Genomic DNA, 144,179 nt, shown 5'->3' on the forward strand with positions numbered 1-144,179 from the left:
TGGATGACCTGCGGGGCATGGTGGGGTGCGCTCATGAGTGTGGGGTGGGGTGCGACATGCCCTTCTGTCCCCGTCCCACCCCTGTCCCCAGTGGGGGCTGCCCCCCCCCCAGTTCCCAATGATGCCCCTTGCCAGGGTGTCCCCTGCCCCCTGCATACAGTCTAGGAGTTACCCAGGCACAGCTTACCGCATTGAGGATGGCCCTGATGGTGGCCCTGCCCACCCCAAACTGCTGGCTTATGGGTCGGTGACTGTCCAGGGTGACCAGCTTTCAGAGGGCAATGGCTACCCTTTTCTGAAGCGGGAGCGCTGGCCTCATGCAGGTGTCATGGTGCTGGAGGGTTGAGGTGAGTAAGTGGTACAGATGTCCCCTTCGTCATCCTGAAGTTCTGTAGCCACCTGTCATTGCCCCAGTCCTCCAGCACCTGCTGACCCCACCAGTCGCTGCTTGTGGGGAAGCACCACATGGGGAGGATGACATGGGGGACCGAGTGGGATGTTGCACCCTGAGGATGGCTTCCATGAGGGTGGCTAGCAGGGTGGCCACATGGAGCTGATGGTGCACAGCAGTCAGGACCGCAGCTAGTGGGCCACCCACAGCCTTGAGGGGGGTGCATTGCTCGGGGTCCATGGGCGCCTGGGATTCCTCCTCTGCATGCATGCCTGGGGACATGTACCTGGCCCTCAGCATGTGCAGGCTGATGCTTGGGGTCGGGGGGGCCCCTTTAAAAGGACTGCAGGTGGCAACCCCAGAAGGGCCCATCTGCCATGTAACCCTGAATGAGTGCTTCCTGCCCCTGTTCTTTCGAAAGAGCACTCTGAGACGGGTGGATGCTGTCTTTCAAAAGCACAGTGGGGGCCTTTTGAGAGGACAGGTCAAAACTTCAATCCCCATTTGCATGTGTGGACACTGTTTCAAAAAACCATCTTTTGACATTCAATTTCAGAAGCTGTCCTTTTGAAAAGGAGCTGTGGTGTAGGTGCACCCAGGGAGTGAATCGTTTTGGAGGTGGCTTAAGTCAAGAATATTCATCTTTATCAACATGCGCAGTTCATCAGTTGTTACTCTGCCAGCACATACTTGTGCAAAATTGAGTTTTTGAATTATGCAGGAACAAAACCAAAATACAAAACTCGACCAAATGCTACACCAGCTATGTGAGTCCAACTTTCCAGTACTAAACCAAACATAAACAGAATTTGCCAAGAAATGAAGGAAAAACACTATTTGTATTGAAAACTGCCAATATAATGCATATGAGTTTGAGCTTAAATGTGGTTTTTGTTTCTAAATTTGTGCAGTTAAACTAAATGTTGACCTCATCACCTTGTTTAGCATTTGTTTATTATTATCCTTACTTACTTGTGATGTACTTTTTTTAAGCTCCACATGTAAGGCTGTTACTGGGGGGGCTCACAAAATTCTTTTGAGTTTGAAAGGGTTCAGAGGCCAAATAAAATTGGCAAATACTAATCTAGATGGACTTTGGTCCTGCCCTGAATGCAGGAGATCAAACTTAATGACCTCTCAAGATCCCTTCCAGAAATGGTGTTCTATGATTCTATGACATGTGAAGCCAGTGGTAATGAACGCTCAGTAAATATTAAAAATAGGTGTCCAAAATATCTAATGGTTTCTTCTTTTGTCTTGCTTATGATGTGAAATAAGTCTGGTATCTCTTACCCTGTGTCTGCTTACAGACCAGTTCCCCAAATGAATATTTTCTTAATTAAACAGGCTGCCGTTTTTCATGACATGTCAAATTAAGCCATTAATAGCACTTCATTTGTGAGGTAGAAGGTTAATTACCCCTGGTCAGCAGCATGGCTAAAATTGCCAAAGCCATCTGCTAGATAACATCTAACACAACTGAAAAATTGAGGTGTGTGTGACTCAGGTCGCATTTTAGACAATGGAATAAAAAAATAACTTTCAAGAGGGTTTTGGAGCATCTGGCATTGGTCCCTGTTGGAAGAGAGGATACTGAGCTAGGTGAACCTTTTGGTTCTGATCCAGTATGGCTATGATGTTCAAAAGAGGGAAAAAGAAACCCAGACTCAGGTTTGGCCCAGTTCAGTTTACCCACAAATGTGTGTGAGAGGGTTGGGTAGTGGGGCACTAGAACCAGGACTTCAATTTAACTAAGGCTGGAACCCAGCCACTTAGCAATGTAGGCTCAATGTAAACCATTCAGTTGCTGATAGTTCTCCAATCCCTTCCCACAGTTTCTTTGGAATAACAAAGAAGTTCTCCTGCATTTGATATAATTGACTGTGGGAAAAAATCCCAGGGTCTCAACACGAAAAACATGGCATATACCCCCAGACCCACATGAGTGAGTGCAGAAGCAGAAAGTAGAAGTAAGGTTTTGCATACTCACTCTTGGGTTAGGCCATCCCAGCGCCTCAGTACCAACTAAAGTTGCCAACTTTCTAATCACACAAATGAACATCCCCATCTTGCCCCTTCCCTGAGACTGGCCCTCTCCTGCCCCGCCCTGCCCCTTCTCCGTGGACTCAGCACTTACTGCATCCCGCCTTCCTCCCTTGCTGGCCATCCTCCACCCTCACTCACTTCCAACTGGCAGGGGCAGGAGGTTGAGGATCATGAGGGGGTGAGGTCTCCAGCTGGGGACACAGATTTAGGGGTGGGGTCAGAGATGAGTGATTTGGGATACGGGAGAGGACTCTGGACTGAGGAAGGTAGTTGGGGTATGAGGCAGAGAGGGAGGCTCTGTCTGGGGGTGCACACTCTGGGGTAGGGCAAGGATGAGGGGTTTAGGATGCAGCCTGGGGCTTTGAGCTGGGGCCTGTAGGTTGAGAGCATAGAAGGGTGTGTGGGATCTTATGGGGGTGTGAGGATCTGGAGTGGGCCTGGAGATGAGTGGCTTGGTATCTTAAGGGCTGTGGCATGCGGGGGGCGGGAATTGGGTATAGGAAGGGAATGCAGCCTGGGTCAGTGGGTTTAGAGTGTAGGGTCCTGGAGGTACTTACCAAGGCTGCTAGAAAGTGGCCTCCAAATCCCTGTAGCCTCTACATACACATATGGAGGGTGGCCAGGGAGGATCCATGCACTGCCCTCATGCTACAGGTGATGTCCCCTCAGCTACTATTGGTCACAGTTCCTGGCAAATGGGAGCTGCAGAGGTGGCTCTGGCAGGTTTGAGGGCAGTGCACAGAGCCTCCCTGGCCACCCTAGAGCCTAGTGACTGCAAAGACTTGGTGGACACTTCCAGGATACGCAAAGAACCAAGGCAGGCAGGAGCCTTCCTCAGCCCTGGAGCCCCACCATACTGCCAATTTAACTCTTAACACTCCGGCTGGTGGTGCAGGCCAGACCCGACAGGGTTCTTTTTCAGCCAGGCATTCTGTTTTTAAACCAGTCCCCTGGCAACCCTTATATTCCTAAACAACTTGGAGTCCCTCTGTAGCAGGGTTAGGAATGGACCGTGCAGAAAAGTTTGTGCTGCTGTAGTGTGAATAAAGAGAAAAATTATTCCCTAATTCTGTCAAACTGATAACAAATTTTCTCAGTTCATAAACGTGTTTAATGTTTTTTTCAGACCAAAATGAAAAATAAAATCCATTTGTTTAGACTGTTCTAAGTCCTTACCCTAACACATGTCCCTGCCCCAAGGACCTCACAATTTAGACCAGTGGTTGGGGTATAATGATAACACAATGATAGATCATAAGCAATTATACTGCTACCTAGTAATTCATCTGTCTAAAAGATTCCTGAGTTCATGAACCTCTTTTGGCAAGAGAAAGGATACACTCCATTAACAGGCTAAACTTTCACAGCTTTCCTTGGTTCTTCAAGTTTCTTCTTCTGCCAGAGAGCATAATTTCTCTCTCTTAAGGTCTGAGTCTCATCTGGCTTATTCTCATCCAGGTTCCAATCTCAGATACTGTGGAAGCAGTAAATCTGTTGCTTCCCAATCTCATGAAAATGAGAAATACAGCTGAGGCTCATATGCACTGCATATGATAGCACTGCTCTGTAACATACCTCACTCTTCTCTATTAGGCTCATCTACACAGAATTCATGACATGAGACAGAATAAAACAACGAGCACCTTCACATGAGTAAATATTCAGGATGAATATGCACCATGTACTGGAATCTGAGACAGGAAGGAATTAAGCCAGTGAGTTATCCCAAAGGTATCTCTGCTGCAAACCAGTAAAAGGATGCCTTGCAACATCAGGTACATATTTCTGGAGAAAATGACTTTTGGGAACCTCTTCACAATGTTCTCATAGCCATATTTGATGTAGGATATGAGAAAGGTAGGCATGCAAGGCAATATCTTTTCTTGTACCAATTTCTGTTAGTACAAGAGACATGCTTTCATAATCCACATAGCTCTTCTTCAGATGCTGAAGAAAGTGGCCTCTTTCAGCAACAGAAGTTGGTCCTATAAAAGATATTACTTAACCCACTATTTCCCTATTTTTGGCCAGGTCCACACTACGTCTACACGTGCAGCCAACATCGAAATAGTTTATTTCGATGTTGCGACATCGAAATAGTCTATTTCGATGAATAACGTCTACACTTCCTCCAGGGCCGGCAACGTCGATGTTCAACTTCGACGTTGCTCAGCCCAACATCGAAATAGGCGCAGCGAGGGAACGTCTACACGTCAAAGTAGCACACATCGAAATAGGGATGCCAGGCACAGCTGCAGACAGGGTCACAGGGCGGACTCAACAGCCAGCCGCTCCCTTAAAGGGCCCCTCCCAGACACAGTTGCACTAAACAACACAAGATACACAGAGCTGAGAACTGGCTGCAGACCCTGTGCCTGCAGCATAGATCCCCAGCTGCCGCAGAAGCAGCCAGAAGCCCTGGGCTAAGGGCTGCTGCCCACGGTGACCATAGAGCCCCGCAGGGGCTGGAGAGAGAGCATCTCTCAACCCCCCAGCTGATGGCCGCCATGGAGGACCCAGCAATTTCGACGTTGCGGGACGCGGATCGTCTACACGGTCCCTACTTCGACGTTGAACATCGAAGTAGGGTGCTATTCCTATCTCCTCATGAGGTTAGCGACTTCGACGTCTCGCCGCCTAACGTCGAAGTTGGTGCCGCTACTTCGAAGTAGCGTGCACGTGTAGACGCAGCTTACGAGATAAAATGGATTTTAGATACACGTATCCAGCTATGAGAATTGTGTCGCTAGAGCTGACATATCTAAAATTGATTTTTGGTTCTATCTCCACAGTGGAAAATTGATGGGAGAAACTTCTGTCAACTTCCCTTCCCTTACTCCTCGCAACTGCCAGGAGTACCAGGGACAACAGTGGCATCATGACAGTTCGATTTGGTGTGAACCCAGTAGGTGAGCTTAATCAAACCCCAGAAAAGTAACTGCCAGCATATATTTTCCAATACGGTAGACATCCTGCTAAGAACTGTTAAGTATTTTGTAAGTCCTTCCACTTCCCCAAATTCATCTTCTGTAACCAACAGTAATATATTATGTGAATCTACCATGTTAGGGAAAACATCCCAAGGAAAGCAGACCACATATTACATGTGTATCTGTTCAATAAATCTTAATATTACCAAGCTAAGGCCTTTTCATGCAAGCACTCAAGTGGTGAATCCTAGTGATTCTGATGTAAACCTATCAGCAGTCACCATTCCAGTATGGTGACATTTTGTCATGGGACATTCATCATAGGAACTTTCACCTCTATTCCAGTGCAATACTATCCAAAGTAATCACATGATAATAAGACTGAAAAATCCCTGTTGAAATGTCATATGACTAAATGTTCAGATAATCCCCTTGGTGAGGTCTGCTAGTAACCTCTATTTCTTCAATAGCAAGTTTTCATCAGTGGCTAATCCCTACAGAATGACTATTTTCAGCCTTTTCCCTGAAAAATGACTATTTTTTGATCACTGTGACTCTCTCCTGCCATGCTGCCTTTGTCAGAAATGTTGGCTCTGCACTGACAGCTTCTCCCAAGGACTCTTGTTTCTGATGTGTTCCAGTTCTGAATTTATTTACAGAGGTATAATTGAGGTGATACTTTGGCAAAACGTGTCACAATGTTTAGAGAATATTTAGTGGGGTCCCACGATTCCAATGACTGTTGACCACTCTGTACTGTATCAGGGTGGCTTTTCTTTAATGATCTTTGGTAAAACAGGATAGACTTAGTGTGACATCCTTATGATCAAGACAACAAATGGTCCTCACAGAAGTAATCTACCTGCTCATTTCTGGGACAGGTGGAGTGAAACATTTATTTGGAAAATTAGTTTTGTAGAAGCCACTGATGGACAGCAATCATCCATCACAGTGTTCTGTATTTTATTCCACAGAAATAAAAGGCAATGCCAGTAAAAGGCTACTGGAAAATAGGGATACATTTTTGGTGCCACAGAGCCCAAAATGTTGGTATGTTTCCATGGACAGAAAATACAGAACAGACATAATTAATCATAAAAAACATAAGAAATATGCATTACACTCTCACAAGATACTGCAATTAGTATCTACATATAGCTTATGCTATGGCTGTTTGTTATGCAACAAAAGGTCTTGGAGCTTCAGATAATATTTGCTCCATCTGGATTACTGTTGGCTTTCCTGAGGCCAGATATATGTTAGACCTCAAAGTCAATTGTAGATACACAATTCCAGGTACAGCAATTGCATAGCTGGAATCAACTTATCTACAATTGACTTACCTGGTTGTCTGAACTCAGAGAGGTCAATGGGAGAAACTCTCCCATTGACTTCCCTTACTCTTTGTGAAATTGACGATTACTGGGGTTGGCTGTCAACCTCTGATAGTTTGATTTTGAACATCCCCACTAGGCATTCAAAACTGAACCTGTGGGATGAAGGTGGACAGCCTTTGTTGGGGAAAGAACAGGTTAGAAGCTATTTGAAAAAGCTAAACACACATAAATTGATGGGCCTGGACCTAATTCATCCAAGAGTTCTGAGGGAGATGGCATATGTCATTGACGAACCCTTGACCATTGTCTTTCAAAAGTCGTGGAGATCAGGAGAGATCCCGGATAATAGGAAAAAGGCAAATGTAGTGCCCATCTTTAAAAAAGGGTAAAAGGATGTTCCAGGGAGCTATAGGCTGGTCAGTCTTACATCAGTCCCTGGAAAAATCATTGAGGGGCTCCTCAAGGTAGTCATTTTGAGGCACTTGGAGTAGGGGAAAGTGATCAGGAACAGTCAGCATGGATTCATGAAGGGCAAGTCATGCCTGAGCAATCTGATTAGTTTCTACGATGAGATAACTGGCTCTGTGGATAGGGGAAAATCAATGGATGTGATTTATCTTGACTTTAGCAAAGCTTTTGATATGGTCTCCCAAAATATTCTTGTCCGCGAGTTAAAGGAATGTGAATTGGATAAATTGACAGTAAGATTAATAGAAAGCTGGCTAGAAGGTGGAGCCCAGTGGGTAGTGATCAATGGCTCGATGTCGGGATGGCGGTCATTTTTAGTGAAGTGCCCCAAGGTTCGGTTCTGGGTCCTGTTCTGTTCAACATATTTATCAAAGACCTGGGTGAGGGGTTGGACTGCACCCTCAGCAAGTTTGCAGATGACACTAAGCTAGGGGGAGAGGTAGATAACGCTGGAGGATAAGGATTGAGTCCAGAGTGACTTAGATAAATTGGAAGACTGGGCTGCAAGAAATCTGATGAGGTTCAATAAGGGCACGTGCAGAGTCCTGCACTTGGGCTGGAAGAATCCCATGCATTGTTGTAGGCTGCGGTGTGACTGGCTTGGTAGTAGTTCTGCAGAAAAGGACCTGGGAGTTGTAGTGGACGAGAAGATGGACATGAGTCAACAGTGTGCCATTGTAGCCAAGAAAGTTAATGGCATATTAGGTTGCATCAAGAGGAGCATTGCCAGTAGATCCAGAGAAGTGATTATTCCTCTTTATTCGGCTTTGGTGAGGCTGCATCTGGAGTACTGTGTCCAGTTCAGGGCCCCCAGTTATAGGAAGGATGTGGATACACTGGAGAGGGTCTGGCGGCGGGCGATCAAAATAATTAGGGGGCTGGAACATATGACCTATGAAGAAAGGTTGAGGGAATTGGGACTGTTTAGTCTGCAGAAGAGAAGACTGAAGTGGGGACTTGATAACAGCCTTCAACTTACTGAAGGGGGGTTGCAAAGAGGCTGGAGAGAGGGTCTTCACAGTGGTCACGGATGGCAGAACACAGAACAATGGTCTCAAGTTGCGGTTGGGAAGGTCCAGGTTGAACATTAGGAAAAACTTTTTCACTAGGAGGGTGGTGAAGCATTGGAATTGTCTATCCAGGGAAGTAGTGGAGTCTCCATCACTGGAGGTGTTTATGTCTCGCCTTGACAAAGCCCTGGCTGATCTGATCTGATGGGTTTGGTCCTGCCTAGGGCAGGGGGCTGGACTTGATGGCTTCTTTAGGTCTCTTTCAGCTTTTTTGTTCTATTTTTCTATGATTCTATGATTGAAACAAGTTTCATTCCAAAATCTCTGACAAAGTGTAACTAAGTCCTAATTCCATTGAATGCATTGGCTTAATCCCAACACAATTTATTTAATAATCAGGAGCTATATGTTTTCAAAGATTGCTTCCTATGCTAATTGTGCTTTTTATGGAGGTAAACCCCACACCATTTGGACAATGAAGCTCTCCTTGTCATTGGGAGGGTGATTTAAGCTGTTAGTCAAAGTAAGTGTTCTTTGCAAAGTACTTTAACTTGTTGGGTAACACCAATTTTGTTGTTTTTAGTTATTCGAGTCAATACTAGTTGTCTATAAAAAGCCACCATTTAGTGTTTGCTTTTTCTTTTTTTTGAGTATCTAATGAGAAAGAAAGAAGGAAAAACATTCATAGAACTTAACTTGCAAATGCAGGCAAATTATGAAAACTTCCTTTGTCTTCCCATTTCCCCCCACACTTTGGCCCCACACCTAGGAACACTATGAGCAGAGGTGGCCCTAGCCCTCTAGGGGGTCCAAAGCAGGAGATCTCCCTGAGCAGCTTGTGGGTCTAAGACTATGGCAACACTAGGGCATAAAGTCAACTGTAAGGCACTCAATTTGATTTTATAATATGACTGTCTTCACTGTCCATACCATTAGGTTGATATTAAGGGGCACTAAGGTTGATTTTCTTGCACTGCTCCTCCAAAGGAGCATAATGCCAAGTTCAAATTTAAAAGGTCGACTTAATGTTAGTGTGGAAAAAGCATTACTTACGTTGACTTTATCAGCCTCCAGCGGTACACCACAATGCCCTGACTGTGTCTGTTTTGGCCACTTTCACCTCCACTGCTCTCCAGAGCTATGTCTACACGTGAAGCCTACATCGAAGTAGCTTATTTCAATGTAGCGACATTGAAATAAGCTATTTCGATGAATAACGTCTACACGTCCTCCAGGGCTGGCAATGTCGACGTTCAACATCGACATTGCGCAGCACCACATCGAAATAGGAGCTGCGAGGAAACGTCTACATGCCAAAGTAGCACACATCGAAATAAGGGTGCCAGGCACAGCTGCAGACAGGATCACAGAGCGGACTCAACAGCAAGCCGCTCCCTTAAAGGGCCCCTCCCAGACACAGTTGCGCTAAACAACACAAGATCCACAGAGCCGACAACTGGTTGCAGACCCTGTGCATGCAGCATGGATCCCCAGCTGCAGCAGCAGCAGCAGCAGCAGCAGCCAGAAGCCCTGGGCTAAGGGCTGCTGCACACAGTGACCATAGAGACCCTCAGGGGCTGGAGAGAGAGCGTCTCTCAACCCCTCAGCTGATGGCCACCATGGCAGACCCCGCTATTTCGATGTTGCAGGACGCGGATCATCTACACGTGCCCTACTTCGACGTTCAACTTCGAAGTAGGGCGCTATTCCCATCCCCTCATGGGGTTAGCGGCTTCGACGTCTCACCACCTAACATCGATGTTAACATCAAAATAGCGCCCAACACGTATAGCCGTGACGGGCGCTATTTCGAAGTTAGTGCTGCTACTTCAAAGTAGCGTGCACGTGTAGACACGGCTCAGGTGTGCAGGAAGTAGGTAACAGGAAGCCTGGCAATTTGAATAAATTTTCCTCCTGGCCAGTGTGGTGATCACATCTATCCATGAAAAAAAACCCAGCATGGAGCCATCAAGAGAGACAGGATTTCATTTCAGCGGGTGCACTTGCCCCAACCCTACCACACCACATGATGGCTTGGCTGTGGGGACCAAACAGTGGCACAGCAGACAGTGGCATGTCCTGCCCTGTGCAGGCTGAAGGCTTCTTCCCTGCAAGAAACTAGTTTTCTCCACTTCATGTTTTTCAGGGCTCCAGATTCACTTTGCACCTAAGACACCAGTACTCTCCCTTCCCAAATCTTGTGGCTCAGGTGAAGTTTTCCTATGAAGGAATGGAGCTTGTGGGCTCTCTCTCTCTTTACTGGAAGAGATGTGGGAATTACTAGACACCAATGCCCTCTGTGATTATTTCCTTCTCTTCTGTTTAGTCTTGGGGATATATCATGAGAATGGACCAAATACTTTGAATAGTCTCGTTGCCTATGGCGTTCCTCACTTCAGCAAGGTACACTACCAATACAATACCATGTTTGCATTGTATCTTCTTTCTTTGTGAATGCTATGAAATCATTCCCTAGTCACATGGTGCCAGTTTGTTCCACTTGAGTATCATGGGCTTCACCTTCTGCTGCCCACCTGTTAGTTGTATTTTCTCTGGGGAAAAAGTAGTTGAGCGACCTCTTGACAGGGTACAGTCAGCTGTGTGCTCCCTGAGCTCATTAGCTCTAGATACACATTTGATAAGGTTATTTTTTCAAGTCACTGTTCCTTAAAAAGTGACTGAATGAAGCACAATCCCATTAGTGATGCTTTAGAAATGTAACTGCCGCATGGCAGCTTAAGAGAGTGGGGGCATAATGCAGATAACTCAAACAATTTCTCATTGGGAAGGAGACTTCAGAAAAGTGGCCTTTTGTTTTCATCAGCAGGGGAATGAGGGCAGTACATTCTGGGAAGATGACATAACAGCTGTGTCTACACGTGCACGCTACTTCGAAGTAGCGGCACTAACTTTGAAATAGCGCCCGTCGTGGCTACACGCGTCGGGCACTATTTCGAAGTTAACTTCGACGTTAGGCGGCGAGACGTCGAAGTCGCTAACCTCATGAGGGGATCGGAATAGCGCCCTACTTCGACGTTGAACGTTGAAGTAGGGACCGTGTAGACGATCTGAGTCCCGCAACATCGAAATTGCTGGGTCCTCCATGGCGGCCATCAGCTGGGGGGTTGAGAGATGCTCTCTCTCCAGCCCCTGTGGGGCTCTATGGTCACCGTGGGCAGCAGCCCTTAGCCCAGGGCTTCTGGCTGCTGCTGCAGCAGCTGGGGATCCATGCTGCAGGCACAGGGTCTGCAACCAGTTGTCGGCTCTGTGTATCTTGTGTTGTTTAGTGCAACTGTGTCTGGGAGGGGCCCTTTAAGGGAGTGGCTTGCTGTTGAGTCCGCCCTGTGACCCTGTCTGCAGCTGTGCCTGGCACCCTTATTTCAATGTGTGCTACTTTGGCGTGTAGACGTACCCTCGCAGCGCCTATTTCGATGTGGTGCCGCGCAACGTCGAAGTTGAACGTCGACGTTGCCAGCCCTGGAGGACGTGTAGACGTTATTCATTGAAATAGCCTACTTCGATGTTGCTACATCGAAATAAGCTATTTCGATGTTGGCTTCACGTGTAGACGTAGTCCCTGTCTGCAGCTGTGCCTGGCACCCTTATTTCGATGTGTGCTACTTTGGCGTGTAGAGCTGCGTCTACACGTGCACGCTACTTTGAAGTAGCGGCACCAACTTCGAAATAGCGCCCATCGCGTCTACATGCGTCGGGCGCTATTTCGAAGTTAACTTCGACGTTAGGCGGCGAGACGTCGAAGTCACTAACCTCATGAGGAGATAGGAATAGCGCCCTACTTCGATGTTCAACGTCGAAGTAGGGACCGTGTAGACGATCCGCGTCCCGCAACGTCGAAATTGCCGGGTCCTCCATGGCGGCCATCAGCTGGGGGGTTGAGAGATGCTCTCTCTCCAGCCCCTGCGGGGCTCTATGGTCACCGTGGGCAGCAGCCCTTAGCCCAGGGCTTCTGGCTGCTTCTGCGGCAGCTGGGGATCTATGCTGCAGGCACAGGGTCTGCAACCAGTTGTCGGCTCTGTGTATCTTGTGTTGTTTAGTGCAACTGTGTCTGGGAGGGGCCCTTTAAGGGAGCGGCTTGCTGTTGAGTCCGCCCTGTGACCCTGTCTGCAGCTGTGCCTGGCATCCCTATTTCGATGTGTGCTACTTTGACGTGTAGACGTTCCCTCGCTGCGCCTATTTCGATGTTGGGCTGAGCAACGTCGAAGTTGAACATCGACGTTGCTGGCCCTGGAGGACGTGTAGACGTTATTCATCGAAATAGCCTATTTCGATGTCGCCACATCAAAATAGGCTACTTTGATGTAGGCTTCACGTGTAGACGTAGCCTAGACGTACCGTCGCAGCGCCTATTTCGATGTGGTGCCGCGCAACGTCGAAGTTGAACGTCGACGTTGCCAGCCCTGGAGGACGTGTAGACGTTATTCATTGAAATAGCCTACTTCGATGTTGCTACATCGAAATAAGCTATTTCGATGTTGGCTTCACGTGTAGACGTAGCCAACATGTCCACAACCACTTTTTCCCATAACGCACCAGCAAGAAAATTCAGAATGCTGCAGGGATGAGGGATCTGTGGGATAAGCACCCACAATGCACAGGTGCAACAATTGAACTTTGGCAATTTAGTGGGGATACACTAGGTCAACTTTGGGGGGAAGGTGCGGAAATTCAACTTCAACTTTATAAAAGCCAGTGTTAAATGTAGATTTTAATAAATTCTACTTTATTTCAAAGTGTAGATACAGCCTAAGTATTGCTTACGCTGCTTATGCCTTGCACCTGCTCAGACTATGAGAAAGGAGCATAGAGACTTAACAGCGTAATGAAGAATCTCTGCTGTTGACAGGTCTGTCAACATTTCTTAAGAAAAAGAAGAAATCATTTTATCACAACAAAAAAGTGTCTTTAATGAAGCTATCTACATTGGAAACTCACTTCTTACCCTTTAGTGAACAATTTGTTGCAAAGACTTCATTCCCTGCCTTCTAATTGACACATTTTCCCACCCAGAGTGTTTTTCTCTTTCTTTGAACATATTCTGCCAGGCACAACTTAAATATAAAACAAAATTAATTTGGTTGAATCTCTAATTTGATTCTGTTGATAAAATAATTCTGCCAAGTAATCCAAACCATTCTGTCAACAAAACATCTTTGGTTCCTTTCCGATCTTTTCTGTAAATGTAATTTGCAAATGAAAATATTTCCTTTGGGATTTATGCACATTTTAAGAATGGATGCTTTTAGATCCTTATCTTAGCAAGTGCTTCATAACTTTTAGGAGCACTGTCGGCTCTAAGTAAAGTGAACACAAGCAGAACAAGCTCTGAATCTTGCAGGGTTGGACCTGAAAAATCTGCACATAGTCATTTTGACTATAACTGTTTATATTTATATCACATCAGAGGTGTATTAACTTGCTATCAAAAAAGCATAAGAACAAGAGGCCAGAGTTCCTAAAGTATTCACGTACCTGAAGAAAGTCACCTAGGCTTTGTCTACAGTAAAGCATAAAGTCGATTTTAAGGTACTTATCCTGATTTTACAATGTGACTGTCTTTGCTGTAAATACCAGTAGGTTGATTTTAAGGGGTGCTAGGGTCAACTTTCTTGCCACACCCCTCTCTGGTTGTATAATGTCAAGTTTGATTTTAAAAGGTCCAATTAATGCTAGTGTGCAAGCAGCATTACTGTAAATTGATTGTATTGACCTCCTGAGGTATCTCACAATGTCCTGACTTAGTCCATTCTGGATGCTTTACCTCCACTGCTCTCCAGGTGTGCAAGAAGTAGGTAACAGGAAGCTCAGCAATTTGAATTCATTTTCTTTCTCAGGACTTTGAAAGAGCCTCAGCATGGAACTATCAGGTGAGCCAAGATATAATTTCTGTGTGGGTGGATGAATCACTGATGAGTAATCACCAGGGACACTCAGCAGTGCCGGGTGAAAGTCACCCTACATGGCTGCCAGGTGATGTGGACCATGTCTGCAGACAGCAGCATGCTTTGTCCTACATGGAGTTTCAGCTCTCAGAAGTGCTTCTTCTCTGCACATTTTTAACCAGTCACTGCTGGGACTGTGCTTCATTCTGTCCTGTTTTAAAGAATAACAACTTTTTAAAATAACCTTGTTACCAACTGCATTTCACTTCCTTTGGGCAGTTCTGAGAGCGCCCTACTGGTGTCATACAGTTAGTTACACAGCCTGGCTCAAGAATCATTGGGACAGCAGCAGAATGTAACTGAGGGAGATATGGACTATACATTGCTTGGAGGAGGATTCCATAGGAAGGAATGGAGTTTGCTTTTTAAACAACAATAATCTTGTTGCCAACAGAGTTCTGGGAGCACCCAGCTGATTGAACCATTTTGACAGGTTGCGCAACTTGTTTTTTGGACTTCGCTTTTGTTTGGGCAGCCTGCCCCTCCTCACACCCAGGTGCCATGTGGCTACACCCTACCCACCACCATGTGGCTAGCCCCTACCCCACCACAGCACATGGTGTCTGGGTTTGCAGATCATGCTTCCAGACAGCAGCATGTCTGGCCTTGTATGTGGTAAAGGCTTCTTCCCTGCACAAGATTTAGCAGAAGAGGCCAAGAAACTTGTTTTCTCTGCTTCACGTTTTATGGGGCTGTCCTCACCAAAGGCTAGTTCCCTCCCCACTGCCATGGGATTAGTCCCTGCCCCACCACACCATGAGGCAGCTGGGCAGTGCAGCCCATGCCTGTAGATGATCGCCATGTCCTCTCCTGCATGGTGCTTCAGTGTTTGAAAGGGCTTACCCTGATTGGTATAGAAGCAGGATGTGACTTGGGGACATATGGAGTATTCTCCCTTCCCAAATTGTGTGGCTTGGGAAAGGATTTCCTATGAAGGAATGCAGCTTGTGGGCTCGCTTTCTCCCTGAACTTTCAGACATAGGCAGACACTAGTGCTAGGGCCTCTTTACCATAACAGCCAAGGGAATCCCTCTTTTCTTTCCTCAACTTTTCTATCTTCAAATGCTTCCTTAATTTTTTCTTCTGTTCTCTAGCCATTACTACTTCTAATGTAGTAATGGCTTCTTCCAGCAGCTACTAGACACCAACACCTTCTGTGATTCTTTCCTTCTCTTCTGTTTAGTCCTGGAGATTCATAATGAGTATGCAACCACTACTTCTAAAGGTCTCCTCACCTCACTTTGGAGATATCAGATTGGCTTCCCTAGAGCATTCTTCACTTCTATGTGGTGATGACTCACAAATTTCTGTCTCTTTCTCATTGTCTACTTCAAATCTGGCTCTTTCAGACATATACAATAAATATGGGAGTGTATCTTCTTTCCCTGTGAATAATATTAAGTCTTTCCCTACTCTTATGGATCCCTGTTGGTGTATTTTCACCATGGGAAGAGACTTCTGAAAAATGGCCATTCTTGATTTCTGTGTGGTGATGGCTCACTGACTTCTCTCTCTCAAACCTGGCTCCTTTAGCCTCTCTCTCTCTCTCCTCCCCCTCTCTCCACTTGTATTTAATGTTAATTTAAAATCTTCTGAGAAACTCTTCGTAAAAGCATCCTCTTTCTGTAAATGCAGATGACTCATACAATTTCTGTCACTGGGGAAAGAGACTTCTGAAAAATGGCCATTTGTTTTCAATGGTGGGGGAATGAGGGCAATGTAGTCTGGGAAGATGACATCACACACCCACAACCACTTGTGGGGCATATTTTTCCCATAAGACTGGCAAAACAGCAACAAATGCAGAATGCAACAGAACTGAAGGAACTGTGGGAGAGGTGCCCACAATGCACTGCTGCAACAGTTGAACTTTAGCTATTTAGTAGGGACACACTAAGCCAACTTTGTCAGTAGGTGTGTACGCTCAACTTCAGTGTCATAAGATCTAGTGGTAAAAAGACTACTTTAATAAATTCAACTTTATTTTGTAGTGCAGACATAGCCATAGTGTTCAAAAGTATGTAAGTTAGGTACCTAAATCCCATAGACTTTTGTGGGATTTCAGGATTTAGCTCCCAAGTAAGTCCTACAAGGCACCTGTCTGCATTATTGGGCATCCAAGTACCTTTATGATGCAAAGTAATGTGAAAATGTATATAAAAGGAAGTGATCTAGTGCATGCGTGCCCATTATAATTAAGTCTGATCAACTCTGTTTACCTTTGGTATATGTCAAACAAGGCACTGAGGGGCAAGAATGAAGTTATGAATTTTAGGGGAGCTCAGAATAAAGGTCTTTGATGATTCTCAGCAATGTGGTGCCATGACTTGTATCTGCTCATCCGGAACAGGTACTAACTATATGGATGTCTTAGTGAGAGGGTGGCAACCTAGCATTAAGGGACATGACACTGGAAAAGTTTAAAAGCTTAAATGGAAGGAAATTAGTACCGTGTTGGATAAGTGGTTTAAATCTAAGGATGGACCCGGTATGCTGTCTAGATAACTATGGCAGGGAGAGAGTGGCCAGCTGAATAAGGCCTCCAGAGAATGTTATTTGATTTTTCAAAGATGCCGTTAATTAATTAATTGTTGGCAGAGCACAGAAAAGGTCTGCTGAATGTCACTGGAATTTTCAAATAGGACACACTGTCAGCCATGAAAAAGTAAATATCAGTCAGGGTTCTTTTGTTTGTTTGTTTGGGTTTTTTTTTTGCTTTTTTTGGAGTGGGGGGTTGTTTGTTTTTTTTTAATCCTAAAACAAAAATAGCTGACATTAAAGCAGCAGTTTTTACAAGGATAATTTAGGATAATTTCTGGTAGCTTAAACTTTTTTTCCAGTCAGTTGTGCCACCTTGAAGGATGAATGCTAAAAGCATAAAGAGCAAATCAAAGGGAAGGAAAGGAAAGGAAAGACAAACAAATTCAAAAGAAAAAAAAAGAAATCCTAAAAGGTAAGGAAAGAAAACAATGTCTGTTACCTATTTGCATAAATCCTGAGCAGAAAGCAGCTCTCCTTCAAGGGCAGTAGTTAGAGAGTGCAGGCAAAGTATGCTAAGTAGTAGGTGCAAAAGAATCATAAAAAGGAAGCTTAGAAAAATGCTCCCGGAAAAGTCAATTAAAAAGTTATTCTGGAAAATAAAATGGATGAGTTACAGTTCCAAAATTTAGTAACTAATGAGGACTTAGAAAAGTATTATAATAAATTAAAATAAGTATTTTAGAATTACATATAAATGAGGCATTTGCACAAATTAACACTGCAGAGTTAAAAAGGATGTTAATATGTTAAAAAAACATTTTTTTTATTTTACAAATCCCTTGTTAGGGCAGTATACCTTAATGAACCCATGCAGGCTGAAATCCTTGACAACCAAATGCCTTATGCAAAGGGAAGGTAAAGTCATGATAACTGTAACCGCAACAAAGGGTCCTGTGGCACCTTATAGACTAACAGAAAAGTTTTGAGCATGAGCTTTCGTGAGCACAGACTCACTTCTTCAGATGCTGGTCTTGGAAATCTGCAGGGCCAGGTATAAATAAGCCAGAGCAAGGGTGGGGCTAACAAGGTTAGCTCAGTCAGCAAGGGTGAGGCTTACTACCAGCAGTTGATCTGGAGGTGTGAACACCAAGGGAGGGGAAGCTGCTTTTGTATTTAGCCAGCCATTCGCAGTCTTTGTTTAAGCCAGAGCTGAGAAATTGTAGCTCAGAAATTTCTCTTCTCTTCAGGACCAGACTCCAAAGAGAAATTTCTGAGCTACAATTCATCTGCAAATTCAACACCCTCAGCTCTGGCTTAAACAAAGACTGCGAATGGCTGGCTAAATACAGAAGCAGCTTCCCCTCCCTTGGTGTTCACACCTCCAGATCAACTGCTGGTAGTAAGCCTCACCCTTGCTGACTGAGCTAACCTTGTTAGCCCCACCCTTGCTCTGGCTTATTTATACCTGGCCCTGCAGATTTCCAAGACCAGCATCTGAAGAAGTGAGTCTGTGCTCACGAAAGCTCATGCTCAAAACTTTTCTGTTAGTCTATAAGGTGCCACAGGACCCTTCGTTGCTGCTACAGATCCAGACTAACACGGCTACTCCTCCGATACTTGACATCATGATAACTGGTATCACAAGCTTCCCCTCCCTCTGCTCCCCATCCCTTATAGACACTTTTAAGAGAATAAGTCCTTTTAAATCAATATGTCTATAAGTCATCAATTGTGATAGCTACTGAAAATGTAAAACTATGTACTTTAAAATGATTACCTATAAACAATTTAATTAAAATTACAAAAACAAAACAAAACAAAACAAAATTTCTATATGGCTTAACAGCTTCCAAATCTATTGAGAGAAATGTAACCAAGGCACACAAAAAGAAATACATTTCAGTTCTATTTTTAAAAAAGAAAGAAACCACAGCTAAAACTGTCTTTCACAAAAGTTAACAGTAAATTTATTAAAGTCTTAACTAGCTAAAATACAAAAAAAAGAAAAAAAGAGTATAAAGAGCACATTAGTAAAATAAAGCTATTATTTAAGTCCATGCCCAAAATTATCTTACCTGTAATGCATTTATTTGAAGCTTAAAATTGAAAGAGTAATTGCTGTTTAAAACTGTAAGAAACTTAAATATGTAACTTCTTCAAAAGTGGCAATCTACAGAAGGAAAACTTTAGGAGTGTGAATCTATGTAAAGGGGAAAGAAATTGTAAAAGCTCAGCTGACAAGGCTAAGGTACACAACTTTAAAATATAGGCCCCTTTTCATCTGGAGAGAGGGTGATTAGCAGCAGCAGTGAGGATCTACGGGCAGCATTTGAGTCTGCAGCTTCTCTCGTGGCTTATCCGTCCAGTATTGGATTTGCCCAGTAGATTTTAATAACCACATTTCAGTCTATTTCTGAATTCTTGAGTCTGAGAGCTTTTCCTTCTAAGACGAAGTTCTTTTGCGTGGCTTGCACATATACTATTGAAGGATGATGTGCCCTGTCATAGCAATCATCGCCAGGTATTTCAATTTGATGATGTAGATTCCCAGGATTATGGTTCGATGCTGAATATTTTCATGGCATTTTTGCATGTATCCTTGAACCTTAGCTTTGGTCTTCCTCTTGTTCTCAACCCACATGACAATTCAACAAAGAGGATTTCTTTGGGAAGACATTCATCAGCCATTCTTCTCACATGACCAAACCATCCTAGTCTTCTGCTGTTCAGGATCGCTATGAGGCTGGATATGCCAGATCTTGACAGGACATCTTCATTTGAAACTTTATCTTGCTAGTTGACATTCATAATTCAGCAGAGGCAGTGAAGATGGAAGCTGTTCAATTTGTTTTTCCTGGTTTTGAGTAGGTGGTCCGTGCCTCAGAACCATATAGCAGGTTACTCAATGCGCATGCCTGGTAGATTTCTATCTTTGTTCTCACTGTCAGGTTAGGGTTGTTCCGTGCTCGTTTTGTAAGTCCTCCAAAATAATAGTTGCCTTCCCAATTCTGATGTTCAGTTCTTCGTCCATGGATAGGTTTGTGGTAACAGTAGATCAAAGGTGACAGAATTGTTGAACCACATCTAATGGGCAGTTATCCAGAATTATAGTGGGTCACTGAGATATAAAAGGACAACTTTAGGGGTGTAAATCCAATTAAAGAGAAAAAAAGTGTAAAAGATCAGCTGGCAAGACTAAGCCACACAATTTTAAAATAATATGACTCACAATAAACTGTTTACAATGTTATCAAGGAACCCACCATTTTTTTGATAAAACCACATTTTTTAAAAAAGAGAAAGTAAAAAGAATGAGTAAAATAAATAAGCTTTTTAAAAAATTTCCACTGAAAATCTATCCAAGTCTTTCACTGAAGATTGTAAAACTGACACAAGTACTCTTTAAGTGGCATATTTTTTCATAAGGGCTCTATAATGCCCCTAGAAAAGTCCTACAGGAGACCAGCCTGGAGCTATGGTTCCTTCCCTTTCCCAATTCTTCCCAAGGTCTAAAGCATCTAACTAGAAGAGCAGACTCCACCGGATCCTTAGGTATGTCTATACCAAAGTATGACTGTAGTATCACATGTATATTCCTGGAAGACTTGTAATCAGGGGGGCTAGCCTGTGTATAAATCCATGCTGCCACATTTTTACCATTATACTTATTTGTCTTAACTAAGCTAAAGCTACATGCTACTTGGGCCAAAGGGAATGTGGTATCTTGGTGCTTTTTAATATCCTGCTAGGCACCTATCTCCATCTTCAGATGCAAACGTAACTTTGGAAAGCTGTCTATAATTCCCCTAACTGGCCGCTATAGTAAACTCATATTACTTGTGAATCAGGTACAAAGGAGGATACATACCACAGTAAAGAGTGAGTTAAAATTTTTCATCTTTCATTTCATTTGTTAGATCTTATATTACTGGAAGAATTCTCAGTTTTAAGATGCTCAACTATAAATCAATTAACATGCCTTTCTGCTAGATGCCTCCATGACTTACTTTCAAATTGAAATGTTCATAAAACATTTGAAGCACACACCACTCCCTCTACATAAAATTTGCTTTTAAACCATATGTAGCTTGAAACTGAAGTATACAGAAAATATGAACTGCTCTACTAATTTCAGACTGCTCCCACAATGCATGTTTCATATTTCCGGGATGGTTATTGATCTGCAAATGAGGACAGATTTCTGGGCATTCTAAAATGAAGACAGATTGAAATTATTAAATTTGAAGAACATTTCCAGTAACTCCAGACAAACTGCTCTGTTCAGAGCTCTCAAAAACTTTAAGACAAAGCAGTCAACATTTAATTTTACTATTTACTTTTTATGGATAGGATTTTTATACTATCCTTTGAAAATTATTCTCCCAAATACCACTTATTTCAATTACAGCTGTATTACTAACCCTCTTATAAATCCTTTGAAAATGCCAGCCAATTTCAATAGAACTTCACCCGAGGCATAGATCAGGAATGGTCAACGTGGATTCACGAAGAGCAAGCTATGCCTGACCAACCTGAGTGCCTTCTGTGATGAGATAACGGGCTCTGTGATTATGGGGAGAGTGGTTAATGTGACATACCTTGACTTTAACAAAGCTTTTGACACAATCTGCCATAGCATTCTTGCCAACAACTTAAAAATCATGGCCAAGAAGAATGGATAGAAAGGTGGCTATATCAGTGGGCTCCATGTTTAGTGATTCAACAGCTCTATGTCTAGATGGCTACCAGTATCAAGCAGAGTGCTCCGGAGGGTTGGTCCTGGGACCAGTTTTATTCAACATCTTCATTAATGATCTGTATGATGGGCTGGTTTCCACTCTCAGCAAGTTCATGCATGGCATGACGCTAAGCTGAGGGGAGTGGTAGATACACTGGAGGGTAGGGAAGGGTCCAGAGTGACCTAGACAAATTGGAAAATTCAGTCAAAATAAATTTGTTGAAGTTCAACAAGCACAAGTGCAGAGTTCTACACTTAGAATAGAAGAATATCATGCAGGCTGGGGACTGATTGGCTATGTGGCAATTTTGCAGAAAAGAATAAGGGAATTCCAGGGTATAAGACATAGGATAGCTTTCCAAGAAGGCTAACAGCATCTTGGGATGCATTAGTAGGAACACTGCCAGCAGAACAAGGGAAGTGATTATTCCCATTTGTTCTGCACTGATGCGGCCACATCTGAAGTATTGTGTACTCAACTACAGAAAGGATGTGGATGAAATGGAGAGAGTCCACCTGCGGGCAATTATCAGATGACTGGGGAACAAGACTTAAGGAGACGCTGAGGGAACTGGGTTTATTTAGTCTTCAGAAGACAAGAATGAGGGAGGATTTGATAGCTGCCTTCAACTACGTGAAGGGGGGTTCCAAAAAGGAGAGAGTCACACTATTTCAGCGATTGCAGAAGAATCAACAAGAAGAAATGGTCTCAAGATGCAGTGGGGGACACCTAGGTTGAAAAATAGGAAAAAACTACTTCACTAGGACAGTGGTAAGGCATTGGAGTGGTTGCATAGGGAGGTGGTGGACTCTACATCCTTAGAGGTTTTTAAAGTGAGGCTTGATAAAAACCATTGCTAGAATAATTTTACTGGGATTAATACTACTTTGAGCAAGGGATTGAACTAGGTGGTCTTCTAAGGTCTCTTTCAACCATAATCGTCTCTGATGCTATGACCCAAGCTATCAAACAAGAAGAGAACATGAGCCAGACACAATGACCAGTGAAGACAAAGGGATAGGCATTTATTGGTCTCCTGAGCTTTCTTTCTCTATTTTATAGTAATTGTTATTTAAAAGACAGTATTGAGAAAGCCTGTGACTTTATCAAAAGTGTTACATTATTTAGTGGGTTTTTTTTTTACGTCTAAACTCCTGGAATCCTGTGATTACGTGAATTTCACCTCAGTTTTTATTTTAAAGACCAACAGAGTCTAAATTTGTTTGCCTTTAATAGCACTTGCAGCATTCATCTCTCTAGATAGGCCTTTTCATGATCTAGGCACATGGACTTCACATAAAGTGACAATGGCAATAAACACAGTGAGTGAACACCTCTAGCGAGAGAAAGAAAAGTTATTGAAAGAAAGGGTGGTGCTCTTATTCAACAGATGGTTAAACCACCTAATGTTGGCGTAACTCCACTGGTATCACAAGTGCCAAACTAGTATCCCAAAGAGAGAATTAGGTCTCTGTATTGGAAAGTTTTAATCAACAGCCCTGCAATAAATAGGCACATGGGTCTTGATTCTCCACTTATTCTGCATCTCCTGGAATAATTTCAAGGTAGGTGTAACAAACTATAAAATAAGAAGAGTAGAGGGTTTCTTTCTCTCTGTACATATTGTGACAAACCCTGGACTGTTCCTTAGGGGTCCTGTGCTTCCAGGAAGATCCTTGTGTGCCTCACACTCAGAGAGGCCCTTTCATTGCCCTGAAGCTTCCCATGGGCGAGGGTCCCTTTTCACCAAGACATTTTCATCACAGAGCAGTCTTGAGTGAGGGCAGAGTATGATCCTCTCAACCGGACTCTGGCTGTCCTGGTTTGGCCCACATTGGGTACCCCTCCAGGTGAAGGGTGGGGGGAGTCCAGTCCCATACATTGCCCTGGACTCTGGCCCCAGGACCCTAGGAAGGAAGTGAGCTAGCGGGGCTTATGCCTCTATCCCATGGTAGCACTGTGTCTCTGGGCCTCTGCACCCACCACTTCCCTCTGGTACCTGATGTCTAGCATCCATTGGCTTCACTCAGCCTGTCCTGCCATGTACTTGTCTCAGCCCTTCAGCCTCCTTCTCTCTGGGCACTGCTCTCCTGCTGCTGCCTGGTGAAATCCTTTTATAGGGAGTCTGGAGGCCTTAATTGGTGACAGGTGCTTGGTTGCGAGCAGTGGCTGGCTGACTCCTAATGAGCCCCAGCTGCCAATCCAGACTGCAGGTCTGCACCCTCTGGGAACTTAGGAGAGGAACAAAAAGGTGTTTCTCCATCCTGTTCAGCCTCCGCCACTTCTGGTCTGCCACAATATATATATATATATATATATATATATATATATATATACAGTGCTTTTTTTGCGCTGATACTGGCTTCTCTCTCTCTCTTTTTACAAAAAAAAAGCACACACACACACATTACTTTCACACATTGCAATGCCAGGTAATGAAGAAGGAAGCCTACTGAAGATATAGCTACTCTGTATTTAGTAGGGAAGTATCTGTCATTGTAACAAATCTGGAAACCAATGCACAAAGAGAGTCAGGGTGTATTTTAAAGAACAAGATTAACTTTCTTTTACAAGATGTCAGTTCTTTGCTTGCTGTAATGATGAATTATGTCCATTTGCAAGCCAGAGGATAACTCCCTTTACCAGTCCACAATAGCAGAACTGTGCACTTTAAGTATCACATCTAATCATGTAGTCATTTTGCATAATATGCAGAAAGATATTTCATGCTCTTTGAAGTAAAACAAACAAACGAACAAACATAGGCCAGGACCCACAGGCCACAGTCTACCTGTGCTGCTGTATTTTAAGCTATTCTTTTGGGGTGTGTGGAGGGGTCAATGAATTTTGCCCACAAGCCAATGAACTTCAAATAAGGTCTGCTCTCCTAAGAATAATGGAAGGTTGACAACAAATGCCTGAGCAGTGTGAAAATCAGTTCACTATTGCTATGTCTACACTGTAGGGTTGTGTCAACAATACGCAGGGAGCATTCAGATTCCCAAGGTGTTCTGTCAACAGTAAATTGACAGGATACAGCACTTTTGCCAAAAGTCTTATCCTGCTCCCCATAAGGCATAACACCTCTGTCGACAGAGATCTATCAACAGACAGCTGGTATGGAGGTTCCTGGGGGGTCCTCTCTCAACAGTCATAGCTTCTGGGACACTGGGCAACCCTGTCTTCTGCGCTTTTGGTTGGCTGTTTTGTTGAAAGAGAGGCAGAGTAGTTGGGGGGAACGGCTCTCTGTCAACAGGGCAGGTCACTCTTGCAATCCACTTGGCAGTTTGGCCACAATCTGTTGACATAATTTTGTTGGAAGATATCTTCCAACAAAAAATTCTGTTGACGAGTCTCTGAAATCTAGACACAGCCTATATGTGAAGTCTTTCTACTACAAAGAAAGCAGAATATACTGAAGTTTTCCCTTGCTTGTAAACGAAAGTGTTTATAATAAACTGAAGAGGTGTAATCACCATTATAAAGTAACAGACATCCCCTTTCCCCATCCAGTTATTTTGACATAGTTGTGCCTCCTTTCTGCTCCAAGAAGTCTGCAATCAATTGATTTAACTGGGCTTTTCCTGGAAAAACAAGGTGTACTGCACTGTCTGTGCTATCTGCTGCTCACTACTCTTTTTATCTTCCTCTTTTTTTGTACACATGTGCTCTGTGACTGCAGCTGTCTTGTGATGTTTTGTGTTAATTTGCCAAATCAATTGATTAAGCTTAAAAGAGATTTGATTAAAAAAAGAGGAATGGGATAAGTAAAATTAGAAACCACTTATGTTCTGGACTAGCATACTCAAACACACGCAAGTGCCTGAATGTTCGCCAATGAAATGTTATGAAGGCAGGGAAACAATGGCTGATAACTGTAAACTATTGTTCTACTTAAATGTGGTTTTACATCAAAGGCATCCTTGAGCAAAGGAAATGGGGCACAGTTTTCATGTTGGTTCAGATATTATACAAGGTTTCTCCAGATCATGACACTAATCTCTGTAAATAACCTTCATTTCAGAGACTGTGATGTACCAGCTCAGTAGCACTGACCTGTCTGACCATGGCTTTAACAGGACTTGCATTCCCCTTTCCCTGTAACTCAGAAGAATGCTCAGATAAATTCTTTTTTCCACCCTGGGTTTATCAAGGGAGGAGGAAAAGCTTCTCCCCAACTAGAGCCTTGGGCCTCACCTGTGATGTTCTGTTGATTTACTATTTAATACATTTTATATGTGTGTATGTGTGATACAGACAGCCCTGGACAAAGGATTCCCCCTTCCTTTGCAAATGACTTAGGTTAGAACTGACAAACTCACTACATCAAACATAGTTCTGGCAGAACAAACCAGCAGAAATGTGTAGCCAGACAAAATCTCCCCACTACAGACCAGCTTTTGCCTCCCCTCTAAGGTGCCTTGGAGCACACAGGGCACTGAACAGCACAGTCTTTGATGTCTCTCACTGAGGCCCAGATGTGCTAGCTCATCGTGACCCTGAGAAGCAGAAAGTACAGATAGAGGGCTAGCAGGCTAACTGTCAATAAGGGGGGCCTCAGGAAATTACCCCAGCTGGCATTGATGGATTTGATGCGCACACACATACCATCCCAGAAGAGAAATCTCCGCCCTTGTAAAAGAATGTCCTGTACTCCCAAATTGCTTATCTCCTGTCTTACAAGTGCAAATTAAGTAAGAATTGCCCTTGTAAAAACTGGCATCACAAAAGACAGACCAGTACGATCTGGCACCATAGATAAGAAAGAGAATATGTAACCTAAGGGGATATAAAGGTAGGCCCAGCAGAACTCTAATTTTGAGTGTATTTCCACCAACTACCTGCTGATCGGGTCAGGTGATTGCCTCCCGAGGTCCTCAGCTGGGGACGCCCAACCTTGTATTCGTCTTTCTGCGGAATTGAGTGACCGATCTGACTTGGCTACGCTGGTATCGAGAGATGCAAGGAGGTTAAGATATACCTATGCAAGGTCTCCTTTTTTTGGTGCACACAGTTAAAGAATTAGAGCTCTGTAACTAGATGTCGTTGTATCAAGATATCGTTGTGTTAGATGGTAACAGATATCTTTGTATTGGATTGTAACGTAACCTGTTAACACCTTACTTTGCTAGCATATAAGACGTAGACAATAGCCTTTTGTAACCGCATGCTTATAACTGTAGCTTAATAAACTTGTAACTAGTTAAGATCTAAGCCTGACTGCTGTTATTCTCTGTCACTACAACACAGCCGGCACAATAAAAAGAACTTTAACCGTTTGGTTACAACAGCCTGGACATAGGTGAGAGTCCTAGGAGCTCCCTGCTGTAACAGTAAAAAACTGGGTTGTTTAGGACCCAGGGGAATACCTCACCGCACATTACCTGGCCACCGGCTAACAGAATGGAGCACTTTAAAGACTAACAAAATGATTTATTTTGTGATGAGCTTTCGTGGGACAGACCCACTTCTTCAGATCAATTTAATTTCCAATACAGACTGACATCTATAAGTACATAGGACCAAAAAGCAAAACAAAATTGCAATAAAAACTGACAAATCAAATGGGATAGAAGGAAGTGGGTGAGAGGTGGGCGGATGTTAATTGTCTTGTCTGAGATGATTACGAGCAGCAAAGGAGGGGAAAAAATCTTTGTAATGCGTGAAGTAGTTGATGTATCCGTTCATACCATATGTTAATATGTCAAATTTGAATACGTACTCTAACTCACAAATCTCTCACTCTAATCTGTTATTAAATTCTCTGTGTTTCAGGACACAAATTCTCAGGTCTTTAACAGAATGGCTCAACCCATTAAGTGTTCACAGATAGGCTTATGTGTATTGAGTTTCTTGATGTCTGCTGTCTGTCCATTTATTCTTTGGAGAAGGTTTTGCCAAGTCTGTCCAATCTACATACTGTCAGGGCATTTGTGTCAGGTCCATTTGAGTGTCAGGTCCGTTAGAGTGAGAGATTTCTGAGTTAGAGTACATACTCAGATTCAACTCATTAACACATGGTGGCTACGTCTACACGTGCAGCCAACATCGAAATAGTCTATTTCGATGAATAACGTCTACACGTCCTCCAGGGCCAGCAACGTCGATGTTCAACTTCGACGTTGCTCAGCCCAACATCGAAATAGGCGCAGCAAGGGAACGTCTACATGCCAAAGTAGCACACATCGAAATAGGGATGCCAGGCACAGCTGCAGACAGGGTCACAGGGCGGACTCAACAGCCAGCCGCTCCCTTAAAGGGCCCCTCCCAGACACAGTTGCACTAAACAACACAAGATACACAGAGCTGAGAACTGGTTGCAGACCCTGTGCCTGCAGCATAGATCCCCAGCTGCCGCAGAAGCAGCCAGAAGCCCTGGGCTAAGGGCTGCTGCCCACGGTGACCATAGAGCCCCGCAGGGGCTGGAGAGAGAGCATCTCTCAACCCCCCAGCTGATGGCCGCCATGGAGGACCCAGCAATTTCGACGTTGCGGGACGCGGATCGTCTACACGGTCCCTACTTCGACGTTGAACGTCGAAGTAGGGCGCTATTCCTATCTCCTCATGAGGTTAGCGACTTCGACATCTCGCCGCCTAACGTCGAAGTTAACTTCGAAATAGCGCCCGACGCGTGTAGACGCAACGGGCGCTATTTCAAAGTTGGTGCCGCTACTTCGAAGTAGCGTGCACGTGTAGACGCAGCTGGTGTGACCAGAGACATCAACTACCTCATGCATTACAAGAACAGCTTCTCTTACTTTGATGCTTGTAATCATCTCAGACAGGACAATTAGCATCCCCCCCACCTCTCACCCAATTCCTTCTATCCTATTTGATTTATCAGTTTTCATTGCGATTTTTTTTCTTATTGGTCCTCTGTACTTATAAATGTCAGTCTATATTGGAAATGAAATTGATCTGAAGAAGTGGGTCTGTCCCAAAAAAGCTCATCACCGAAGGTGCATCTACACTAGAGCGCAAAGTCGAAGTAGCAGGCACAACTTCGAAATAGCGCTCGCTACAGCTACATACTTTGCACGCTACTTTGAAGTTGAAATCATCATTAGGTGAGGAGACATTGAAATCACTATTCCTGTAAGAAGATGGGAATAGTGCCCAAGACAGGTGTAGACGATCCGCAACCTGCTGTTTCAAAAGAGAGGTGTGCACCATGGCAGCAATCAGCTGGGACGTGGAGACATGCCGTCCAGCCCCTGCAGCACTCTGTGATCTCTGTGCCTACTGGCTTTTAAAGCTGCATGGACCTGGAAACCATGTAGCAGGAAGCTGAGATTGTGCAGGCATCAGCTGTGCCACATGGTGCTCCTACATGGCCCAGTGGGTGCATGCCCAGGACTCCTTACCTCTATCATGAAGGCCCCAACTGTGGTCTTGCTTACACCAAATCGGTAGCTGTCTGGAATGGCCACCTTCCAGACAGCAATCACGACCCTCTTCCCAACAGTGAAGGTGCACCTCATCCACGTGTTCTGGTGCCTCAGGGTTGGGGTCAGTTGCTGGCAGAGCTCCATGAAGGTCTGCCACCACATGCAGAAGTTCCACAGCCACTGGTCATCCTCCCACTACCCCATGACCAGGTGCTCCCCCCAAAAGCTGGTAGGGTAGATCCAGAGCCAGCGAGGCACCCAGCGGGGCAGGACCAGGAGAGCCCAATGGTCTGGGCTGTCCCTTTCTGCCCCTGGGAATCCCCTGCCAGGAGCTGCTGGGTGGTTGCCTGCAGGTGAGAGCTTGAAGGGCTTCCAGCTGCTGCTGCTGCTTCTGAGTGTCCATATCTGTGGGCACTGGGTCTGCGAGGCTTGTGTCACCAGTGCAGGACTCATGCTGTGCAGACTGAGTGCATTTGGGAGTGGCTCTTTAAAGGAGTGGGTAGCAGTTTCCCCAGTAGGGCTAGTCTGCCCTGTGACCCCTTCCACAGGCTTTTCCGGCTCCTTATTTCGCAAGGGGACACTTGTTTGTGTAGATGCTCCCTTTTCACATCAGGGGCAGCCCCTTTCAACATACTGCATTGCCACTTCGACATTGAACATCGACAGCACCGGGCTCCTTGGGTGTGTAGATGCCACATGTCAAAGTAGTAAAGTTCGATGTTGCTACTTCAAAATACACTACTTCGACTTTGCACTCTAGTGTAGAAGTAGCCCAAATAAGTCATTTTGTTAGTCTTTAAAGTGCTACATTTCTGCTGCTTTGTTTTCTTGGAGTACACACTAGCACTGTTACCTCTCTGTTACTTACAGTTCTGGCAGGTTACTTATCCATAAGTAGTAACATGCCAGGTATCTATGGAAAGCTCTTAACTTCTAATGACTCACAATAATAATGAAATGCATTTATGTGAAGTATTAAAGGACTAATGTAACAGCTGAAAGTACGCTTTATGTTTGTGGAGCAAAGGTTAGTCATCAAAGATAATATGTCCTAAGCTATATCTACACTATGAACTAAAATCGACTTTTAATAAATTCAACTTTTGAACCTCGATCTTATAAACCCGAAGTTAATTGTACACAAATATTCCAGAAAGTCAACCTACCATTTTCTCCATGTTGACTTATCATTTCTCCATTGTCTTATCCAAGTTTGACTTCTTGAGCAATGCATTGTTGATACCTATCCTACAGTGCCTTAACCCAGTTACATTCTGGGGTTTTTGTACCACTGAGTTGTGGGGGAAAATATTGCCACAGTTGCTTGTGTGTGTTTGATGTTACTATTGCAGAATGCAACACACTCACCCAGAATTCAGAGCACCTACTACTGCATGAAAAATGAATGGAAGATTGCACCATTTTCTCCAATACAATACTAGCTGAAGTATGGATCCTCAAATACTTCAAGTCATTGCACAGACTGTTAGAGTAACTTCAAGGAATGCTGTGTAGTTTATCTTTCAATTACAAAGGCACAGGGATGAGATGATGGCTGGGGACAATGATGAAGATGTTGGAGAGGAAACTGCTCAACTGTGGGCCAAGAGCTTAGAATTGCTGGCTGCCCTAGATGCAGTGCTTACAGTGAAGTGGTGGTTTTGGAGTCATGAAACCAGCACACACTGGTGGGACCACATCATTTTGGAGCCCTGGCATAACCAGCAGTGAGTGCAGAGCTTTTGCATGCACAAGTCCACTTTTATGGAACCTTGTGATTTGCAGGCCCCTACCCTGAAGCACAACACCACGAGAATGAGACCAGCTGTTCACAAGTGAGTGAAAATTACTCTATGGAAGTTTGCAACACCCAACAGTTACTGTTCAGTGGCAAATCAATTCAGGGTGGGCATATCTACAGTGGGTGCTCTGGTGGTGCAGGTAGCCAATGCATTCTGTCAACATCTTCTAAGGAAGACCACGACCTTGGGAGACATACAGGCCTGAGTGGATGGTTTTGCTGCCTTGGGGTTTCCTAACTGCGGTGGGACAATAGATGTCATGCACATCCCCACCTGACCTCTGAGTATATATAAGCAGAAAGGGATACTTTTGATGTTGTTGATAGATAACAAAGGTAATTTTACTGATGTCAGTGTGGGATGGTCAGGGAAGGTTCATGACATGTGCATTTTCAGAAATTCTGGGCTGTACATAAAGCTCCTGCATTGGTGATGTGGAGATAACAACAGTAATGCTGGGTGACCCTGTTTACCCTCTGCTTCCTTGCCTCATGAAGCCATACACAGGCATCCTGGACCACAGCAAGAATTACTTCTTCATCAGCTTTTGCAGCCCCCACCCGGGTCCCTCTTCCATGAGTCCTCTGTGGACCTTGGTGTACCAATGGGCAGCTGTGCTATCAGCCCTCTCAATCCCCACCCACTTCCCTCTGTAGTAAGTCCCTGAAATGACGTGTGCACCCCACCAGACACGTGAACCAATACATCAGACCATGGAAGTCATAAAAAGAATGTTTATCTGGGGGGAGAGGGTTAAGTGGCAGTGAAAAGAAGGGGTGTCAAGAGTGGTGGAATAACATTTTGCAGTGGGTCTTGGGGGTGGAGCAGAAGACTGTCCTTGCCCTCCCTCCCTACATTTGGGGACTGTGATGGGGGGGTGGGAAATTTGATTTCTGGGGAGTCCTGGCAGCAAGGAACAGAGGCCACAAACAGAATACTGTATAGGGAGTCCCACTGCAGCTCCTTGGCTTGTGTGCCACCCTGAGGATGTCTGCTGGAAAGTGAAGGCCAAAACTGAGATATAATTCATACAAAGTGCTAACCCATAGAACGAAAGGGTCTCTATCTTTACAATCAGTGAAATGTTCTTTTTGGAAGGCCACTTTTGGCTTCTTAAGGATGACAAGGAATAAAACACTGCACTGCACAAGCCATCACTTATCCAGACCATTTAATTATGGACATTTTAAGCTATTGTGGCAGTGGCTGGGGCAGAGAGAGGTGCAAAGCAAGGAAAGCCAGCTGTTGTGGAGAAGCAGGATCCACAGAGCCTGGCAGCCAAGTGGTGAGGGAGAAACATTTTATTCCAGCCACATGGATGGATGCGTTGGGAGGGATCCCTGTAAAGTGCAAAGAAATGCAGGGGGAAAGTTTTCCAGCTGCATGCAAGGGAAAAATGTTTTGTGATGGCTCTGGATCAAGCCAGCAGCATGGTGGGAGGGGAGAAGGCCAGGAGAGCCAGACAGCCATGCAGAGGGCGAAAGATGGAGCACCCACCAGCCACATAATTGTAGGGTGAAAATTCCTTAGGCAGGCCATAGTTTGTGCTAAAGACCTCCTATTCAATTCTTAAAGTCTGGAGTAGGCCTATAATATAGAAACCCAGCTAGCATGAGTGGAAAGATACTTCACTGGGCCCCCTTCTTCCTTATCTCTTTCACAAGATACCTCTCCCTTATCTTGCTCACCAGACCCAGAGCAGATTGTCCCAGCTCAGGCAAGAAGGCCCTTCAAGTCTGAAGGGAGGAATAGCTGCCTCAGCAACTAAATTCCAATAAAAGGCCCTGCATGTAGAAACCAATTGTTAACGCTGTGTGCCATTAATGTCTTGTGCTTTCAGTCTTCTAGATAAACCCCCACATACATCAGTGTGGAGGCATTGCCACATCCTCTATCTTATCTTGATATGAACCGGTCATTGTCTATCTGTTTTGTTTCACATGTAGAGGAAACCACCTGTACTAGAGATAAGATGTCCTATAAGCTATCGGTGGAGATACTCGGTAACCTTTTTAGATTATTGGCTTATTGTGCTCATTTCATCTTGCTGCTAGAACCTATCCAGGCATGGATGACCCTCATGTCATAGTTTCCCCCCACCCATCAATAATCTATATAATCAATTGCAATCTATTGTCTGGAAGTGCTTCACTGAGTCCTGCTGGGAGAAGTGACACTCCACTGGCGCTGTGTGTAATAAACTCTGCTGCTTGCTTCATACATGGTGTCCAGACTTCATTCCAACAATAATATAGCACTGTGGTGCAGAGAGATGTAAAAGGACAGTGAGCATTGCAAAGAAATCCAATCCAAATTGCCATGCTTCTTTAGGTAGCCAAAGAAGACATTACTCTCCAAAGAATAACAGATAGCAAAAAAGAAGAGATGTTTATCCCCCATAAGCGCAAGCCTGGCATATTTGTCAAAATGCGCCATGATACCAGACCACTATCTGGTTGTCTGGCATGGCAAGATGTGCTATCATCGAAGCTCCAATAAGTCAGGCCTCCCCAAAAACTTGGTGCAAAAAATAAAAAGAGTACCTGGATGAGGCCTTCCTGGAGATCTTCAAAAAGGGTAAGCACTCCGTCCCCAGAAATATTAATATGCTGTTCTGAGGGGCATAGAGACATAGAAAACCTATGCCTACACCCAGCCACAACCCACTTGCAGCATTCAGGAAAATACAGCTGTGCCCTGGTGTTTCAGGGATCGGAGTAAAGGAGACGGGCTCAAGGTTGAGGGTCAAGGGTGAAAAGCTCCAGGCTGTCAGGATGAGCTTCCTCAATCCCCTGATGCTTGTCCCCATCTTCCTCTCCATTGGCCCCTTCTTCCTGCCCCTCACAGCTCAGCTCCTCTAGCCTCACCCCAGAGTCTGGAACACAACCTCCTGAAGAGTCCCAGTTAAGATTGGGTAACCTGGTTGGGTCCCTCACAAAAATCATGTCCAGCTGTTCATAAAATTGGTACATCTTTGGAAATGACCCAGACTGCCTCTTGGATTCCTGGTCTTTGTGATAAGACTGCTGACTCTAGAGGAGACCCTGGCAATTATAGACCGATAAGTCTAACATCAGTACTAGGCAAATCAGTAGAAACAATAGTAAAGAATAAAATTGCAAGGCACGTAGAAGAGCACAAATTGTTGGGCAAAAGTCAGCATGGTTTCTGCAGAGGGAAGTCGTGTCTAACTAATCTATTAGAATTCTTTGAAGGGGTTAATAAACATGCGGACAAGGGGCACTCAGTGGACATAATATACCTAGATTTCCAGAAAGCCTTTGACACAGTCTCACACCAAAGGCTTTTATGTAAATTAGGCGGTCATGGGATAGGAGGAAAGATCCTTTCATGGATCGGGAATTGGTTAAAAGACAGAAAACAAAGGGTGAGAATAAATGGTAAATTTTCACAATGGAGGGGGTAACTAGTGGTGTTCCACAGGGGTCAGTCCTGGGACCAATCCTGTTCAACTTGTTCATCAATGATCTAGAAAATGAGGTAAGCAGTGAGGTGGCAAAGTTTGCAAATGACACCAAGTTGTTCAGGACAGTCAAAACCAAAAGGGATTGTGAAGAACTACAAAAAGATCTCAGCAAACTGAGTGATTGGGCAGCAAAATGGCAAATGAAATTTAATGTGGGTAAGTGTAAGGTAATGCACATTGGAAAAAATAACCCAAATTACACGTACTACATGATGGGGTCAAATTTAGCTACGACAGATCAGGAAAGGGATCTTGGAGTTATAGTGGATAGTTCTCTGAAGACATCCACACAGTGTGCAGAGGCAGTTAGTAAAGCAAATAGGATGTTAGGAATTATTAAAAAAGGGATAGATAATAAGACAAAAGATATCATACTTCCCCTATATAAAACTATGGTATGCCCACATCTTGAGTACTGTGTGCAGATGTGGTCTCCTCACATCAAAAACGATATATTGGCATTAGAAAAGGTTCAGAAAAGGGGGACTAAGATGATTCGGGGTTTGGAAGGGGTCCCATATGGGGAGAGGCTAGAGAGACTGGGACTTTTCAGTCTGGAAAAGAGGCGATTAAGGGGCGATATGATAGAGGTACATAAAATCATGAATGGTGTGGAGAAAGTGAATATAGAAAAATTATTTACCTTTTCCCATAATACAAGAACTAGGGGACGCCAAATGAAATTGATGGGTAGTAGGTTCAAAACTAATAAAAGGACATTTTTCTTCACACAGCACACAGTCAACCTGTGGAACTCCTTGCCGGAGGAGGCTGTGAAGACCAGGGCTCTATTAGGGTTTAAAAAAGAGCTCGATAAATTTTTGCAGGTTAGGTCCATAAATGGCTATTAGCCAGGGGTAAAGTATGGTGCCCTAGCCTTCAGTACAAGGGCAGGAGATAAATCACTTGATCATTGTCTTCTGTTCTCCTTCTCTGGGGCACCTGGCATTGGCCACTGTCGGCAGACGAGATACTGGGCTGGATGGACCTTTGGTCTGACCCAGTATGGCCATTCTTATGTTCTTATGTTAGGTTCTTTCACCTTCACCCAGTATTGCTGAGCATCCCAGGAGTGACCTCTGTCAATCATCCCATGAGAAATGTTTTCATATATGTCTGCGTTTTGCTTGGACACTCGAAGTCTGCCTACCACTGACTCGTCTCTCCAAACAGCAAGGAGATTCAGGATCTCCTTATGGGGCCATGCTCTAGCTCCCTTGAGGCCCTGAGAAGTCAGATCACAAACCAGAGTACTCATGATGGCAAGAGATGGCTACCAATGTGATGTGATGATTACCGACGCAATGTCTAAAAGAAATTGAAGCTTCCAGGCATCGTTTACATTCACAGTCTTGTTGATAATGAATTCAAATTTGCAGGCTTCCTCTTACTGACCTTCTGTGCACCTGGAGCACAGCAGAGATGGAAGTGGCCAGAGTGGACAATTGAGGAGCATACATAAGGGAAGCTTCTGGAGGCTAATAAGCTCCATTAAAAGACATGGTGTTTCCACACTAACCTTAATTCAAACTTTTAAATTCAAACTTGAAAGCTACATTGAGTCACTTCTCACAGTGTCATAATATCAGCCATATCACTTCCTAAAATTTACCTAATAGTATTTGCAGTGAAGATAGTGACATTGTAAAATTAAGTTAACTGCCTTAAATTCAACTTTATTTTGTAGTGTAGACATAGCCTTAGTGATGGTCCATTCTCAAAGAACGGAGTCCTTTTCCAATAAGCCAGTGATGTAATGTAAAGTTCCTATGTATAACCTTGCTCCATAAGACCACTCTCAACAGAAAACCACCAGAGATTATTGTAAACAATTGAAACTATTTAGAAATAAAAAAAAAAAAAAACAGCAGAGAGGGAATCACCCACACACACAAGCAAAATGTTGTTCCAGTACAGAATGGAGTGAAAGAGGTACCCTGTGTCCATTTACTGAGGAAACACTTTGTGGAACAGGGGTGTTGTTCACAAAACAGAATCCTGGTTTCCATAAACCTGCCATGTGTGCCACAAACTGGACTTTTTTTTTTTCTGGGGGAGGAGAAGATCTATTTTATAAGATGAGAAATGTAGCTATTAATTGTTAGTGATGGCAATATAGTATTTAGGCCTGTTTATTAGACTGCGATAGAATTTTGAAGTTTTTTTCAAATAGAATTATCTGTGTCTTACAGCTTTAGTGCTATGTGTGAATAAAGGTAGTGTGTGTTCCATCTCCACACGGTCAGATGGGTTTATAGCACAGTGAGAAAAGTTATTCAGCACTGGTGATGCCACATCTGGAGTACTACAATCTACCTCTGGATTGCAGACGGTAGAAGACAACCGAAATGTTTAGGGAGCACATGACCTATGAGGAGAGGTTGTGGGATTGGGGCTAATTTAGTTTGCACAAGAGAAGACTGAGGGGTGATTTTATAGCAGTCAACTTTCTGAAGGAAGGCTCTAAAGAGGATGGAGAAAGGCTGGTCTCAGTAGTGATGGATGGCAGGACAAGGAACAATGTTCTCAAGTTACAGTGCAGGAGGTCTAGGTTGGATATTAGAAACTATTTCTCTGGGAGGGTGGTGAAGCACTGGAATGCATTATCTACAGAAGTGCAGGTCCCATACCTAGCAGTTTTGTTTAAGTCCTGGCTTGAAAAAGTGCCAGTTAAGATGATTTAGATAGGGTTGATCCTGCTTCAGATGCAATGGGGGGGTTGGACCTCCTGAGTTCCCTTCCAGCCCTAGGATTCTATGATTCTGTGATTCTAAGACATAGAGTTAAAGAGCTGCTGGATATGCTGGGAGTCATATGTATGATTGCTTCAACTCTTACCTCAAGACAAAGACAAGCAACCAGGTGAGAGGGACAAGTAGCATGGAAGCATGAGGTATAAGCAATACTAAAACTCAAAGAGAAGGTGGCCTTGGCCTTATAGACCCTCAGTCCCTACCCCTCCCATGGGGTACAAAAGAGGTTGTCCTGAAATGCCCAAATTAAGACCTCCAAAATGGAACATGGCCATCAGCTGCAAGGGGTGATACCATGGACATGCATAGCAGGTATAATTAAGCCTGTTAAGAAGGAGGAGAGAGGTTGAAAGGGAAAAGCTCTTCTGGTGTACAGAGCTGTGAATATGCTGGTATGTTAACCCTAATAAACATCACATTACCTACACTGGGACTATGGTCTTCTGTGTGACAAGAACTGAAAGAGGGCAAGGGAAACCTCATCTTTAATAAGCATAGGCACTAATTTAAACCTTGATCTGGTTCTGCAAAGGGACCAGCCTTTGCTAAATGCCCAGTCCATAAGAAGCAGAATACAGGTACAACTCTTTTTGTGTCAGAATCTGGGATCAATATTTAGAGGGCAAGGACCATGTACATATTGGCCATTCTGCCCATTCACATTTGCCATGGATCCTTAGGCAATACAGATAAAATACCAGCATCTTCATAAATATTAGAAATCTTTTCAAAGTGAATTCTTGTGAGTCTACTGCTAATTAAAATTGAAAACCATAAACTCTGCTCTCTCTCCATCGATCAGGCTAGTTTATATTTCACTGAAGGCCATAAGTATCACATCCTCCCAGGAAAGTACCTCCTCCAAGGGTCTCAGGAGAAAGGGTGCTGTGACTAGCAAGAATGGGAGACATATTAGGATGTTGCACAGGAAGGACAGAATTCTGGTTTTCATATGATAGTATTTGTTAATATTTGAACTGCTCATATCAACCAATCATTAACTGATACTGAAGGTTCATGAGGGTAAGTAAATTACCACACATTTTACACACTCCAGACTAGGATTCAGTAGAGCCAAACAGCTGCACCTCTTCACTTAGAGGCCAAAGCGCACACAGGAATAAATGTGTGAGGATTCTGGAGGAGCTTGTATTCCTCAGAACAGCCCTGGGACTAAAGGGGTGCAATTATCTGGGGGGAGACATGTCCTGCTTCCCCTCATTGTGCACACATCCCTTTGGAGTTAGGATATGCTTTGAAGCTTGTATGCTACACACACTAACACTGCTTGACTTCTTTTAGTGGAGCCATATAGACATGGTAGTATAAGATGCAAGACGGATGGAAAACACAGGCTATTTGTCTCAATTACCTATGCATGGGGTCCAGGCAGGTTTGTATTTGGGTTGGGTAGCCTAAGCTGTTGGTTGTTGCTGCCAGTAGTTCTGCAGCTGAACTTTTATTTGCAGTGTGCTGGGTTAAAGACAATCTCCTGTGGGTATGTCTAGGCAAAAGACACAGCTGTAGATACAACTGTCCCAAATGTCTTGCTTAATTCACACATGATGAGAAGTTCCAGAGTAGTCCCTGACAATATGCAAACTGGGAATCACACCCCTAGCTCCAAGCATGGACATACTCTTAAAGATTTCTCACAGGTGTGTCAATTCTTATGGTTAAACATTCACTCTGAAGCCCGGTGAAACTGGTCTTCAGAATTTAAAATAAAACCCCTCTCTTAGATCCACATGCCCCAAATTGGGAACTAATTGCACCTCAAAAGCATACAGAAAAAGAGCCTGTTGTATCATAAAGAAGGCAATAGGGAAGGTGGTGGGTGGTTTAGTGAGTATGAAAGTATCACACAAGACTCAAATGCTTTAATGACGTGTACTTCAAAATGCTGGTTTGCTTTGGCTTTGTTTTAATTTTTCCTATCTAGAACTCAGTGAAAGTCACAGTTGTTGACAGCTAGTTAAGCTGGCGAGAGATGAAAGGAGAATGTTGAAGCAAGGGAGAAAGTACATAATCATACACAAGGGTTTTCTTTCCTACTGTGCAAGGGTACTGCTTTGTAGCACAGTCAGCAGGCCCATAAAACACCTTTATCAGACCTAGTACTCAGCTTTGCAGCTTACTATTTATTCAGACCCTATTAATAGGGTATTATCCTTTTTTAAACACCACGGTTCTTTGTACAGCAAGACTGACGTGTATTGTGTATCCAGTGACACCTGAATGAGACACTGAAAACATGGGAAAATATCCCTGTTGTTCTTGCTGGTTCTACATATCAGGCAGAGTAATGAATGTGCTGATGCCACAAAGACTTAGGCACATGCTTAACTGAGACATTATGAGGAGTTCTAGAGCAGTCCCTCCCAATACAAAAAATACGCAACTGTATAGGACACCACGAAATGAGGGGCACCAAACTGCCCCAAATTTCATGGCACCATCGGCAGCTGTGTGTGCAGCAGCCCTAGCTCCAGTGGCTAGCCAGACCCCAGGCCAGTGCCACCAGGGGCTACGTCCAGAAAGACCATGTCTGGGAGGGTATGGGGCCTGGGCTGGCCCCCAGCTCTGCCCCACAGGCACTCTGCCTCTTTGCCCAAGTCCCCACCCCAAGGAACATGGCCCAGAGAACTACTGGTGAGCCTGGTGCAGCAGGAGGAGATCAGGCCCATGCCTGCACTTGCCAGTTGCAGCGGGGCACAGAGCAACCCAACCCCAGTCTGCCCTGCTAGATAACCAACATGTCATTTCACTATGTGCCCCCAGTTCCATCCCTTTCCCCCAGCCCTCCACTCCTCAGCACTGTGCATTGGAGCTGGGAGAGTGGAACAGGCTCTGCTTCCGGCCACCAACAGTTAGCCTGGGGCAGGCCTGAACCCTATTGTCTCTTTGCCCTGCTCCTGCTCCTGCTCCTCATGGCCCCTACCCCCACAGGGGGAACCGAGGAATGTGAGCACTTGGACTGCAGAGGACACAAGAACTGGGGCGTTCCATTGATGTCACTGTGATCTCCCCGAAAGTTAATCATATACAGGGATGGGGCATTATAGTGTATCCTCTGTGGTCTCTAGAATTACTGCCGTCACTGAAAGAAGAACCCCCATGACTTCCTTAAATAAGAACTGCAAGCTTAGACTCTAAGGCCCTGATTCAACACATCATTTTATCACATGATTAAATGCTTCATTAGCATCTAATAGAGTGGACTTAAAGAGCGGCTTTAGTACTATGCTGAATCAGGGCCTGTGGGCGGATATTCACCCATCTCTACAGAGCAGTTTTTAAGGCTGCTGCTGAGAAGCTAAAGCTGCATCCACTAGAAACAAAGGGGATTATGTAAGAAAACACATGAGACTAGAGGGCAGGATTGTTTATTTTTCTCAAGCCTCTTAGGTAGTGATCTGATTATCTTCTAAATCAAAGCTAATTCTTTCTGGAGTGTGACTTTAACATCCCGTGCATATTTTGTATGTTCTGTGCATGCATCACATGGAGTAAGTCACTCACCTCCGTAACACCACAGAACACATGGTTGTGAGATTCACATAATGCAGCTCTCCATGTGCCACCATTAGCTGCCAGAGCTTAAAGAAGTTCTGAACAGAGACTTGGCAGCTGAGCAGCCCTTTACCAAGCTCCAAGTCTTCCCTCTGAATTTCCACAGTGATTTGCACTGGGTGCCCATGTGTCATAAAGCTATTCATTGTACGGGAGCTGCAAGGAAAAATGAGGAGTGAAAAAAGTAGGAAAAAAGATGTGCAAACAAACAAAAATAAACTTAGAGACAGAAGAGAAGAAGATGAAACGATTTACTGTGGGTGGGTGAGAGGGAGAAAGACAAACGGTGAAGTTTTCAAAATGTTGGCAGTTATCCCTGTTGTGAGAAACCTATTGCAGTGCCATGAATGTGGCAGATATCCAGAGAAAAGCCAAATCCCGCCATAGGAACTCACAGCACCCACTGGGGTGGAGAAGGACACTGAACTGAGCCAGTTTTCTCAACAACTGTACAGAAACTTCCAAAAATGAGATATTTTAGCTCCTCATTCTCCTTAGTGCAGTGCTCTGTGTACTGTCTAATTGTTTGTCACCCTGCTGAAACATCTTCCACCTGTACCCCCTAGCACCCTAGCACATAGCAGATTTAGTGAAGACTGCTTTTTGGTCTCTCAGTCGGATGAGTTGCAATAGCCAAAATAATGGAGAGGAAAACGAATAACAGTAAAGCTGCGTCTACACGTGCACGCTACTTCGAAGTAGCGGCACCAACTTCGAAATAGCGCCCGTCGCGTCTACACGCGTCAGGCGCTATTTCGAAGTTAACTTCGACGTTAGGCGGCGAGACGTCGAAGTCGCTAACCTCATGAGGAGATAGGAATAGCGCCCTACTTCGACGTGGACGAGAAGATGGACATGAGTCAACAGTGTGCCGTTGTAGCCAAGAAAACTAATGGCAAATTAGGTTGCATCAAGAGGAGCATTGCCAGTAGATCCAGAGAAGTGATTATTCCTCTTTATTCGGCTTTGGTGAGGCCGCATCTGGAGTACTGTGTCCAGTAGGAAGGATGTGGATACACTGGAGAGGGTCCAGCAGAGGGTGACCAAAATAATTAGGGGGCTGGAGCATATGACTTATGAAGAAAGGTTGAGGGAATTGGGACTGTTTAGTCTGCAGAAGAGAAGACTGAGGAGGGACTTCATAACAGCCTTTAACTTACTGAAGGGAGGTTGCAAAGAGGCTGGAGAGAGGCTCTTCACAGTGGTCACAGATGGCAGAACATGGAACAATGGTCTCAAGTTGCAGTTGAAAACATCCAGGTTGAACATTAGGAAAAACTTTTTCACTAGGAGGGTGGTGAAGCATTGGAATGGTCTACCCAGGGAAGTAGTGGAGTCTCCATCCCTGGAGGTGTTTAAGTCTTGCCTCAACAAAGCCCTGGCGGGGCTGATCTGGTGGGTTTGGTCCTGCTTAAGTGCAGGGGACTGGACTCGATGGCTTTTTTAGGTCTCTTCCAGCTCTATTGTTCTATGAATCCATGATTCTTTGAAACCATAATTATGAGTTCAATACTCTCATGACAATGGCGTACAATTTTCATTTTACTCACTAATCATGCACAAAGAAGCTAGTTTCATTTGAGCAATCCCTACATTTGACAAATTTGGAATTCAATGAATAGGTACGTGTTTTTCCATACTTCAAAACATTTTACATATTCACTATATTTTAATTTTTCTCTGAAGTTCACCCACATTCTGCCCCAGTGCCTGATTGTGGTTGAACACCCAGGTAAACTGAGAGTAACACCAAACCAAGGTCCAGAACAACAGAAGTCCAAGCTAAGAGAATAATTAGTCTTGAATATCCAATGGGAATTTTGCCTAAGAGAGATAACTGTAGGTTTTGTCTCCTGATGCAGGATGAAATACTTCCAAAATACTAAGCGTGGGTTCAGATTAAAATGTGATCCAGCTAAGTGCCCATGCTTCTCGCTGCTTCTTTCTTAGGGGCATGGAAGGGCAGAAGGATGGAAGAGTGAACAGCTGAGAAATCATTAGTTCACATGCATTGCCATGTTTCCTTTCCATCTGAGTACTGATCATGATAGGTTTACATGTCAAAGTGTCAGAGTTGGCTGCCCATGAGCCCACTTCACTCTTAATGCAAAAAAAGTTTTACTTTGCAGTGTTAGACGATCATTATTCATCTATGAAAAGGAACAAGATCCCAATCCATTCACTCAAGATTATTTCAGGCTACTTCATTACAGCATTAACTTCTAGAAAGTAATATCATGAGTGTTTTTATTTAAGCTACTAAGTTTGTCATTCCTTTCAATTAAATTTAGTCATTCATTTGAAAGGCGAGTAAAACATACTTGAAATTGAAAATGTCCCCATTCTGAGAAGTAAGTTTTTGACATTTCCTTTACACAGATTTTTAACAGTCCCCAAATAAATCTGCTCATCTGAAAGACAAATGCAGCACCAGAGTGGTATGAACATGTATGAGGTCACAGTTCTTTCATGATTCAATCTGAGTGCTGCAAATCATTTGTTTTAGGTGGAAATTGCTAAAACGGTAATGGTCAGAGCCCTTAATGCTTTTAGCAACTGCAGGTCTGTCATTCCTAGTCCATAGGCAAACAGACAGTTCAGCCAATTTTAGTGCACACACAATATTTTCAGCTATTACTATCTCAGTTAATTTTATCCCCAGTACATAGCAGGTGCTCTATCAAAAAGTGCAAATCTGGGAAAGTTTAAAGTCCAATTTCATAAAGAGTTGATAAGACTGAAATAAGGATTAAATGAAATGAACATTAGAATGGAAAAATAAAAGTGCCATGTGCAGTTTGAAAGAAAAATAGACATATAAAAGGATTGCGCTTTTACTGTGATGGGCCACATGAGGTGGATTTCAGGTCCCTCCGGGCTCTCTCATTCCTTCCTTCACAGGTATGAAACCCAGACATTAAATGTCTTTGTTTAAAATACAAGTCTTTAGAATTGCCACTGTTGGCCCAATAAATACATTGCTCCCTCTCACTCTCCATATTACAGTTCATGAACTCCAATATTATGTAAATATTTTGGCATTTTAAGAAAACTGTTTTTATCCTTTTATATTATTTCTAAGTATGATCCTTACAGCAGTTTGTCAAGGTTTGCATGAGACTGTATGAATAACAATATCCTAAAATATTGAATATTTATTTAATAAAAATAAAATACATCATTGACCATACAGCCCCAGAAAAAAAAATGGTTGGGAAAACAGAAGATAGATGAGCAACTGAAAGGAACTAGAATATTAGCCTCACAGATAGAAAGAAGAAAAGGTGAATATTGATTTTTAGTGGCAGGGTCATCTTGGTTTTATGCAGATGCTAGCAAATTGACCTGGTTGCTCAGGTATTTCAGTGAAGTAAGGATTTTTTTTGGAGGGGTGGTGGGGGAAGGTTCTGTTTGGAAAAGAAAAAGAAAATGTATATGGTTTAGGCAAATAGTTGTACTTATGGAAAATGAAGGAAAAAAGAAACTTGTATTAATAAAAGTCTAAGGCAGATTCAAAATTACACAGAGCTCATTGGAAGACAACATTTCCATCTCTCTGTGTTGTGCTAGAATAAGCAGTTGGGGAGGGTGAGTTTGGGTGTGGGAGGGCTGATGGTAAAGCAGTGTGCTGTAGCTGTGAGAGCAGGGGGCTAGGAGAGTTGGGGGTTCAGGTCAGGGTGTGGAGTGTGCTGCCCAGAGGGCACAGAGTCAGGGGATAAGGGCTGATGGAATTGAGGGTAAGGGGTGGTGATGGAGAACTGAGGGCAGGGTTTGGGCTTGGGCACTCAAACCAGGAAGTGGGGGTGCTGGAGTGACGGCAGGGTGGTGGGGACTCAGAGCGCAATGTTGGGTGTGAGTGAGGGGTGTCTGTGAAGGGGACACGGCTGCATATGTCACAAGAGGGCTTTGGTGGGGCAGCTAAGGGCAGTGGAGAGTGTGGTAGAGTGAGGGTGGGGTCCAGGGGGCTGAGGGTTTGGGAGTGGCTTAGAAGTTGTGTTAGGGGACAGGAAGGGGGCTGTGGCCATGGTGTGGGAGTGGAGGTGTGCAGGGGCTGGGAAGGTGGTGGGGTTAGAGGAAGGGGTGGAGTTGGTGTGGTGCAGGTAGTATGGGGGGATGAGGGCAGAGGTTCAGAGTGTGTGGGAGGTTCAGGGGAATTACTGAAGGTGGCACCAGTGGTGAAGGTGGAGCTGGTCTATCAGGGAGAAAAGCTGTGCTGCCTGGCCCTGTCATCTTGCAGGAGTCATAGCTTTAGGTAGGAGTTTCAGGTCGCTTCAGGAGGAGTTAATGAACTAGTGTAGCAGCAACAGACAGACAGATGCACTCTAAAATATGTAGTAGATTATGTAGCACTACTTTAATCCATTGTGCAGTGTGTACACTCATCCCTTGTTAAATAAGTACTTCAATTACGAATACTCGCTTAAACGAGGGACACATATACTTACCTTATTTCAGTCTACTAGTGAACTCCACCTGCTAATACAAGGGTAATCCCCTCCCCCTGGCTCCTTCCTGCCCTAGTCTGACACACACCCGCCCCGCCAGCCCCACAGCCCCTACCCGCAGCAGCCTGCTCCCCACCCATGCCCCACACCAGCCCCGTGGCAGCCTGATCCCCTGCTGGCCCCTTAGTGCGTACCCGAGACAGCCTGACCCCTGTCCCCCATCAGCCCCGCAGTGGCCTGACCTGCACCCTCCCACTGACTCTGCAGCAGCCTGACCCCTTCCCCAGCCACTGGCCCCGCAGCCTGGCCCCACAGCAGTCTGACCCCTGTGCCAGCCCCACAGCCCCAACCCTTGACAGTCTTAACCCCCCTGTCGGCCCCGCAGACTGGCCCCCTCGGCAGCCTGACTGCCACCTCCCCTCCCTGCCAGCCCAGTAGACCTAACCTGCTGCAGCCTGACACCTTCGCCCCGACCACACACCCAACCGTCAGCAGCCTGAACCCCACACCCAACCAAAGGACCCAACTGGCCACCAGATTTTAACCCTTCCTCCCACTCATGGCCCTAAACTGCCCCCAGCCTTTAAAGTCCCTCCCGCTCCCCAAACCCAAGGTACATCTACCTTCCAAGAGCAGCGCCACATGCTGCCACTCCTTTGCGATCTCTAGGAACCAATCAGAGACTTTTACGTGTATTCTAAAGAGAATTTAGTGTCCCTCTTACGAGTTTTCACCTATGAACACTTTTGTGTTTGGCTAATGCATTCATACATTAAGACTTTAAGTCCCATTTAATGCTGACAATACTGAGTAACCAGAGAGGTTACACATTTGTGAAGTCTTTGAAAACTCATGGCACAATAAATGTATTGTTCTGTAAGGTGCCACATGACTCCTTGTTATTTGTGAAGCTAGAGATGAACATGAATACCACTCACAGATTATTCCTTAGCTACTTAGTAGCAAATATGGGAGCAGAATCCAGTTTTCCCAACTCATTGAAACATGTAGACACTAATTTCTAAAGACCAAGGGTGTCTGCACTAGGAGATTAGGTTGAATTTAGTAAGGTCAACATTTTGCACTTGATTTCGTAAAGCTGAGGGTGCACGTCCACACTGGCACATAAAGCTGCTAGAGTGCATCCCCCCAGTAGGTTTGTCAGCTTGATTTTTTCCAGCAATGCACTGTGGGCACCTATCCTCCAGTTCCTACTGCCCCCTTGCATTCTGAGTTAAGTTCCCAGTGTCCCAAAGGGCAAAACCATTCCCCTCGTTTGTTCTGGGTATGTTTCATCAGCCTCTCATAGTGCAATTCTCTCTTTCCCTTCCTGCTGCAAATTAATGGCAAATTGTTATTGCACCCTTCTTCCATTGGGTATCCATGCAGATACCATTTCAAGGCCAACATGGACCTCATCCAACTTCAAATTGTTGTGACAAGTATTGTGAACACCTTGTGCATTATGCTGAGGTATGTGGAGAAGTGAAGCAGCAACCATCAGAGTGATGAAGACTCTGGCCATGAAGAGGAGGACACAGCCATTTACATGTGTGAAATGCTGAAGAGGAGTAATGGGTAGATGCTGGCTGCATTCAGGGCTATGTACACAGGTGTCCCATCATTGAGGTCAGAATAAAGCAGCCCTCCTCAGAAACCTAGTAACCATGTCTACACTACAAAAATAACTTCAAAGTTGCTTACTTTGAGTACAACTTAGAAGTAACTGACTTTGAAGTTGAGTGTCTACACACATCCTACTTCAAAGTTAAACATTCAATGGAGTAAGGACTTCAAAGTTGTGCGCTGTCACTTCAAAGTTAATGTTGAAGTGAGGGAAAATGTGTGTAGACTCTCTGCAGGCTACTTCAAAGTAGCCCCTAACTTCAAATTAGTTTCTAGTGTAAATGCACTCAGTGAGAAGGATTAATGAGTATCTGCCTGAGAGCTTTATGGAAATGTGCAGGTAGGATTCTCACTCCATCCATGGATATGTTAACAACTTGTTCTGAGGGTCCTGGGCTGTGTAGGTACAGCATCCATCGCAGATTACACCCAACTGCCTTAGTCTACTTGTAGCATGATTAAAAATGAGAACTCACCGGAGCTACCCTCTCTGCCATAAGAGTCCAGCAGCAAGACATCCTGGGAGGAAAGGATTGGCTCCAAAGTTAAAAAAAAAAAGTCCTGGTTATTAGTGAGATCACCTGTTCCATTTGCTTGCTCATCGTTCTCCTCCTCCACCATATCTTCATTTTTTGCCAGAAGGTGCCTGAAGAATGAAGTATCCATGGACAGTCTAGGGACATTGGTTGGGTTCCTCTTCCCTCTAGAATCCCATGCAGCTGCTCATAGAAGTGGCGTGTTTGTGGCAATGGCCCAGAATGTCTCTTTGCTTTCCTTGTTTTATGGTACTACTACCTGAGCTTCTTTATTTTCATCTGCTTCTGCTGGGTGTCCCTAGCACATCCCTTTTTCCACCATGCCTTGTGAGATCTTGGCATAGATGTCTTGGTTTCTTTTGCTGCTTTATAGTTTTGCCAATACAGCTTCATTCCCCATCCCCATCCATAAGGTCATGGATCTCCTGAAGGCTCCATGCTGCAGCTCATTTGTGATCCTAGGAATTCATGGCCAGATGTGCTGCTGAGGTGTGTTGCCTGCTCGGCTTAGCATGCTAGCCAAACAGGAAACAATATTCAAACTTCCTCAGGACATCTCTTGCTCATTTGGAGAGCATTGAAGCTGAAAGTGGTCTCATTGGGGCACTGTGGGACACCTCCAGGAGGCAAAGAACACCAAATTTCACAATGATCCTTCTGTACTACCCAAAAGTTGACCATGCAAGGTCAAATTTGGTGTTAATCCTTGTGAAAAGCAGGAATACCAAAACTGAACTTAAAAGCCCTTAAAGTGAATGGAATGGACCCGGTAGTGTAAACTAACTGCTTTGAAAATCAGTCTAACACAACTCAGTTTAACCTAATCTCCTGGTGTGGACCAGGCCCAAGAATTGAGATTTCAGGCAGTAATTCAAGGGGTAAAATTCTGGTTCCATAGCTGTCAATGGCAAGACTTCCACTAATTTCATTAGAGCCAAAATTTCTCCAAGGTATTTGACATACATGCTTATATATTTGTATATAGGTCCAAGCATGCAATAAATGCTAAAACTACATATTTTCAGTGTGTCACTTGAACAGGAGACATCATAAAACACAGCAAAGGGTTATATCCACAAAGGAATTGAGTGACCTGCCACTTTCGGCACTCTAAATCCCTGGAAAGCTGCTGTGCAAAATCCTGTAGACACCCAAGCTCCCTGGATGCGTAAATTTCCACAACTAAATTCCTCTAGACATCCAATTTTCCACTGTAACAGAACTGTAACTTTCTGCTTCATGCACACAGCCAGCTCAGTCCAGAACCCTAGCATACCTATGTCCTAGTAGGAGTAGTCAACTGAATGCTGTCCTGGTGGGCACATCTCACACACACACACACACACACACACACACACACACAGAGTCATGAATTCTGGCTGGGACATGCCCACTGTCACCCATACCATACCTAAGGATGATGAAGGGGAGGAGGAGGAGCTACTCCTCCATGCTTACCAACCAGGAGGTCCTGCTGACCCTGGAGTTGGTCCTTCCATCTCATGACATCCCCAGGATCTTGGCAAGGGCACTTCAGGTGAGTTAGGAACCTTTTCCTATTGCCTACAGGGCAACAAGAAGGGGCACACTCCTCTCATGGTCCATATGGCTTGGTGGTCACAGAACATCCTGGTCATCTGTCTGCACTTTGCCCACTAGACTTTCCCTACAGGGATCTTGTAGTCTCTCTTATGAGGTTCCTGCTGAGGCCTGCTGCTCAGTGCCAGGACTGTACTCAGACAGCAGTCACTCTCAGTGTAGCTCAATGCTGTATGGCAGACTGATGTTGTGCAGGGGAACCTACTTTGGGGGGAAGACAAGAAGGGGAACCCAGTGGCCCTGTCCCAGATACAAAGCATCTGCCACTCATTCAAATTTCCCCCAACTTCCCTCCTCCATAAGTGACAGATAGAAGTCCTCCCTGTGGGGGATGCTGTGACTGCCAGACTCAGGGTGTGGAGGATTCAGGCAGAAGGTGATCTGCCCAGTCCACCCTTCCCACCTGCTTTGCTGGCACTTGGCTGGCCTGGCACTTGCATGCTTGTCCCTGGGTGGCACTTGCTTGCTTGTCCCTGTGACGTGGCTGTCAATGCCCCCCTGGGACATCTGTGGCCCTGCTGGACATTTCCCACTTTCTAAGAAACATAAGGCGTTGCTCAAACACATTGCTAATATCTGAAGCAAGACCTTCAGTTGTCAGCTCAGGGGCCGGGGCAGGGTGTCATACATGAAGAATCTCATGATAATAGCCCTCATTACTTCTCTTCAGAGCTGGGCCAGCTGTGATTGTGGCATGGCCCCCAACTCCTACACCATCTGGTTGGCTGTGTGGGATCAGCAGAAGGATGTACTCCCGAGACAACTTACTCTGGGAAAAGATTGTCTGCCTGCAGACTGTCATAGAGGGCCTGGAGGAGGAGAGGGCAGAGTGCCAAATGGACTAGGAGCTTTACTGGGTCACCTGGGACCACCTGATTCATCAACTGGCCACCATGGCCATGGTGATGAAGCACCTTGTATTCTGCATAGAGTTGGCCACTGGCCATGTGCCAGCCCCTCCCAGTCTTCACAGGGGCCACTGGAACCACTGAGGTGAGACGGCAGGACCCTTTGGGCAGCTGCAGTCTCCTCACCACTGGAAGGCAGGCAGCACTTGCATCCCTATCCCTGAGCTCCCCACCCACCTCCTCATCCAGGTTCCTGTCTTCTCCCCTCCCTTGTTGTACATCCCCCACAATAAAGACTCTGTTTTGTTAGAGAAAGTGTTCTTTATTGTTTGTTCTCCATGCATGGGGGAGGGATCACAGGAAGGCAGGGTAGAGGAAGGGAGGGATGGGGGATGAAAGTCAGAAGTGGGAAAGCAGGAGCTCCTTGTGGAGAGGCACGGGGAAGAGTCTCAGAAGTGGCCCAGCAGAGAACTATCATTTAAGGTCTCCCTGAGGAGCACAGCCTCTTGATGTGCTCTGAATATGGCACTGGTGTCCATCTTCTCACAGACCCTGGCCAGATGTTCTGCCTCAGACCCCTACTCTCGCAGGAAAGCCTCCCCCTTGCTCACAGAAATTGTGGAACACACAACAGACTGCCACCACAAAGGGGATGTTGCACTCACTGAAGTCTAGGTGTGTGAGAAGGCAATGGATCTGCTCCTTGAGATGCCCAAATGCACAATCCACCACTATGCAGCACCTGCTCAGCCTGGCATTGAAGTCCTCCTTGCCAGAGTCCAGGATGCCCATTGAGGGATTCTTGAACCAGAGGAAAAAGGGGCAGGCCACATCACCCAGGAAGATGATGTCCACCTCCCTAACCCTGATGGTGCTGCCAGAGGAGAGGGTGCCAGAGTGCATCTTCTGGAAGAGGCAGGAATTCCAAAAGATATGTGCATAGTGAGCCCTTTCTGCCCATCCAGCATTGAATGTTCAATGTGAACCAGCCCTTGTGGTCCTTGAGAGCCTGCAGCACCACGGAAAAGTAACCCCTTTGATTGACATAATCCATAGCCCAGTGGGAGGGGGTAAGGATGGGGATGTGTGTGCCATTTAGGGCCACCCTGCAGTTTGCGAAGCCTATAGAAGCAAAGCCATCCATGATGGAATCCATGTTTTGCAGAGTGAGGATTATACACAGCAGCACCTGTTTAGTGGCATGGATCACTTCACAGAATCATAGAATCATAGAACAGTAGAGCTGGAAGAGACCTAAAAAAAGTCATCGAGTCCAGCCTCCTGCTCTAAGCAGGACCAAACACATCAGATCAGCCCCGCCAGGGCTTTGTCGAGATGAGACTTAAACACCTCCAGGGATGTAGACTCCACTACTTTCCTGGTAGACCATTCCAGTGCTTCACCACCCTCCTAGTGAAAAAGTTTTTCCTAATGTTCAACCTGGACCTTTCCAAAAACAACTTGAGACCATTGTTCCACGTTCTGCCATCCATGGCCACTGTGAAGAGCCTCTCTCCAGCCTCTTTGCAACCTCCCTTCAGTAAGTTGAAGGCTGTTATCAAGTCCCTCCTCAGTCTTCTCTTCTGCAGACTAAACAGTCCCAATTCCCTCAACCTTTCTTCATAGGTCATATGCTCCAGCCCCCTAATTATTTTGGTCACCCTCCGCTGGACCCTCTCCAGTGTATCCACATCCTTCCTATAATTGAGGGCCCCAGACTGGACACAGTACTCCAGATGCAGCCTCACCAAAGCCGAATAAAGAGGAATAATCACTTCTCTGGATCTACTGGCAACGCTCCTTTTGATGCAACCTAATATGCCATCAGCTTTCTTGGCTACAATGGCACACTGTTGACTCATGTCCATCTTCTTGTCCACTACAACACCCAGATCCTTTACCTGCAAAACTACTACCGAGCCAGTCGGACCCCAGCCTGTAACCATGCTTGGGATTCTTCCGGCCCAAGTGCAGGACTCTGCACTTGCCCTTATTGAACCTCATCAGATTTCTTGCAGCCCAGTCTTCCAATTTGTCTAAGTCAGTCTGGACCCTATCTCTACCCTCCAGTGTATCTACCTCTCCCCCTAGCTTACTGTCATCTGCAAACTTGCTGAGGGTGCAGTCCAACCCCTCATCCAAGTCATTGGTAAATATGTAGAACAGAACAAGACCCAGAACGAAACCTAGGAGCACTCCACTAGAAACCGACCGCCATATCGAGCTGTTGATCACTACCCTCTGGGTCCGACCTTCCAGCCAGCTTTTTATCCATCTTACCATCGATTTATCCAATCCACATTCCTTTAACTTTCTGACAAGAATATTGTGGGAGACCATATCAAAAGCTTTGCTAAAGTCAAGATAAATCACATCCATTGATTTTCCCCTATCCACAGAGCCAGTTATCTCATCGTAGAAATTAATCAGATTGGTCAGGCATGAGTTGCCCTTCACGAATTCATGCTGACTATTCCTGATCACTTTCCCCTCTGCCACGTGCCTCAAAATGACTTCCTTGAGGAGCCCATCCATGATTTTTCCGGGGACTGATGTAAGACTGACTGGCCTATAGTTCCCTGGGTCATCCTTTTTCCGTTTTTTAAAGACAGGCACTACATTTGTCTTTTTCCAATCATCTGGGATCTCTCCCGATCTCCACGACTTTTCAAAGATAAAGGCCAAGGGCTCCTCAACAGCATATGCCAACTCCCTCAGAACCCTAGGATGAATTAGGTCCGGGCCCATCGATTTATGTACATTTAGCTTTTTTAGATAGCTCCTAACCTGTTCTTTCCCCACCAAAGGCTGTCCACCTTCATCCCACAATGCATCACTTATCTCATTTGTCCAGGAGCTGTCTTTGTCCGTGAAGACAGAGGCAAAGAAATCATTAAGTACTTCAGCTTTCCCTACATCATCTGTCACTGGATTACCTCCCTCATCCAGTAAGGGCTCCATGCCCTCTCTGATCACTTGCTTCTTGGTAACATGCCTGTAGAAACTTTTCTTGTTATCCTTCACATTCCTCGTGAGTCGCAATTCCAGTTGCGCTTTTGCCTTCCTGATAACTGCCCTACGTTCTCAAGCTATACGTTTATACCCCTCCCTAGACATCTGTCCCAGTTTCCACTTTTTGTAAGCTCCCTTTTTGTGCCTAAGTTTTCCAAAGATTTCCCCATTAAGCCAGTCTGGTCTCCTACCATATTTACTTCTCTTGCTGCACATTGGGACAGTTTTTTTCTGTGCCTTCAATAGAGCTTCCTTAAAATGCTGCCTGTTTTCTTCGACTCCTTTTCTCTTCATGGTAGCATCCCAGGGGATTCTGCTCATCAGGTTCCTGAAGGAGTCAAAGTCTGCTTTCTGAAGTCCAAGGTGTGTAATTTGCTGCTCTCTTTCCTTCCTTTGGTCAGAATCCTGAAGTCTACCATCTCATGATCACTGCTTCCCAGGTTGTCCCCCACCTCTACCTTCCCTATTAGTTCCTTCCTGTTTGTAAGCAGCTGGTCGAGCCGCACACGACCTCTAGTCAGGTCCTTCAGCACTTGTACCAAGAAGTTATCCCCAACATTCTCCAGAAATTTCCTGGACTGCTTGTGTACTGCTGTATTGGTCTCCCAACAGATGTCAGGGTAATTGAAGTCCCCCATGAAAACAAGAGCCCACAATCTGGAAACTTCTCTCAATTGTCTGAAACAAGCCTCATCTACCTCATCATCCTGATTTGGCAGCCTGTAGCAGACACCAACCACCACATCTCCAGTGCCTACACCACTAAGCTTGACCCATAGATTTTCAACAGGCTTTTCTCCCTCCATGTACTGGAGTTCCAAGCAATCATAGTGCTCTCTTACGTACAGTGCAACCTCCTCCTTTTCTCCCTTGCCTGTTCTTCCTGAACAGTTTATACCCTTCCATGGCAGTGCTCCAGTCATGCAAGTCACCCCACCAAGTCGCATGATCCTGATGGAGGATTTCCCCACACTGAACTGGTTCATGATGGTGCAGTAGCTGTCTGGCATAGGGAGCTCCCACAGGGCAATGGCAGTGCGCTTCTCCGCAGAGATGGCAGGTCTCGCGCAGGTGTCCCATCACCTGAGGGCCATGGCAAGCCACTCAGCGCTCCTGGAAGATGGCCTTCATCACACAGACGTTCCACTGCCCCCGATGATCATCCCTTCTCTTCAGGATACCACAGTTCCACCCATCAGAGCTGGTGTCACACCACCAGAAACAGCACTCCACAGTGAGCAGGAGATTGAAGGTACCATGCAGCAGCAGGAGTGCCAAGAACTGTGTAAGAGGGTTCAGCTCATCCTCATCATTGTCCCACTGGAGTAACATGCATGTAGCTTTTAGGACATGTTCAATGAAATGCAGCATGAAGCCCTTGAGCCCACCAGTGGTTTGCAGCTGCTATGTCTCTGTCCTGTGAGTGCTGTGGAATCTGCAAGGGCAATCAGGGTACAAACTGCATGTGCCCCATGTGTCCCCTGTATGTCCTGGGAGTGGGGTGAGGCAGTGGTGGAGTGGCTTGTGAGACAGACTTCAGAGCAGCTCTCTGACTAACTAGACATGGGATATACCTGCCCTGGTGCCCTCTCTGCAGTGCTTCTGGGGGCTCTAATCTGAAATAGGATCTCATGTGTGGGGACGTGCCATTTCAGAATAGATTTTGCTTATTCTGGGGCTTCCCTGTAATGTGGATATTTTATTCCATAATATCTTATTTTAGAATAACTTCTCCTGTAAAAGCTATTCTGGAATGACTCTGTAGTGTAGAGTTGCCCTTAGTGTATTAAGTTTAGCTGGCATATTGGGATTGGCTACACTTGCCCCCAACATTGAAGGGGGCATAGTAATCAGGGTGACAAGAGATTACTCATGAAGTGCTGCGGTGAATAAACAGCACTTCATTAGGCTAATTCTCCTTCGCAGCAGCTTCAAAGTGTAAAACTTCGAAGTACTGGCATGCGTGGAGCCATGGGCACTTTAAAGTGTCTGTGCTACCTCACAGGGCCTTTACTCCCCAAATATTCACCACAGCAGTTCATTAGTAATCTCCCATCACCCTGATTACCATGCCCCTTTGAAGCTGGGGGAAAGAATAGACAAGCCCATTCTGTTTTATGTTGCTTAGTAACCTACTTTTTCTGTCTCCACTTAAACACTACCTGTTATACTTAATAATATCTCTTTTGCCTACTAGCAAACCCAGCGTAAATAACTGTTACCTTAGAGAGGCAAACAGCTGTGCATATGTCTTTCATAGGCTGCATGTACACTACAGTAACCCTTCAAAAGAAGTTTTTCCAGAAGAGATCTCCCAAAAAAATTCTTTTCAAAGATCACATCCCCACACAAAAAAAGCAGATCAATCCACTGTTGTGATAGAACATCCCCAAAGCCCCTGCTCTTTCAAAAGAATGGGGCAGGTACCAAAAATTCCAGTTCCAGAAGGACTGCTCTTTCCAAAAAAGTGTCCCTTGGGGCATCTACACACACTTTTTTTTTCTGAAAGAATCTTTTGGGAAAGGCATGCTTCTTCACCTGGGAAATGAAGAGGGATTCTGGAAAAAATGATTTTGTGTGTAGATGCTCTGTGGGGTCTTTCAGAAAAAGCCCTTTTTTGACAAAACTTGCTAATGGAGATGCAGCCATAGATAAAGGTTGAGAACATTCTAGGAGATGGCTCTGTGTAAAACTTTATACACATTAAAACTGATTTACATGGCGTTCTGGTCCCATTGGGGCTGTGTACCTAGGTGCTGTCACAAGTCTTCACTGAGTCTTCCCAGAGCTGAGCTAATCTCCCTGTCTGTATTACTCTGCTGTGGGCTGTGATCCCAACTCTGTGCCAATGCTGGAAGAGACTGGAGGGTCTGCCTTAGCAAGACAGGGTTGTTAGGAGTCCCAAAGGGCAAGTAGGCCGGCTCAGTGATATTTCAGCACACCAAGTGGCAGTCTTAAGGGGATCTCTGTGACTGATCCTATCACAATCTGTATAGCTCCTTCTTACTTTTGAAGCAGTGGAACTGCAATTCCTAAAATGGCAATGCAGAGAAGCCATCGGAGTAGCATTAGGACTGTCTCAAAATGTTGATGACTTCACTCTGGAGATTGCTGGAGTACTAAATCCCAATCACTTGAAAACAAAAAACATTTAAAAACCATTTGAGAAGAGAGAATAGTTTCCTATCATTTTAAACCCCTGTTGCCAAGCCTGCCAAGTCAGCCCCAGAGCTGGTTGGAAGAGTCATGGTGACTACTGCTTTTTTGCGCTTCTTTGTTTCTTTAGCCTTTTGAAAGGCAGCACTTCAAAGAGAGCCACTCTTATAGCCGGGACATGAGCGGTGCTGCCTAGTGGACAGGGCCAGACCTCAGCAGCAGAGCTATACTCAGAAACCAGGACTGATGATCAACTCCTTTTCACCTGCATATGTTCCATTTGCCACTGAATTAAGTTACTAGTGGCAACCTCTAACATCCCCTTAAAACAAGCAGAGTTCTGTTTCTGTAACACAGCCTTCTCAAATGAAGAAGGTAGAATAGATGGGCTAAAACACATGCTGTTTGGTTTCATGGCCTTCCAGTGGCTCAAGATTAACAGACAAGCCATATTTTGAGAATTAGCAGACCCATAACTGTGTGGGAAGTCCTATAAATGAATGCACTGACCTTAAATAGGACCATATGTTTATCCGGATCTCTGGAATCTCTAGAGCAGCAAGTTTTGTTCTTCCAAATCATGAGTAAAGTGCATAAATAGCACTCTGCCAAACCACAGAAATGTACAGTTGTTTATTTATCCATGTGCAAACTGCACAACGTATGGGACCTAGCCTGCAACAGCCTGAATCACTGACTAAGCCGCTTGTCCAAGTGTGATATGACCAGAAAATAGAAGAGTGCAGACAGGAAGCCAGAAGTAGTTTACTTTCAACAAAAGTGTGATTTGGGATATACAGTTTGTAATTTCTGCTGACAATTGTTAAATGGTGTCATGTTTCTAAAAGAAGACCCCAGCCAACACAGGGGCACTCCTGAGGCTAAGAGAACTGCCAGTCAAGTGACCCTAGTTCAAGGAGGAGTAAATGTTCCCAATTCTTAGGCCATTGGAGGCCATCACAGCACTGACATGCTGACTCTCGGGGCTTGAATGCCGACTGCACTGAACTCCAGTTTGTCTCATTGTCAGTGACTCTGGAGGGAGTCGTTCAACCGCCCTGCCAGCCAGAGGCATCAGAGCTGCAATCTCACCCAACTGTGACTAGAAGTTGGGAAAATGTAAGAAATTGGAATATAAAATAATAAGTAAAGAAATAAAAAACTGTAGGAGGTACTTTTCTGTCCTACTGATTACAAAGTAGCTTTGTTGGTGCCTATTGCACAGCTGATCGGTTATTCTGTGCTTGTACAGTGGGTTCTCATCTTACTTGGGGCTTCTAAGTGCCACCATCATTCAAATTAGAAGTGAGAAATACATATGATTCCTATCATTGAGTAAAGTCACCTAACCCTAGCTTTGCAGACCTGCCCTATCCAGACAACATGCAGGATACTGTAGCAGTTTGTCCTTCAGCTGTCATAAACCGAAGAAATCATGGCCATTTATATTTGAAGACTAACAACACAATAATGTGGTACAGCAGATATTACTACATTTATTTTCCAGCTGGTTAAACTGAGCCAGGTTATATGGTTTTGCCCAGGCCCACTGATGGGGTGAAGGGAAGGGGACAATTGCCTCAGGCCCTGGTGATTCAAAGTGGCCCAGGGCTCCAGCTGCTGCTGTCGCTGATGTGGCAGCAGCAGTGCCCAGAGGCCCGAGCCCTTTAAATCATTGGTGGAGTGCCACCACAGCACTTCAGGCCTCCCTGGACTCTTCAGGCTGCCTGGGGAGGCAGGAGTGCCACATGATGCACTCCAGGCAGTGCTGGGGAGGTGCTGCAGTCCAGGTGGTTCTGCGGGTGGAATGAATCAGCCCTGGCATTTCCTTTGAGACACTGACCCTTCCAGAAGCATGGAGTGCTGCTCCCCTCCCCCACCGCAGACTTGCCCAGGGGCCTGGCATGGCTGTGGTCTTCTTTGACTTTCCCAAATCTCTCAGTGATCCCCTGGAAGACATGGAACTGGAACCCAGGAGTCCTGACTCCGTTGTCGGCCCAAACCACCAAACATCATTGTTTCAAACTCAAAAGATTGTGAAGCCACAACATATACTACAGATTTTTACAGGTTTGGACAAGTCCCCCCACTCCCACCCCACTGGGGTACCACTGACATCCCCAATCCACCAGCATAGATTCCCATGATCTCTAATGCTCTGACAAGCTGCCAACACCAGTTTTACACTTTCACCAGTAAACAGGTAGGGCACGCCCAGCTGTTGTAACATGCAGACAGGCTTTCTGATCAGCCCATGCATGGGAAAGATAAACAGCTATAACACACTCAACAGCTTCTCAGGCATATGACAACTCTGAAGGATAAATCCAAAGCTATGTCATCTGGCACTGCACAGAGAAGTAAACAGCATAAACTGTTGAAGTTTGACCCCTCCCTCTATATGGAGAGGCTTAGACACAGCTTTCTGCCCCAAGTTATGACTGCCACAAGCTGGTTTTGGACAAAAAATACAAGTTTATTAGCTACAAACATTGATTGTAAGTAATAATAAGGAATGGCAAACAGTTCAAAACAGATTGCCTAGCAAATAAACAATACATGCAAACTGACCACAATATATACTAAAGAGATTGACCATTAAGTAGCAAATTCTCACCCTAAATGATGATTTAAGCAGTCTGTAGAGATTCAAGAGGGACAAGCTGTACTGGCTTGTGGTTTAGAAGCCTCAGGTGTTCCTTTCACAGGCCAAAAGTCCCCTCACTCTCAGCCCAGTGTCAAAGTTAGACTCAAGACTCACAATTTGTCAGACCACTCTGTTTATTAGCAAAGCTGCTCTGCTAATACATTTAGAAAAGTGAGCCCCCACCCAGGGCTCAGGTCTCTTAATTTACACAGATCAAGAAGGCAAGTTAATAGACAAAGGAAAAAAGAAAAAAAACAGACACACACACACACCCCATATAGTCCCTGAGACCAGTCAGGTACCGTACCTTCATTTCCATATCACCCTCAGCAATCCCCTGCCAATGACTCCTTAGTTACCTTAATTATTTGCCATTTAGCACCTTATGCTCTGGTTCCTGCTTTTCCAGACACACCTGGCTCTGTTTAAATCAGCATAACCTCCCCTTCTTGAGCTTAGAAGCAACATTGTATCAGTGTGATTTAATTTCTTTTTACAATGTAACTCTTTTATGTACAATGTCACATCTTATACTTCCACAATCCCTCCTTTTGGTCAAGCTACGCCTATGACCAACAATTACCGGGTTCCATACATTAACCGTTCTTTTTCATTCCTCTCATCGGTGATATTTAAAACCATCAGATTGGCACTCTGGTTAGGGGTAACCTGTTGGATGGTGTGCCTTGCACAGCTTTGGATACAATAAGAGATTAACTGGAAACATACAAAAATCATTAAAATTCCAAATAAGATAGTCAGAATTCCTTGAAACAACCAGTTTCCTAGGCTAGAGAAATTAAATAAACCACTTAGCCATTTCCACAAGGAACTTGGCTCTTCGTGGGGAAGGTATGCAATTTGCTCCAAGTGGCTAGGGCGATTTATTACATCGTTAGTATTATCAGGTATATATACACAGCATTCTGTTCCAATGAGAGCGCAGGTCCCTCCCTTTGCTGCCAGTATTATATCTAATGCCTGACGGTTTTGGAGGGCCACCTGTCAGACCGCTCCTGCTTCTTTGGCCAGACACTTTAAACTTTCTCCGGTTTCATCTGCCATGATTTCAACTACTGCTTGTAATCTTAAAAGCCTTTTTGCATGATGTATTTCTCCCCCAACTGGGACAAAGGAAATACCAACAGCCTCTTCCCAAGTCAAAGGGCTTATGTTATCCACATACCATTTGGCATCTGACAAATCCCTTCTTTTTCACCCAAAATTATGGAGGCGATTTTGTGGGAGGGATTGAAGCACACGGAATTGCGGGAAAAGCTGAGCAGGATAGCAAATACCTGACCAGTTAGCTGGTAACATGGTATAAGCATTTCTCCTACAGACCCAATGATGTCCTATTAAAGCTGGGAAGGGTTGGCTGCACCCTTTTGACATATAGGTATCTACGAAAGAGGAATAATATCCCCCAAAGGGCACAGGATGACCTTCCTTGGGGAAAGAAGTAGCATTTGCATGACATTGGAAGATTGTGTTGTTTTTTTCAGGGAGGCTATAGGGGGAGCAAGAGATTGATTTTCCGGTCTGATCCCAGGTCGAGAAAAAATTCATATCCCCATACCCAGTTTGCCATTCTCCAATCTTATTTGAATAGTCCCATACACCATGGGACACAATATATTGGAGACAGCTGCTCCTCCCTAAATTCAGCCCTGTCCCATTACACACCCAGCACCAGTGGCCCTTTCCCTCCACCACACTTATAAATTTAGGAACATTTGTTCTCATCAATCCCCAAGTGTCATTTCTTTTCCACGTCTTTTCAAGTGGATGAGGTCCTCCAGTGAGCTCTGAGGAATTCAGAGGAATTGCCATGACGGGGACGCTAGCTCGTGAGTGAGCTGGGTTGTGGCTGCAGACCCAGCAATTAGAGATATTGAGAGTCTGGCCTATCCACACTTGATGCTGAATAAAAGAATTGTCATTGTCACTTCGGACTCCCCAGACCTTAAGAAACCATTAGCTGAGGATTAGGCTCCACCAGGGACACATGTTGAAGGCAGGACCCTTTCTGGTTCTGACAACCTCTCTCGAGGGAACCGCAGTCATGGTTTTATGTCCACCAGGCAGCAGGCACTAGGCTCACTACTGCTTCTTTTCGGGTCCTGCTGTCTGTTTACCGTCTGCTTCTGGCAACCCTTACGGGGGCGTAGGTTGTAAGGTATTGCAGGCTGTTCCTCTATGTCTTTTTTGGAGCCAAAATTGGCTCTGTGTGGTTCTGCGGTGGTGCTTGGTCCACTGGGGATGGTGCTTTCTTACACTGTGAAGCGTGTATCCATGCTGCGATGCCAGATAGCTTTACAGCTGTCTGGGTAACGAGCAATACCTGGTATGGACCCTTCCACCGCCGTTCCAAGGTGTGCTTTCGAAGGTGGTGTCCCACGTAGACCCAATCACCTGGCTCAAGGGTGTGACAGGCATCAGAGGTGGGTTTCGTTGGCCAGGCTGCTTGTACCTGTGAATGGATGTGACTCACAGCTTGCATTAATCCTTTGCAATACTGAAGGAGTGTGCTGTGAGTCAGGTTTAGGTCTGGGACTGGCGTAATGGTAGCCATTGTTCGCATAGGGCGTCCCATAATGATTTCAAATGGACTTAATTTGTGCCTTTGAGATGGGGATGATTGAATTTCCATAAGGGCCAGTGGGAAAGCTGCTGGCCAGTTTAACCCTGTAGAGTCACAAATTTTTGCAAGCTTATTTTTTAGCACACCATTTCGCCTTTCAACTGCACGTGCACTCTGTGGATGGTAGGGACAGTGCAATAGGTGAGTGACATGTAATACCCGGTCCAGATGCTGAACAATTTTTCCAGTAAAATGTGCTCCCCAGTCACTAGACAGAGTAGCAGGAATTCCCTTGGTAGGGATAATATGGTTTAACAAGCATTTGGCAACAGACAATGAATCAGCTTTGCAGCAGGGAAAAGCTTCAATCTAACCCGAAAACAGACATACCATAACTAAAATGAATTCATATTTCTGACACTTAGGCATTTGAACAAAGTCGAGTTGCCAGTGTAAGAAAGGTACTTGAGGCAGACCTCGAAACCCTTGTGTTACTCTTACAGGCTTGCCTACATTGTAGCTTTGGCAAGTAGTACAGGCAGCGCAGTGGCGGGCTGCAAAAGAGCTGAAATGGGGAGCCCACCATCCTGCCTTAGTCATAGCAGAGACCATCCCCTCCTTTCCAACATGAGAAACACCGTGTAGCAGGGCGGCCAGAGATGGGTAGAGTGAAAGAGGTGCTATGAGGGCACCAGTAGGCAAGCGCCAAAAGGAATCAGGATGTAGAGAGCAACCCTGGGCACTCCAGGAGTCTTTCTGTGCTTCTGGGGCAGAGTCGTGGAGCTGGGCGAGATCAGAAAGGGACGGTGGTGATACGGAGACAGAGAGGGCATCAAGAAACACGTCTAGTGAAGGTTCCATAGTGGCAGCATGTTTTGCAGCAACATCAGCAAGTGCATTTCCTTTAGCCACCTCAGTGTCTGCAGCTGAATGGCCAGTACACTTAACAATGGCAAAAGCAGGTGGGAGTAAAACTGCATACAGGAGAGCGGCAATGTAGGGGCCATTCTTGATAGGGGTACCAGCAGAGGTAAGGAAACCTCGAGCCTGCCAGAGGGTGCCAAAGTCATGTACAACCCCAAAAGCATATCGAGAGTCAGTGTAAATGGTGGCAGAGTGCCCCTCAGCCAGGAAGCAAGCACGGGTTAGGGCAACCAGTTCAGCTACCTGGGCTGAGGTTACAGAAGGTAAAGGCGCAGCTTCTGTAGTTTCAGAGAGGGATACCACAGCATATCCTGCAAGGGGGCGACCTTGGTCATTCCTAAAACAGGAACCATCAGTGAACAACACAAGGTCGGAGCTAAGGAGAGGTACATCTGAAAGGTCGGGGCGCGGGACAGTGACAGCAGAGACAGTTGCAAGGCAGTCGTGGGGTTCACCGTCATTAGGCAAAGGGAGAAAGGTAGCAGGGTTTAACCAAGAACAGCATTTTATAGTGATATGTGAGGCTGAAAGCAGTAAAAGGTCGTACCTAGTGAGGCGGGCAGAGGAGAGGTGAGCAGTGTTGCGTTGCAGAAGGAGAGTTTCTACAGAATGGGGAACCATGAGAGTGAGAGGAGAACGGAGGACAAGGGACTCAGACATCTCGACCAGGCGTGCTGCAGCAGCTACAGCACATAGGCAGGGGGGTAAACCCTGGGCAACAGGATCCAAGGTCGCAGAGAAATAAGCTACTGGGCGATTTCTGTCACCGTGCTCTTGGGTAAGAACCCCGAGTGCACAAGCAGATTGTTCATGACAGAAAAGGGTGAAAGGCTTGCAATAGTCAGGTAATCCTAAGGCAGGGGCAGAAGCTAAACTCTGTTTAAGAAAAACAAAAGCAGCATCTGCTTCTGGGGGCCACGGCATAGGATCAGGCACAGAGGATCGAGTGAGTTCCTGGAGCGGTTTAGCAAGAGAAGCATACTGGGGAATCCATTGCCTGCAAAAACCTGTCATGCCCAAGAATTTTCTGACCTGGTGTGGAGAGCAAGGTTGGGGAAAACTAAGGATGGCTTGAACACAGGTTGGAGAAAGTGTACGGGAGCCCTGGGAGAGAAGAAAGCCAAGGTATGTGACAGAGGTTTGACAGAGCTGCAATTTAGAGCGGGAAGCCTTATAACCCTTGTTTGCTAAGGCAGTAAGGAGTATCAATGAATCAGTTTCTGAGGCAGACAATGGAGGGGAACAGAGGAGTAAGTCATCTACATATTGGATCAGTGTAGATCCCGATGGGAAAACCAGGTCAGTGAGATCCCTGGCTAGGGCTTGAGAGAAGTAAGATGGGCTCTCTGTGTACCCCTGGGGAGGCATAGTCCATGTGTATTGCTGACCCTTATAAGACAAGGCAAAAAGATACTGGGACTCAGTGTGAATCGGGACAGAGAAGAAAGCAGAACACAAATCCACAACAGTAAAATGGGTTGCATCTGGCGGAATAGAAGCCAATATTGTGGCGGGGTTAGGGACTACTGGAAAAGTAGGTATGACAATACGGTTAATGGCTCGAAGATCCTGAACAAACTGCCACGATTTACCATCAGCCTTTCAAACTGGGAGGATAGGGGTGTTACAGGGGCTGGAACAGGGAACAATAATTCCTTGTTCTTTCAATGCGGTTATAACTGGAGCAATACCAGCCTCTGCTTCAGGATTTAAAGGGTACTGAGACAGGCGAGGCAGAGGTTTGGAATTGTCTACAGTAATTCAAACTGGGTCAGTATTTAATCGGCCCACTTCAGATGGGTGTGATGGTCATAGAGAGGCTGGAACCTGAGAAATTAGGTGTTCAAGGGACGGAACTAAGGGGCAACAAGGAACCAACGTGGAAAGGGAAGTTTCAGACAGCAGGGAGGCTGCAGAATCACACAGAGAAGACTGAGGGATTTGTAAATAGACACCATCTGGGGAACAGTAAATAGTACAGCCAAGTTTACATTGCAAATCCCGACCCAGAAGGTTTACAGGAGTGGAATCAGAGAGAAGGAATGCGTGGTCCTCAGAGAGGGGGCTGACCTGAACCGGTAAAGGTTTTGAGAGGGGAAGGGAGGTAGGGATTCCCGTAACGCCCACAGCAGACACAGTTTTTCCAGATCGGGGAACCACAGGTAGGTCAGTGGTGCGGACTGTAGAAAGAGAAGCTCCAGTATCAACAAGGAAAGGGAGAGACAGATCATTAATAGTCAGGACACATTCCCCAGTAGGGGATAGAGGTAATAAGGGAGCTAAAACTTCCTGAGGTTCCCCAGCATCCCATCATTGTTGTGGTGCAAAGTAGGGTTGGGGATTAGCTGGCGGGGCCAGCGGAGAGTTTAGCTGATTTCCTGCATGGTTACTAGGTCGGCTTGGACACTCTTTCTTCCAGTGTCCAGGCTGCTTACAGTAATTACAAACCCCTGAAAATCCAGCACCACGCCCCCCTCCCCCGACCACGTCCCCGTCCCCGGTGCCGTCTGCTTTGCCCTGAGTAGTGCTGCATTTGCAGAGCCATTAACTTTTGGGAGGACTGTTCCTCCTTTCCCTTTAAAGTGCGGTAGCAATGCTCTGCTACTGCCTGCAATTTGTCCATGGTCTCAGTCTCCCACCCGACACTTATTCGTCTTAACATACTGCCTGTAGCAGGGAGAAGACCATCAACAAATGCATGTGCCAAGGCCCCCTGTCCATTTACATCAGGCTGTTGTATTCCTGAATGTTGTAGGAAAATATCAGTTAGCCGGAACCGATAGTCTCCTGGGCTCTCTCCTTGCCCTTGTTTACAACAACGTATGGCTGTCCAGTTTGGTTTAGGAGACCACACTTTAGGAATGGCTTCATGCAGGCAGTTCCAAAGGGCCCTACACCTGTCTCTATATGCAGAATCTGGGCCAGTACTTTTCATGGTTGAATGGTGAGCCTCAGCTGGCCAGTCTGCAGCAGTCAACCATTTTTCATACTGACTGGTAGCGGCTAACAGTTTACACAGTTGGAGGAGGTCTGTCTCGGAGGGTTCATAGGTTTCACAGATTAACAGAAACTCCTCAGCAAATTTGACAGGATTTTCCTGTGGCTTGGGAAAACCTCTAACTATAGACAAAAGTTCCGTACGGGTCCAGGGCTTATAATTCCATATGGGCTCACTTCCTTCCACCTTAATGACTCGTAAGGGTGTCACAACATTTTTATCAGAATCCTTTTTCAACCTCCCATCAGATTCTCTTTTCCAGGTAGCGAGATCAAGAGAATTTTTGCAGTCTGCTTTGGGTTGTCTTTTCATAATATTTTGCAGGGCTACGAGGCCAATGAGGGTATTTTCCTCATTCTCATCGTTGCTCTCATCATCTGTAGTTACTGAAGGCTTTTCTTTCCCTTTTTTCTTACTCGAGCAGGAGTATGGTGGGGGTCGGGTTTGATCCGGATCATTACACAGGACTGGGTAAAGGGGAGCGCTCGGACTGGTGGTGGGAGAGACTGCATTCAATTGGGCTTTTAATTTATCATTAGAATTTCTAAGAGAGGTGAGTTTTGATTCATTCCACCTGTGATTTGCCTCTTCCCACCACTGCATGAAGCAGTCTACCTCTCCTTTTGCCAATCTAGTTTTTGGGAGGGCGAGTTTGTCTTTTAAGGCATTCACTCAGTCCTTGTCCCAAGAACCTAACAGTGGCCGCTGCAATTTGGGGTTCTCCAGGGTCAGTTTAGACCATTTCTCAAGAAACCTACAAGAGTCCGGACCCCTCCTAAAATACATAAAATGAGCCAGAGTTCCCTTAGGGAACTATTCTACCTTAGACTTCTGATTACCCATCCAGGAGGACTTTACACAGCACTCACACAAGAAGGAAATTTGGGCTTGTCAGAGCAGTACCCGGTGCAACACACAGAAAGGAGCCCACAGGCTACTGCCTCAATTGCCCTTGCTTTCACACCAGGGGTTATACCCAAGGTGTGGTGCGGCTGCAATTGTGCAGATTTCACTTATTCAGACCACAGGGATGGGAACCCCTTGGTTGGCCAGTCCCCGGACGGAGATGGCACCAAGACTCAAACACACCACAGGGAGGACAGATAGACACAGAGACAGGACAGTCCTCAGACCGGTCAAAACCCAGAAAGAATAATTACCTGATCAGGATCAGATTCCAGAAGTTAGATCCCGGGACCCCTACCAGAACAGAGTGGGAACCAACAGGTTTGATGGCGTAGACTGCGCTGCGGTTGTGCACCTTTCCGTCTTGTGGAGGACCGCTCGGACTAAATGTCCAGGCGCCGGCTGCCACGGTCATCCTGCAAGGCAGTCAGGGATCACACAGTCTCAGCGAAGACGCTTGCCATCTCGGTGGGACCTCCAAATTGTCAAAGTTAGACTCAAGACTCACAATTTGTCAGACCACTCTGTTTATTAGCAAAGCTGCTCTGCTAATACATTTAGAAAAGTGAGCCCCCACCCAGGGCTCAGGTCTCTTAATTTACACAGATCAAGAAGGCAAGTTAATAGACAAAGGAAAAAAGAAAAAAAACACACACACACACACACCCCATATAGTCCCTGAGACCAGTCATGTACCTTCATTTCCATATCACCCTCAGCAATCCCCTGCCAATGACTCCTTAGTTACTTTAATTAATCGCCGTTTAGCACCTAATGCTCTGGTTCCTGCTTTTCCAGACACACCTGGCTCTGTTTAAATCAGCATAACCCCCCGCTTCTTGAGCTTAGAAACAACATCGTATCAGTGTGATTTAATTTCTTTTTACAATGTAACTCTTTTATGTACAATGTCACATCTTATACTTCCACACCAGTTTTAGCCAGGTTGTCTCCAAGGAGGGGTTCCTCCCCCTCCGGGTCAGTGGGCAGCCACTCTGTCTCACTGCCACGGGTACCACAACAACCCCCAAGTCAACAGTTCTGGGATTCCCACCTTGCCTCAGGTGGGTGAGAGGTGACAGTTCAAAAGCCCAGCCTTGCCTCAGATGTGCACAGGGGAAATTAGCTAGGGCCTAGTCCTAGGTCAGGGCAGCACACATATGCTCCAAATGTGCCCAGGCCCTAGCTCAGGGCAGGGCAGCTAAACACCCAGTCTCAGAAGGCCTGAAGCCCTAGTTCAGGGCAGGGCAGCAGAAAAACAGTCTCAGTTGGTGAAATTAGCTCATGTCTCACAGAAGGCCAAGGCCCTAGCTTAGGGAGGGGCGGCCAACAAACAGTTCACAGAGTTCAAGAAGGTCACAGACACTTAGCTTTTGTTGGTAGGGTGCAGAGGAAGACTACTACCCTGCAGCTGAGTGGCAGCAGGGGATGTGGGACCACCTACTCCACCAATTCCTGGCCCAAGGCCCTGGTTGCAGCAAAGCTGTCTACTGCGGGGGGTGGGGGGGCAGTCAGTGGGACTCCAGACCACAACATGCTAACCCATGGACCTTTAATGGTCCTCACTATTCCCTGGGCCACACCCATTCTCCCCCTTGGCACATACTCAGCTGTCCAGGTGGTCTCTCCAGGTTTCCAGAATCAGCTGGGGTCCAAGAGGTACATGCCAGCCTGAAGCTGTTTGCCAGTTCTCAGCTTCCTGGGCCAGGAGCCCAGAACAGAGCTCAGGCTCCCCTGGAGTCTAGTCTCCTACTGAGCCCTCAGGCTGGGCTTTTTAGTCCTGGCCCCGCCTCCTGACTTCCAGGGAAGGGCCACTTCACCCTACCACAACAACATTTACTCCCAGTTCAGCTCTTGTTCATCATCTGCTTCCAGAAGTCCTCTTTGGGTAGGGAGTCAGTGAAGAATCCTGGTGATCTCACCCCCTTGCATTACATAGCTTTTGGAAATAGCAGAACCCTTTTTGGAACATGTTAGATTAAAAACAATCTGTCAGGGATAGTGATAGGTCCTGCTGTGAGTGAAGGGGACGGGCCCCAATGACTTCTCAAGGTCCCTTCCAGTTCTATGATATGTATATCTAAGCCTAGTTCCCACACTTTTCAGTGGAGAAAAAAAAAACACTGGTATTCCAAGATGGAGTTCAGTACCAGGAGACTTGATTACATGACCCCACAGTATCACAGTCACTAGCTGCGTCTACACGTGCACGCTACTTCGAAGTAGCGGCACCAACTTCGAAATAGCGCCCGTCGCGTCTACACGCGTCGGGCGCTATTTCGAAGTTAACTTCGACGTTAGGCGGCGAGACGTCGAAGTCACTAACCTCATGAGGAGATAGGAATAGCGCCCTACTTCGACGTTCAACGTCGAAGTAGGGACCGTGTAGACGATCCGCGTCCCGCAACGTCGAAATTGCTGGGTCCTCCATGGCGGCCATCAGCTGGGGGGTTGAGAGATGCTCTCTCTCCAGCCCCTGCGGGGCTCTATGGTCACCATGGGCAGCAGCCCTTAGCCCAGGGCTTCTGGCTGCTTCTGCGGCAGCTGGGGATCTATGCTGCAGGCACAGGGTCTGCAACCAGTTGTCAGCTCTGTGTATCTTGTGTTGTTTAGTGCAACTGTATCTGGGAGGGGCCCTTTAAGGGAGCGGCTGGCTGTTGAGTCCGCCCTGTGACCCTGTCTGCAGCTGTGCCTGGCATCCCTATTTCGATGTGTGCTACTTTGACGTGTAAACGTTCCCTCGCTGCGCCTATTTCGATGTTGGGCTGAGCAACGTCGAAGTTGAACATCGACGTTGCTGGCCCTGGAGGACGTGTAGACGTTATTCATCGAAATAGACTATTTCGATGTTGGCTGCACGTGTAGACGTAGCCACTATGAATCAAAAGCTATTTACAGCATCCTCGGAAAAGCTAACCAGTGGGAGATTAGCACCTGCTGAGACCTATTGCTTTCTCCTAATAGTCCATTGGCTTGAAAGAGTCCTTCCCAGCCAGCCATCTATACAATCTTCATAAATCTCTTCCTGTTGAGGATAATACATCACATCTTGGTATACGCAATCCCATCAGTTTCAGTTTAAATTAATGATGAAAGGAAGTAGAGCCAATCTAGCAGAAATGTGAAGATCAGTATTATGTATAGACATACTAGGGTTTACAAGAATACAGAAAGCACATGTATGGGAAACCTGTTGAATGTCACTCACTCTGAATATTGAAGATATTGCCCAGTGAGGACCCAGAAATGGTGAAAGGGAGAACAGGAATATAGAGACAATTGATTTCAGGAATGCAGATGTAGATAAACTCAGAGAGCTGGTAGGCAACGTCCCATGAGAAACAAAACTAAGAGGAAAAACAACTGAAGAAAGGTGGCCGATTTTCAAAGGGGCATTGTTAAGGGCCCCAAAACAAGCTATATCAGTGTGTAGGAAAGATAAAAAGTATGGTAAGAGACTGACTTTTCTTCGCCAGGAGATCTTGCATAATCTCAAAATCAAAAAGGAGTCACATAAAAAGTGGAAATTAGGAGAAATTACACATGAATATAAGCAAACAATACATGTATGCTAGGGCAAGATTAGAAAGGCAAAGGCACAAAATGATCTCAAACTAGCTACAAATAGAAAGGGTAACAAGAAGACATTCTATAAGTATATTAGAAGCAAGAAGAAGACCAAGGACAGGGCAGGTCCGCTACTCAGTGAGGAGGGAGAAACAGTATCGGGAAGCTTGGAAATGGCAGAGGTGCTTAATGACTTCTTTGTTTCAGTCTTCACCAAGAAGGCCGATACAGAAATGCCTAACATGGTGAATAGTAGTGGGAAGCAGGTAGGTTTAGAGGGTAAAATAGAAAAAGAACAAATTAAAAATTACTTAGAAAAAGTAGATATCTGCAAGTCACCAGGACCAGATGAAATTCATCCTGGAATACTCAAGGAGCTAATAGGGGAGGTATCGGAACCTTTAGTTTTCATCTTTGGAAAGTCCTGTAAGTTGGGAGAGATTCCAGAAGACTGGGTAAGTGCAAATATAGTGCCCATCCAGAAAAAGGCGAAAAAAGAACAACCCAGGAAACTATAGACCAGTTAGTTTAACTTCTGTGCTGGGAAAGACAATGGAGCAAGTAATTAAGGAATTCATTTGCAAACATCTGGAAGAAAATAAGGTGATAGGTAACAGCCAGCATGGATCTGTGAAGAACAAATCATGCCAGAGCAGTCTGATAGCTTTCTTTGACAGGGTAACAAGTCTTGTGGATAAGGGAGAAGCAGGGGATGTGTTTTACCCAGATATCAGTAAGGCATTTGATACAGTCTTACACAATCTTCTTATCAATAGACTAGGCAAATACAACTTAGATGGGGCTGCTATAAGATGAGTGCATAACTGGATGGATAACTGTTCTCAGAGAGTAGATATTAATGATTCGCAGTCATGCTGGACAGGCATAACAAGTGGAGTTCTGCAGGGGTCTGTTTTGGCTCTGGTTCTGTTTAATATCTTTATCAATGATTTAGATATTGGCATAGAGAGTACGCTAATTAAGTCTGCAGGTGATACCAAGCTGGGGTTGCAGCTGCTTTGGAAAATAGGGTCAGAATTCAAAATGATCTGAACAAACTGGAAAAATAGTCTGAGGTAAATAGGATGAAGTTTAATAAGGACAAGTGCAAAGTACTCCACTTAAGACGACACTGTCAGCTTCATACATACAAAATGGGAAGCAACTGTCTAGATAGACATCTATTGGGGTGGTGCTTGCTCCTGTTATGAGGACAGAGGACTGGACTCGATGACCTCTCAAGGTCCCTTCCAGTCCTAGTGTTCTAAGATTCTATGTTTGAAAAACAATTATACAAATTATACAATTATAAAAATTGAAGACATTGTAACAATATACCTGACCACTGATGATTCCTTACTGTGAACTTCAGATAATGTCTGAAACCTAGGCTGACAGAGATCTAAGCTGATCCCTGGGACCAGGGCATTTGGTCTCCCGTTAGATAACTTGTATGCATTAGTAAAACTAAAACATACGGAACACAGCAAGAACGTTTGAACCCAGCACAAAGAAATACTTCAAAATACTGTCCGTTTGCAGCATGGATGTGCACTATGAATCAGAGTTAGAACCCATATAATAGCACATGTGACCTTGAAAAACTAAAGCAAAATCAAAGAGAGGCAGTACCAGACATCCATTCCTCCTACAGCCACAATGCTGCAGTTATATTTTCTACGCACACTGAACACTCAATATTAGATTTTGGAAATGTGACCCACAATCATTGGGAATGATGCTGCTAGCGTTAGTGACTTGGGATTAGACACCAGTGCATGGCACTCTTTCAGAAGTCATATTACAGCTACAAGAAGTGGCTAAGCCATACACAGCCAGTTTCCAGAGCATTAATGAAGTTCCGGAACAATAGAATAGATCCCGCAGCATCATGTTGTGAGATTGATGTCCAGTATAGTGTGTCTGCCACTCACCCTCCAACTAATCCTTCCACTTATCACAGATACTCATGTCTGCTTCTTGAAACCTCCTTTCTGTCACATTATTGGTTGCATTTCTTGGTAGTCTGAAGAATCAAACCTGATCCAAAGCAAACTGAAATCAATGGAAGGACTCCCACTGACTTTCCTAAGCTCAGAAATCATGATCTTTGTGATACGTAGTGTTGTCATAGCCATGTGTCTCTAATATCCTGAGACTGACAAAATGAGTGAAGTAATAGTTTTTAATCAGGCCAACTTCTTTTGGTGAGAGAAACAAGCTTTTGAGCTACACAGAGCTGAAGAAGAAAAGTCAGTCCCATAAAAGGTATCTCACCCACCTGGTCTCTTTAATAATCTCTGTGGGAAGTTCTTCATTTTACTGAGATCATGCTACATGAGTCTTCTTTGCAGCAGCACTGAAAGGATAAAATTTCTGTTTCTATCATCTGTATCTTACACACATTGCTTTTTCAGGATAATGTGTTCACTCTCTTTTAACTTAACTACGCTATTTCTGGAGCAAATTCTAACTAATTCTAATGTGCTTGTATGCCAAAAAAGCAGCACTCTTATGTAACCCTTCTATTAATGCCAGATGCCCGCCAGAAGGGCTGGGTTCAACTCTTGTGGGGCTTTCCTGTCAAGGATACAACCAACCGGCTCGAGCCCCCACCCAGTGGCCTGGGACAATTTCATCCCCGTGCTGGGTGCCTGTGAGGCAGTTCTCCCCCCTCCTCGCAAGCACAGAGTCTGAGATAGAAATGGCTTGTTTAATGACCATAACCTACCCCAAGGTTTCAGTGACAGATGCAGTATATCTAAGCAAAGAAGAGACCAAACCCCCTCTACCCAGATACCATCGCCATATGCAGTAGAACCCAGTCTTTTGCTGGGGCTCTTGGCCCTTTACCCCACACACAGTTACAGGGTGTACCTTCTGCAGTGCAGTCCAAAACCCAAAGCCCACAGATACATCACCAGGACAGTACTAGCTGTCCACTTGTCCACAGCCTACCCACCATCACCTGCCAGTGGCTCCCAACCCCACTGCTTGAGATTGCCCTAAGGCAGAACCCTGTGATTTCAGCTCTGTGTAGCCTCAGCTGCCACTCTGTGATTTCAGCTCCTGGTAGCTCTCACATGGAGTTTCACAAACACCTTAGTATCCAGCTCTACCTTTCAACAGGTGGAGAGGACTAGTCAAGCCAGGCTTATACCTAGCTAGCCAAGGCATAGACAGGACCATGGCACTCAGCAAGCTAGCACAACTAATGCCCCTCCCCTTCTCTCTTACAATGCTTTAAACCAGGGAGCCCTGTATAATCAATGTCTTACACAGCTATGGCGACTGCCCTGTCCCCCACAACAACCCAGAGCATTGGTGAGATCTCACAACTCCCGCATTAAGTATCAGATTAAATTGTGATTTTACAACTACATGTTTACAATATACCAAATCTCATGGCTTACTTGCTACCCGTTAGGCTTTGCCTGAAAAGGTATCACACATGCACACCTTTGCATTCTCATGCAAATGATCTCTGGGAGACACATTCCCCCCAGCCTCAGTATCACACCTGCTGCCCTTTGCATTCTCATGCAGATGACCTCTGAGAGACACAGTCCTCCCAGCCTTCAGCAGCATTGCATTCCCCTGCTCCCCATTCCCCACACAACCAAAGGCAGGGGAACTGCTGCTGCCCCCCACTTGAGCAGCCCACCTCCTCATCCAGCAGCTGCTGCATCCTCACCCCCCAGGAAAGGTAAGGGGCTTCTGAAAGCGGCGGTTGGGCCCCCTCCACAGGCCTCTTCCTGTGGAGTGGCCTGGGGGGGGGTGAGTTTGGGCAGAGCCCTTCTTTTCCACCGGGGCTCCAGAGGGGTGGCTGCATAGCCAGGGGTGGGGTGTTAGGGTGTGCCCCTGCCCCACCCCTGCAGCCACCCCCCCCTTACTGCCCCCCCACCCACACCCAGCCGCCGCTGGGGGCCCCTACTCCACCTAGGCCCCCTTCTAACCAACTGCCCCTTCCTTCTCCCCCTGGTTTCTTGAAGGCTCTGCAGCAGCTGCTGTGGGCCCCCCCCCCGACCCTCAGGCGCACGTGGGCACCTCCATCCCCCCATTTCCACCAGGTTGGCTGTGCCCACGCCCCCTCCCACCCTCCTTTATTTTTCACTTCACCCAAGCGCCTGAGCCCCACCACACACGCACAAACTTTAATTCCCCACATCCCAGTGCAGAAAAGGAGCCATCTTACCATCTTGTGCTGGGAGCAGCGGCCATCTTAGGTTTCACCTTCCCCTGACCTCACTGCCCTCGCTCTGCCCTTCCCCCACCTGACTGGGTCCTCAGCCCGGCCGGTGGGGGAGGGGCAGCCACGCCTCCACCCTTCCTTCCCCTCCACTCTCCTCCCCTCCCCTGCTCTCTCTTAAAGGCCCCCACGCCCAACAAACTTCCCCCATCTTACAAACCCACCACCATGACCCCCACACCCGCCGGAGGGTCATCTGGTGACCCCCTCCTCCCCTTGTCTTCCACTGTCACCCCTCCCACCCCCGAAACGGCGGCCCACTCATCCAGGGCCGCCCAAGACTCTGCTGCCATGTCGGCTGAGGGCGCAGGCGCAGGCTCCGGGGCTCCCACCACCTCCGCCGCGGCGTCCTCCAGCAACCTGGCCTTGAACCCACCCCCCCAAAAGGGCAGGAAGGGCCAGGGGAAAAGAAAGGGCAAGAGCCCTGCCCGGAAGGCTAAACCCCCCGTGGCGGGGACTCTCCCCCCCGCTGCCAAGCACTCGCCGCAGCCTCCCCTTCTCCCCTTCCCCCTGCTCCCTCCACCACCCCTGGGGGCCCCGACATCTCGGCCCCCAGGTCGTACGCCCAGGCGGCGGCCGCCGCCCCACACCCTGCTCCTTCCGCCTCCGCCAGGACTACCATCCCCGACGGTCGCGGCCCCTTCCCCGCGCTCACCAGGAGGCACGGGGTCCGCTGCCTCCTGCTGGCTGCCTCGCCCCACGTGGAGACCTACGTGTGGGCGTTGGCACGGGTGGTGGGATCCGCAGCCGTGGTGGTGGCCCCCGGATGTTCGGGAAGATCGTCTTCTTCCTGGCTTCGGAGGCCGCCGCCCAGGAGGCGGTGGAGAGGGGCCTGGCGGTTGGGGGCGTGCACGTGCCCCTGGAGCCGCTGGAAGACCTGGGCGTGCGGGTGGTCTTCTCGTCCGTCCCGCCCTTCCGTCCCAACGCCGCCCTTCTGCCTTTCCTCACCGCCCTGGGCCGGCCTTTGACGGTCCTGAGTCCCCTCCCCCTAGGCTGCAAAGACCCCGCCCTCCGGCACGTGCTCTCTTTCCGCCGGCAGGCCCGAGTCCAACTGCCGCCGGCGGCAGCACAGGGCGGGGTGGCCCAGGAGGGGACTATACTGGTGCCCTATCAAGGGGCCCAGTACCGGGTCTTCTACACCCTGGGGGAGGCCCGGTGCTTCGGGTGCCGGGCGGCGGGGCATGTCCGGAGGGATTGCCCCCTGGCCCGGCACGAAGAAGAGGAGCCCGGGACCTCCTCCGACCCGGGAGGCGTCAGCCACGAGACCGGCGGCGCCCCAACCGCGACAGGCCCTGGGACTGCCCCTCCTCTTTTAGGCCCGGACGGATCCATCGCTGCTCGGGCGTCGGAGGGCGCCCGGCAGCATGGTGCCGGGAGAGAAGAAGCGGGCGCCGGCGCCCAAGCGGGCACAAAAGCCGGGCCCGTGGAGGAGAGGGAGGCAGGGCCGGCGGCAGGACCAAAAGAGGGCCCACCCCAGGGCGGGTCGCCCCTCTCCTTCGCCGCCCCACCCCCCTCCTCCCTCCCTCCCTCCTTGTCGGCCCTATCCCCTGGCCCCTCCTCCTCTACTGCCCAGACCGCCTCCTCAGAGGACTGGGTATTGGTGGGGGGGAAAAGGAAAAAAGGGGGTGCGCGCGTCTGGCACCTCACCCCGCCGGAGGACGGGGTGGAGGTGCCACGCAAGGCACCCAAGAGATCTGCCAGCCCCGCTCCACCCGCCGAACCCCCAGCTACCAACCATCTGCCGGGGGTGACGGAGGTTGCCACCGCGGCGGCCGAGGAGATTAACACCCCCTTGGCCCCGGAGCCAGAGCCAAAAGAGGCCGAGATGGCCCACCCCGTGCCCGCGCCCTCCTCTGACACCCCTCCGGCCGCTACCCAGGCGGCTGTAATGGAGCGCCCGGAGGAGGTGGCTCCCGGCCTCGCCCTCCTCTCGCAGGAGGTCGAGGCCCTGGGCCTCACCCCGGTGGCCCTGGACATGGAAGGCCTGCTATTAGAGGCCTGTGGGCCGCCCACGGACTCTCCCCCACCCCTCCCACTTTCCCCCACCCCTCCCACCAGCGACCCCTCACTTGCCACCTCCTTCCGCCCTGAGCTGTCCCAAGGGGCAACCCCTCCCTCAACTAGGGACGACCCCCCGGCGGAGGTCGGCCAGCCCCCGGACGCCCCAGGGGAATTAGGGCTCCCCTTGCACCCCCCCTTCGTACCCGCAACTGAAAACCCCGATACCCTCTCCCCCGACCTGCCGGCGACTCCCGCTGAGAGTGCCGGCACCTCAACCTCTACCCTGCCATTGCCTGAGGAAGCCCCCGTCCTGGAGACCTCCTTGGCCCGTATTTCCGCCCTTGCTCCCACCTTGGCCTCACTGCTTGCCACCCCCGCCACACCCCTTCCCGGCCAATGCCCCACTCCAGAACCCGCAATCCCCCCCACTCTAAACCCTCCCCTTCCTCCTCCCCCCCCACTCCTTTCTTTCCCTCCCCCCCATGACCCCTCTCTTCCCCCACTGATCTCTACCTCCCCTGCCCCCATACCTCCCCCTCCCTTTTACCCCTGCCCACTCATACCTGCCCCCGAGGACGTAACCCCTCAGGAGGCCCCTCTTGCACTGCCCTCTCCCAGCACTTCCGGGGCTGCTCTCCCTCCGCCGCCCTTATCCCTCCCAAACTTAGGCCCCAGTCCCTCCCCCAACCTCTTCTCTGGCCAGGGGGCCCAAGAGAACGCGAGGCCGACGGGTTCTCAAGACCCCGAGACCTCGGCACCCCACGCGCTGGCGGGTGAGATGCGCCAGTTCTTGGAGGACGTTCGCGGCTCCAAGAACAAGGTTACTCTTGCCCTCCAGCGCTGGGGAGATTTTCATTTTGTCCTGAAGTCCGCGAGGGCCCTTCTGAGGGAGGGTAAGGAGACCGGGAAGAGGGACGCCGCGGTCTACCAACGGGCCCGTGGCTTCCGCGACGCCCTCGTCACCTTTGGCGTGGCTCACGGCTTGCTGCGTGGCCCCACGGGAACCGCCGGCGCTCCCTCTGGCGAGGATCCTCCCCAGCCCTCCAAATGGCGCCGTTCATCTTTGCCACACTAAACGTCAGGGGCTGCGGGTCGGGTCTCCGCAGGTGCAGAGTGCTCTCCTTCCTCCGAGAGGGCGGGTACTTGGTCACCTTTCTACAGGAGACCCACACTACTCCGGCCGCCGAAGCCAAGTGGCAGCTGGAGTGGGGAGACGGGGTCCACTTTAGTCATCTCTCGGCCCAGCGGGCCGGGGTAGCGACCCTGTTCTCCCCAGACCTGCAGCCCGAGGTGCTGGGGAGCGTCGAGGCCGTGCCGGGCCGCCTGCTGTATCTCCGGGTGCGGGTGGAGGGGCTGCCTCTTCACCTTGTCAACATCTATGCCCCGACACTCGGCCCGGCGAGAACCCCTTTCTTCCGGCAGGCGGCGGCCTTCCTCGACACCATCAATCCTCGCGAGTGACTGGTCCTCGGCGGGGATTTCAACTGCACCCTTGAGGAGCGGGACCGCACGGGGACCGAGAAGTGCCAGGCCGTTGCGGACGTCCTCAGGGAGCTCTTTAACCGTCGCTCCCTGGTGGACGTCTGGCGCAGCCACCACCCGGACGAGGATACCGGTTTCACCTACGTCCGGGTGGTGGGCCATAAATCTGTACACTCCCGGTTGGACCGCATTTACATCTCGCGGCACCATCTCTCCCAGGCCCACGCCTCCAGCGTACGGCCGGCACCCTTCTCGGACCACCATCTGGTGGCCGTGAAGGCTTCCCTCTCGCCGGGGAGGCGGGGGTCGGCCTACTGGCATTTTAACAACAGCCTGCTGGAGGATGTGGGCTTCGTGGCGTCCTTCCGGGAGTTCTGGCTGGCCTGGCGTGAGCAGCGGCATGCCTTTCCCTCGGCACGGCGGTGGTGGGACCTGGGAAAGGTGCGCGCGCGGCTCTTCTGCCGCGACTATACTCGGGGGGCCAGGCGGCGGCGGGATGCGTTGATAGGGCAGCTGGAACGGGAGGTCCTTGAGCTGGAGAGGCGTCTAGCCGCCAGCCCCGGAGATCCATCCCTCTGCGGCACGTACCAGGAGAAGCGGGACGAGCTCAGGACCCTCGACGCCCATCGGGCACAGGGGGCCTTGGTGAGGTCGCGAATCCAACTCCTGCGGGAGATGGACCACGGCTCCCACTTCTTCTACGCCCTGGAGAAAAAGAGGGGCGCCCAAAAACATATCCACTGCCTTCTGGCGGAGGATGGCACCCCTCTTACGGATCCGGCGGAGATGCGCGAGAGGGCTCGTGCCTTCTACGCCGCCCTTTTCTCCCCGGATCCGACCGACGCCGACGCCCGCAGGGCGCTCTGGGACCAACTCCCGTCGGTCAGCACGGGCGACCGGGACCGGCTGGAGCTTTCTCTCACTCTGGCCGAGCTCTCGGAAGCCCTCCGTCTCATGCCCACCAATAAATCCCCGGGCATGGACGGGCTGACCGTGGAGTTTTACCGCGTGTTTTGGGACGTCCTCGGCCCAGACCTGCTCGGCGTCTGGGCCGAGGCCCTGCAAAGTGGGGTGCTCCCCCTCTCGTGCAGGCGGGCAGTCCTCAGCCTGCTGCCCAAGAAGGGGGACCCCCGCAACCTCAAGAACTGGCGTCCCATCTCGCTCCTCAGCACGGACTACAAGATCATTGCCAAAGCCATCTCCCGTCGCTTGGGGTCCGTGCTGCAGGACGTGGTCCACCCCGACCAGACCTACACCATCCCGGGCCGCACCATCCTCCATAATTTGTCCCTGGTCCGGGATCTCTTAGAGCTTGGGTGTAGGGACGGCCTGTCGTTCGCCCTCCTGTCCCTGGACCAGAAGAAGGCGTTCGATAGGGTGGACCACGGGTATCTCCTGGGCACCCTGCAGGCCTTCGGCTTCAGACCCCGCTTCGTCGGGTTTCTCCGGGTGCTGTACGCTGCCTCGGAGTGCATGGTCAAGCTCAACTGGACCCTGACCGCTCCGGTCAGCTTCGGACGGGGAGTACGACAAGGCTGCCCGCTCTCAGGACAGCTGTATGCTCTGGCCATCGAGCCCTTCCTCTGCCTCCTTCGGCGAAGGTTGACGGGGTTGGCGCTTCCAGAGGCAGGGCTGCGGCTAGTCCTGTCGGCGTACGCCGCCGACGTGCTCCTCGTGGTCCAGGACCCGGGAGACCTGGCGCGTCTGGAGGCCTGCCAAGCTATCTACTCAGCAGCCTCCTCCGCCCGGGTCAACTGGGTCAAGAGCTCTGGCCTGGTGGTCGGGACCGGATGGCAGACGAGCCGCCTCCCACCCGCGCTTCAGGCCATCCGGTGGAGCGCGTGTCCGCTGCTCTATCTAGGCGTCTTTCTCTCCGCCACGCATCCCTCTCCGCCGGAAAACTGGCAAGGCCTAGAGAGCAGTGTCACTGAGCAGTTGCGGAGGTGGACAGGACTACTCCAGTGTCTCTCCCTCCGAGGGAGAGCGCTGGTGTTGAACCAACTAGTCCTGTCCATGCTCTGGCACCGCCTCAGCACCCTGGTCCCACCCCCCGGGTTCCTGGACCAGCTCCAGAGGTCAATCCTGGAGTTCTTCTGGCCAGGACTGCACTGGGTCCCTGCAGGGGTACTCCATCTCCCCCCGGAGGAGGGGGGACAGGGCCTGACCTGCACGCGCACTCAGGTCCATGTCTTCCGCCTTCGGGCCCTGCAGAGGCTTCTCAACACCAACAGTGCAGATAGTCCGGCGTGGAGCATGCTGGCGCACGCTTTCCTCCGCCGTTACCGAGGGCTCCGATGCGACCGGCAGCTCCTCTATTTATCCTGCAGAGACCGTCCGCGAGGCCTCTCGGAGCTGCCGGCCTTCTACCAGGACCTCCTGCGCACTTGGTGGCTGCTTGCAGCCTCCAGGTCCTTAGGGGCCACCATGGGAGAAGACCTCCTCGCGGAGCCCCTGCTACACAACCCCCACCTTCGTGTGCAGGCGGCGGAGTCTTGCACGGTGCGCCGGAGGCTGGTCCTAGGTGGAATCACCAGGGTCGGAGACTTCCTGGACTACAAGCGGGGGGACTGGATGGAGGCCCCGGGGCTCGCCCGGCGCATGGGGCTCTCCGACCTACGCTCCCCCCGTCTCGTTATCTGGGAGGTGAAGGCTGCCCTGCCCTCCACCGCTCACAGTTACCTCGGCCGGGTCCTGTGAGAGGGTGCACCCCGCCCCCCTCCCACTCCTAGCTCTCCGGACCTCTTCGTGGGCCCCCGGCTTCGCGATCCTGCCCGCCCCCCTCCCCCCCATCACCTTAGCCGGCTGCACACTTTCCAGCCGGTCCCCTTCCGAACCGCGCCTCGACACCTTCTGTACGCGCTCGTGCTTCACACGCTCCACTTCCCCACCCTCGTGTCCCGCCCCGATCACAAATGGCGGGACCTCTTGCCGTCATCGGAGGGTGGGGAGCCCCGGTGGGCCGGCCTCTACTCCACCTTGGTCCCGCGGCCCGCCGGGGACATAAGCTGGAGAATCCTCCACGGAGCGGTGAGCACGGGCGTGTACCTGGCTCGGTTCACCCCCGTCCCGGACACCTGTACCTTTTGCGGCACGAGGGAAAACCTGGCGCACATCTACATCGAGTGCGCCAGGCTGCAGCCCCTCTTCCGGCTCCTCCGGAACCTCCTCTTGAGGTTCTGGCTGCACTTCTCCCCACACCTTCTCATCCTCTCACACCCTATCCGTGGCCCCACAAAGTCGCGGGACCTCCTCGTCAGCCTTCTCCTGGCCACGGCCAAAATGGCCATTTACAAAACCAGGGAGAGGAGGCTGGCAGGGGGGGTGACCTGCGACTGTGGGGCCTACTTCCGTTCCTCCCTCCGCTCACGAATCCGAGCAGAGTTCCTCTGGGCGGCGTCCACCAACTCCCTGGATGTCTTTGAGGAACGGTGGGCGCTGTCCGGGGTCCTCTGCTCGGTGTCCCCCTCTGGCTCCCTCATTTTAAACCTTTGACCCTCACTCCCGCTCCTGGTTTTTCTTTCGTTGTCCCCCATATTTACTTGGAACTGGGCTGTTTTTAATGGGTCCCCTCTCATCATGAGAGGGGCCTTGTAGCCGTGGGCAGGCTATGCCTGCCCACTCCCCCAGCATCCAATAGGTACACTTAAAAATGATTATCTGGGGGATCCTTCAAGATACAACTTACATACTCCAATATTCTGAACTTGATATATTTATGCCATATGTTTGTGTTCATTGTGTATTTACAATGTTTTTTTATGCTGGTACTGAGTACTGGCACCTTGGCAGCCTCAGACATCTGATTGGCTGAGGCTGAGCGGTGGGGAGCTGGAAGAGTAACAGCACCTCTTTTTTTTTTTTTTTACAAAAATGGCACTGGGTATTTCCATTATATTGCTCATAATGAGGAGAGGGGCCTGGTGATTATACGTCTGCCTCTAAATAGGACAGTTGTTAAAGACCATCAACAAATGATTATACCTTGCCCTAGAAGAACAATGAGTTTGCTGCTACCTAGGTAAAGCAAGAAACCTTCCAATCTCCATATAGAAAGAGAATGAAAAATTCCCAAAAGGAAAACAAAGAAAGAGAGGACTTGGATCAAACCTTCACAATACCCAGACTTTAAGATTTTTTTGGAAAGAGGACAAGCAGCAAGCCTCTTCAGCAACAAGAGACCTTTTGACTACTGGACCAACCATAGTTGAGGGAAGTTGGTCAAAGGAAACAGAAAGAAGACTTCCTGATCAGGGGAAGCTGACCTAGAAACATGAATTCCAGAAGAGGAAACCTGGCACCCTGAAAGGACACTGACTAAATCCCAGAGAATTCTCTAGAGAGGGATTCAACAACTACGGGTCCCTGAAGGGATAGTATCTGTGAGGGTAGCCTCTGGAAAGGGTGTGATTCAAGTACTGTAAAGTCTTTTGGTTTTGGATAGACTATGGGGTCCCACTTCTGAAGTGGGTAGCAGGTAGACAGTCTGTGCCCAGGGACTGAGCCTAGTGACCAGAGAAAGACAGTGCCAGGAAGGTAGGTAGCCATAAAGTGTATGAAATCAAACACATAAGCCTGGTGAGTTTCCAGTTAGGTTGGGGGAAAGGTGAGACTCAGCCAAGACTGGGACACCTGAGATTTCCACATTCTATATATTTAACAAATTACATGGCCACGTATAACTACTGAAGAAGGTGATCAGGAACATTACTCAGTTTTTCACTTCCAAAACTAAAGGTCATAAACACCAGCAACATAATTCTCCAAAGATCCAATCTACTCCAGATGCAAATGTTCAGCTATTGATTTCCACTAACTGCAAATGTGTAGCCATGAAGTTCACTAGCCTAAAAATTTATACTCTTAAATATTTATGAAATCCTTTTCTGTGCAATGGATGCTGAACCATATTACCCTCCAGCTTTACATTTCTCTTCATCTATCAGTAAATTTTGAAGGTTGAATTCTCTGTAACATGAAACAAGACTTTAATTTAAGCACCAACTCCAGAAATTCTATTAACTCTTCATCTTACTTAACCTATCAGTAGCAGCCAAATACATTCTGCTATCATTTCACTTTGCAAAATTCCACTATCGTCTGAGACAATTCTATATAAAAATCCAGCATTAGCCAGAATATAAAAATACCTGCCATTGCACTCTTCTGTCTCATGAAGAGGAGAGTGGGGAGGTTGGCAAATGGAAAGCAAACTCCTCAGATAGGGCAAGAGCTAATATTGGAGAGTATTTGGAGAGCTAATATTCACCCCTTTTGAGCACTTACTCCTGTGAGTAAACACATTCAAGACAGAGAGACTAATCATTTATGTAAAAGCCCCATGGTACACCTCTGGCCCTCCAGAAGTCACATCAAAATACTCAGTCCCAACAGTAATTACTGTGAATGCTGTTAATGTGTAAAAATATTTGTCACTGGTTTGAGACCAAGTATTTTGGTCAATAAAAAAATTCCAGATATTTAAGGCTACTGTAACATCATTATTGCCAGTGGCTTTTTAAAAGTTTAATCTCTCTCTTTTGACTGGAAAAGTAAAGAAATACTTTGTTCTAAAAACACTTGTTTGCATAGTTATGTTGTTGATCTATTCACTCCATCCCCCCACATACATGTCTTTTGTCCATCATCTTTAACTATGGCACAATTCTCATGTCCACCCGCATCATTTGAGAATGAAGGATTTGTTTGACATTATTTGCCATACTTCCTTCATTTTTTTCATACTATCCAGTTGTGATTGTGTTTTCCAACCCTACAGACAGCTGGTGAATAGGGTAATGGACTAAACATGTTTGATTTAGTTTAATTATTTAAGCCCTCAAACTGTTAGATTTATGATAATTATAAAGATGCATTTTTCAACTGGATGAACAATGTTTAGACAGAGTCATGTTTTTTACTTTCTCTTATTTTTCAACTTAATTGATATGAGACATTTTATTTACGTTGTGACAAAGGACTTGGCAGTGAAGGGGTTATGTAAAACAGAAGTAACAGAGCAAGCAATTCAGCTCAAGTGTTTCTTTTTGGCAAGACACTGTAAATTGATGGAAATAATTTAGATATCCAATCAGTTTAATATAGCACTCTATTTTAAAACACCTGCAGCAGAAATGGTGCACATTGTTCTTTGGGATAATATTTCTGACAGTTTTTTTCTCCCTTAATCCTAAATACTGCAAAAGAGAGTTCAAGTGCAGGCTCAGGCCTATGCTCTGGTACTCTATGAGAGGGAGGGTCCCAGACCTTTGGTTTCTGCCTGAGCCCAAACATGTACATCAGCGGTGGGCAACCTACTGTCCACAGGCTGCATGTGACCCTTTTTGTTTCAGTGTGTGGCTCATGAGGCATTTTGTTTACTGTTGCCAATGCACAGGGTTGTCTGCTTGTTTCTGTCCACATAGTTTTTTTTTTCCTACAGATGTAACTTAAGTGATACACATGTAAGGCAAGGGCTCATGAAGTGAGGTGCATGATGACTGCACACCACATTGACTGGGAGAACCATGCACTCCCTCTGTATCCAGTCCAAGAGCTGCTGTGAGTCAATTGACGCACCCCATAAATTCTAGGCACACGAGCGCAGTTAGCACAACTGCCCTATTTGAGGAGACCAGATTGGTTACAACAGTATTGCAAACCAGTGAGATGAAGGAGGACCAATCACTGGCCTAGGTTGCCCATCACTGATTTGCCCATTACAGCCCTGCAGACAGAATCCCACAAGCCTGAGTCAGCTGGCCTGATCCAAATGTAGCTGTTTTGCTTCAGTATAGCTATACCCAGAGCAAACAGGGCCAGGCATCTCAGAGCCCAGGGAATCTTATCCCAGACCTCATTTCATAGCAACACCACCTTTCTCCACCACACAAGTTCACTCCTCTGACTAAAACTTCCTCAACACCAAATGGGATTTCTTACACAGCAGGTTTCTCACCATAACAAGGGCTCTATGGGGAAAGTAGCATCTCTTTGGGCTTGTCAACACTACCACCTTCCTTCAAAGGAAGGACGGTAATTAGGGTTTTGGGAGTTTACTAATGAAGTGCTGCCATGCATAAGCAGCACTTCATTCAGCAAATTCCCCCATGCGGCAACTTCGATGTTTAAAACTTCGACATACCTGCACGCATCTAGCTCCAGCACACCTGCTGGTATTTTGAAGTGCTGGAGGAAGTCCCTTTACTCCTCAAAATTTTGAGGCTAGATGACTAGACACGTGCTGGTACTTCAAAGTTTAAAACTTCGAAGTTGCCATGAGAGGGAATTTGCTTAATGAAGTGCTGCCTATGTACGGCAGCACTTCATTAGTAAACTCCCAACACCCTAATTACTATCCTTCCTTCAAAGGAAGGTGGTAGTGTAGACAAGCCCTTAGTGTTGTTATTCCTACATGCTCATTTTTTAAATATTATCCTTTTCTATTTCTATGGTACACCTGCACCAAAGTCCAAATCGATACAGTCTGGAGTTTGTTAGCCTTTGAAGATTATCCTGTTTTCACTAGAATGTTTAATCCATTTGTTAACACTAAGTTAACATTGTAAATTGTCTGTTTGTAAGGACTTGTGAGCTAGGGACAAATTATAGATGCCCATAGACTGTAACCACACTTGGATCTGGGTTTCAGGTTCCCAGCTCGCAGAGACATACTCACAGTAGCTTTCATTGAGATGGCACAAAGGAAATACTTTTATAGCAGCAGTAGCCCAGGCAGTGGTGACCAGTGCCACAGCTAGCCAGGCCACGTGCATGTCCACAGACTCTAGGTGGGTTATACTCAGGTGAGTTGCCCATATCATCAGAGGCTTCATTGCTGTTTTTAGGGTGCTAACTCAATGACAGCTGACATGGATATATCTCCCCCAGCTGAGGAATCGCACTCCCAGCTCCAAACATAGAGCAGCACTGTCCACACTTTCTGTGATCACATGGAGAAAATATCATCCTGAATACAAAGGAGGAGTCTGCCTGCAGTGCTTGAAGTCCTAGAGGGACACGTGGGGGTGTGGCCATGACTCTAGCCACTCAGGGAATTTGTTCACAGCTTTGGGGTATGATGGGGGAGCATCTGTTACACCAATGTAGCAAGAACGGCTGACAAACACCCTCTTCCTAGAATCTCATGAGGTTTTTAGCTGGTGCTTCTCTTTGCAGGCACAGAGCACCATCCAGCCTAGCACTTAACATCCGCACTGGCACCCACAGAGTTGAAGGAGTCAGCTATCCACTGTCTCCCATAGAGTTGAGCTGAGGGTACTCCACACCTCCCTAGATCATGGCAGCACTTTGGCAGTACACGCCCCTTCACATCTTCATAGCAAGTCAATGTGTGTGCACCCATCATTGGACTCTGCCTCACAGAACCTAGGAAGAAGCTTTCTAAAATCATACTTGTGGTCAGATGATTGTACCCAGTAAGGTTTCGTATGTCCCCTTTATGCAATGTGGAGCTATGACAGTGTGTACCAACCCTGCAATAACCAGGACGGTGGGGGCCAGGCTTGCTGGGTGGAAAAAGCTGCTCCCTGGTGGCTCTGCAGACTATGCTCCAACTGCAGCCTGTGTATAAAAGCCAGGGAGGCCAGTCAGTTGGGACTGGCCACCAGGGGAGAAGGAGCTCCTACTAGAACTTGGGAGTAGCAGCTGCCCAAAGAGCTGCAGCTGCCCGGGGAGTGGCAGCAGTAGCAGCAACAACCTCAGCAGCAGTGGCAACACCAGAAGCCTGAGGAGGACCAGCCAGAGCTGGGACAATGCATCTCATCTGGAATGGGGTTGGAAGTAGTCCAGGGCAGGGAGCTGGGAGGTATCCCGGCAGCTCAGCATGTTGCAGTGGGAATCACCACTGAGCTGGTGGTTGGGGGGAGACATCCACCACCAACGGGGCCCTGGGCTGGAACCCAGTGGAGAGAAAGGGCCCCAGCTCCTCTAACCCAACCCCTGTGACCCCAAAGAAGGGGAAGCGCTGAGCTGCTAGGATCAACTAGGCTGTTGAGGACTGCCGATACTGACTTGGCTGCTGAGGTCTGATTAGGCTGCTGGGCATGCAATTACTGACTAGGCCAGTGAGGCCTGACCAGACCACAGGTCCCAACTGAGTGGATATCGACTAGGCCACTGGAGCCTGACCAGGCTATTGATTAAGCCCTCTGGGACCTGACTGTAGCTATTGACAAAGCAGCTGCAGCCTGACTGGGTTACAGACTAGCAGCTGAGAACTGTGGGCGGTGAGTAAGTCCTCAGAAGAGGCGCGGGGCTGGGGGCCCACACAAGGACATATATGTGATATATTCCCTATAGTTGTGTGTATAAAGTATTTTAACATGATTCTTGTTTTCCACTATTTTACTGGTAAGCTATTTTGTGCGTGCAAATTATGATATAATATTGATGTGTTGAAGGAGATATTTGATAAGGTAAAAAGGGTGAGCAAAATGTGCTAAACATGGAATACTACAATGTAGGGTAGGAAATTAAAAAAGTGGGGATTGGTTGCACAGTATGGATAATTGACAGTTCTACATAATTAGACACACTATATGAGAAGAAACAGGCACTATATGAACATAATGAGGTTTGCAATGTTCAGGGGCCTTACTGCAGTAAAATTTTTCACCAGTTATCATATCTTTTTCTCCCCCCACAAAAAATGATGTTTAATTTTGTTAGGTCATAAATGGCGGATAGAATAATTGCTTTTCATATCATTGCCAGAATGTTTCTGATCTAAATAGTCTTTTGGTTGTAATATAATAACTAAACAATTTATAATAAAATATCCTATTACTGTTGAATGTAGATAACAGGGTAGAAAAAGGAATTCATAACAAAAAGAATTATGCATAATTTTCCATATGCATGTGAATTGGGCATTTATTTCAGGAAGATAATGTAAAGTAAAAGAAGACTACTTTCTAGGCATTTTAAAATTAATGTACTACTCCCCAGATGTGAAATTAACTAGAGAATCCCTCACGAAGACATTGGGTAGAGAAGAGAAGTAGACAGAAAAATGTTATGTGATTCTATATGAGCCTTTGTTTACCTCCCAAGTTTATTTGGTTTCAACATTTTCTTTCTAATTAATATATGTTTAAACATTAACCTAAAATTTTAAATATGCTTTTAAAATCAGTTGCAAATATATTTTAACATTGCTCAATAAAATGCCAGATTGTCATTAAAAATCAAGTTACAAGAGGACACAAGTAAAGATACAAAGCAATTATGGAGCCAGAAATTTTATTCTCTGATCACTGCAACAGACTCGTAGTACACTTGGAGAAGAATTGACGTCTATAGGAGTTGGATCAGATCCTTTGTGTTCTCTGTGGGCCTCTGAACATATGGCCATTTAGTCAATGCAATTTATACCATTGAACACAAGGTACCAATCTCAGCAATCCCCCAAATAGTCATCGACTGCTTCCAAATATAAAGCTAAATTAAAAAGCAGCTGTCACGAGTGTACTTCAGCAGCGTTTGGCTAATGCCCCCAAACTTTTATACATTCTTTACAAAAATTCTGCACCTTAATATTTTTTTAATGTCATTTATTAGTATCCTGGAGTTAAGGGATCAGTGCAGTGTTCTCCCTGCCTTATTATCCTTTTCACCTTCCTATAATATACCCAATTCACACTGTTCACCAACCCTTTGAGTCTTGTTTTGGTTTGAATCATGAAACTATAAAGCAGTATATCTATTGTTGGCTTGAGATGCTATTTACTAGATGGAAAGCATAGATTTTAAAATTCTATATCTCCAGTATATGTTAAAGGAAATAAAGATGACCCAGGAAAATACATACCAGCCAGCTTAACTTCTGCGCAAGGAAAGACAACGGAGCAAATAATTAAGGAATTGATCTGCAAACATCTGGATGCTAGTAAGGTGATAAGTAACAGTCAGTCTGGATTTGTGAAGAACAAATCTTGGCAAATCAACCTGATATCTTTCTTTGATTGGTTATGAAGCCTTGTGGGCAAATGGTAAAACAGTAGATGTGGTACACCTAGATTTTTTAAAGTGTTTGATGTGGTTTAGCATGACCTTCTTATTAATAAACTAGGGAAACTGAACCTATGTGGGGCTAGTACAAGTCAGGTGCACAACTGGTTGGATAACCATCCCCAGAGAATAGTTATCAATGGTTCATAGACATGCTGAAAGGGTGTAACCAATAGAGTTCTTTAGGGATCAGTTCTGTGACCATTTTAGTTCAATATCTTCATCAACCATTTAGATAATGGCAGAGAGAGTACTTAAAAAGTTTTCAGATTATCAATCTGGGAGGAGCTGTAAGTGCTTTGGAAGATAGGATTAGAATTCAAAATGATCTGGACAAACAGGAGAAATGGTCTGATGTAAATAGGATAAAATACAATGAGGAATGCAAAGTATTTCATTTAGGAAGGAACAACTGAACAGGAGTCTACTTAACCATGTTGTGTAGCAACCCAGAAGTGCAGCATTTTACCATGTTATACTGCAGTGTATATTGTCATTTATGTGACTTCTTGGCACTGAAGAGGAATCCAAAATATAATCCAAGCTCAAATATTCCCATCACTGTAAGAAGTCCAGATCCAAATGTCGTGGCTTACCCTGCTCTCCAGTCAGCTCCAACCAAACTGGTAATACAGATTACAGGACCTCAATCTCTTTTGGTTCACAGAGCTGGAGTTGTTCCGTCTCAGCCACCTGAGCCCCCATTGAGTACCCTCTGCCTTTCCTACACACTTTTTATGTTCTAAATGCCTTTCAGAGAGTCTGTGAGGTATTGAGGCAAATGCTTTCCTGCATCACTCAGCCCTTAGAGTAGAAATAAGAGTTGGTCTGATTTCTAAGGTCATTTGTACAGGGCTCCTGCACAGAAGCATTTCTCCTTCAAACTTCTTCCCCCATGGACACATACATGCTCAGAGTGCAACTAAGTGCCTGACAACCTACTTTCTGATTGCTTCTGCTATGCATCCCTGCAAGTCAGACTTTCCCACTGTTACACATAATCTCTATATTTGTCCCTCTGCTCTCCCCAGATAGTTGTACAAAACACAAATGCACTAATAGATTTTAGAATTTAGCCAAGCATCCACCTACTCTTCCAGAGAAATTAATGAACCTCAGCTCCAGAGTTACATGTCTCAGATCACAGTGTTCTTCCCCCAGAAAAGCCAAATTAATTACCACACATTTACTCCACCAACACAAATTAATAGACCCTTGGAGTTCAGAATCTCAACAGTAAATAATCAAAAAATTGTCAGTGACTGGTACATTATTGGTTTTAACTCTGCCCACCATTCCCTCTATTCTTCATCAGAGGACCAGTGACCCCTTCCAAGATCATCCTCTGCATACCTAAGCCAGGTTCTGGGGCATTTGTGTGCAGCTTTAATGTCTGTATAGTCTCCTCTGTGGCTGCAGCTGTGCAGCAGCAGCAAATTCAATGAAAGGAGAGGAAAGCATCAGCAAACTCTACTCTGCTCATCTGGGTGTCCCTCGGGCCCATGGAGTTGGGCCACTGCTCACCCCTCACTTTGAATCGTCCCAAAACCCTTCACATCTGAGGACACAATTGTCCCAAAAGGGTGAGGTGAGTTTGGCAGCAATTTCTAGCCCATCTTCTCCCCTCCTAAACATATGTATGTGTCAGGGAATAGTCTTATCTTTTGTGTATTTCATGGAAAATAGCTGCATGTAGAACTGCTCGTTTATCCCTCAGTCCTGCTCAAAGTGAAGGTAACAGCACAACTCAGTGGGAGCAGAAGTGAACTATGGAATTTGCCTCTTTCCCCTGCATGCTTGTAATGGCTGAGACATGACAAGAACCTTCAAAGACAAAAGATGGGCAGCAGGGAGCAAAACAGGATGAGAGCCTGTCTGCATGAAAATACAGCACTGGTATAGCTCCAGCTGTGCGTTCAAACCAATACAACTAAAATGATACGAAAGGTTATATGGATACTCTTCTTTTGATTTAAAAGTGGCTAAGGTCTATTGAGAATGTATTTCACTAAACTAGAACATCCACCCTTATACCAAAATCAGACCATACACACACTTATTTGTATCAAGTTAAACTCTATGGCTATGTCTACACTTACCCACTTCTTTGAAGGGGGCATGATCATCAGAGATTACTAATGAAGTGCTGTGATGCATATGCAGCACTTCATTAGGAAAATTCTCACCTGCAGCAACTTCAAAGTGTCAAACTTCAAAATACCGGCATGTGTGTAACTGCAGGCACTTCAAAGTGCCCACACTACTTCAAAGTGCCTTTACTCCTCAAAATGTTGGCCCTGCAACCTGTCCCCTACTACCAGGTTCTCCAAAGCCTCCTGGGGCCCCACGACACCTCTCCTTCACCTGCCATCCTGGACACTATAGCAGATGATTCACACCCAGAGGCTGAGGAGAAGCCAGGACCCAATGGATGCCCCATGCATCTGGAGTCAGTACCACCCACTGAGTGGTTGAGTGAGGAGGGGAACCTTGTCATTGACCTTCCTTCACAGTCATCTAGACGTGCAACAGCCAGATGGGCATTGCTAGGCCTCAGCAAGGGACCCTCTGGTAAGTAGCTTGCAGGGAGCACACCCCAGCTCGTGAGGCCCGGGTGCCACAGCTGCAAGTGGGCCACCAACATACCCAGAATCCCTGGGCTGGACACATCCCAGGTAGCCGTGTCTCCTGGCATGCCATAATGGCTTCCAGAGACACTCAGCACCACCACCAGTGGAAAGCACTGCAAGCAGCATGGGTGGGGCCAGACTGTGCCTGAGGCCTACCCCACACAGGGGGTCACCTCCTCAGTGTCTGCCATACCCCATGGCCATCCATGCCGTTGGATAGGGGGTGTTAGGCTGCTCTCTACAGCAGGGTTGGGGACACAGCTCTCAGGGCAGTACTCAGGGACTGACACGCCATCCATTTCTTCCTTCCCATTCATACAGTTGCGCCATCAGAGGTCTGTCCTCTCAGTCACCCAGACAGCTCATTGGAGGCAGAAGAGAGGATCCAGGCACTCCCCTACCAACCAGCACAATGATGGGCCTGCACCAGGAGGGCCCAGAGCTGGTCAGGGGATGATAACGCCAAGTGGTACCTCTGCCTGGAGGAGGCAGAACTTACCTGGTGGAGTGGCCTGGCAGGACCTCATGTTTAACCTCAGGGACATAACTGGGATCCTGAAGGAGTACTGACCCACCTGGTACGTACCCCCTCCTGCAGCTCCCCGCCCACACTATCCCCCCGCCAGTCCCAACTCTGATGATGCCTTCCCACTGTCTTGGTTCCCTGTGCTTTCTGCCCCATCTCAGCTCCACAAGGGACCCCAAACCAGGGGTGGGTGGAGAGCCCAGGGCCCATGGGGTTTGCAGCCCTCCAACCCTGCCATGGACTGATACCTCCACAGGTTGAGCTTCCCCCCTTCCCCCAGGTTGTGCTGTTCCTTCTCCAGTCCCTTTATGTATATACTCTGCTCCAGTTCCTCACTGTAAATAGTTCTAGTCCTAATTTTAATAACCACTCTGTTAATAGTTGTAAAATATTTATTTTTGCACCATCCCTGTGTGCTGTGCCCATGGTGGAGCAACTGTGAGAGTTGGATGTTTGGGGGAGTTCTGGAGGGGGGCTAGCAAGGGGTGTATGCAAGGGGGGGCCTGCATGGGGTGGCTGTGAGTGGAGGTCACTGGGGCCCATGAATGAAGCTCTCACAGAGGGCCTCCCTAATGTGGCTCTTATCCCAGTGGGTCTGGTGTCTCAGAGCAGCAGCCAGCTTTTCATAGCCATGGACAGACTTCTGGATGAATGAGTGTGGGATGTTCTGCAGCCCAACCTCCAGGCACATAAGGAGGCACCTGAACCGGCCCTTCAGCCATCCACATGCCTGCTAGACTGCAGTGTGGGCCTGTATGAGCCGGGTGGGGCTGAGGTGGCCAGTGTGGGAGCTCATTAGCTGGGGCTGCACGGGGTAAGTGGCATTGGCCATCATACAGAAGGGCATGGCAACATCCCTAACCAGGAGCCCCCATGGGAGGGGATGTGTGTCCCAGCCTCCATGCCGTAGCAGAGGCCAGGGCAAAAAGCTGCAGCCTTGCTTCTGGTCCCCCCTTGCCACTGCGCCAGGGCTGTGGAAAAAAGCCATGGCCCTAGCTCTGCCCCTCTGCTGCCACTATGCTTGGGCTGTGGAAAAGAACTGTGGTCCAAGCCATGACACTGGCCTCTTCTGCTGCTCTTTCTGAGGCCTGAGGAAGCTCCTGACACACCCTACCCCCAGTTCATGCTGCTGAGGGGAAAGGCCCCCCCACCGCAGCAAAGAGACCACCCCCAGCCTTCCCTGGAAGTGTGGGAAGGCACCCTGCCCCCAGAGCTATGGCTGAGGCTGCAGAATCCCTTCCAGCCCAGCCCTCCCCCTGGAGATGCTGGGGCCAGGAGCCATGACTCCTCAGACCCCTGCAAGGAGATGCCAGGACTAGGCAGTACATCCATGCCCTCCTCCTACCCCCACACCCCACCATGAGCCAGCTCCACCTTTGCCACTGTGGCCACCCCCCAGTAAACCCCCTGAGACTGCCCAATCCCCTGATATAAAACCCCTGCTCTGAAAACCCCCACCCCTGCTCTGACTCCCCTCAGACACACACCCAACCCTCTGCCCTTATCCCCCACTCCATGACCTCACTGCAGTACCCTCCTCTCCCTCCCCTCACCCTGCGGTTCTACCAGCCCCTGGTTTTGCTCCTATGCCACCCATCCCCTACTGTCAGCCCTCCCACACCCCAGCACACACCAACCCCCTGTATTTATTCTTGAAAAAGAAAGACTGCATATATTGTCTACTGACAAGCTCTATGTAATCTTTGAATTACCCTCTCACTGTTATTAATATAAGCTTCTTTTTTTCCTTCGTTATCAAAAATTCAATCAATTGCATAAATACCTGAGCAGTGCTAGATCAATACGCTAGTGTGTTATGTAACTGAATATAGTGCCCTTGGATTTCATATTCACCCAAGTCAAAGACCCTTTGTTTCATGAATGCCTCTCAAATAGACATACATTCTGATTCTCGAGTCACAAGCACATATGTTTCAGATATGTAAACCCTTTTAGTGTAAATTGCACTAATCAGCCATGCATGTACGGAATTTATTTTCGGAAGTTTCTTCATGACAAGAGGAAAGTACCTCAGACGTGAGTTAGCCTGGTATAAATTTTAAATTTCTTTAATTGAAATTTTTATTAACAAGATTCAAATTAACTCTCTCAGTTATAAATGTCTAGAAGTGAATCTGTGACCATTTACCCAGTTAACATGATAAACAGTTTGAAATCCTTCTCTGGCAGACAGTGTTTGCAGAGAGTGAGGTGACAGTTGCCGTAAGATATCTTCATTTATTGTAAGAAATGCTGCAACGATGTATGAGACATGTAAGTGGTGGTAAAGGAGGACAATGACTGTCCATTGGGCCATGAATTATATTCAGGAATGCATAAGGACCCTCTAATGAACACAGGGCCATCTTGTACGCTCGAGTCAATGTCCAGAAATGGGTGCATTGGAATGAGGCAGATTCCATAAAGTGATCTCCTGCTCATCAGACTTTTTGTATTTTTAGATCACATGTAACTTGCTGATGTATTAGCAACTATTGTAGATGAAGGTCCGGTATGACAGCTACTTTCCAAACTGATCTAGGTCTATGTATGACCACAGCAACAAGCACTGGATTTCATTGTTAGAATTTGAGACATGCAAGGTCTCTGATGCACAGAGGAAATATCCACAAAGATAATGCAAGGTGGAGTAAATTAAAATCTTAGCCACAATTTCCTGGGTAATGCTAAAGTGGCTGTTCTTCTCAGATCTCCACAACTCCAAGAAATGCCAATATTCCTTGTTTCTGATGCTTGTGCTACAGAACGAGGAGACAAAGTCAACTGTGAATGTCTTGCAGTAAATATGCATCATATTACAAATCATAGTGTGTGCCCTGTTCTTAAAATAGAGGTTACAAAACTTATGGTTTGATGTTATTTATTAAGGGCAATTTCATATGCACATGCACTGCTGCTCCTGAGTTATTGAGTTTTTTACCAAATTTATAAGTAAATGGCACTTCTTGTTAATTTGGTTGCCAACCTCTGCCCTGGAGGAATATTTTAATGACATTTTGGTGTTGAAAAGAGGGAAGCCAGTATCATGTTTTGATACAGTGCAGTACTTTCCTCTAAAAAGTCTAAATATCTTCTGTGGCAAGGGGAGAGGTAAATTTTAACTTCTTTGTGAACAATGATACCAATTTCCAGATCTGAAGAAATGGGTCTGTCCCATGAAAGCTCATCAGTCAATAAGTCATTTAGTTAGTCTTTAAAGTGCTACAGGACTGCCTTCTTTGTTTAGTGATACCAGTGTCTTTGCAGAGGTTCATCATATGAAAGCTTTCCTATGGAAAGCTCCATTGTGGTATATACAGCTTTTAATCTTCTGTCCAAAACCACTTTGCCTTAGTCATCAATTATCCTTTCAGAGGCCTTCAACAGGAAATGCAGTGCCTTTACTTTTTTTAAATCTCTTCAGAATAAGCATTTGGTACTGTGGTTTCAAACTCATTTGAAGCACATTACGCATTGTGGCCTTCAGAACCGTTTATTTTTCAAAAATGATCTAAATAACATTTTCAAAGTTCTATCCACATTGAGAGTGAAAGTTTATTATAGGATTAAATGATAAATTATAACTACTGAAGAACTGGGATAAAAATGTATTGTACAAATTCATTGTGTGTATAAATATGCACATATAAACAATAAGAAATACATCAACATAACTGAGACAGCGACAATTAGCTGAACTGCACATTTTACAAACATACACATGGGCTATGTCTACACTAGCCAAAAACTTCAAAATGGCCATTTTGAAGTTTACTAATGAAGCACTGAAATACATATTCAGTGCCTCATTAGCATACGGGTGGCCACAGCAGTTTGAAATTGATACGGCTCACCGCCACGCGGCTCGTCCACACGGGGCTGCTTTTCAAAAGGACCCCGGCTACTTCAAAGTCCCCTTATTCCTATGAGCAGATAGGAATAAGGGGACTTCGAAGTAGGAGGGGTCCTTTTGAAAAGGAGTCCCGTCTGGACAAGACGCGGGGTGGCGAGCCGTGTCAATTTCGAAGTGCTGCAGCTGCCCGCATGCTAATCAGGCACTGAATATGTATTTCAGCACTTCATTAGTAAACTTCAAAAGGGCTATTTGCATGGCCATTTCGAAGTTTTTGGCTAGTATAGAAGTAGCCATGCAGTTTAGCTCAAAAAATGCCATGTACGTTTTTCCAGTGCTTATTTAGAATGAGGAATATTTGATGCTTTATATGTAACACGGACCTTGGACACACATATGTAATATGCCTTGCCCTTCACTGCCATAAATGGTTCAGAGCACAATATCTTGCAAGCCTCAGAGCCCAATAAATCACTGGCTTTCTAAACGGTGCTTTGCTTAGTTAAAACATTCCATATTTTGATCTGCAATTAATTAGAGATTCACAGTCACCTTCCTTTCTCTGTAAATATGAGAATACTATGCCTTGTATACATAGTATACTATGTATACTATGTATAAATACTATGCCTTGTATGTAATATAGGCCAAATCCAGTCTTAGTGTAAGTGGCTGAAAATCTCATTGAAATCAATGGGATTTTTACCTGCTTACATGGGTGCTGAATCTAGCCTTAAGGGGATCTCCTCTGCTTGTAAATCCCGGTTGCATACCACTTTGGCTAAATAGGCCAGTAGTTTTTTTTTATAGTTTTGGTCTTTTTGACACCTCATTGGCCACTCTTCTCAATTCAAACTGCAATCAGTTAAAAACATTTCTGCAGCCAAGGTTAGAATTTGCAGCACACATCCATTTAATTCAAGCATTCATACCACAGAAATAAATTTACCATCCTACTTTTCATTGAGATTACAACCTGAAATGACACATTCTGCCTTTTTTTTCAGGTTTGCCTCAGCTTTAAAGACTGACTTTCTTTTAATTGGTTTTACAATCTAGCTTCCAACCTTCTACAGTAAGTTTCTTTGTATTATAATTTTCCTTTAAATTTTCAATTAAATCCCTAACCTCTTTTTCATTCTTTTTTTCAGTGCGGCTGTTAAGCTTGTCAATCCTCCTCAGGAGAATGAAAAATAGTGTGTTATGTTATTTCATCAGCCATCATTCTATGAGGCTGTGGCTTCAAGATATGCTAATGAGGCGCTTCCATGAATATGCAGCACCTCATTAGCATAATGGTGACCATGAGCGCTTTGAAACTGCCAGTTTCGAAACACAGCCACCCGTGTAGCCATGGCGCCTTTCAAAACCAACCTCTGATTTTGAAACCCCATTACTCCCCAAACCAGATGGGAATAAGGGGCTTTTGAAATCAGAGCTCTGTATCAAATGGCCCCCCAGCTATATGGGCAGCTGCATTTCAAAACTGGCATTTTCAAAGCATGCGTGGCCACTATTATGCTAATGAGGTGTTGCATATTCATGGCAGTGCTTCATTAGCATATCCCAAAGAGCCATATAACCATAGCCCCTTCAAAAGGAGGGGCTAATGTGGTCACAGCCTGAGTGGGGAAACACTGATCAAGCCTTTCTTCCATTTTTCAATGACATCCAGAGTTACACATCTTACTTGTTTTTCTTATTAAAAGCCATTCATTTTGAGTCCCCTCAAAAATGTACTGGTATTTATATATCATTGCTTAAGCATTTCATATTGAAGGAAATGTATTGCTTTTAATGCCTCCAAAGTCTGAATAAAAAAATAGCAAATTGTGTCTTTTCTTAAATTGACAGAGAAAAGCTGCTACTTGTAGATCTCACCTGCTGAACAGCAGCATTTTAGCTTTTATTGAATTCCTCATTAAAAAGAAGTTATTCAAAACTTGCTTTGTTGTCAATAATTCACAGTAGACTTTGTTTTGTAGTCAATAAGAAACAAAACAAACATAATTCATTATGTCAGTATATTTGGTGAAAGTTCTGTGCAAACAAACGCCAGTTCATGGATCCTCGTGACCTCTGGTCGTCAGGTGAACATTAGCTGCTACTGCTGTATTTCTGGTTACCTGGGACTTTTCTATTCCCTGATGAAGTAAATAAAGAAAGTGTGGTGAAGTAAATGTTGTTCTTAGGATGAGATTTTCAAAGGATTCTTAAGCAAATCGTGGAACCAGCTCCACTGGTTCAAAGTTGTTAGGTCCTCAGTGTGAGAACATCAGTCTTGATTCCCATGGGAAAGGATGAGAATAATTTAGAAGCTCCTCAGAATTATGCATTAAAGAATTTTAACGATACTTTAAACCATTAGATTTCCAAGCTACTTAAAGAAGCCCACTGCAGTATTATTGGACAAAATGATACTTCAAATTAGCCAATTGTATTATTGTGGGATGAAGTGATATTTTAAAGTAATTTTCATACAGGCTTGTGCAGCTTGTGTGCATAGAATCTGAACAGCAAAAGATGTAGTTGCAATAGTGTCTATTTTACCTAGGTACCACCAGAATATCTTCACTGCTACTTCTGAAAGTGAGGATTGGCTACATAAGAACAATGGACTTATCTATACAAACAGATTAAGAAAAGCAAAAAAATGTGCCTACGATTCACTTCTCACAAACATTCAAAGGAACAGAAATTTGCTTGTACCAGGGGCTTCCAGAAGGGACTATAATTGTGCAGAGTCAAAATCCAGTCCTTAGTTGGACAAAATGTAAAAAAATTTCTCACTCTGTACCCAGCACTGCCCAGAACTGAGAGACAGTTAAGTACCAACTGCCATTGACAGTAGTCTGTGTCAAAAGCAAAGTATTTACACTGGACTCAGCTGATGCTATGAAGTGTTACCTTGCTAATCCTAGTTTAGGACTCTGACCTCCAGCAATAAAAAGACATGTACAGACCCAATACTTCAAACAGGCCCTCTCTTTTATCTGTAGAAGCGATTCAATGAAGGCTAAACTGTCTAAATGTAAGGAATTTAGATATACCCTGAAGAAATTCCTCTTTAACCTAAACTACTATAGCTGACATCTACAACTCAACGTGTGTGTCTACACTACAAAGAAATTTCGAAAGGGGGGACATCAAAAAACAAAATTGAAATAAGGGATTTCAAAATAGCACAGCTACACACACAAAAAGGATCACTATGTACCGATCTGCTATTTCGGAAGAACACCCTCCATTCTTTGCAAGGGAGCGTCCACACAGGAATGCGGGCTCTTTTGAAATAAGCAGCTGGGAAACACCACGCATGGGGTCACATGGCTGACAAGCCCTTCTGGGTCCCACAGCCAGCAGCCGCCTTAAAGTGCCCCTCCCAAACACATCCACCCTGCACACACACATAGTACCGCAGAGCAGTACACAACACTGCATGGACCGTGCACCAAGAACAGGAGGAGAATGGAGCAACAGCAGCTGCCCAAGGACGATGCTGCCACCCACACTAGGACACAGGTAGTGATTGCCATCCTCGGCGTGGTGGATGCCCTGGAGCCCACCTTCCCCTCACAGGGGTCCTGCAGGCCCTGGCAATGGAGCAACCACCGCTCCCCATTCCCTGTCCCCCACAATGCCTCTGGAGCCACACCAGCAGTGGGGACTGGTGAGAGAGGCTGGTACTGGGGCAGTGGGACAATGAAAGGTGGTTTGCAAACTTCAGGATGACGAAGCAGACATTCATGGAGCTGTGTCAATGGCTCACACCTGCCCTGCAGCACGTGGACACCCGAATGCAGCCTGCACTCAGTTGAGAAGCGTGTGGGGGTTGCCCTCTGGAAGCTCGCCACCCTGGACAGCCACTCTTCAGTGGGGCACCAGTTCAGGGTGGGCAAGGCCACCATTGGAGCCATCCTCCTGGAGGTAAGTCAGACAAGGGCCCCACACCCACCCCAGGAAGGGGGAGAGAGTAGGGGGGCCCCTGGTTCAGGGGCCTGCAGGGGAAGGGGAAGGGGCAAGGGGCCCCGGACGGGGGGCCTGCAGGGGAAGGGGAGAGGGCAGGGGGCCCCCTTATGCACAGGCCCACATGTCGGTGCCCCCCCTACAGTTGGTCCAGGCCATCAATCACCTCATTCTGCGGAGGGTCGTCCACCTCGGCATCTTGGATGACACCATGGCAGGATTTGCAGCCCTCAGTTTCCCAAACTGCTTCAGTGAACTTGATGACACACATGTAGCTATCCACACCCTCAACCATAGCATGGGATGGCATATAAACTGCAAGGGGTACCACTCGGTGGTGCGCTAAGTGCTTGTTGATGCCCAGGGCCAGTTTTGTGACATTTGTGTGGGCTGGTCCGGTCGAGCCCATGATTCCTGGGTACTACGCAACTCCTGGCTGGGGTGGCGCACGGAGGAGGGCATCTATATCCCTGCCTGGGAGCTCCCTGTGGGGGACACAATGATGCCACCATGTATAGTGGCCGATGGGGCATACCCATTGCAGCTGTGGCTGATGCGCCCCTACACTGGGCACACCACCACCAGCCAGGACATTTTTAACAACCGCCTGAATCACACCCACAACACTGTTGAGTGGGCCTTTGGACACCTCAAGGGGTGTTTCCGATGCCTGAATGTATGGCTGGATGTCAGCCTGCCCAACTTCCCCGGGGTGGTCACAGCCTGTTGTGCTCTGCACAATATAGTGGAGGGAAGCAGGAATGTTACATGCCCGGGTGGGCTGTGGACCGTGGCCCCAGCTATGATCAGTCGCCCATGGCCCGTGCCGCCAGGCACATTGAGAAGGGGTTAGGGTCCGGGAAGCCCTCTGGGAGGCCTTCGAGTGGCAGCCACACTGACCTCCACCTGGCACATGGCTCACACCCACCCTGCAGCATGGCCCTTCCACACACAGGGGACGCTGGGGTGCATGAAAAGGGTTTATTAGCTGGGAGCCAACTATACACATGTAAATAAACGGCTCTTGAAAAATGGTAAGAGAGAAAGCCATACTAGTCTATATACTGTTGTCATGATCATGAGGGTTAGCCAGCAGCCTGGGAGTAAAAGAGTTAACCTCCTTATCCAGGTGGGGTTGGCCTACAGGAATGTAGGTAAGAATTGAATTTTTTGGCTCCTCCCTTTTTCTGTTCTCTGTTTCTTCTTCTTCTTTCCAGCCATGAGGGAGAGAGACACAGAATATCTCCCTCCAAGAACAGGTTCTCCAATCTTCTGTAAGTAGGGTAAAGGTTAGATAAGTCAGTTAGGCTTTATTGTTTTATGGTTTGAGAAGTGGGATCTGATGTCTGTGCACTTCTTAGAAATGTTCTTTTACTCTCCTTAGCACAAGTGCACGCTACTTCGAAGTAGCGGTGCCAACTTCGAAATAGCGCCCGTCACGGCTACACGTGTTGGGCGCTATTTCGAAGTTAACTTCGACGTTAGGCGGCTAGACGTCGAAGTCGCTAACCCCATGAGGGGATGGGAATAGCGCCCTACTTCGACGTTCAACGTCGAAGTAGGGAACGTGTAGACGATCCGCGTCCCGCAACATTGAAATAGCGGGGTCTGCCATGGCAGCCATCAGCTGAGGGGTTGAGAGACGCTCTCTCTCCAGCCCCTGCGGGGCTCTATGGTCACCGTGTGCAGCAGCCCTTAGCCCAGGGTTTCTGGGTGCTGCTGCTGCAGCTGGGGATCCATGCTGCATGCACAGGGTCTGCAACTAGTTGTTGGCTCTGTGGATCTTGTGCTGTTTAGTGCAAGAGTGTCTGGGAGGGGCCCTTTAAGGGATCGGCTTGCTGTTGAGTCCGCCCTGTGACCCTGTCTGCAGCTGTTCCTGGCACCCTTATTTCAATGTGTGCTACTTTGGCGTGTAGACGTTCCCTTGCAGCGCCTATTTCGATGTGGTGCTGCCCAGCGTCGACGCTGAATGTCGACGTTGCCAGCCCTGGAGGAGGTATAGATGCTATTCATCGAAATAGCTCTATTTCGATGTAGCGTGCACATGTAGATGTAGCCCTTGTAACTAAGTTCTAGGCCCATGGTGGAGACTCCCCATGTGTTTTACTTTGTGACTTTTCCATCTAGTCATGAGGCTTGCAACACGAATATTGTTGTAATAATAAAAGTTCTCTCTTTTTCTTTTTGTTAACCTGGTATTGGTTAATGTTTGTGTCCGGGTTTTACTTTTAGTGCTGAGATTTCCCAAGAAGTCTCTCCCTGGTTTCCTTATTATTACTTGGGTGGTGGCAGTGAATTTTATCCCCAAAATCTAAGGTTTTTAAGATTTTTGGGGGGAAGTTTATACCAAAACCTGGTAGATAAGGTTTTGGAGGTACTTTTGCTGGCCCCCACTTCTGCATTTGTCTTGCTGGAGTGGGGAAGGAGCCATGACAACTATCAAAATAAAAAGCAGTCAAGTAGCACTTTAAAGACTAGCAAAATAATTTATTAGGTGAGCTTTCGTGGGACAGACCCACTTCTTCAGAACACAGCCATACCAGAACTGTGCGACTTGACTGCTTTTTGTCTTGAAAAATGGTGTGGGGTCTTCCTATGGGAGCTAAATATGGGGAGAACAGGGGGAGAACTATATACAATGGGGCAGGGGCATGCTGCCATGGCTGGGGCCACAGGCACAGGCAGGCCGATTCCCCCATAGGGTTGGGGGGGGCGAGATCCCCGGCAGGTACGAGTGCCCCTGCCTCCTTGGGTACGGGAGCCCTGTCAGGGCCAGGAGTGGGCTGGAAGGATGGGGAGGTAGGATCGGCAAGGGGTTAAGGGACAGGGTGGGCTGGGTGAGGCAGGGGGGTGGTGTGCTGGAGGGGCCGGTGGGGAGATCCTCCTCCTGGCTCCCACTGGCAATCAGCCAGCGGCCCAGGGTGAGCCAGGTGGACAGGGTGAGGGTGGGTGGGATGAGGGCAGTGAGTTCCAGGGCGGTGGGAGTGGGTTCAGGGGTGGCAGGAGCAGGTTTGGGGGCATCAGGGGTGGGTTCGGGGGTGGCAGGAGTGAGTTCAGGGGTGGTAGGAGAGGCAGCGGGGGGCCAGCAGAGGGGCCAGCCATTGGAGGACTGCAGCCACCTCAGCCCTGACCTCCTTCCGCCAGGCTTTGTCCTCCTGCTCCATCTGCAGCCACTCCTGAAGCACAGTGGTCTGCTCCCAAATGGCTGCAGTGTGGGCCTCTGCCGCCTCCTGTGGGTCATAGCGGCGTCACCGTTGCGCCCTCTGGGGCTGGCCAGGCAGCAGCCTGGGTGATGGGGGAAGGGCTCTCCAGTTCCATCGGATGGTGGCACAGGTGTGGTCCAGCCCTTGAAGGACGATGCTGTGGAGACACAAGGGGGAGAGAAGCCACCAGTCAGTGCTGTCACCTGGGCCTGGGGGGCTCCACCCGCGCCACCCCCACCATCCCTGGGCCATCCCCCGAGGTGGTGCTTCCCCTGCTGACCCTCAGTTGGGGCTCCTGTGTGCCCGCTGGGACCTCGTCTGTGGGGTGATTGCTGGCTGTGGCCTAGTCCCTGCATCCCTTCTGGGTTGGGAGGGCTAGGGTGCTGTCCATGGGTGCAGGTGCTGGATGGCGCCATGCCTGGGTCTGGGGTGGGGCAGGGGATAGTGGGATAGACCCACCAACCCAGGCCACCCGATCAACCTGTCAGCTACGTGGGGCTCCGGAGAACAGCTCTGGGGACACCAGTCTCAAGGGGGCCTGGCTGGAGGTACCAGAGCTAACCATGATCACAAGTGGGCCCCGCTCCTCTGAGTCGCTCCCTGGCCCCACCAGTGTGGTCTGGCAGGAGGGTCCTAGCTGCTCCTGGAGGTCCATCTCCTGGTCGGTGTCGGGCCCGCATGTGTCAACCATGACCAACGGCTCAGGGACGTCCTTCAGGACGAGGAGCTGTTCCAGTGTCCAGTAGTGCGGGCACCTCGGGCCAGCCCCAGCCCCCAATCGACTGCGGGCATCCTTGGCCTGGCTATAGGCCTGCCTCAGCTCCTTCAACTTGGATTGGACCTAAGTGGCCGTGCACTAGCGGCGTCCCTGCCTCCGCCGCCCCAGGGACAGCCACTCGAAGGCAGCTGCATTGTGGGGCTGCCCGGTACTATGGAGCAGAACCTTTTCCTCCACCCAGAGGCCAAGGAGGTCTTTTATCTCGGCCTCTGTCCGGGAGGGGCCCTTCCTTTTCTGGTCCTGGCTCTCCTCCGGTGACCCATTGGGAGGGGAAGAGGGGTCCTCCTGGGGTGCCCCAGAGTGTGGGGGGCTCACCATCCCACTGATGGGCTGGGTGGCGCATGTGTCTGGCTGCTGGAGCATGTGACGGGCAGAGCTTGTGCTTCTCTAGCCCTGGGCACACTCTCAACTTCCGGCAAAGGGTTTCTGGAGCTGTGTGGCTTTAAGGGGCTGGCCCAGGAACCATAGAGCCCTGCCGGGGCTTGCTAGTGCATCTCCATGCTCCCTGGAGCCACCGCCATGGCGGACCCACAATTCCAAAATTGCGAGCCCAGAATGTCTACACGTGCACTATTTCGAAATTTGATTTCGAAAGGGGCTGCTCTTCCCAATCCCAGATGGGAAGAGCGGTTTTGAAATTCGGGCCCCTTTTCACTGAAAACAATTTCAAAAGAGGCTGTTGGGCATGTAGACGCGCTGCAGCCTCTTTTGAAATTGGGCCCACCTTCGAAATTAATTTTGAAATAGGGGCAAGTGTAAGCGCACCCAAGGACTCAAAAGAGATAAATATATATGAAGTACATTTATACGTGTTATGAACCTGCAGCTGTATTGAAATGGCTTCTCTGCTGCATGCATGCAGAGGCGGTACAAGCTCTTGCCCTCCTATTTGAAGCACTGGGTTGGTGCACATGTTGTTTTATTGCTGGAGGCTGGAGTCTTAAACTAGGATTAGCAAGGTAATATGTCATAGCATCAGCTGAGTCCAAAGTAAATGCTAGCTGTTGAGCCTTAAGGACATTAGACATGATATAGTGACTAGTTCAAAGATGATATCTTGGAACCCAAAAGAGATATAAGCAAAAGCTGAGTGCCGCTGAATAGTACAACAGCAGTTGTTCCCCCACTCAGAAGCACCAGTGTGTAGACTCATAGAACACTAGGGCTATGTCTACACGTGAACGCTACATCGAAATAGCTTATTTCGATGTAGCGATATCAAAATAAGCTATTTCGATGAATAACGTCTACACGTCCTCCAGGGCTGGTGCTGTCAAAATTCAGCGTCGACGTTAGGCAGCGCCACATCGAAATAGGCGCTGCAAGGGAACGTCTACACGCCAAAGTAGCACACATTGAAATAAGGGTGCCAGGAACAGCTGCAGACAGGGTAACAGGGCAGACTAGCGCTTTCGGGGCAACAGGTAGCTGCTCCCTTAAAGGACCCCTCCCAGACACACTCAGCCTGCACAGCATGCGGTCTGCAGAGCCATAGGCATGCACACCTTGAGCGATGCAGTCATGGACCCCCAGCAGCAGCAGCAGCAGCAGCAGCAGCCAGATGTCCACACAGCCTCCCCTGTAGGAGCAGTGCTTGTCCTGCTCCATGCCATGCAGGAGGCAGCTGAGCACATCCTTGCCACAGAGGAGGAGCTGCCCGCAGGGGAGGAGGATGCAACCCCCAACCCTGCAGCACCCTGCCCCTCCCCGCCTCATACGCCGCTGGCTGTGGAGCTACCCCACCAGCACCGACTGGTGGGAGTGGCTTGTGCTCGGAGAGTGGGACGACTACCACTGGCTCAGGAACTTTCGCATGAGCCGGCAGACATTTCTGGAGCTATGCCAGTGGCTCACCCCTGCACTGAGGCACCAGGACACCTTCATGCGGCGTGCTCTCATGGTGGAGAAACGGGTCGGCATCGCTGTATGGAAGCTGGCCACTCCAGACAGCTACCGATCCGTGGGCCAGCAGTTTGGCGTCAGCAAGGCCACCATCGGGGCTGTCCTCATGGAGGTAAGAGGACCCACGGGGGGAGGGGAAGGCAGCCCTGGCAGGGGAGGGGAGGGGAGCCCTGGCAGGGGAGGGCCACATACATCCTGCACACCCCTCACTGGTGTTCTCCCATGTGCTTCCCCTGCAGGTCGCCTGCGCCATCAACGCCCTGCTCCTCCACAGGCTCATGAGGCTTGGGGACCCAGATGCCACCATCACGGGGTTTACCACCCTGGGCTTCCCAAATTGCTTCAGGGCTCTGGATGGGACCCACATCCCCATCCGCGCCCCGGAGCACAGTGGAGGACGCTACCTAAACAGGAAGGGCGACCATTCTGTGGTCCTCCAGGTCTTGGTGGACAGCCGGGGCCGTTTCCTGGACATTTATGTGGGCTGGCCTGGCAGCACCCACAAAGCCCGGGTATTCCGGAACTCGGGCCTGTGCCGCCGGCTGGAGGCAGGGACCTACATCCCCCAGTGGGAGATCCCTGTGGGGGATACCACCATGCCCCTCTGCGTCATTGCAATTGCGGCATACCCCCTCCGGCCCTGGCTCATGCACCCGTACACGGGCCACCTGTCAAAGAGCCAGGAGTGCTTCAGCATGCTCCTGAACCATGCACGCCAGGTGGTGGAGCGCACATTTGGCTGCCTCAAAGGGCGCTGGAGGTGTCTCCTCACCTGCCTTGATGCGGGCCCCACCAACATCCCCCAGATTGTGGGTGCATGCAGCGCACTCCACAACCTGGTTGAGAGCAAGGGGGAGGCCTTCTTTCAGGGCTGGGCTGTGGAGGCTGGCAGGGCCGATGTGCAGCCTCCAGTCGCCAGGTGGATCCCGAAGGTACATGGGTCCGGGAGGCCCTGCAGGCCCAGTTCGATGAGGCCGCGGGGTGAACGCTGGAAGACCCCCCCACTGCACTCCCCCCAACCTCCACAACACTCCCTGCCCCTACGCCCACACCACAGAGCACCCAAAAGCACACACACACCCACTTTTCTTGTAAATAAAAGCAGACATTTGTTCGTCAAACCAGATATATGTTGAACTCTCATTATTATTATCTTAACTAACTATTTACAGGCCAAATAAATATTACACATATATATATATTATAAGTCAGATAAGATGAAAGAAAAAAAGGGGAAGACAAGGAAGGGGAGAACTATGTACGTGGGGGGGCAGGTATCAGCAAAACAACATCATAACAACAGGGATCTAATAGAAACTATTTACAAAAGAAGATAAAACTGAAGGGGATATATACAAAAGGGAGGGGGCACGTCCTGGGCCCCACACCCCCTAATGTCTAGTGCTGGGGGTGGGCGGCCGTGACCCACGCCTCGGCCTCAGCCCTGGCCAGGGCTGGATGGAGGCTGGGCGGACTGGGAGATAAGCCCGGCGGGTGTCAGCTGGCCCCAGGTCCCCCTCGGCGGAAGGTCCCTCAGTGGCGGGTGGTGGTGCAACAGCAGATGGAGCAGCAGGTGGAGCAGGCAGGGCGGGCAGAGCGGCGGCCGGCGCGGCATGTGGGGCCAGGTAGTCCGTGATACGCTCGAATGTCCGTGTAAAGGACCCCCATGCCTCCTGGCGCCAGGCCAGCGCCTGAATTTGAAGGTGCCGCTCCTCCCTCCACAGGCGCTGTTTGGTGACCTCCAGCTGCCAACGGTGGATCTCCAGCAACTGGGGGTCCGTTGCCATCCAGGAGTGGGGCTGGCTCCACCGTCATCCCTGCCATGGGGCTGGTTTGTGCTCCACTGAGGGGCTGGCCTGGACTGATGGCCCCGGTGGGCTCTCCGGGACCACTGACACCTCGCCGGCACTCTCTGGTCCTTCTGATGGTACAGCTGTGGAACAGAGGTGGGGAAGAAGAGTGGAGACAGCCGTTAGTGTGGACCCTGAGCTGTGGCCCTTGTCCCCCCACCCCTCTGCTGCAGGTTCCCCATCCCCGTCCCCGGGAGATGCTGCTGCTGATGATGATGGTGTCCCACCCCCTCCCCCCGGGGGACCCTAGGTTCCGCTCCCCCCATACCCAAGGATGGGGCATGGCACTGTCCTGCTGGGGGGGCAGGGGCTGATGCACTCCTGTGAGGGACATGCCACTGCTGTCCTTGGGGCCATGGTCATCTGGGCATGTGGAGGGCCCTGGTCCTATCTATTACCCCCGCCCCTCAACCCCCGGGGGTGTGCACCGGGGGGGTACATACCTGATGGTCTGCTCCCACGGTCGGGGGACACCCGGTGGGCGGATGTCCTGCTGTAGCTTCCTGATGGCAGGATGATGTGCAGCACTGCGTCGCTGGAGGAGGACTCCCTCTCCTCCTCCTCCTCCGTCGGTGCCCCAGGGGTGGGCTCCTGGGGGGGCCCCCAGGGTGCAGGGCTTGCCTCTGGGGTGGACTCCGCCTCTGGGGCCTGCTGGGGCTCGTTGGCCGAGGTATCAAGAGTGGCCGGAGGGGAGGAGGTGTGCCGGGGGCCCAGGATGGCCCTGACCTCCCTGTAAAAGGGGCAAGTGACGGGGATGGCCTCAGATCGGCCGGCCGCATCCTGGGCCCAGGCATAACCCTGCCGCAGCTCCTTCACTTTACTGCGGACATGATCCGGAGTGCGGGCAGGGTGACCCCGGGTGGCCAGGCCCTCAGCCAGCTGACCGAACGCATCCGCATTCCGCCTCTTGCTCCCTATTACCTGGAGCACCTCCTCCTCACTCCAGAGCCCCAGCAGGTCCCAAAGCTTGGCCTCCGTCCAGGAGGGAGCCCCGCTGCTGCTTCCCAGCCTGGCTGCTGGTCTGGGAGCCCTGGCTCCCCTTGGGGTGGATGCCCTGGGGGCACTTAGGGGGCTGGGGGGCGGCCATCGCAGCGCTGGGGGGTTCTGGTGGCTGCAGAGGAGCGTGCAGGCTGTCCACATGGCTGGGCTGCCGCCTGCATGCTCTCTCAGCTTCCTGCACAGGAAAGCAGGGTGCGGGGACCTTTAAGGGGCCGCTGCACGCGACGACCATCAATCTCAGGGGCTGGAGAGAGCATCTCTCAGCCCCTCAGCTGATGGCCGCCATGGCGGACCCTGCTATTTTGATGTTGCGGGATGCGCAACAACTACACGTTCCCTACTTCGACGTTGAACGTTGAAGTAGGGCACTATTCCCAACTCCTGATGGGGATAGCGACTTCGACGTCTCGCCGCCTTACGTCAATGTCAACTTCGAAATAGCGCCTGCCACGTGTAACCGTGACGGGCGCTATTTCGAAGTTGGCGCTGCTACTTCGAAGTAGCCGGCACGTGTAGACGCGGCTTAGAACTGGAAGGGGTCTTGAGATGTCATCAAGTCTAATCCGCTCCCCTCATGGCAGGACTCATGCTTGCACTGTCCAGACCAGGTGTCTGTTTAACCTGCTCTTAAATATCTTCAGTAACGGAGATTCCACAACCTCCCTAGGAATTTATTCTAGTGTTTAACCACCCTGACAGGGAGTTTTTCCTATTGTCCAATCTAACAGTCTCTGGCTATGTTTACATGAGAGGCTTTTCCCAGCAAAACTGGGTTTTTGTCGAGAAAAACCGGGGAGCATCTACACATAGAATATGCTTTGTTGACAAAACCCAGCACATCTTCTGGCAGCATTATACCTCTCCCTGTTCAAGTGTAATGCTTCTCTCAACAGTGTTCTGTTGACAAAACAGCTGTGTAGATGCTCTGGGGCCCTTTTGTTGATGGACAGAGCTTCCAGTTCACCAGGCAGCCCTGTTTGCAGAGCTTTGGTCGCCTGTTCTGTTGACAGAGGGTGGGGCTATCTGGTTGCTCTTTATCAACAGACCAGATTGGGCTTTCAATCTGGTTTTATGTGTAGACACAATCTGTCGACAGAAGTTTTGCCAGGAAATCCCTTCCGACAGAGACTTCTGTCAGAAGAGGCTTCTGATGTAGATGTAACGTCTGTGGATAGGAAATCTTTTTAGACAGATTTTGAGAAATACAAAAAAATGTATTAGACTTTCCCGTCTCTACTGTGCCTGTACACTTGGGTCTTGTGTCATAAAACCAAATTGGTATTAAAGGTGCAAACATGCAAATTAATAAAAAAAGGTGTACCGATAAAAAGATTACCATTTCTCTTTACAATTGGTGAGGTTTTTCATATATAGAATCCATGATAATGCAGTATGCTATTAAAGTTTTTATTGAAGTTTATTCAGAATAACCTACATAACTCACTTGAGGTTTAGCCATCCTGAGTAATAGTTTCATTCCAAATTCATGCTGTTAAAATCCTTTTTGTCAAACTGCTCTACAGCAAGTTCTGCATATGTCACAGTTCTACTAAAGAAATATAACGTGGTTTCCAGTGAAAGAAAAAAAATGCTTTCTCTCCCTACACAATTATGAATGTACTATAAAGTCAGTGGGCCAGATTCCAGTAGTTATAGCTATATATTTTGACTATGTATTATGAAGTCAGTGGGCCAGATTCCATAAGATAATATTTATGTCTATATGTTTTGATTATGTATTATGACAATATATTATAAAGTCAGAGAGCTAGATTTCATAAGCCCTGAACCCCACAAACCTGGGCTGAAGCTGAAGACTGAGCAACTTAGTTTCACAGGACCCTTGTGGCATGGCGCCCTGGGCAGATGCCCTTCTGGCTACCCACTAATGCTGATCCTGGCTTTATATGTAGAAAAACAGTTGTTGTGGCACAAGCAGATCATGGATAGCATGTTGCCAGACAAGAGTCAGAAGGAAAAAGGCTGGGAATTCTCCCCTAAGATCCTAACTACTCTGTGTGGGAAAATCAGACCCATTTTAGATAAACAATCACCACAAAGATCACCCTTTTCAGTTCCTAAACATGTAGCATTCCTTTAATACATTTTAAACTTTTCCTTTGTCTGTGTCAAAGCCAATCCTTCAGCAAAGCTGTGCACTGAAGAGTGAATCTCTTAGTGCAGAGGATGCTGCAGTACTCTCACAATGCACCCAAGAGTGCTTAAAGCAGACTGACCTTCACATTGCTGCTGCTCCCTCTTTCATTTATTTTAGTTGACTGAATGCTAATCAGGAGCAAAATAGCTAGGAAACTGATGCACCAAACACTTTTCACTGTGGATTATAGGCTACAAAATCTGTTTTTAGTTCCCTGTCAATTCACTTGGTTTACACCTAATGGTTTCATTAAGTTTTGTTTTTTGTTTGTGTGTTTTTTAATGAAATGATCAGTAGCAAAATTTGAAGATACCATGACTTAACTCCCCCAGAAAAAGCAACTAACACTTCAGAATATATATTCTGTAACTACTTCCACTCACTGGTAGTTTTTTAAGTTCGGTTTTTAAAGTCAGGGCCACCCAAAGACATATTTATTATCATACCAAGAGCCTAAGGCATCACCTCATTTGCATATCCATGCAACACCACCTCCTCTGCTTGTATTTGCAGCTGCAGCTGCATAAACTTGGTTTCATTTTGCAGAAACTCAAGTTTATATTTATTAGTTATAATTTATGAAACATGATGCTGAGTGATGCCTTACAAAGTTTCAAATTTGCTCAAAATTGGACAAAATTTGCTTGAAAAGATTGGGGATTTTTTTTTCTTTTATAGTAAATCTTTTGATTAATCTGGTGTGAGCACTGAGCTTGCAACAAAAACTGAGCTCAAGTAAATTCAACATTCTTTCAGGCAAACAATCTTTTGCAATATTAAACTTCTGAACCTGGGAATGTTCTGAGGCCTGGGGCTGAAAAGGGTATTTTGCCACCTGCTATAAACACGTTTCAAACTATTTTCTGAAGCTTAAAAAGCCAGAATTCTCATAGAAAACATATGGTCCCATTCATTTCACTTCCTTTTCCTTCAAAAAAATCCTCCACTGGAAATAAAGAGTCTTACTGACCTCTTTGATTGTAGTGTAAACTTGAAGTGTCTTTCCTTCTTTGTTCTCTCCAAATCCTTGCAGAAAGGAACATGTACAGGGCCTGAAGGCATCAGACTAGATAATGGAGTAAGTCAGTAAGTAGAAAAGAGTATTCATCTGTTATCTAATGAAGTTGTCTCTGACGGTTTTGAAAAGTGTGCACCTGCACAGTGTGCTTTAACACAGTCCATTAATAGCATTTGACCAGCAACAGAAGTGATTGAAGGGAAGAAAAGAGAAGAATACTGCCCTCCTGGTGAATAAATAGTACTAAAAGTGAGAAGGTGGGAAGGATGCCAGCAGTAGTACAGGTTGAAGGGAATGACTGGAAGGAAATTAATAGTTAAGGTACAGAGGTGCGGTTTTCATGAATAAGACGTTTATAAAAGTAGGCTTTTCCTGAAGCACCCTTCTTCCTTAACAGAACAGATAGATTTTGTAAATCTGTAAACACATAGTCTCGTCATCGTTTGTATGGTTATTACAGTCATGGAACATGATCCAATGTCTTATGATTACATTTGTACGCCTGGTCCAAGACATGGAGGCTCTAGACAGAGCCCAGCCTATCCAGCTGTTCCATGGTTGAGGCTCAGGAAGAACCTAGTTTTTGGGAGCTGCACTGAGGCAGTGGCTTCCACATAAATGACCTGCTGTGGGCTCAGCTGAAAGCTTCACCCCCTTTTTCACTCTGTAGTGTAGCAAAGAGCTGTTCTGCCATTCCGACCTGTTGTCACTGAAGTGGAAGGGACGGATAGGCTCCAGAGGGAGAAAGATAAATTAGAGGATCGGCCAAAAGAAATGTGATGCGATTCAACAAGGAGAAGTGTAGAGTCCTGCACTTGGGATGGAAGAATCCCAAGCAACGTTACAGGCTGGAGACTGACTGGATAAGTATCAGTGCAGCAGAAATAGATCTGGGGATTACAGTGGATGAAAGGCTGGATATAAGTCAACAGTGTGACCCTGTAGCCAAGAAGGCTAATGGCATATTGGAGTGCATTAGGAGGAGCATTTAAGCAGATCTCAAGAAGTCATTATTCCCCTCTATTCAGCACTGGTGAGGCCACATCTGGAATTTTGGTTCCAATTCTGTGAATGCATTGGAAAGGGTCCAGCAGAAGGCAACAAAAATGATTAAGGGGCTGGAGCACATGAGCTACAAGGAGAGGCTGAGGAATCCGCAGAAGAGAAGACTGAGGCGGGATTTGCTATCAGCCTTCAGCTTCCTGAAGAGGGGGCTCTAAAGAGGGTGGAGAGAGGCTGTTCTCAATAGTGATAAATGGCAGAGGGAGGAACAATGGTCTCAAGTTACAGAACAGGCGGTGTAGGTTAGATAATAGGAAAAACTCACCAGTAGAGTGGTGAAGCACTGTAATGCGTTACCTAGGGAGGTGGTGTAATCTTCATCCCTATGGGTTTTTAAGCCTGTGCTTGAAAAGTCCTAGCTAGGATGATTTAGATAGGGTTGACCCTGCTTTAGGCAAGGGGCTGGACTTGATGACATCCTGAGGTCCCTTCCAGCCCAAGGATTCTATGATTGTTTTCAGGCTACATGCACACAATGCTTAGAGCAGGCCAGTGTACATGCTAAAGTCATATCATTATCATTATCAAACAGTAATAAAATACAATACAATAATGAAGCCTTTCACTTCTGACAGGCTCTCCTAAATGCTAGATAATTACATATAATCAGGCTGAATTGTGAAGTTTCAAAAGATTTTCCTTCCAAAAATGTCCATCTTTCTCCTTTATTAGTTTCCCTGTCTCCTTTCAGCTTCAGCTCTCCTTTGTTTCTACCCTCCCCATCCCCCCTTTAAAAAAAATATTTCTGTTATGCCACATTCACATATCCTTCTACAAATACCTATTGTATGACTTCAGGAAGTTGCACACACAGTAATGTGGATTTTTGAACTACTCTATCTTTCTAATCTTTCACATTTGTTAACATATGTATCTCATACTGGTGCTAAAATACAAGCTTCCTATACATCCACATTTACTCTGGACCCAGGAGATTCCATGTATACTTAAAGTTTGGTTATTTTATTAATATCATTTCAGTTCAGGCAAGAGGTGCTAAACAATCCCCCTTACTCCTCTTGGAATACTTTGAAATCATTTTAAATCTAGGGATGGCTTCTGCAGGACCCAGAAGATATAGTACAAATGGTGAGGCAATGGTGACAATGTGTCAAACTATTTTACTTATGGTGATAGAAAGATATCTGTGTTAGTCTGTATTCTATCAAAACAAAAAATCAGTCAAGTAACACTTTAAAGACTAAAGGAGGGATTTATTAGGTGATGAGCTTTGACTTCCCCACCCCACATCCACCTCCTGCCACCCTTCTGCTCTTCTGATTTGCCAACTTTGATAACAATTTTTCTGATTTGTCAACCTTTGTCAGGTTTTTGGACTGGCATGGCTATGGTCTAAAGAAATGGATCATTCCCACGAAAGCTCATCACCTAATAAATCATTTTGTTAGTCTTTGTTAATGCTATTTGCCTGCTTTTTTGATATTTTATTTATCATTATTTTGGCACTGCTGCAGGGCCCAGCTGGATGTGAACAAGAATAGCAATCAAAAGCCAGAAGCTTTGAGCAGTGGGTTGGACTTGATGACTGCCTGATATCTCTTCCAATCCTATCATATATGATTCCAATTTCAGCCATGTCCATTGACCAGGATATCCTGTTGGTATCAGAAGCTAGAGATAGGAATTCCCTTACGTTCACAAACACACGAGTAATTCTCATAGCTGAATAAAAGTACAGCCAAGATTTAAGATACTAATATTAAAGCTGCCGTAATTTGATCTGTGTCTCTGAAATTGGATTGTCCAAAGACAAGTGGGTAATATTCAGATATAAAATATCCATAGAAGATTATTATTTAAGGTAAACTGAGTTCCATATATTTCCTCGTATGTAACCATTTGTTACTCTAACCATTTCATCACATCTACATATTACTGCTTAGGTTGTATTTATCAATTAAGTTTGGCCTCATGTTTAATTGATAATACAGATGCAGAGACAGACCCTGCCTTATGCTCCAGATGCTCAGACAATTAAAAGGGACAGGATTGTGGCTGCAATTCCCCAATAGAGAATTCTCCTAGTGTGTGGGAGCTCTCTGCTGGGGCAAAGCAAGCAGAGGTGACTCCTTGCCAGTCTTCTCTGCTACAAGGAAAAGTGCTGGGAGCAGGGTAGAAACAGGGAGAAGTTGGATGCAGGGCATGAAGAACAGCCACTGAGATCTGCCAATACACCAATGGTGTAAGATACCCTCAGGTACCATATGTGAGCGACAGACTAATGAAGGCCTTACTCTGTGCTAGCATACCTCCTATATCATAAATGGCTTTGTGTTGCCTCTCCCATCCCTTCCTGTAGAGGAGAGCTCTGACCTTTGAGAAGTAGTGGAGGTTGGTTATTTTTAAGAGTGCAACATATCAATTTTTGTAGAAACTGAAGTATAATCATTAACTTTTGATCTCTTTAACCTAGTTATCTAAATAGTGGTAATAAAGAAAAACCCAGTATACACTACCTGACATACAGCACAGAGTGGGGACATAACCTAAATAAAATGTATTTAACTGTAAGAAGTGAGCCTGCCAAAAACTACCTCTAAAGAAACTTGAATTTCTCTTTGGCTGTACATTTACAGCCCACTTTTGTAGTGCATTCTGTGAAAGGTTGATTTAAAAGTTTTCAACAACTTCCAGCACACAGTAGCTGATAAATATATATTAGGAATGACATTTATATATTCTGTTCAGATTAGTAAAACATTGTTTAATACCACCACTGTTCCATGTGCATCAATTTGTGTGACGATTAGGGCCGGGTATAATGTGTTGAAGAGTATTTCTGAAAACTGCGCAGAATTCTTAGCCACAAAAGTGTCACTGATGAAGTGAAGACAAGATGATAAAAGTGGATGTAAGGTTACATTTTTGTGTGCTCTGTGTCTGAGGCTGAATTCTAGAGGTGGACAAACCTCAGAAAGTTTCAAAGTTTTGGGTCAGGGCCAAATCCCACAATTTGGATGTTGATACAAAGATCATCATAATTACACAAACCTTCCTCTTAATGCCAATCTAGAAATTTTAGGATGAGGGGCATATCACAGGTTTTTCTGGCCAAAACATTTTAGAATGCCTATGAAGATTGAATTCAAGACTGTGAAAAAAACAACTAGAGAGGGAGATTTTACTTTCTCTAGATCCTAGTAAATTTTTTCTTCTTCTTCTTCTCCAGGAACTCTCTCAGTCCTACAAAAAGGCCTCCTGATCATTTAATTCATTAATCACAGATACGTGACACTCAGACATGTAATATACTGTGCAGATGTGCCATTGTCATCACCTGGAGATCCACAGTGGCTGAAGGACAGTACCACTACTGACTTTGCCTTGCTAAAGCAGATATGGCAGAACTAATACATTTTAAGAGAGACTTCAGCCTTCTTTGGACCAAATGCTATAACAAACTCTTCTAAAATTTTTCACTATTAAATGCCCCAGCTTTATAGCCACAACCCAGAGACAATAATTTAAAATGCAATTCGGCCCTCTCCACAAAATGAGTTTGACTGTCTTGCTGTAGAAATGAATACCTCAGCACTCTTTACTCTTGAGATCAATACAGATTGCTGGGCAGCGGGTTAAGTAATGTATTCCAGTCCCCAAGGACTGTGTGAAAACAAATGTGCAGTGAATGGCAGGCAGCATAAATGTCTAGAATAACCATAACAGGAAGCTCTGGCATCAGTCTTCTCTTTGGACCAGCAACTTTTCAGAATTTATTCTTCTCCTATTAGAGTGTAAAGATCTTCTAAATAAATGCAAGAACGTTATATGAAGACGCTAGGTAAGCTGCTACCTTAATCATGTAAAATCGCAGTGCAGGGATGTATTTTAATATGTATATCTTACAGTATGTATGTGTACTCCCTACTTTCGTTTTGTAATTCTCATCAAAGCCTTGCCATAATCACAGAAAGGTAGTAAAACCTCTGCATTTGGAACATCTCTATTTATTGATAAGACACAGCACAGCAGCAAATCTCTAGCCCTACGACATATCACATCTACCAAGAAGGTATTTTTCATCTTTGGGATGGTATAAAAGTCTTTTGTGTCGAGTAAAATGCCCTAAAGTCCTTTAACTTCCTTCAGTGATTCATTCATCTGTTGTAGCTTTCTTGTTTGTGAATGAAGAATCAACTGGCAACCATAACTGTGGACATTCTTTACAACGAAACCAAGTTTTTCTGCTGCAGCAACAAAGCAAACATATATATTAAAGCTAGTGGTACTAATATATATTAATATAATATTATATATAATATAATATATATTACCTTATATATATAATTATTAGTACCTAGTAGTAGAAGACATCCGTCAGTCCCAGAGGACTATGGTGTGTTGTTGCACCCAGGGTTGGATCGACAGCAGCGTCCAGTGTGGCTGTAAAGTCCAATTCTGGAGTGACAGTCTTTTCCGCACGTGGTACAGAAGAACACTGAGCCCTGGCTGATGGAGTGGGGGTAGGACTTCCTCAGGGTTCCTTTCTCTTCTGCTTGTTGCCTGAGGTTGTCTTCATACTGGGACAGTCCTTTTTTCACCCGTTGCTTCCACAGGCATCGATCAGTGACGAGTGTCTCCCAGGTGGTGGTGCTGATGTTAGCAGCCTTCAAGTTGCGCTTGCACACATCTTTGTAGCGGAGATGAGGTCTTCTGACTGGCCTGGTCCCTGTCGCCAGTTCACCATAGAACAAATCCTTAGGTATGTGACCGTCCTGCATTTGGGAAATGTGACCTAGCCATCACAGGTATCTCTGCTTGATCAAAGTGTGCATGGTGGCAGTCCCTGCTCGTTTGAGCACCGTGTTGTTGGCCACCTTGTCCCTCCAAGAGATTCCCAGGATGCATCTCAGGAAATGCATATGAAATGAATTGAGCCTCTTTTCATAGTTGGAGCTCAGCATCCAAGTTTCACAGCTGTACAGGCTCTATAGATTTGTGTTTTGGCGTGCTCTGTGAGTTTCCTGTTGGACCTTACTCTTTTTGTTAGCCTGCATAGTGTGGTGGCAGCCATTCCAATACGTTTGTTAATCTCGCTTTCAAAGGAGAGGTTGTCGGATATTATGGAGCCCAGGTAAAGAAACTCGTGGACAACTTCCAGCTGGTGATCGTTGATGCTTCTGGCAAACGGGTGGGGGTTAGTGTCCTGACTCATCACTTGTGTTTTCTTGATATTGATGGTAAGCCTGAACTCTTTGCAGGTATCCGCAAAGCGATTCATGAGGTGCTGCAATTCCTTCTGTGTATGAGTTGTAATAGCTGCATCATCCACAAAGAGGAAGACTCGCAAGCACCTTGTTTGCACTTTGGTCCTTGCTTTTAGCTTAGACAGCTGGAAGAGCTTGCCATCAGATCTCGTGTGAAGGTAAATGCCTGTTGTGGCTGAACCAAAGGCATATTTGAGCAGGACGGAAAAAAATATTCCAAAAAGTGTACAGTCCAGAACGCAACCCTGCTTCACTCCACTGTGGATACTGAAAGGTTCAGAGGTGGATCCATCATAGACAATGACTCCCTTCATTTCCTTATGGAAAGACTTGATGATGTTGAGCAGGGTGGGGGGACAGCCAATCTTTTCCAGAATTTGAAAAAGACCATTTCTGTTAACAAGGTCAAAAGCCTTGGTTAGGTCGATGAATGCAATGCATAGTGGCCTTTGCTGTTCCCTGCACTTTTCCTGCAGCTGCCTAAGGGAAAATATCACATTGATGGTAGATCTTTTAGCTCTAAACCCGCACTGTGACTCAGGATAGACATGTTCTGCAAGGAGTTGGAGCCTCTTTTATACTACCCGGGCAAATAGCTTTCCAACAATACTAAGGAGGGATATACCATGATAGCTGTTACAGTCACTCTTGTCACCCTTGGGCTACGTCTACACGTGCCCCAAACTTCGAAATGGCCATGCAAATGGCCATTTCGAAGTTTACTAATGAAGCGCTGAAATGCATATTCAGCGCTTCATTAGCATGTGGGCGGCAGCGGTGCTTCGAAATTGATGCGCCTTGCCGCCGCGCGTCGCGTCCAGACAGGGCTCCTTCTCGAAAGGACGCCACCTTCTTCGAAGTCCCCTTATTCCCATGAGCTCATGGGAATAAGGGGACTTCGAAGTAGGTGGGGCCCTTTCGAAAAGGATCCCCATCTGGACGTGCCGTGCGGCGGCAAGGCGCGTCAATTTCGAAGCGCCGCTGCCGCCCACATGCTAATGAAGCGCTGAATATGCATTTCAGCACTTCATTAGTAAACTTCGAAATGGCCATTTGCATGGCCATTTCGAAGTTTGGGGCACGTGTAGACACAGCCTTGTTCTTGTAAAGAGTGACTATGTTGGCACCTCTCATGTCTTGTGGTACTTTCCGCTCCTTCCAACGCTGACACAGCAGCCCATGCAGTTCTGGAATCAGGCTGTTCTTAGCACACTTGAGAATTTCTGATGGAATGCCGTCTTTAGCTGGGGCTTTCCCAACTGCCAGTGTGTCAACTGCCTGGCTGACCTCCAGCACTGTTGGTACATTGTTGAGCTCTGACAAAGTTGGAAGGCACCTAATGGCATTCAGTGCTGCTTCTGTGACAGTGTTCTCCGAAGCATACAACTCTGAGTAATGCTCCAACCACCTTTCCATCTGTTTGGAGCGGTCCTTAAGGATCTCTACATTGAGTGCCTTCAGGGGAGCAATCTTATTTTGAATTGGTCCAATGGCTTCCCTGATTCCATCATACATGCCCTTTATGTTGCCATTGTCTGCACAGGTGTGGATTCTGGAGCAGAGCTGAAGCCAGTAGTCATTAGCACAGTGCCTGGTTGTCCTTTGGACTTTACCACGAGTGGTCCTGAGTATCTTCCAGTTCCTCTCGCTAGGGGATGTCTTTTATGTTGTCGCTGCGAGCCACTTCTCCTCAACGATGGGCAGCAGCTCTTCTGAGTGTGCTTCAAACCAGTCAGCCGGCTTAGTCTGCTTCTTACCAAAAGTCAACATCGCTTGTTGTAGATGGTATCCCTGAGGTACTCCCACCTTCCACTGGCATCTGCACTGGTTGGGCCAGGAAGGGCCGCATCGAGGGCACGAGTGAACTGTGCAACCCTCTCAGGGTCTTTGGTCATACAGATGTTGATTCGTGGCCTACCTGCATTCCTTGTTCGATACAGCCTCTGAGGTTGAAGCCTGATCTTGCTGGCAACGAGTGAACGGTTGGAGTCTCAGTCTGCACTATGATAGCTGTGAGTCAGCTTGATGTTGCCTATGTAGGCGTGCCTTACAAGGATCAAGTCCAGCTCATGCCAGTGTTTGGACCTGGGATGATGCCATGACACACTGTGCTGGAGCTTGGTCTTGAAAAAGGTGTTGGTAACACAGAGACTGTGCTGGCAGCAAAGCTCCAGCAGTTGCTGCACATTCTCATTTAACTTCCCAACTCCGAATTGCCCTAAGCATGTGGGCCAGCTGGAATGGTCAGCACCAACTCTTGCATTAAAATCCCCAAGAATGATCAGTGGCTTACGAGTTGGAATTTCTTCGACTGCAATGCTGAGCTCATCACAAAACTTGTCCTTAGCTTCTTGGGAAGAGGTCAGTGTTGGAGCATAGGCACTGATGATGTTGGTCAGGCCTGCAGATGTTTGCACCTGGAGTTGATAAGCCTTTCTGAGCACCCTGTGGGTGGTGTGATGGAGCAAATCAGACTATTCTTGATTGCGAAACCCACTCTGTGCTCTTTGGTCTCACTTGGGGGTTTTTCCATCCAGAAAAAAGTGAAATCTTTCTCCTTTCGACTGCCAGAAGATGAGAGTGTTGTCTCCTGAAGGGTGACAATGTCCATTTTTAACCTTCTCAGTTCATTGTTAATAACCGCTGTCTTCCGGACATCATCTATGTCTTCAAGGTTGACTGAAAGTCCAGTTATCATGGTTCTAACATTCCAGGTGCCCAGTCTAAGAACCGGGCGCTTTTGTATTTTTTTCTTTTTGTTTGGTGCACAGATTTCAGACCACCTGTTGGGATTGATCCCTAAGCTCCATGCACCCAGTGAAGCAAATGGACTGTGGCGAGACAGCGCCTTATTGGCGGGGGGCTGCCCAGTTTGAGGCAGGTGGTAGCTGTCCAATGGGGCTACGATGACCCCTCCCACCATTGGAAGCAACCCCTGGCATCAAGGTCTCCGCCAACAAACTATGACTTATAACCAGTATACTGTTGCGTCCCATGTTATGCCTACGCTGTGAGGCGACGCTGGAGTGTCCTCTCCAGGGCACATGCCTGGGCAAATTTTGTATGGAAGATGAGCTGTTGCCCATGTAGCAGATCCCCCCTCTACATGTTGCTGATGAATCCAAAGGAACGGTGAGCTGGTATAGTTTGGCATCAGCAGCATCGCAGGAGTTGCCAGGACGATGTCAAAAGTAACATCAGGCTGCCTTCGGGTCTCCAACTCCAGATTTTTCCTCAGGGTTAACTCCCAAAGCCCTTTTCTAGAATGGGTGTGACTGCAAGGCAGTGTGGGTTTGAAATCAGAGTTTATCTTCTCCTAGGTGAGCAACCAACCAAGGCTAACGAGCCTCACCTGCCTGAAGCAACCGGTTTTAAGGTGCTAGTGTGCTGCCTTTTGCCCCTTCTCTTGTCAGTAGAAACGGTTCTGCCTGGCTTAAAAACTAAGCCACACAAGAAGGCCAGGAGCCGGACATGGTTGTGAGAGGCTTTTTGAGACACGCGCCATTGAGGGAATTTTATAGGCTATTGGAGCTTATCCCCACAACCGCCATCGGCATGACAACCTTGGAACCTTATTAGTAGTACCACTTGCTTTAATTAATATATATATTAATAAACTAGCACTCTTTCTCTCTCTCTCTCTCTCTCTCTCTCTCTCTCTCTGTATATATATATATTAAAGCTAGTGGTACTAATAATTAATAATTAAGTAAAAATTAAAGCTAGTGATGTTGCGAATTCTCCATATTAGCTATTAGCTATTAGCTCTTTATGCCAACAGTTTGAAGAAGAGAAGTCACAGAAATTGCCCTTTGAATTCAATAACTCAGTGGAGCAAAAATAATATTTCCATATCATGATGTTATGCGGCAATATATTTATTTATTTATTTTAGTGCCTTTATATGTAACACCGATGCTGCTTACTGTAGTAATATGAGGGCCTGAAGCTAAAGCGTCACAGGCCTGCTAGGAGGCGTAAAGCCTAAGCCACAATGGTCAAGACTGTGCTAATGCTAAGCTGTGAGCAAGAGACATGCTGTCTAACAGAATCTGGCACAAAGAGCACTAACGGTATAAAACACTAAAAGGGGCTAGGCCCAGACTGAGAGCACATTCCAGAGGGGATATAACAGAATGCCTCATCCAGAAACATCTCGGTACCAACACTCTCCCCACAAGTAACAGACCTCCTTACCCAGATTCAGGACAGGGTCGGGATGACAGCATGATGGATAGCGATGCTTTAATTAAACCACCATGTACCAGGTAATGGGTGGTAATAGGTAACATCAGAGGGTGGTAACTTGATGCATCAGGAGCGATATGTAACTTGCTTGCACCTGTGTATAAAATGGTACCCCAAAGCATTGTCTTGGTCCAGCCGAAGGGACAGTGATGGATCCCGTGTCACTGACTGCTCCTTTGTCACAGGCACAAATTCTTAGCCTACTGGTCCGGGGAAGCTATTACTGTGCTTCATTTACAATAAACTGGGCCTGGTGTCTTCTTTCCTTATCTGATCTGTTGGGGTGTGTCTACACGTGTACAGCATTTTGAAAAGACTGGCCCTCTTTCGAAAGAGTGAAGGGAGCATCTACACGTACCATGCACTCTTTCGATGTGAAATCAAAGGAACACAGCCCAGACATCGAAAGCTGGACCCCGATCCCACATGGGAAAAGCGCCACCCATTGAAAAACAACATCGAAAGAAGGCACATGTAGACGTGTCACTGCCCGCTCTTTCGAAAGAGGAGTCCTCCACAGCGGCGCCCAGTCTGAGCACAGAGATGCCCTGCCCCACCAAGCAAAGCTCTATAACCCGTGTGTCCAACCACTCTTAAAGCCACATGGACCCAGAAACCCAGTGGCAGGAAGCTGAGAGCAGGCAAGCTGTGAAAGCATGAGCTCCAGGCAGCATGCCCTCTCAGCCACACCCGACAACATGGACAGGCACATGGCCAGCTCCAGGCAGTCCCCCGAGCCCCAGGGTCCCCCCTCAGAGCCCCCACAGGGCTCCCAGGGGTCTGTCCCTGAAAAAAAGAAAAAGTCCCCCTCCTGGATGGACCGTGAACTGAGAGACCTCCTAGGCTTCTGGAGGGAAGAGGAGGTCCTCCGGGAGATGGGGGTAAAGTGGAGGAACGCTGCTGCCTTTGCCCACCTTGCCCGGGGACTGACCAGCTAAGGACACCTAGAGCAGACCCCGGAATAAGTCCAGAGCAAAGTTAAAGAGCTCCAGCAGGGCTATGCCTGGGTCCGGGATCAGGCTGGGTGCTCGGGGAAGGCCACTCCACCTGCCCCTACTATAGGGAGCGCCATAGCATCCTGGGGCCCTGGGACAGCTCCCCACCAAAAGTGGTCCTGGATAGGTCGGCAGACCAGTCCAAGCCAGAGGAGCTGCAGGAGCCAGGACCAGCCAGCCTAAGCCAGGGGGCAGACATCACCTGGGACTGGTCCACTGAGGAGAGAGACCTTGTCATCGACGTCCCCTCGCGGTTGTCCAGCTGGATCACAGGGAGCTGGGCATCCTGGAGATCCTCGAGGTCCCCCCCAGTAAGTGCAAAGTGGGGCCAGCACCCCTGCGGGCAGGGCGGGGGTGGCACCCCTGACAGTGGCCTGGGCACAGGCCTGGAGGCACAGGGCCACACACCCTGGCCAGCCACAGCCTGGAACACGCCCTCTATACCTGGCCGCACCACCCAGCACGCAGACCTGTGGACAGTTCCAGGCACCCAGTTGCCCAGTGGGACACCTGCGGGCCAGCCCACACCTGGGGATGGTTCCATGCGGGGGGAAGCCCGTGTGCACTTGACGCCACAGGGGTACCATATCCGCCATGGCCAGGCCTTGGAAGGGTCAGGGGAGTCAGGGCCCCAGGGGGACAGTGTCCCAGGTGGAATGGGGATGAGGTCCTGCTTGGAGACTGACATGCTATCCATCAACCCTTGCAGGTGCAGCAAGTCAGGGCCCATGCAGTCCCCGAGAGCCCCCCCGGAGGCATCGGACAGAGGCCAGGCACCCTCAGCAGCAGCATGATGCTGGGTGCGCAGCCGGAGGTCACAGCAGTGGTCGGTGGATGACCCCACCAACCTCTGCCAGGTGGAGCTTATGGAGCACCGGCTCTGGCTGGAGGAGTCCAACCTGGTGTGGTGGAGGGAGGCCTGGGACAGGCTCATGTCCTGCCTGGACTCCATGAATGGGACTTTGAAGGAGCACAAGGGCAATGTGGCCCAGCTCCTGGCCCTCTGCACCCCCTCCAGCTGCCCAATCCCCTGAGCCCCCCACAGGACCCCACCCCAGAAAGGTCCCACCCAGGGTCCCCTGCCCACCCCACACCTTCCACAGAGTCCTCCACCCCACCTCACACAGATGCCCCCCTGCTACCCCACCACGCCCGTACCTTCCAGTCCTCCCCACCCTGTCCCGGCCCTGCCATGGAACCCACTCCCAGGGGGCGGGGGAGGGCATCTCGGGGCCTGCATGGCTCTTGGCCCACAACCCCCTTGCCTGAGTGACCCTCCCAAGTCTGGCCCCCTCCCCACCCCCCTTTTGAGTTCAGGGCCCCTCTCCCAGTTCTAGCCCCCTCCCCACCCCCTTCCGAGTTCATGCCCCCTCTCCCAGTTCTAGCCCCCACCCCATACCCCACACACACATTGTACATAGTTGTTGAACTTTTACACCACAGTTTTTTACAGTTTATTATTGATAAAGGTTTATATTGTGCACCACTTCCTGTGTCCCATTGTCCCATGGGCAGGAGGCAAGGCATGGTGGTAGTGTCAGGGAATGTGGTGGGGGGTGGATGTATGGGGGGAGGAGGAGGTGTGGGCATCGAGGTGCTCAGTGCGGCCCCGGGACGAGACTCGCATGAAGGGCCTCCCACATCCGGACACTGTCGCAGTTCACCTGGTGGCTGGTGGCAGCAGATGGCTGCTCGAACTCCATGGTGGCCTCAGCTGCCCACCCCGGATGTAGGCGTCCCCCTTGGCCTCCACAATGTTTTGGAGGATGCAGCAGGCGCCCACTGCGTGTGCGACATTGCACATCCCCACCTTGAGGCGGGCAAGAAGGCACCACCACCACCCCTTGAGGCACCCAAAGGCCTGCTCAACCATGTGCCTGGCCTGGTTGAGGTAGGCACTGAAGGCCTCCTTGCTGGGGTCGAGGTGGCCAGTATAGGTCCGCATCAGCCACGGCAGTAGGGGGTATGCTGCATCCGCAACTATGCATAGTGGCATGGTTGTGTCCCCAGCTGGCATTTCCTGCTGGGGGATGAAGCTGCCGGCCTCCATACACTGGCGCAGGCCAGAATTGCGGAAGACCCTGGTTCATGGGTTCGCCCCGACCAGCCTATGTAGATGTCCATGAACCGGCCTTTGTGGTCTACCAGTGGCAGCCCTTCCAGTTGATATAGCAGCCAGCGTTGTGTGGTGGGGCATGGATGGGGATGTGCGTCCCGTCCAGGGCACCAAAGCAGTTCGGGAACCCCAACGAAGAGAAACCCTTGACGATGGAGTCCAGATCCCCAACGCAGATGACCCGGTGCAGAAGCATGGCGTTCAGGGCACGGACAACTGCAGGGAGGGAGGCTGTGTACTCTTATGACCCTCTCCTGCCCCCCCAGCCAGTGACCCCCCCAGCCCCCTCGGCCAGCGACCCCCAAGGGGTCCCTGTGTCCATTGGCCCCCTTCCCCCTTCCCCTGGTGGGAGTGTGCCCCGGGTCCGGCTTACCTCCATGAGCATGCTCCAACAGTGGCCTTGCCCACACCAAACTGGTGACCCACTGAGCTGGGGTGGCCAGTTTCCACACCACAACAGCAACTTACTTCTCGCGGGGGGCACAGGCTGCATGGTGATGTCCTGACCCCTCAATGCAGATGCCAGCCAGTGACACAGTTCCTGGAAGGTGTCCCGGCTCATGCAAAAGTTCCAGAGCCAGGTGACATCATCCCATTGCCCCAGAACCAGTCGCTCCCACCAGTCCATGCTGCTGGGGCAGATCCACAGGCGCTGGGGTGCCGAGGGGGTGCAGGCTGGGCATGCTCCACGTCCTCAGGGGGGCTGTTCTGTCTCCCAACGAGGAGGGGAGCAGCTGCGGCGACCATGCAGACAACGTCGGCAACAGAGCCCACGATGTTGCATCCGATGCTAGGAGCAGGGTGTCGTTGGCCATGGTGCTGCTGTGCTGGGGTCCTGCATTGCTCCTGGCAGCTCAGCAGGCCTCAGCTAGTGTAGGGCTGGGGAGGTGAAGGGGGGCCCTTTAAGGCAGCAGCTGGCTGAGGGACCCAGAAGGGCTTGGCGGCCATGCGACCCCATCCGCAGCATCCCCGCCTCCCTTCTTTTGAAAGAGCGCTCGTGCATATGTGGACGTTCTGTTTCGAAATAATGGGACGAGGTCTTCAAAAGAGTGGGTCGAAACTGTGATCCACCTTTGCCGTGTGGTCGTGTTCTTTTGAAAGATGGTATATCGATTTCTAAATTTCGATTTTGCTCTTTCGATGGTGGGCTCCCGTGTTGACACAGCCTTGGTCTTTTGGGGGGGCTGTCTTGGAGTCTTCCATGTTGGCTACTTATGGAGGCCAACACAACACATACAGGGGCCAAACGTAGCTGTATGACTATCAGGCCTATCAGGAAACCACACTGGAGAACTCTGGAGACAGCTGGAGACATTTTGGGGTATTTGTTCATGTTTGCATTTCACTTAATTTTTTAAAATAAAAATGTGCTAATGAAATCAATCAGTGGATATTATAAATGTAGTTTCAAAATAGTTGTATGTCTCATGGTACTAACTCAGCACTAGAAATGTTAGTTTGTGGGTTCTGAAGTAGTATTTTGGTAAATATGAGTGCAGTACAAAGTGGGATATATATTAATGGGTATCTGGTAAAACCTTGGACAGATTTAAAAATACCCATTCTGAAGTCCCAATTAAGTAAGGTATATAGGCACTTGAGAAGTTCCACTAAATTCATGCTAAATTACTTTCCTGAAGTGGGGCATGTAAATTAGTACTCCCCTGGAGCTAGCTACAAAATCTGTTATGAATTTGCCTCCTCTCTCAAGGAACTTTGTCTCCTGTTCAATACTTCAATCCAGGAGTAAATTATTCAGTGAAAATGCATAGAGAAAAATGTAGACAGTCTGAATACAAAAATACATCTGACCCCAGTCAATAATGTCCTCTGAAATGGCCATGTAAACACCAAGGCTTGATCTACAGTAGATCTTACAGCTGACTGCAGATACACAATTCTAACTATGGAAATTGTGTAGCTATAATCAGTGTATCCGCAGGCAACTCTAAGACCGTTCCTCACTGAGGAAGGTCAACAGGAGCTTTTCTTCCACTGACCTCCCTTACTCCTCATGAGAACAGAAGTACAGTGCAGACCCCAGAAAGATCAATTTCACACATTTTTACCAGAAAAATAAATACTGTAATGGAAGTGACAGCTAGAGAGTCTGTAAAATGTTAAAAATCGATGCTTGATATGCTTTGATGTTTCTATATTGGGGTAGACAGTAGAGCTGTCTGGCAATGTGAAGTTGTGTTATATAAAATTTTTGAGACTTCTTTAAGAATTTGGTTTAGTTTAGGATCAGACCATAACCTGAGGGTTTTGGGGTTTTTTTATGTTTCTCACAAAGGAGAAGGAAGGAAAAAAAGAAAAGGTGCTTTTTTGTGTTTGTTTGTTTGTCTGTTTGTTTTATCAGAATTAAATTATTGTTTTGATTTTATGTTTTGCAATACAAAATACACATTTTTTAAACTTACAAACCAAAAATCATTTCAAAACATTGTTCTTTCTGAACAAGACAGTGGCAAAATCATCATGATTTCATGAAGTGTTTCAGTTTTGACAGTGCCACATGTTCTGATAGAAAATGGTTCTGTAGTAAGGTTGCATTCACCTCTCAGAGTGCTTCCTGGCAGAGTTTGTGTACCTGAACTCTTTATCTCAAATTCCCGAGTAGCACCCTATTTAGGGTTCTGCAGCTATTCCTATCAGCCAAGCCTGGGACTTCACTAGCAGACCCTGGGCTTCAGTCTGGTCTGGAATAAGCTCTTTACAGAGAGGTGTCCACCATTTTCTTAGGCTGCATCTAAATTGTGAGTTAAAATCCATATTTATGAGAAGTGAATGTTTAAATTAGTTTTTATAATTTTGATTCAAGCATCTACAAAAGTTCTAGAAAATCTTTGTGGAGTTTCCGCAGTCTCATTTCCTTATCCAATTTTGACCTCATAAGCAATGCATTCTGGGTACCTGTCCCACAGAGCCATAGCCCCAGTTGCTTGTGAGTGTTTGATGTCCAGATCCCATAATGCAAAGCCTCTTGGGGACGGAAGGGAGAGGATGTGCAGGGTGCAGGACAAAATGTAAACAGAAATAAGTTTCTATTACTATTATGCAAGAAGGACCCTTGCACTGCCTAGTAGCAATGAGATGAGGGGGGTGTGGTAGGAAAACTTAATGTCCTCATGAGTCCACAGTGCAGTTCATTGTGAAATCACTGAAGTATTACAAAATTAAAAATTATATAGCCAGAAAGATTCTTTGTAAAAAGCAAGCTTGAACATACATTATATCTGTATTGTATGAAAATTATTTGGATAAAATCTCAGCAAAAATCATAACAATTTGAAGAGTATGCAGATAGGTATTGATGCGATTTATACCACTGGGATGAAATGTGATAGACAAAGGAATTATTACATTGTGCACACCCTCTATAGTTGCAACACTGGTCAGTGCAGAAATCAAACCAAATTGTGACCCTTTTCCTCCACACTGGGATGGAAGCAGACATACAAGGAAGGTCACCACACAGCTTTGTGATATACATATAGGACACCTCTGAAGGCCGATGAAGTTATAGACATGGCACTTCCACACTAGCCAGCATACGAAATTCTAAAATCGAGATTGGTGCCATATCTGTCCCTTAATATCGATATTTTGTTATCAATATTAGGACAGGTTAGATCGAGCTAATGACTGTAACCATGAAGACAGTGACATCTGAAGGTCAAGATAAGTCATCTAAATTTTATTTTAACTCGTAGTCTAGACGCAGCCTTAGTCATCCAGTCCAACAGTCTGCACACTTTGATCTCAAAAGAGAACTGACTGACCCTGGCTCAGCAGCTTTTTTTATGGGCCCTTCTTGGCTGTTTCCCCTGCATCCACTCTAGCCTGTTTTCAGGAGCTTTCTACTGAATTTTCTGGAGCAGGCTGGGAAGGACCACAAGACCTCCAGCAGGGGACCACCCCATCACAAGTTCTTATCAAAGTTCTTCCATTCAGCTTTACTTAGGCACCCTAATGAATGAGAGAACAAGTCCTTTTCTACCATTCTACTCCTGACCAATTAGGACAAATCTTGTAGCTTAAAGTACAAGCCTATATTTATTGGCTTAAAGAGTACAATGCCTGTTATTCACCAAATGATCCTGGTTGAGATACACAGTGTGTGGAGTTAATTAATCACACACATTCAGCTGATGAATGAACTCGGTTAAGGTGATTGATATAAAACTGCAAGACCAACAAGGAAATAAGTTATCAGCCCCTGAAAGGTGGGTGGAGATAATTATTCTTGCAGAAAAAAATCCTTTAAGAAGACTAAACTAATGGGCTGTTATCAAATTAAAGTCTTTTAGTTACTAGTGAATAGCATTTTGGCTTAAGGCAGAAAATGTAGGTGGATTAAGCAATGGTGCTAATAGTGCTGTAGATAAATCTACACAAAGACTTACTGAAGGTTTATAACTGCAAATCTTAGAAATGAATCCAACCTATCACAGAGCTGTGTTTTCCCGCTGATATGTAGAAATCCACTCTGGGACATAACTTCAGAATTATGTTCTCCAAAATACTGTTACTACAACTGGTGCTGCAGATAACACAAAGGAAAGCTTGTGCTGATATCCAACCTACCAGAAAGTGCCAGTACTAAAAACAATTAGCCATAAAGGATTACCTGAGGCCATATGTCTAGTTAGCATTAAGCACCTATGCCTCAAGGGACAAAGAGGGAGGACTTTCCCCTTATAATCTACCTCTGCCATGAAAATTCAAATCACCATCCTGCGCTGATTATGCAAGCAGCAAGGAAATTCTCACACAATGTGAAGACTACACAGTTCAAATCTCAGGACTATTAAGACTTCATACAGATATCATGCAAGTTAATAGAATGTTTCTCTTTAACTTGATTACCAGCAGAATCAGACTCTCAGCTTCAACGAGAAGGTAGGGCCCCTCAGGGGGAGCAATAGCTCAGTGGTTTGAACATTGGCCTCCTAAACCCCCAGTTGCAAGTCCAATCCTGGAGGAGGCTGATTAGGGCAAATACTGCATTTGCCCAAGCATAGGGCAAATGGTGCTGGCTCCTGCCAAGAGGGCAGGGGATGGGAGTGGACTAGATGACCTCCTGAGGTTCCTTACAGTCCTCAGAGATGTGTCTCTCCAATTGTCATAAGTGATTTTGTATCACTCTCCATTTAGTATGCCAAATTGCTGGGTGAGCAGAAAAATCCCATGGAAAAATATACTCTGGCATAGATCCAGCAGGAAATTCATGCTGCTTGAGAAGAGGTTCCCCTGCAACTGAATACTCAGAAGAATCAGCTCTTATCGCAAAGCTTTTGTTGTGAGTGGGAAGCTTTTGCTCTTTCAGGGAAGCCTGAGGGAGTGACTGGTACCAAAAAGAAACAAAAAGAGAATGGGAATTGGCAACATGTGCTGAACCTTGCATTGCAGTTAATTGATTTCTTTCCACCCCCTCACCCCCACATCAGTTTTAATTAAGCCACAAGCTAGAGAGGGTTCCCCAACCTACTTCTTTACGTTTTAAAAACCCACAATGGGGTGTTTCCCAAGATGTAAATTAAAGATGCTTTTTAAAAAGTTAGAATGCTGAAAGCAAACAAAGAAAATATTTTATGGCGCCATAAACGTTGTATATCCTCATAGATTGTCACTGTAGAGGTGACGTTTCATCTTTATGAAATGTTAACTGCATCAAATATTGATTGCTTCATGACCAGAATTTTATGGTCAGCTTTATAAAAAAAGTGTGAATGAATATGTGTGAATGGTCTGGATAACTTTGATGCAAGGTAGTGGGAATTGCATATACATACACACACAAAATCATAATCATAAAACACTAGAGCAGAAGGGACCTCAAGAGGTCATCAAGTCCAGTCACCTGCCCTCATAGCAGGACCAAATAGCATCTAGACCAGTGGTTCCCAAACTTTTCAGCATCATGCCCCCTTTTTGATTTTTCAGAGAACCTCATGCCCCCTACCTCTTCTTTACCATATCCAACCCCCCTTTAACAAAAAATTCAGCTTGTACCCTTACACATCTGCAGGCAAAATAAATAAATAAATAAACAAATCACATTTTTGGTATGAAATTTGAAATTTAAAAATTGTTACAGCAGTGGCCTCCAATCTTTTTACATCCAAGATCACTTTTTAAATGTCAGGGCAAGTCCCCAAGACCCCACCCTTTTCTTGAGGCCCCACTCTCTCCATTCCCCTCTTCTCCATTATTTGCTGTACCCAGCCTTTACTCTCACTGGGTTGAGACAGGAAGTATGGGCTCTGGGGTAGGAATGAGGGATTTGGGTTTGGGAAGGGGTGAAAGGTGCAACCTCTGGGAGGGAATTTGGGTGCAGGAAGAAGTAGAGAATGGGCTGCTGGCTCAGGGAGAGGGCTCCAGGCTGGAGAGTGTTGGGGTCAGGTGGAGTGTTGGGGTGCTGAGCAAACCACAGGCTTGTGGATGTGAGGGTGCAGGAGTTCAGGTGTGGGTACATGAGGGGCTCAGGGCGGCAGCGGGGGTTGGGAGTATGATGGGCTCAGGACACCAATTTGTACTGTGTGGATTGTGCAGTAGTGTTGTGGTAGAAAACCAGGGATGTGAGAGGCTCAGGACAGGGGTTTCCAGTGTATGATAGGCTCAGGACTGAGGTGTGTTGGGGGATGCGGGGGCCAGACTGGGGCTTTCTGGCTAGGCTTCATTTTTAAATAAAATATGTCCAACACAAATGCTTCAGAATTGTCTTTATTTATGGAAAGGGCAGGAAACAGTTTTTGTTTTGGGCCAGGGTCACTGATCCACAGAAAAATAAGTCCGGGACCACACAAGTTAGATGTAAACAAAAAAAAAAAAACACGCCCCACTGATGTAGCCCCAACTGAAACCTCCCTCCCCTGGCACTCCACTCTCATGGGGAGAGGGTAGATAGGACTGAGGTTGAAGACCTCAAGCCAGATTAATTCTTCTGGGGTTCCAGGGTTAATGGAATTTGTGGGCCCCTCTACACTCTGAGGTGGTGCCAAAATGAGAGGTCCAGTGTGTGGGACAGGGCTGCCAGTGAGTGGGCAGTTGGAGAGGACCTGGGAAGGCAGCAGGCGGAAGGAACTCACTGTAGGGCAAAGGACCAGGCTTTTGGGGAAATATGCCAGCTGTTGGGGGAGGGGAAGCAGTGTGCACACTTCCTGAGACACCAGTTCTGGCATGCAGCTGCAGGATTTCCCCAGCACCCTGCAGGGAGCTGGTGCTACCTCCATTTTTGGAGGAGGTAGCACGGGCTCTTTTTGGAGTGGGGAGGATTGATGGGGTGGCTGGGTCACCTTCCGCCCCCACCCCAGAATTTCTTCATGTCCACCCAGGAGAAGATACCCTCCAGTTTGGCAACCTGTGGTCTAGACCATCCTTGATAGGTGTCTATTTAAGCTGCTCTTAAATATCTCCTGTGATGGAGATTCCACAACCTCCCTAGGCAATTTATTGCAATGTTTAACCACTCTGACAGTTAGAAAGATTTCCTAATATCCAACTTAAACATCCCTTGCGGCAGTTTAAACCCATTTCTTCCTTGTTCTATCCTCAGAAATCAAGGACAACAATTTACTTCCTCCTATTTGTAACCCTCTTTTAGGTAGTTGAAAAACTCTATTGTGTCCCTTCTAAGTCTTCTCTTTTCTAAACTGAACAAGCCCAGTTCTTTCAGTCTTCCCTCATAGCTCAAGTTCTCTAGATGTTTAATCATTCTTGTTGCTCTTCTCTGGACCTTCTCTAATTTCTCCACATCTTTCTTGAAATTGTGCTATGTTCTACAGCAGAAGACTGTAACACAGGTTTATAAAGCTACATTCGTTTACCATCTAATGGGAAGAATGCTGACACTCTGTGTAGTCTAGTGTACCCAAATGGCCATGAAATGTTAGGGTCAGGAGAAGCTGGAGGTGTCAGGGGCAGTTTATTTGTTTTGGGAAACTTGTTTGAGATTTGCAAAATATTTTTGACTTATTTGAAGCCATTGGTTTTCCGGAGAAATGTTATTTAAAAAACAATAAGCCCCACTCATCACCACCTCCCAAATCCCCAGGTTTTTGTTCATCAGCTAGTCAGGACAAATTCCTAGAGAATGTCACCATTAAACACATGAGGCTCAGAGCTGACTCCTACAACTTCTCCACCATCTCAGGAGCACAGTGTGCATTCTGGAGGCAAATTGGCTAATAGGGAGTTGGAGGAGGCATGGTCAGGGTAGACCCATGCTCTAGAATTTTGCATCCCTTTAAAATCTTTGCAGCAAATAAACAGTTAGGCCAGGCCAGGGGATTGCCATAGTCTGCACCCCAGGCAAAATTAGCTTAAGAGTCTACTACTGCTGGCAGGACCCAATGGCTCCTCCATGACACTTCCCTCAGAGCTCCCCTCAGGTCCCGTGAAACTCACACTGCCTTGGCATAATGTGCAATCCATCTGGCCATATTTTCCTTTCCATACTGAGGCTGAAGTTCAACACCAGAGTGGGCACTGCATAGTTTTCTGCATGCGACTGAATTTGCAACCTGAGTTCATATCAACACTCCATCCAAGATTGCAGAAAAGCATGTCCCCAGTGGTACTAGTAGGAGTAATGTGTTTTCTACTTGTAAGAGAAGCAAAAACAAACCAATGTTGTGTGAGTTGAGTCTCATGGCCTCTAAGAGCTGAGTTATATGTGGTGCAAAATGGAGGCTGAATAGAATCTGTCCTAAAGTTAACGACACCATATTACTCAAGTCATTCTTGTAATAGGCACCTCCCTGCACCATGCCTTATGGAAAATGAGTGATAAATATGCATAACTCAGAAATCCTTTGGCCAAGATGTGCCTTGTGACTGATCCTTTTTAATACTATAAAGTGATGGATCTGTAAAGCCTATTTTTGAACATGTATAATTTTTATATTTGAAGTTATAAGTATTGTCTGCATATTTGTGTTCCAAACATTTACCTCTGTGAAAACCTCAGCAGGAGGTGTGTCTACCCTATTGTGAGAGTATGGTTTGTGAAGGGATAGCAATACTTAGCTAACAAAACACCTTTAAAGGGTGGGAATCCACATCTGAGGAACTTGACTGTAAATATGTAATACAGCAAATAGGCAATGGCTGATTGACTAAAAAGGACTTGGACAGGTGACCTGCTCATATGACAGTCTCCATCTTGGAGTATACTCTTACATAAAGGCTATGTCTACACCTGCCCCCAGCTTCAAAGGGGACATGGTAATCTGGATGATGGGGTTATATTCTGGGGAATAAAGGTACTTCAAAGTGCCCACGGTTACATGGCATGCTGGCACTTCGAAGTTTGACACTTTGAAGTTGCTGCAGGAAAGAATTTGCCTAATGACGTGCTGTATATGCATCACAGCTGTCCATTAGTAATCTCCTATCACCCTGATTACCATGCCCCCTTTGAAGTTGGGGCAGGTGTAGACATAGCCAAAGACAGCAATGAAATTCCCTCCACAGCAGAAAGGTATAAAGAGGACCCTGGGGTTCCTCTACCTTTGTCTTCAGCCTTCTTTGGAAATTGAGTGACACACCCTAAGGAAGACTGAGAACTTTACTGGGGACCCGGGTAAGGATAAGATCATTTCTAATGTGAAGGTGTCACCTGCTATAAAGACAGATGTTTTGGGTCAATAGTCACATGTAACTAGACTTTGGGGGAAATAGACTGATGTATGTGTTTTCTATTTTATTTGATATGGTAATTCACTTAGATGTGTTTGTCCTTAGCTATAGAGCAACGAAGGGTCCTGTGGCACCTTATAGACTAGCAGAAAAGTTTAGAGCATGAGCTTTCATGAGTTAACTCACTTCAGATGCAGCATCTGAAAAAGTGAGTTAACTCACAAAAGCTCATGCTCTAAACTTTTCTGTTAGTCTATAAGGTGCCACAGGACCCTTCGTTGCTCTACAGATCCAGACTAACACGGCTACCCCTCTGATACTTGTCCTTAGCTATAGGCACTTAAATCATACCGTTTTGCTTAATAAAAACTCTTTTGTTTAAAATCAAACATGGTGTAAATTATTACCTAGGGAGAGCAACCACTGTGCATATCTCTCTTTCATTGAGAGAGACAAGTCTATCTGGGGTTTTGGCCACTTCTGAGGGTTGATTCCCCAGTGCTATGCCCTAGAACTGCATCCACCCAGAGCTGTGGTTGAACAGTATCAGCATTGCTCTGTGAGGGTGTGGGGAGATGGCTGGGAAGAGCAGAGGATCTGGTTCAGTGCTACAGACTGATGGGGGAGCCCCAGAGAGGAAGAAGGTAAGTATCAGTGGCATGATCAGCACACCAGGGAACATCCTAAGAGGTTTTCTGTGACTATGCCCCCATCACAATTTTTAAAACATAAAAAACAGCACTTCATGGTTAACTAGGGTCACTCTCATTTCCCATTCTGGGTCCAAATGCTGAATACAATTAGCTTAACAACATGGCAACTGATAAGCAAAGGCAATACAACCATGACCTCATTTTTGCCTAGTGACTATTCTAAAAGGCAAAATAACTCTGTTGTGATACAACATAACAGCAAATAGGGGAGTGAGGGCTAGAGGCGCAGTACTGCACCCTATTAATTATCTGTGGCTGTAAAACTGCACAAGGGACAAGCAAACTTGGAAAGGATGATTTAGGGATTGATTTTTCTGAATGTATGAGGAAGTAATGGGAGTGCCTGCTGGCCCCTTCAAGCTCTTCTTAATGACTGAGCAATGAAACCAAAACTACAGCTTCAAGTATGCTTGCTAACTTCCCTCCAATATGTCATTCGACTGTAATGTTTCTTGTTAGGCAGACAGCTTAAAATGAGACTTGTGGGAGAAATGATTGATGGCCTGAGTTCATACAGCCCCTCTAGTTAAGCATATTCCATTCTATTTCAAAATATGTTTATTATGAATTATTGCTTCACCCTGGGACCAGTGAAAACAAATGGATGAGAACAATATAGGCCTTTGTAGGGGGAGACAATCAGGCATTGCTGCTCTGTGCCTTTTTCATGTTTTAATGGCATAGACCCTTACATATGTCTTATTCGTAGAATAACTGTTTGTCACGTTAGCAACCCCTTATTCAAAATCAGAATTTCTGCAACTCCATTACGTTTATTGAATGCGTAAAAAGGTGTATCCATGAGAGCAGTGAGAAGCCAATATAATTTAATTGCATGTGTTTTGAGCGGTTCAGAGAGAATAGTTGACTTTGAGGGTAAGAGTGTATGGGGAGTGGGAAAGTGACATTTTCTTCACTTTAGATTATAACAACATTTTCAACTCATCACAACACGGCTAATAGCATTTCATGACCTTCCTTCTGGGTCATGACCCTCCAGTTGAGAAACAGTGGATTAGAGGATAAATGCATTTTCAAAAAGTCAAAGCAATATCTAGTCCTTTCAATGACAAGGGAGTTTGGGGTGACTAACCTGAACAAAAGGTATGCAGAAAGCAACAATGGATATCAAAGAAGGAAAACCTACAAAAGTTCTCTGGTTTTTATTGAGAGGAAGAGTGGGGAGAGACAGGACTGTCACAATTCTAAATTAATGTTGATCAAAATGTAGCAAAATGTTCTGTCAACTACACAATCAGCTTCAGGGTTTGTGGTGTCCTCATGAAAGCTTGGTTCTACTAGGGACATATACCTCAGAGTGCTTCATGCCCACTAGGCGAGAGCACCTCCTTAAAGCCCTGAGGTTCTCTTGTGTAGCTAGAGAAAACAAGTCAGCAGTTCAGTCCCAAATACAGCTCTATGTCCAAGTGACATCCAGCCCTCACCGACACACCAAGAAACCAGTGCAGAAGGTTAGCAATTAGTCTCCATATGATACCATCCAGCATTCAGGAAATTGTTCTCAATGGAGATATTAAGAGAAATGCTAATGACTGAGATCACTGATATGTGACGTTGGTGGAGGCTGCAGAGAGGCAAAAACATGGTAACTATTCTCCTATTATCACTCATAACTCTATTCACCCCTCCCCATCTCAACCTTACCCACCTAGCAACCAGAAAAATGAAATGGAGCTCTGACAGTACCACCAGTCCCTCTCAGGGCAGACAATTTGTCACTGTCACCCCGCCAGAGTGGGTGTTAGAGAGAAAACATAGTTCTATTTCATACCACCAATCAGAACTCAGTAGCCAGCTGTGGTGTAATAAATGGGCTTACAAATTCACTGTACTTGGAGTTCAAAGGTAGCAGGTGAATGGTGTATCCTAAAATGAGACAATAACATCTAACCACAGTTACCGATTGGAAATGTGCAAAAGAGAGGTAGAAAGATTGAATTAATCCAAACTAAAAGTGCTGCTGATATATTTCAAGGACTTTATTAAGATCATTCCTGATAAATGAGGAAAGTGTGGGACTGGACATCAATGGATCAAAATTGGTGCATCAGAAAGAAGGTCTAACTGAGAGTGTGCTATTTTCCCCTTAACTCCTTTTGAAGATTAACAAAAATAAAGGACTTTGTGAGAATATTAGTAGCAGATGATGTTATTAGACACAGACTACTGGCTGGGAGAGGTGTGAACAGGTGTGTCAAAAAATTGCCAGGGTAATTAGTAAATGGGTAAAGGGGGGAGCAGCTCAGCACTCCCCAAAGGGGTGGGGCCTTGAGCAGAAGAAAGAGCACTGACTGAACTACACTGCATCTGCTCCAGCCAACCCTTTGTGCCACCCGGAGCATGCTGCCTGGAACCCTGGCAGCAAGTCAAAGGGCCCATAGCCTTGTGACTCACCAGGCCCTGGGGAAGTTATCCCTTTTACTCTCCCCCTCCCCTTCCACTCCATCAGCAGACCTGGGCATGAACAGGAAAGGAGTGAGCCTAACTTTTATGGCTGCCACCTCTACAGTCTCCTGGAACCCCAGGATCCAACATGTCACTGTTGGGCCTTTGTCATGCTAAACCTCACATGTCCTGGCCAGAGAAAGAGGGACTCAGATGACATCACTGTAGGAGAAAGAAAGAGCTGGAAGCATGAGCCTGGTATAAGACCTTAACCAAAGTGAGCTACAATTATACTCTGAGTAACAGGCAGGCCCTGTCAAAAGCAAATGTTTGCCTGCTAGTCAGGATCCAGCACTAGTCCTGCCAGCACCATTAAAACACATGGAACATGTAAATACGTTCCACCAGGACGGGACAAGGACAACCTACTACATGATAAAGTGGTTTGACAAAAGCGATGAACAGTGATGTTTTGTCTGAAACATCAGGAATGAAAGCACAACAGGTTGTGAATAGGAATGCTTTGTCTGAAATGTCAGGAAAAAGTACAAGGGGAGGTAAGACACATGTCACTAGCATGTAAGATGATACATAAGGTGTATATCTGAGAATGTTTGTCTCCATCTATAAATGTTGGGGTATATCAACTAACTCTTTGTCTGGCCTAGGGAGCAGTGTCAATCCTGGCATTGACCGAGCCGGGCCATTGCTGCAGGGTACATATGCATAGTGGTTCTGTAGATTCTGCTGACTACTATTACTCTACCTTGTTTAACAATAAACCTGGTTCAGGAAGCTTCGTGCCTTATCTGATTTTGCGGTATTTGTGGGCTCTCCTGGAGTCTACCACAGTAACTATCTGCACAGGGCTAATGTAATATATAGTGGGAGCCAAAAAATTATCATCATTAGTGGAGAAGGAGACCATTCAGGACACAACACCGATGACTTCTGAGCAACTACACTGGTGACTCTGACTTCTGAAAACTATAGTCACCAACTCCATCTCCTCTGCTCCATCCCATATCAGCAAATCACAGAGCTACCCTGACCCTGGAAACTCCATGGGGAGCTAGGATGAATTTTAGCCTTGGAGGTGCTCCCTCTCTCTCTCTCTCTCTCTCTCTCTGTCTTTCTCTCCTCCACCAGCCCCCATGGCCATGGGGCCAGAAGAGTTCTGTGAGCCTCTTCTCTTTTGCTATAAAGAACATATGCCTGTAAAGATAAAATGGTCTGGATCCCTGGAGATTCGTCATAGTGAGAGTGTACTGCGTTTCCACGTAGCTTCACGTGTTTAATGTGCCCCTCCAAAAGCAGTCACATTTACATTTTTGTCAAACAAACCTGCTTCAACCCCAACAGGGTGTGAGACTCTCTCCAATGCACATCTTTTTTTTCCCTACCCTTGCCTTTCCTTATGTCTAAAGTATTGACTTTGATTACCTCTACTGTATATTTTGCCCACAGCCATAAGCCTCTGAACAACGGAGGCAACTAAAGTCAAAGCCTTAAACAGCCTGTTGATGGTAGAAGTTTGCCAGGTCTCAGAGCACCTGGTAAAATCATGTGCACTGCCCATATTTTTAACAACAATGAGGTTATAAGTAAGTCAACACTGGAAACAAAAGCCGCATTTTCTGTATTTGCTGTTTTTTCACTTTCCCCTTGTATGTATATGTGTCATATATGTTTTTTGACCTTATCAACTACTCAAGCCCATCTCAATTAATAAGTTCTTTTTTACCATCTAAAATATTATCCAATGAGAGACCTGAGCAGTGTAAAAATCATTTACATCACCAGGGAACAATGGACATTTTTACAATGAAAGCCTTACTTGATATTCTACGTTTCAAATGCAACATCTGGTTTTTTTCTTCCTTCTCATATACCTTAATAAAACATTTTAAAACTTCTTACTGCTGTTCCAGCCTTGGTACTAAGCACACCGTATGCTGAACCCCAAACCATGTTCAACAGTATTAAATGAAGGACGGTGACTGATGTATGTTAACAACTTAGAATCTTTGGGCCTGTTTACTTCAGCTAAATTAATATCTCAGAACGAGAGCATGGCAGGGTCTCCCAGTCCTACTAGGTGGATTTAAAGAGGCCCCCACTATTGTTATGGGACTTCACACTTTTTTAGAAAAATATTGTGGTCAAGGTTTTTCCCTTCCCCTAGCCAATGCTTGGAGATATGTTGGCAGACAAGGAAAACTTCTAGTTTAAAGATTGTCAGATAGAAACTGCATCTCTGAAATAATCCAGCTGAAGAATTTGAAGCCCTCTCTATTAATATTCACCTAATAAAATATTACCTCTGTAGAAAATGGAGAAAGTATCAGGAGTCTAGATATGCCACCCAAATCTACCTATTCCTCTCCTTTTCAAAACTCCCCATTGAAAAAGATATTGTGACTCACATTCCTGATACAACTTCTAATTAAAACAATGAGGAGTCCTATGACAATTTAAAGACTAATAACTTTGTTTAGGCAGCACCTTTTGTAGACAAAATCTCACTTCATCAGATGCATGGAGTGGAAATTTCAGAGGCAGGCATAAAAGTGCTTATATATACTATGTAATCTAATAGTAATAAAATCTACATATATGTAAATACTTTATAATAAATATATTATATATAATTCCCACTCCATGTGTATGATGAAGTGGGTCTTTGCCCACAAAAGCTTATGCCCAAATAAATCTGTTAGTCTTGAAGTTGCTACAGGACTCCTCATTGGTTTTCCAGATACAGACTAACATGACTACCCCTTTGAAACATCTCCTGATTTCTTTCAGACCAGGAACAACACTTCTGGGAGAGGGTAACAAGAATGAGTTACTAGGTCTGCAAAGGTTTTGGAAACCAGAGAGTTTTATTTATTCCTAGTTTTAGACGAGCATTACCAGTATATCTCTGGAAATACAGGTGTTGGTTTTGCTTTGTTTGGAACTGGTGGATGGGCTGACCCTGACAAAGGTCTAACCACTGTATCTGGCAGGAAAGAGGAAGGTAAGAATAAAATTCTGATATTAAAATATTGAGAATTAATTTACGGACAGAATTCTTCATCTTGTAATATCTGGCTCTGCAGAAGTTTTTTGGGCTTCATGCAAAAAGAATGTAATACATCTGTGGCTATAACAAACAGCATGTGATATAGTCAACAGCACTGCGACTTTGTATTTTGTCTGTATTTTAGGTTGGGATTTGTATTTCAGCCACAATTTGCAGCACTGTCTTCACAAAGTAAGGTTATACTTAAAGTTTCATAAACGTTAGGTGTTGGAAAAGAATGTTTGAACAATCTGATCCAGCATCCGTGTCACTATAGGCCTCCCACAACATCCTGATTAGTTTTGAAGGACTATCCAACATAAACCCATGTACAACACAGTACAAACTGCAAGGTGCATTATATTTGGCTTTTCTCTCTTCAGCATCTCTTATTTCCAAGCATATTAGGCAAGATGCTGAATATGATGGATTAGTAGTCTGCTCAAGGGCATCACATATATTAAAGGAATTACAACCCAGAATATTTCTTGAAAGTTTATTCTCTTGTCTAATTGTCAGTTGATTGTGTGTATGTGTATATGTTGTTCTATAATTCAGTGTATTTTTTCTAGTTTATTTCTGGTTGAATTTCTCTCACTTTCATCTTTGAGTGTATATTGAGTCTGCAAAGCTATGTTTAAGTACATTTAAGCTACATCTACACTAGAGTGCTCTTTTGAAAGGGCGCCTTTTGAAAAAGAGTCGTCAAAAGACACCCTTTAGAATGGAAGCATCTACACACATGCCACATTGAAAGAGGCCACCCAGGCCATCGAAAGAGAGCATCCACACACATCCGTGCCCTTTTTCGAAAGAACAGGGCAGGAAACACTGTGGACAGGGTTGCAGGATGGCGAAGCCCTTCCTAGGCTGCAGCAAGCTGCTCCTTTAAAGGGCCCCTCCCCAACACTCTTGGCCTGCACAGCAGACACAGTGCCCGCAGGAAAGACCATGGACCAGCAGCAGCTGGAAACCCTGCTGGCTGCCACCAGTGGAGTCGTGCCCTACTGGTCGCAGCACTGGTGGTTGCCCTGTATCCATTGGCAGGACCCCCTCCTCCCTGGGGCAGAAGAGGATGCCCCAGACTATGAGGTACTCTGCTCTCCTGCAGGTGCTCCACCAACTCTGGAACTACCTCACCAGCTCTGAGCGGTGGAAGAAACTGGTCATGAGGGAGAAAACTGGGACAATGACCGGTGGCTCTGCAATTCCCAGATTTGGTGGCAGACCTTCCTGGAACTCTGCCAGTGGCTGGCCTCTGCCCTGAGATACCAGGACACCCAGATGTGGCGTGCCCTCCCCATGGAGAAAAGGGTCATACAATCATAGAATACTAGGACTGGAAGGGACCTTGAGAGGCCATCGAGTCCAGTCCCTGCCCCAATGGCAGGACCAAGTACTGTCTAAACCATCTCTGATAGACATCTATCTAACCTGTTCTTAAATATCTCCAGCGATGGAGATTCTACAACCTCCCTTGGCAATTTATTCCACGGTTTGACCGCTCTGACAGATAGGAACTTTTTCCTAATGTGCAGCCTAAACCTTCCTTGCTGCAGTTTAAGTCCATTGCCTCTTGTTCTATCCACAGAGGCCAAAAAGAACAAGTTTTCTCCTTCCTCCTTATGACACCCTTTTAGATACCTGAAAACCGCTATCATGTCACCCCTCAATCTTCTCTTTTCCAAACTAAACAAGCCCAATTCTTTCAGCCTTTCTTCATAGGGCACATTCTGTAGCCCTTTAATCATTCTTGTCGCTCTTTTCTGGACCCTCTCTAATTTCTCCACATCTTTCTTGAACTGTGATACCCACAACTGGATACGATACTGAAGCTGTGGCCTAACCAGTGCAGAGTAGAGAGGAAGAATAACTTCTCGTGTCTTGTTCACAACACACCTGTTAATGCATCCCAGAATCATGTTTGCTTTTTTTTCAAAAGCATCACACTGTTGACTCATATTTAGCTTGTGGTCCACTATAACCCCTAGATCTCTTTCTGCTGTAGTCATTCCTAGACAGTCTCTCCCCATTCTGTATGTGTGAAACTGATTGTTCCTTCCCAAGTGGAGCACTTTGCATTTGTCCTTATTAAACATCATCCTGTTTACCTCAGACCATTTCTCCAATTTATGCAGAGCATTTTGAAATATGACCCTATCCTCCAAAGCAGTTGCAACCCCTCCCAGCTTGATATCATCTGCAAACATAATAAGCGTACTTTCTATGCCAATATCTAAATTGTTGATGAAGATATTGAACAGAACCAGTCCTAAAACAGACCCCTGCAGAACCCCACTTTTTATACTTTTCCAGCAGGATTGAGAACCATTAACAGCTGCTCTCTGAGTACGGTTATCCAGCCAGTTATGCACCCACCTTATCATAGCCTCATCTAAATTGTATCTGCCTGGTTTTTTTATAAGAATATCATGCGAGACCATATCAAATGCTTTTCTATAGTCTAGGTATACCACATCTACCGCTTTTCCCCTATCCACAGGGCTCGTTATCCTACAAAGAAAGCTATCAGATTAGTTTGACATGATTTGTTCTTTATAAATCCATGCTGGCTGTTCCCTATCACCTTACCACCTTCCAAGAGCTTGCATATGATTTCTTTAATTACCTGCTCCATTATCTTTCCTGGCACAGAAGTTAAGTTGACTGGCCTGTAGTTTCCTGGGTTGAGACAGCTGTCTGGAAGCTGACCGCTCCAGACAGCTACCACTCCATGGAACACCAATTTGGTGTAATCAAGGCTACATTTGGGGCCATCATGGTGGAAGTAAGAAGGCCTGGGCATGCAACCACCCCGCACACCCTCATGGATGCCTATGTCCCCACACATACCTATCTGTGCCCCAGAACACAGTGGAGGACAGTTCATAAACAGGAAGAGCTACCATTCAGTGGACAGCCAGGGCCAGTTCCAGGACATCTATGTAAGTTGGCCCAGCTGCACCCATGACACGTGGGTCTTCTGCAACTCAGGCCTGTGCCACCAGCTGGAGGCAGGGATTTACATCCCCCTGGTGGCCAATGCATCATACCTACTCCAGTCCTGCTTTATGCGGCCCTATACGGGCCACTTCACCCCCAGCCAGGAGCACTTCAACACCCAGCTCAACCATACTTCCCAGGTGGATGAGAGCACATTCGGCCACTTGAAGGGCCAGTGACACTGCCTCCTGGGCCACCTGGAGGTGGGTGTCGTCAATGTCTCCCAGGTGGTGGGCACCTACTGAACTCTGCATAATGTTATAGAGAGTAAGGGAGAGGCCTTCGTGCAGGGGTGGGTGCATGAGGCTGGCACAGGCTACTCACAGCCAGCCATCATCCCTAGCCACCAGGCCCACCAGAACAGGTTTTGCGTCCATGAGGCCCTGAACTGTATTTCAAGGAAGGACCCCAGTGAGCGTCAGCCCAGCCACCCCCAGTGGACCCCCCCCACACCCTACACCTGCACCCCCTGCACACCACCCCTCACACACACCCCCATTGAGCACACCGCACAAAGGGGGTTTTGGAAAAATAAACAGGTGTATTGTTCACTACAAAAATGTGTGGGTAATACTTTGTGGTAAGCATAACAGAACATCCAACTATTTACAGGAGGGGTGGCTAGCTATTTACAGGAGGGGGAGGCCCACCCAGCAGCTACTGAGGAACTCCTCCCAGGCTGCCCAGTGCCAGGCGACCTCCCCCACCTCAAAGCAGAGCCAGTGCTCAGCCAGCTCCACCTGGTGCTGGATGGAGGTAGTGAGGTCAGGGTCCTCCGCCAGCCTCCTCTGGCTCCACCATGACCAGGCCCATGCTGGCATTGGTTGTGGTTCTGGCTGG

Source organism: Carettochelys insculpta, chromosome 13, assembly GCF_033958435.1.
Source record: "Carettochelys insculpta isolate YL-2023 chromosome 13, ASM3395843v1, whole genome shotgun sequence".
Lineage (NCBI taxonomy): Eukaryota > Metazoa > Chordata > Testudines > Carettochelyidae > Carettochelys > Carettochelys insculpta.